We start from the raw sequence: 121,896 nt of genomic DNA, 5'->3' as shown, positions 1-121,896 counted from the left end.
AAGAAGGGAAGTCATTGATATCTTAAGGATGTAAAAATGAGTACAGTGGTACCTCGGGTTAAGTACTTAATTCGTTCCGGAGGTCTGTACTTAACCTGAAACTCTTCTTAACCTGAAGCACCACTTTAGCTAATGGGGCCTCCCGCTACTGCTGTGCCGCCGGAGCACGATTTCTGTTCTCAACCTGAAGCAAAGTTCTTAACCTGAAGCACTATTTCTGGGTTAGCGGAGTCTGTAACCTGAAGCGTATGTAACCTGAAGCATATGTAACCTGAGGTACCACTGTACTGTAAATTGTAAAACAGAAAATTAATAAAAATTATATATATAAATAGAGGATCTGACAAATTTAAAGGGGATAAGGCTATCAATAGCTACAAACCCTGATGGCTATGTACTTCCTCTAAGATCAGTTGCAGCATGCCTTGGAATACCGTTTGCTGAAGACCAACAGCAAGAGAGGTCTATTGCCATCCTATTCTGCTTATGGAGTTTCCAGACAGTATCTGGTTGGCCACTGTGGTAAACAGGAGCTGAACTAAATAGATCTTTGTCCTGAGCTAGCAAGTCTCTTCATATATTCCCATGTTTATAAAAAATATTAAAGGGGCTGCAGGAAGTTAAACAGAATTGATACAGTATGTTAAACAAATAATGCAGCCCCTTCCTAATCTCAGCACAGTACATTAAAGATTATGTTAGGTATAATTACTCCCGCTAACAAGAGCCAAATAGCTAGGAAAGATGAACTAAAAGGCAGGGTCTGGATACAGAGCCAAAAAGTACTGTACGTTGGCTGAAAGTAAATTGTAAGAGACAATAAAGTTCATTGTGAAAATGCTGACACCAAAATCCTGTGAGCTGCCAGCGATTTTCTTTTCTGTGCAGACAAGCACCTGACAGTAAATGAATGCATTTATAATGCAATTATAAATTGCATGGGAAAAGAAGCTCCCATTTGCTCTAGTTGGAGCTTCCCCATCTTTTGTGCAAATGGCAAGTGTGTGTTGGGGCAGGGGGATACTGATCTGGAACAGGACTGCAATACGGGGCAAATGAATAAAGACCCCCTCATGCCCCTTCCACACACCACACCAAGGTCCTAATCCAGATTGGTCTTCTCACACTGGCTATTTGTCCAAGAAAAATCACACACTCGAGGGCAGACCACACAATTAATGCTGTGGCCCTAAGAGCAGTTGATTTAAGGAAGTTTGTGAAAAGAAAGCTGTATGCCCCCACCCCTCTAATAGGCCCTCCACCCCATTCCATGTTTCACAGAAGGACCACCACCAACCCTTCTGGGCAGGCTTTGGGTAAGTATAGGTGGCCGCAAGGAATATGTGAGACAGAAAACTTTCATTTTCTGAACTTTCTTACGTTAGCTTATCTTTGAAACCAAGACATAATACTCAACATTTTGTGTTAATTACATGTTGTGATTCTGGTTCTTGCTTTAACAATGATCTTGGCAGTGGCCATTGACCTATGTGCCTTCGGTTGGTTTTTGCAAGCCGCTTTTTGTAGCGTTCCTGCTCATGTGAACTCCACCTGTGCATGTGTTTGTGCTCACAGTCTATTCAGGTGACCAGCTCCAAATGTCAACACAGGTAAGTGGCCTTGTGCTAAAGTCAGACCATTGCTCCATCTAGACAAGTATTATATCTGCCAACAGGAATCTTTCCCAGTCCTCCCTGGAGATGCCAGGGATTTAACCTGGGACATCCTGCATGCAAAGCATGTCCTCTACCATTGAGCTATGACCCTTTCACCAAGGTCTGTGGATATCCATTGCCTTTGGTTATCTTGTCCAAACAGGGGTGTAAGTGTTCTGTTTTCCAACAGCAAGGCTGCATACCGTAATTTTTGTTGCGATCAACAGTTTCTTAATCAGTTTCATCCATTATATCCTTCAAAGATCCTAACAGTCACAAAAGTCCTTACCCAGCTGGTGTAACCTGAGAATAATATGTTGTGAACAGGGTAATCAATATCTCACAAGCTTGGTGCTGTAACCACTGTACTACACTCTCTACCAGCCAGCTATTTGTGAAGTTTTACGCTTGACCCCCTCCCCTTCACCACACTTGTAAAGAGTAAGCTACATTGGCCGTTTTCTTCTTTTCTACGTGGAAAAAAATACATGTCCTCACTAGGCTTTGTCCTGATTTTTTCCTGACAGATTTGGTCTGCTTTGCACAAGGGTTTATATATAGAAGGCTCTCACACTATGAACAACAAAATTAGGGCACTGTCATTTATGACATCAGGAAATTAATATGCCAAGGGGGGAAATGATAGTATAAAAGGGATACTTTAGCCAGTACAAAAACCATTCAATCCTGCCAGCAGTGGTTCCTCTTTTTATATTTGCATATTTGCCCTGAGGGCTAATAAATATATGCAAGCTATTTTGTTATGATGGCTCTTTATTTGGACTGTTGGAAACATGACAAAATTTATAATGATCAAATTTCTGAGGAGTGGAAAGGGGGCTGTTGTTTTTTGGGCAGCCACAGCGAGACTGCATATATATAGGAAGAGTGTGTGCGTGTGTGTATAGAGAGAGATTGAGAGAGATCAGATAAAGTGGTTTCTAAGCACTGTCACAAGCTCTGTGAAGGTGAAGGCAGCTGCATTAAAATTGTCACCAGGTAGAAAAGTCAGCAATATGGTATGGCGTAACATCCATAACTGGATTCAGCTAGAAAGTTTGTAGTGGATAGGGTCAATGGAAGGGCAGCTGCTGACATCACATCATGGTCTAGAGGTTCTGACCCTCAATCATAAGCTTTGTAGAATGCAATTCAGCATAACGTTATTGAATTCACCTTTAGATTAAGAAGGGCCTCATTGACATATAATGTTTCACGTGCAAGGTATTAGCTGGGCATCTGCTTAATTTTGCACACTTTGCAGCTAGACCAGACTGTATGTTTGCAATTCAGAGACATTTTTAAGGCCCTTGACAGTTTGAATTTTTCATGAAGTAACATCAAGTGACATTCTCCGTGCAGCTAATTCTTATTCAGATAGTGTTCTGTTCACATGTATGCCTGCTGGCTCAAGACTCAAGGGTATGAGTTTAAACTGTCCTTTTATCATCTATCACAGTGGTGGCTATCCTTTAGCCCTCTAGAAGTTGCTAGACTACAACTCCTTCTATCTATTCAATAGCGGGGAGTGCCAAGTACTGCCTGGGAATTTTTAGAAACCAAAAATATATTGTGATTTATTTATTATTAGATGGATAGTGTGATTTGTGAATTCAGTCACATCACACCAAAAATTGGGTCAAGTCATGCCAAAGTCATGTTTTGACCGACCACCTTGATTCAAAATGGCACCTGGTGTTCAAACATCCATGAAGACTGCCTATCCCATCTTGGGAACCCTCTTGCCAAGTTTGGTGACAATATCTCAAGAGGCAGTCAAACCCATGCAACAATCCTGTGAATTAGGTAGGACTAAGAGACAGTGATGGGCCCAAGATATGGAGAGCACAAGGTTGTCAAAGGCTGCCTTGCCGCAACTTGGCATGAAGGAAGGATCATATTCCTAAGAGAAAGCCTTGTTTATTTTAAAATGCATATGCCAATTTTCTAAATGTGTTGCCTACAGAGATACAATATAATAACAAGTTAAATAAGTAGATAAATAACAATGCAAAACTCACATACAGCTAGGAGCCATAAAACTCTGTAGCTGTAAGATCTGGCTGTTGACATTTGATTTTATTAAGTCAAATCAGTTCCTTAGGAGATACTTTAAAAAGTGATTGACCCAATTAAACATGTTCTAGTTAAGGAACAAATAGGGTGATGATATTTTAAATGCACTGTCGTGGGGCTGGCTTGTCATGTGAAACTTTTCCACAGGAATTGTGTCTCTGACTTGCTTCTGGCTACTAAAGAAGCCAGACATCAGACTCCATTCCCCTTGTGTCTCTTCTTTTTAGCATGCATTAGTAATCACAGTGATTTACAACCCAGGTTCAATCCAACAGTTAATTTAATTCTACTTTTCACCCAACTCTGAATTTGCTTAAGAATTAGGGCAGAATCGCCTGTTACTTAAAGTGCCAATGTCCATAGATTGTGTTTGTGTTGTGCTCCCAAATGCATATACAAGTAAATATACAAATTCACTTATTGAAGATATTTGGGGCAACATGCCTTTGGATGTTATACCAACAAAAGAGGAATCCATGGGGCTGCTTTTCAGCGATATAGTATGTATAGAAGAAATAAGTGAAATAACAATCTGAGATCAATCATGATAAAATTGTAAATAATTTTTAATATAATAAAACTGCAGTTAACTCCATTACACTAAGTCAGGCATAGGCAAACTTGGCCCTCCAGATGTTTTGGGACTACAACTTCCATCATCCCTAACCACTGGTCCTGTTACAGATAGGTAGCCATGTTGGTCTGCCATAGTCAAAACAAAAAAAATTCCTTCCAGTAGCACCTTAAAGACCAACTAAGTCAGTTCTTGGTATGAGCTTTCGTGTGCATGCACACTGGTCCTGTTAACTAGGGATGATGGGAGTTGTAGTTCCAAAACATCTGGAGGGCCGAGTTTGCCTATGCCTGCACTAGGTGGTGAGCGTACCATGCATATTTGCTGTGCACGAATATGCAGTGCATAAGTCGAACTTTCTTTAGTGAATCTTTCCTTAGTGGAGTTAGTTCGGCAGTCCTTAATGGGAAACCCATTGGCTTATCCTGTGTGAATATCCCTGACCTTTCATGTTACGGAGAGACCACTGCAGTGAACATAAACATGGGACAAGCCCAATGAAGGACACTGCCAGCTGCTGCTTTCTAATTCCAGTGTACTAACATGTCTGGTTAGGGTAGACATCTTTAGGAACATAGGAAGCTGCCTTAAACTAAGTCAGACTACAGTATATGTCCATCTACCTTAGTATTATCTGTTCTAAGTGGCAGAAGCACTCCAAGGTGTCAGATAGAGGTCTTTTACATAATTTGCCACCTGATCCTTGAGATGCTATGTATAGGTACAAAAGAGCCATGCAGAATCAGACTAAAACCCTATATAGTCCAGCATTCTGTTCTCAAAGTGGCCTATCAGAAGTCTCTGGGAATCTCATACACTGAGAGTTTAGCACATTGGTGCTACTCAACCAACCAACCAACCAACCAGTGTCATCTTTACTAGTAATCTAGAATTATGTGCTAAAGAGCCCACAGTATGCAACCAGAAAGGATAAAGGATTTGCTGATAGGGCACTCTGAACTCCAAACCAATGTATTGTAGGATTTCACAGCGCTTCAAACATTCCTCAGAGCCTGGAACAGAGTTTGTGTCACTAATTGCATTTTTGAGAATTTCATTACTTGACTTGTATATTGACATACAGCTGATGCACCTGCAGTGGTGCAGTTAGTTAATCTTAGGCTCTGGACTTCATGGTCTTAGGGATATGGGAGGGAAGGAATCCCCTGTTTTTAAGTGTTACTTTGTTAATTTAAGAAAGTTGAAAATCAGACCTGCTGCATTTTGGCCCCTCCCTTGTTCTGCCAAATGGGGCCTGGACTTTGGCCCTGAAAGTCCTGCGGGTGAGCCATGGCCTGTGGCTGATAGTATGGCTCAGTTGCTCATTGGTGCACTGCCAATGTGAAACTACCAGTAATTGCAAAAAAAGCACCAGTGCAGTAACTGACTCCTTATCGTACCCTTGATGAAATACACTTTATTCTGGATAAAGGGCATGTCTAGCAAAGGGATCGGTTCTGGTGTTTGCATGATTAGTTGGGGTTTTTCCTTCCTCTGACAGGATACCATTTTCAGGGACTGTGGGGGGGGGGGGAGCATAGGCAAAGTTTATGCCCATGCTGCCCAGGGTGGGTGTGCTCCTGAGGGGGGTGGGGTGCGGAGGGTGCCACCCCAAGTGTGGAATAGCTGCTTGGGTGCATGGAGCGGCGCATGCGCCCTGCAACTGGGGGCAGAGCGAGCCACCCACGGGGGCAGGGCGAGCTGCCAATGGCGGACATTCAGTATGCTGCCTGTCCGCGACTCCCTAGCTGTCAAAACGAAGGCCGCCAGCAAGGCAGCACAGTTCTCCCCCTTCCCCCGATGGCTCGGGGTAGGCTTGGGAGTCGCAGGCGGGCAGCACACCAAATTGAGGGGTGGGGGGTAAGATGCGCCGATTAGCCTTGTCGCATAAAACAAGGCCATAGGTTTTTTTGCATTTAAGAAGCTGTTCTTGACTGTTTTGCTGTACTAGGAGTGTGTCAATGTGATATTTGCTGAGAGGGTGGGGGAACTGTCCTCTTCTGCCCTACTTTCATTGTTTGTCATGCTCAAGGCTCTGGAGACTCTGCCTGGAGACTAGGTTTCATACCCCTTGCCTTCTGCTATGCTACTGTGGTAGAGAAACAAACTTGAGCATGAACAAGTGGTGATTTTTTGTACGACGATGACCAAATGGGATTTATCTGTACCAGGCAGAGGGCAGTGCTATGCCTGCAAATAGACAACATCAGAAATCTTGTCTTCTGTGTCTGTAGCCATTGACTTATTACAGGGATGAGGAACCTGGGGTCCTTCACATGCTGTTAGACTCCCATCAGCTCCAACCAGCATGGCCAATGGCCAGAGAAAATGAGAGCTGTGATCCAACAATGTCTTGAGGGCCACAGGTTACTGAACCCTGACGTACAAGATCTGATCTCCATCCTGCATCTCAGTATCATCCACCATGGTGCGATAAAATGGAAGTAGAAAGCTCACTGTTGTTTGAAAAGGGAATTCTGGGATCCCAAGCTATTCATTTCTAAAAATTTTGTGTGTGTAATATATTACAAAACTATATAAATACAGAAATTGAAAATGAAAAATTTAACACCCTCCCCCGAAAACTGAAGTCTGCTACTAAATCTGAAGCCCATTCAAGTCCCTATCATATATCCAGATTCCAGAGGTCGTAGCCTGGTCCTACAGCAGTATTCATATTTTGGCTACCATTTTAAAGGTTTATCTTTATGGTTAAAGGTAAAGGTAAAGGTACCCCTGCCCATACGGGCCAGTTGTGTCCGACTCTAGGGTTGCGTGCTCATCTCGCTCTAGAGGCCGTGAGCCGGCGCCGTCCGAAGACACTTCCGGGTCACGTGGCCATCATGACGAAGCTGCAGCTGGTGAGCCAACACCAGTGCAGCACACAGAAACGCCGTTTACCTTCCCGCTATAAAGTGGTCCCTATTTATCTACTTGCACTTAAGAGTGCTTTCGAACTGCTAGGTGGGCAGGAGCTGGGACCGAACGACGGGAGCTCACCCCACCGTGGGGATTCGAACCACCGACCATACGATCGGAAGTCCTAGGCGCTGAGGTTTTACCCACAGTGCCACCCGCGTCCCTTATCTTTATGGTTACGCCATTTTATATAAAGTGATTAGATTCTTTTTTATCAAGTGGTTTAGAAATCTTGTAAATAAATCTTGTAAAATAAATAAAAACGGGTTTATGGTTTAAAACCAGTATCTTGAAATGGGCCTGGAAACATACACAGTTGTACCTTGGAAGTTGAATGGAATCCGTTCCAGAAGTCCATTCAACTTCCAAAACATTCAAAAACCAAAGCGCGGCTTCTGATTGGCTGCAGGAGCTTCAGCAGGAGCTGATTGATTGCAGCAGCCAATCGGAAGCTGCGGAAGCCCCATCGGATGTTTGGCTTCCAAAAATAGTTCGAAAACCAGAACAGTCACTTCCGGGTTTGCCACGTTCCGGAGCCAAAACATTTGGGAACTAAGCTGTTTGACTCCCAAGGTACAACTGTAGGTCGCTAGTGTAGCTGTGTTAATAAATAATAAAATGAATATAAGAATAAAATGAATATAAGAATAAGCCACATATTCTTACTAAATGATCCTTATTTAACTGTATCTTTTTGCTTCCAGCTGTGACTCCTTGAACAATCCTAAAGAGTTCTCTCCTTCTACTCCCTTTCTTCAAGCCATCAGATTAGTACAACATGCCTGGTGTATAAAAACATATCTCCCCAGCATGATGCAGCCCTTGGGCCATACCTCCTCTGGTGCTTTCATTTCCATCTATTTCTGGACACTACTATATTTTTATTAGGAAAACACCAGGCATGTCTGCTCACTTGTCGTTGCTCAAGAATTCCTGGTGAACAGTCAGTGTTTACAGTCCCAAATTAATGCTGCTCAATACATTGGACAGATGATTCTGTATTGCACGTGGCTGGGCATTGTGACTACAAAGGCTATTGCCTGTATCAGCAAGACTAATATATGAGGAAGCGTTTATTTTTCATGAAGTGGCTATGCGAGGAGGCGATAAAGATAATTGCCACAGGACTTCAGGGGCTATCAGCTTGGTTGTTATCCAACAATAATTTGTAGTGTGCAGTTGAAATAACAGTACATCAATGGGAAATCTGGGTTTCTCAATTGATGCTTTTGAATTATGGTGCTGGAGGAGACTCTTGAGAGTCCCATGGACTGCAAGAAGATCAGACCTCTCCATTCTGAAGGAAATCAGCCCTGAGTGCTCACTGGAAGGACAGATCGTGAAGCTGAGGCTCCAGTACTTTGGCCACCTCATGAGAAGAGAAGACTCCCTGGAAAAGACCCTGATGTTGGGAAAGATGGAGGGCACAAGGAGAAGGGGATGACAGAGGACGAGATGGTTGGGCAGTGTTCTCGAAGCTACCAGCATGAGTTTGACAAAACTGCGGGAGGCAGTGGAAGACAGGAGTGCCTGGCGTGCTCTCGTCCATTGGATCACGAAGAGTTGGACACGACTAAACAACAACAACAACAACAATGCTACTATTGTTAAATGGTTTTATATATATATAATTGACTGATGTCCAGAAAAAAGTCAATGTGTCTCATATTTTTCAGACACATTGAGATATGTTTTGTGGATATGCATGCTCTGATTCTGCACTAAAGCATTATATTAAGTGCACCATGATCACAAATGTTTATTCAAACTGGATAGTGCCTGGATAGTGCCTGGCTTGCTCTGGTCCATGGGGTTACAAAGAGTCGGGTACGACTAAACAACAACAACAACAACAACTAATCTTGGGCTTGGATGTGTCATTCATTCTGCTTCTGCAATCCACATTCACAGATACTAAATTCAGTGAATACATTTTGAATTTTGAGAGTAATGTGGGTGCCAGTTTTGTTTGGGCTGCCATGAGACTATGGCATAATACAAAATGGCTGTCATAGGGGCATGACAGGACTGCCATTTATGCTTGTCTCTCCCCCCCCCCATTACTTCATGCTTACCGTGGGAAGTCAGCTATGTCCTGCTGGGCCTGATTGTGAAAACACAGCTGTTAAAAACACACACACACCCTGTTTTCTCCAATGCCAAACCTAAACCAAAGCCTAGGCTGCCAACTTGCATGGGTGAAAGCCCCATTAAACACAAATAGAGTTACTTCTAAGTAGACATATATATTGTCATACCGTAAGTTAACTATACAGTGAATTCTTAGTGATTGACTTGCATTAGGTGCTGTAGAGTAGGAGATATGCTTAAGCCTCTTTGCAAAGTTTTCACATTTTGCATTTGCCCTTTGGAGAGGTGATTGTTTAACATCTGCCTGCACTTACAGAGTAGTTGCAGTTGCAGTTGCAGAAATTAATTCTTGATCTCAGATAAACTCACCACAGGGAAAAAATGTATTCTTGTTGCTAGCACAAAAGAAAGAATGCTAAGGACTACTGGAAAACAGCAGTCTTTTGGGACCCGCAGGGTGTCCTGGTGTCCAGACTTATCAGTCACAGCTTTGACATTACTCATTGGCTAATAACACTTACAGACAGGAGCAGCTAGGCTGACTCGTTTCATAGAAATCACTTAGAAGGGTACTTGCACATTATGCCCCATCTCTTTCTTTCTAGAAGGGCTAAAGACTTAAAAGTTAGCTCAGAGTCTGAAGCAGGGGCAGTAATGAAGGTGGACTCAATGTGTCTTACCCCCAAAAGTAAGGGAGTTTCAAAGCTCTTTCTGTGCCAGGAAAACCCTGAGCAAAAAGTGCTTTTAAGCTCTGTGCCATGCATTTAATTTCTGTGTTTACAACAGGCTGGCCTTGCAAAGTTGAAACTGCACGTTGTGAGTTACCTGTACGTATCTCTTTGGACAAAATGCATTTAAGAAATATGACTGGCCTACAGATGGCAGCATTGAGCAATGTATTTTCCTTTATTGGATTGTTGCACAGCAGTGCTTCTTCTTAAATACTGCAACTGAAATAAAAATTAAAAATTAAAAAATTGTCCAGTAGCACCTTAGAGACCAACTAAGTAGAAATAAAAGTTTGCATTCTTCAAAATGCTAATCATGTTGCACGTTTAATTTAATTTAGTATACTATATAAAGACATACAGGCGACATACAGGTGACATACATTAGGAAAATAATTAGGCTAAAGGGAGGGGGAGTTTCACAAAAAAATTAAAGGTATAAAAAAAGCCTTCCCATTCAGCGTTTTTCTCCCCACTGCAAGAGACAGTAAAGATTTGCAGCAGCATCCCTTCTCTTCTCAAGTCAGTTTGCAAGTACGTTGTCAGTTTTTAGAGGAAGCAACGGATCTGCAGTATTCTCTTTCCCTCCAGATATTTAGCAAACTCATTGCCAAATGTGGAGGAGGCTTTGTGCTATGGATTGCTTCCTTTAAACTAGCAAAAGGGGTGATTTACAGCATGAACTTTCCTTTCTTGGCAAATTGACAAAGATAAGAGAGGGTCGCTCATAAAGTACATTGCCACCACAGATCATTTCTTTTAAACTGTCCATTTGGAAGTACCTAATCTATCTAGTCTACTTTCTCTTCCCATATACAGTGGACGCTCGGGTTGCAAACGTGATCCATGCGGGATGCACGTTCGCAACCAGTAGCGTTCGCAACCCACGTCTGCGCATGCACGGGCTGTGATTTGGCGCTTCTGCGCAAAGCACGATTTAGTGCTTCTGCGCATGCATGACTGCCAAAACCTGGAAGTAACCTGTTCCGGTACTTCTGGGTTTCAGTGGTCCGCAACCCAAAAAAACGTAACCTGAAGTGTCTGTAACCCGAGGTATGACTGTACCAACTTAGTACAGATACCTATGAAGACTTTGTGGCTTTTAACAAGCCAGCTTTCCCCTCCTACTTTGCTTTACATATTTTGTGACACTACTGTAATTGGTTGGCCTAATTAAGGTACCATCCTACTATGGGTTTTTATTTCTTTTATTCTTTTGTGCCGAAATGATTATGCTTTTCTGATTTGATAGGATCACCCATGTGACCATCCAAAGAAGCACTGCCCTCAATTAGCTACATTTGATATAAGAAGTGTTGTCGCATTCATGACAAAATCCCTGATTGGCTGGGATCACTCCAGGAAGGAGGTATGGAGGCAGTGGGGATGGGAGACAATGGATGTGAACAGTGCTGGAAAATATAAAAGCAAGAGTTCTGAAGGGAACAGTTAACCCTCTCAAAAGCAAAATGCTCATTCTGAAAATGTTCATGGGCAACAATTTAGCAAATCCTTGAAATTAACAAAGAGAAACCCAGCAACTGCAGAAATGACATGTCTCCAACTCTCCAGTCATCAATAAAACTCCAAACTCAAGCATTATCATGATGAATAGAGAGGAGATAGATAATTCCTGTATCTAGTTCTATGAAACAAAGGCTATAAATTCAGAACTGAATAAGCAATACAGATTTGCATATTGCAGAAGTATTCAAAGGACAATTCTCAAATGACTTGTACTAGTAAGCTAAGAAGCAGGATATGGGGCTGGGATGTCATCCATACAGAATTCAAGAGCTCTGGTCTAGCAAATGTTAGTTAAAAGTGATTGAAAGCGGTATAAGAAATTACTTGTGGTACCTTGAGTTCCACTGCTTCCAACAGGTTGTACAGGCAAGTCCTGTGCACAGTTAGTTCCATTAAGATAAATGTGCATAGGTTTGTAATACGTTGTGGTTAGGAAAGCAATCCCAAGCATGCTTATCAGTAAATTAGTCCCATTGAAATTACTACATAAGAACGTAGGAAACTGCCTTATACAGAGTCAGACCATTGGTCTATTTAGCTCAGTACTGTCTATACTGGCTAGCAATGGCTCTCCAGTATGACCCCCAGTCAGACTGAGGTTTCTTCCAGCCCAACCTCAAGATACCAAGGATTGAACGTGAGCCTTCTGCATGCAAAGCAGTTGCTCTGCTGCTGAGCTATAACCATTTCTCAATTCACTTTCATGTAAATATGCTTAAGATCAGACTACAAGTAAACCAGTTTAACACCATGATGTGCTTAGGATCAGGAAGTTAACCTTCAAGCCGCAATGCTAAGCAGTGGGCAACCTGAATGTAATGCATAATTAAGATCACACAGGTTCCAGATTTTGACTTTCCTTGTCTGAAAGATGGTTTGCCTATTATTTAGTACTGCTTAAAATTCAATGCATTTTCTAACTTTCAGAATCAAAGATCCCTCAATAATGACCAACAAAATCATATAAATGCAGATATATAAGAATCAGGGCTTGTTTTTAAGCCGAAACTTGACGGAACTCAGTTTTGGCACCTCTCAGGTGGGCACCATTGCCATTCTAAGAGAAGCGTTCATGGTGCTTTCCTGCACCATTTTTCCCTAGAAAAATAGCACTGATAAGAATTAAATCCAAATCTGTGTGTATTTCATAAAAGACAACTCCAGTTATATTTACTTTACAGTATTTGTATATTACTTTTCAACCATGGTTCTCAAAGTCGTTTGCAATAATAAAATTAGATTTGTAGGCATATGACCTTTCCCTCTTTTAAGCTATTCAGCTTTAAAAGACCACTTGTTGTTGATGGTTCAAAATGAACCCATGATGATGAGATCATCGCAACTCCACTGAATAGCTGAAGGTGGCATGCATGGTTCCCCCCCCCCCCACTTCATTCTCACAACCCTGAGAGACAGTGACTGGCCCAAGGCCACATAATGCACTTTATGGCTATGTGGGGATTTGAATCCTAGTCTCCAAAGTCATAGGCCAACACTAACCACTGCATCACAGCATTGTTCCTTCTCTTCTTGGGAATATTTTTCTCTGTGAGTATTCTTTCTGTTTGCCTGCCTTTACCTGGGAGAAGCCCAAATATTCATAAAGTGAACTTAAATGACAACATTAATGTATGGGAAAGCTGCATAGATGATATACAAATATAGAGTTAGTAGAATAACCACAATGTCTGTTAGATTCTATGGTTTAATTGAGGTTGTAGTTGAAGGTTTAAAAAAGTATACATATTTGACTAGAATATGGCAGTGTTAATCCACTCCTAAAACTCATTTCTTGGAAACAAGTCCTATTCATTTTTTAAAAAATATTTTTAAACAAGAATGCTGAGGATGATAACCTTAGAATGGGTACTTTTTCTAATTTTCTTCATAATGTAATTTGGGGCTTAGTATTAAATGGCATCAACATCATATTCTTTATTCAGTAGAGCAGCTGTAGTTTAAACAAATGTACAGGTGTATCCATTGTCCATGATTGTTAAAGCAATTTTTCTAAACAATTATCTATGACAGCAAGTTTAATTTGCAGTTTACTTGAAACTGGCAATAAAATGCTGTGCTCAGACTACCTCATTCATCCAGGTGACACAGTGGTAATGATACCAGTGTCATCACCAAACCAATGCTTTAATTGTAGGCTGAGTTCATGTTACTCAGTATAGGAACATTAAAACTTTGTAATAGAAAAGGTGTTATTGGTTTCATGTTCATTGTTTAATACTCAGAAGGCTTCATAAAACTTTAAACAATGATAATAGCAAGAACAAAGAGTGGGCATCCTAACAGCCTGCACATTCATATTCCTGCTGAGTTGTTTCAATGATTACCAGATTAAGTAAATTTAGAGATAAAATTGGATGTCTGCACCACACATTCATTACCATTGTGTAGCCTCATTATTGCCTGGAAGAATACATATGATCAGCACTTTTTAGTTTTGATCAACTAATTCTAAGTATCAGCTGCTAGCCCTTAGGAATATAAGGTGAGTCCTACTGGATCAGATCGAAGGCCAATATCTACTCCCCTATCCTGTTCCCCACCGTATTCAATCAAATGCTTATGGAAAACCTACAAACAGGAAAGGAACATCATTGCACTCTTCTGCTTTTGCTCTGCTGGAGGTATTTACAATGACTAATAGTCATTTATAGCCTTATCCTCCACAAACTTCCCTAACCCCCCTTTAAAGGTAAAGGGACCCCTGACCATTAGGTCCAGCCGTGACCAATTCTGGGGTTGCGGCGCTCATCTCGCTTTATTGGCCAAGGGAGCGGGTGTACAGCTTCCGGGTCATGTGGCCAGCATGACTAAGCCGCTTCTGGTGAACCAGAGCAGCGCATGGAAACGCCGTTTACCTTCCCGCCTGAGCAGTACCTATTTATCTACTTGCACTTTGACATGCTTTCGAACTGCTAGGTTGGCAGGAGCAGGGACCGAGCAACTGGAGCTCACCCTCTGATCACCTTTTGATCGGCAAGTTCTAGGCTCTGTGGTTTAACCTACAGTGCCACCTGCGTCCCACAGCGCCACCCGCGTCCCCTTTTAAAGATGTCTAAGTTAGAAGCCACACGACACTGTTTTGTAAATGAATTCCAAACTTTTACTATCTAATGTGTGGAGAAGTACTTTGGTTTGTTACAAATCTTACACTATTGAGCTTCACTGGATGACCCTGGTATTATGAACAGTAGAGAAAGAAAGAAATCACCCTGTTCAGAATATGTATGATTTCATGTCCCCACTTATTCAACGCCCCCTCCCCAAAAGCCCCAAACACTGAGAGCTTTCATGTTAGAGAATTTTTTTAATCACCTGAGCATGTTGATTGCCCTTTTCTACATCTCCTTTCCAGCACTACAACACCCATTTTGAGGTGTGGTGACCAGATGCCTGTTACAGAATGCATCTTTCTTCTTTGGCGATCTTGTAGCCCAGTAAGATTGTCTTCCATAAACATGGTCTTAACCATGAGTCCGTAAGTGACTGTGGAGGCCAATTCTGGATCCACACTTCCTTCCACAGTGGGGACATTGGTTTCTGGACGGGAGTTGATCACAGAATGCATATTGTATGAGTGTTTCAGCGTAGCAAACATTGCACACTGTCTCTGAACATACTTCTGGATCCTGTCCACAGGGTTGTCTAACCCCCTTTTAGCCATGTAAACAAAGGGGCATCGCCACATCTTGTGGAAAGGGAGGAGAGGGGAACATAGAAAAGAAAAAGTAATCAATTTCTGTGTTATTTGTTGGGCTATTCAGATTTCAGTATGTGTGACCCCCAAAGTGGGAGCACGACTTCTTCTTGCCCTCTGGTTGATATGTTGCCCACCCCTCTTCTTATAGTCATGTTTTCTGGTCACCTTCCCCTCAGGAGTAATTGCTGGAAAACGGATCCTGAACCTAATATGGGGCACCTGTGGCCCATCAGACATTTTTGTTGCACTACAGCTCCCATCAGCAGAGCCAATTGCCAGGGATGATGGGAGTCGCAGTACAAGGACCTGGCAGGCCACAAGTGCCCCTATCCCCGACCTTTTCTTGGGGGGGGGGGAATTAAAGATCCATGACATTCAATGGATGTCGTTTCCATGTAAACGTTTAAGGATTGGGGGACCTGAATGCTAGGCGGAAACGAGAAGGGAGGGAAAACAGGAGCAATTCGTGGCTACTGGGGGAAATATTAATTATTCTGCAAAGCGCTACAAATCGTGACTTTTATTTTTTATTATTCCCTACAAATCATTTTGTTTTAAATATAATGGGGGGATATGGGATGGAAAAACCCGGCACGGCGCCCGCCTTTGCTTCAATCACGGCGACGGCGGCAAGGCAAAGCGAGACCCGCAACCCCCTCGTTTTATAAATATCACGCCAGTGAATGGCGTCTACTCTTTCTCTCCCTCATATATATATGTGTGTGTGTATGTGTGAGGGAGGGAGGGGGGAGAAGGCGCGAGCTCGCTCCCGCGCGCGCACACACACACATATTATACATAACAAACTACTACGCCGCGCTTTTCAACCAAGCCTGGGTTTGCCTCCCCGTCTGGCTCTCTCCACACAACCCTTAGGAGGCCCAAAGAAGGACAGGCAGGTGCTCCAATAGGAAAGCGACCCCCCGCCGAGGCTCCGGACGCGATCAGCGCCTAAAGGTAAGCGCTCTGGCTGCGGTGCTGAATGAAAAAGCCGCCGCCGCCGCGGCAGGCATGGGAGCGGGAAGGCGGGCTTGGAATGCCGCGCTAACTAAGCTAGGCTGCGCGTGGGCGCTTATTTCCACCCCGCTCCCTCCCACCTCGCCCTGCTCTCCCGCGCTCTTGCTGCTGCGGCTGGGGCTGGAGATGGGGATGGTCCACGCACTGGCGCCATCACGTGTTTTTCTCCTAGGAGTGAGACGGAGTGTCGGCGGCGGCTGGAGGGGGCTGGACTCATAATAAACACAGACGGCAGCCGCTTGTTTTGGTTCGCGGGGGCTCTTCGGGAAAGTCTGCGGAGCTGCAGCTACTGCAGGCGCCGCCGCAAGCAGCAGCAGCCCGAGGAGAGACAGCCAGCGAGCAAAGCAAGCAAGTCCGGCGGCTGCTGTTTTCCCCCCCTCGCTCGCCTCCTTCATCCTGGGGCGCACGAGGAGGAAGAGGACGTAGCGGTGGTGCAGGAGGGAGACGGATTCTGCCGCCGCTGCTGCGAGTGCCCTCCGAGACTTTCCCGACTGGAATGAAGAAGAGGCGGAGGAGGTGGAAGCAAGAGCCGCCGCCGCCGCCGCGAGGATGTTCCTCCTCCTTCTCCTCAGCTCGGGCAGCTTCCCCTCCTCGCCTTCTCCTTCCCGGCTCTCGCCCCTGCAGCCGCATGCCCGCGTTTTGTGTCGAAATGGCACTTTCTCGCCCTAACCAGACGGGACTGAATGGGGTCGCCAGTCTTCTCCTGTACAAGCTGAAGAAGCTGCAGTCTCAGCGGCGCTGATCCCCCCCCCCGGATATTTTGTTTGTTTGGGTTCTTTTCGACGCGCCCCCCCCCGCCCAATCTCTCTCTCTCCCGCGAAGGATATTTTGACTGACATTTTTTTGGCGGGGAAGAAAAACAAGGTGGTTGGCGTGGTGTTTTGACTGACTGTTGTTGTTTCTTTGCTTTCGGAAAGAAGGGTTGCCTGCGTTTACGACGAAGACTTTCCTTCCTTCTCCTCTCTTATTATTATTTTTTTTTTTGCAAAAGCAAATCTTCCCTTCCCAACGCGAGAGGATATTTAATCGGCATCTGAAATTCGCTCCTTGCTGAGGGGTAACTTGAGAAGGGGAGGGGGCTGTTTGTTTGGGAGGGAAGCGACGGGGGAACCCCATCCTGCTCCCGTCGCTGGAGGAATTTCCACCCCTCACGGATGAAATTATGCACTTCTCCCCTTTCCCGGCGGCTGCTCGGACGAGACTTTCCTGGACTGGACTTTTGAAAGCCACGTTTCTCCTGCGAAGGGTGATTTGGAAATAAAAACAGCAACCCAAACTCTGCTCCTGGAGCTGGAAGGACGCTGAACAGCTGCTCTCTTGCCTGCTACTCTCTTCCTATCCCCTTTTGGAAGGGGGGGGGGTTGCAGTGCTATTTTGCTGGGGTTTTGTTTTGTTTTGTTTGGTTGCTGCTACTGCAAGAATTGGATTTTGGGCTGCTCCGTTAGTTCTCTTTTGTTGTTGTTGTTGCTTTGTTTCCTCCTCTGCTGTTTCGGAAGCTGCCCCTTTGCAGTAGGAGAGCTGCTCTGCCACCTCTCTCCCCTTCCAGCATGGCGAGCCCCACGGATAATAACGAGGGCTTCTTCTCAGATGTCAGGAAGGTGGGTTACTTGCGCAAACCCAAGAGCATGCACAAGCGCTTCTTCGTGCTGAGGGCAGCCAGCGAGTCCGGACCCGCCCGGCTGGAGTACTATGAAAATGAAAAGAAGTGGAGGCACAAGTCGGGGGGCCCCAAGCGCTCTATCCCGCTGGAGAGCTGCTTCAACATCAACAAGAGGGCAGACTCCAAAAATAAGTACCTTGTGGCGCTCTACACTAAGGACGAACACTTTGCCATTGCTGCTGACAGCGAGCCTGAGCAGGAGAGTTGGTACCAGGCTCTGCTACAACTGCACAACCGGGCCAAGAGCCATCAGCACCACCACCACCACCATCATCACCACCACCACCACCACCATGGGGATGTCACCATGGGTGGTGGAAGCATTGGGATGGGAGAGGCAGGGGAGGACACCTACGGTGATATGGCTCCTGGCCCAGCATTCAAGGAAGTTTGGCAGGTGATCTTGAAACCCAAGGGCCTGGGCCAGACTAAGAATCTGATCGGCATCTACCGCCTGTGCCTAACCAACAAGACCATCAGCTTCGTCAAGCTGAACTCTGACGCGGCAGCCGTGGTGCTGCAGCTGCTCAACATCCGGCGGTGTGGCCACTCAGAGAACTTCTTTTTCATTGAGGTGGGGCGTTCTGCGGTCACCGGACCAGGTGAGTTCTGGATGCAAGTAGATGACTCGGTAGTAGCCCAGAACATGCATGAGACCATCTTGGAGGCTATGCGGGCCATGAGCGAGGAGTTCCGCCCCCGTAGCAAAAGCCAGTCCTCCTCCAACTGCTCCAACCCTATATCGGTGCCTCTCCGCAGTAGGCACCATGTCAACAACCCCCCGCCCAGCCAGGTGGGGCTCAGCCGTAGGTCCAGGACTGAGAGCGTGACAGCTACCTCTCCTGCTGGCAGCGGTGTGGGAGGAGGGACAGGGGGCAAGCCCAACTCTTTCCGTGTCAGAGCCTCCAGTGATGGAGAAGGTACCATGTCCAGACCAGCTTCGGTGGACGGGAGCCCAGTTAGCCCAAGCGCCAACCGGACCCACTCACACAGGCACCGCGGCAGCTCTAGGCTCCACCCCCCTCTCAACCACAGCCGCTCCATCCCAATGCCTTCCTCGCGCTGCTCCCCTTCTGCTACGAGCCCAGTCAGCCTGTCGTCCAGCAGCACAAGCGGCCACGGCTCCACCTCAGACTGCCTCTTCCCACGTCGCTCCAGCGCTTCGGTCTCTGGCTCCCCCAGCGATGGGGGCTTCATCTCGTCCGACGAGTATGGATCCAGTCCCTGTGACTTCCGCAGCTCCTTCCGCAGCGTGACCCCTGATTCTCTAGGACACACCCCACCTGCCCGGGGAGATGAGGAGCTCAGCAACTACATATGTATGGGAGGGAAGGCTGCTTCGTCCTGCTGCAGCATCACAGCTCCTAATGGTCATTTCACCCCCCGCACTTGCCACCTTCAACAGCAGCAGACCCGCTGCCCTGCTGCCCCCTGCTGCCCCCGGCTTGGCAGTGAGGATGTGGGTGATCCGGAGAAAGGCTTCAGGAAAAGGACTCATTCAGCTGGTACCTCCCCTACCATCTCCCACCAGAAGACTCCCTCGCAGTCTTCAGTGGCCTCCATTGAGGAATATACTGAGATGCTCCCCTCTTATTCCTGTGGCGGCAGCAGGCTCTCCTCCTATAGACATTCTGCCTTTGTACCAACCCATTCTTACCCTGAGGAATGTCTAGAGATGCATCAGGTGGAGGGCAACCACCACCGGACCAACTCTACCCCACACACTGATGATGGCTACATGCCCATGTTGCCAGGAGTGGCCCCAGTCCCCAATGGTGGTAGTACTCCCAAAGGTGGTGATTATATGCCCATGAGCCCTAAGAGTGTGTCTGCCCCACAGCAGATTATCAACCCTGGGAGAGGAGGCCGTCATGTACAGGCCACGGTGGACTCCAATGGCTACATGATGATGTCTCCCAGCGGCAGCTGCTCTCCAGACAGTGGTTCTGCTGCCTACAGCAAATTATGGATGAATGGGACTAGCCACCACCCCAAGCTCTCTGTGGAGAGCAACGAGGGGAAGCTGCTGAGTGGTGGGAGTGATTATATCAACATGTCTCCAGCCAGTGGATCTGCTACCAGCACCCCTCCAGATTGCTACTTCGCCAGCTCAGGACCTCCAGGCCCAGAAGAGCCATCTGTGCAAGGACCCACCCGGTCCCACCACAAGCCCATCTACTCCTACTTCTCTCTGCCACGTTCCTTCAAGCACATGCAACGCAGGACAGGCGAAGAGGGAAATGCCCAGATGCGGATGTCCTTTAGCTCCGGCCGCTTGCTCTACGCTGCTGCTGAGGACTCCTCCTCCTCCACTAGTAGCGACAGCCTTGGTGGCCCTGGGGGACAGGAGGGTGTGGGGTATGCCCTTCCTGCGCAGACACAGCCATTGCAGCCTGCTCCTTCTTGTACTGCGGATGCGGCTGTGCGGACCAAGAGCCGCTTGGCCAGGCCTACCCGGCTGTCCTTGGATGGCCCAAAGGCCAGCACTCTGCCTCGGGCTCGGGAACAGCTCCCAGAGCCCAAAAGCCCTGGTGAGTACGTGAACATTGAGTTCAAGCAACCAGCCTTCCCGTCGCCTTTGCCCCACGGAGACGCTGGCTCCAGCTCAGAGGAGTATATGAATATGGATTGGGGGGCAGGTTGCCCAGCTACCTTGGCATCCATGCAGCCAAGCCGGGCCGGGGCAGCTCCCTCCGGTGGCCGAGACTATATGAGCATGCAACTGGGGAACGGGGGGCAGTATGTAGTGTGTGCCCACACCCCCTCGCCTCCCCCTCCAGCCCTCCTACTCAGCTATGCTGACATGAGGATGGGTCGCGGCAGGCAGGAGAAAAGCCCCCCGCCTGTGGGGCTGCCTTCTCAACACCCCCAGGCGCAGCCGGGGGAGCTGCCAGCTGTCTTGCCCCACTCCTGCTCCTCGTCGATGATGGGGCCTCTGGGGATGAGCAGCGCCTTCACGCACGTCAGCCTGAGCCCCAGCCGCAGCAGCCAGAGTGCCAAAGTGATCCGCGCTGACCCTCAGGGAGGCCGGCGCCGCCACAGCTCCGAGACGTTTGCTTCCTCAACCACGCCTGGTGGTGGCCTTGGGGCCTCAGCCCTGCCCCACGGACCAGGAGGAGGCTCTGAAGACGCCAAGCGCCACAGCTCAGCCTCCTTCGAAAACGTCTGGCTCAAGCCTGCATCTGGGGAGGCAGGGGCCTTCTCCGGCCTTGGCACAGCGGCGTTTAGGAGGGAGCAGGCAGCTGGCGGGGCTGGGGGTGGCGTGGGGAATGGGCTCAATTACATCGACCTGGACTTAGTGAAGGATTTTAATCACCGCCAGCATCATCACCATCACCACCCCCACCCTCAAGAGAGCGCTTCTCTGCTAGGGGTCAAGCAGCCGACACAGCAGCATCAGCCACCTAAATCTCCTAATCAGCCTTGTGGGAGTAGCCACTTGGGTGATGAATTAAGTGCATATGCCAGCATCAGCTTCCACAAGCGGGAGGACATCCAGTAGCTGGGCAAGAGCCAGAGACAAGGTGAGCATGCTGTGAGCTAATGGTTGGTTCATAGGGGTGGGGTGGGGATACTGCTTTGGACTATTGCAGAAAAGATGACTTGAATTGGTACCCCCAGTAAGCCCTTAAATGAACAATCTCTCAGCTAGGCATCATGGGTTAGGTCACATTTTGTTAGTTGGTTTAAATTATGTAATCGTTAATAGATCTGACCGTTCTGCCATCTACTTGTGCACTGCATCTAGTCCCCTATTTTGCCCCTGGTCACCCCTACATACAGTGTGTGTGTGTGTGTGTGTGTGTAGAGCTCCTCAGTTTACTGGTGAGTTAGAACTGGAACAAGTCTGTTTTAAAGGACGGGTGGTCAGGGCATACAAATCCCATTAATTCTGGTTAAGGAGGGTTAGGTCTGTTATATTGCTCTGTTTATGGTCATAATATAAACATTTGTCAAGGAAACAAAGTCCTATGAAAGGATTGTTAATAGGGAAAGGAGGAAGTCACTGCTACTAGATAGCAAACATGAGATGAAATCTCAGGCTATGCTTGGTTTTGAAGCCTGGTTAATACTGGTTAATATATCTCAATCAAACAAAATCTGTCTTGCTTTGTGTTTTGCTATGTAATATCCCTTTCTAATATCCTTTCTAATGGCATTTGATCTGAAAATTGGGGCAGTTGCACAAAGGGGGGGGGGGAATCATTGCAAAAATGTTGCAGCTGTTTAAAACCCTGATAGTGGGATATTAAATGGGTTTCTTTGTTTCTCATTTGCTTTTGTACCTTTAGAAACAATATATCGTATAATACAGCACTCCCAAAGCATAATCTTTTACGTGTAGACACCATTGTTATTATTATTATTATTGTTGCTACTACATTATACTTTTCTCTATGAAATCCCCTAATCCACTTTTGGCTGAGGCTCTGAGAAGTGTCTTTGTGAATATTCTGCTGTCCTACTTGTTTAACCTTCAGAAAACTGCCTTCTAAAAGAAAGGAATCCTGTGTTTGCGTGTGCCTGAGCAAGTGTGCATGCTGCATATGAGAAAGAGGTGTGGTCTTTAACTTAGGGCATGAGAGCTGGAATTGGAAACCTCTGCAGTCTAATCCTGAATGAGCCAGTGACAAGTTTTGTGGCTCCGGGCAAGTTTTCCTATGCGTACTACGTGTAGTAATACTTACCTCAATGGGTTGCTATGGGGATTAATTACCAGTAGATGATGTTTGCAAAGCACAGTGTATATGAAACAAAAGGAACACTAACTTAGAATATGCTTGACGTTGTTGAGAAAGCTTTCCTGCTGCTGTGTTGCGTTGAGCAAAAGTAGATGAATGAGCAGTTCTTAAATAGTAAATTAAGCAGAATTTCCATAAACTTTCTGCATTTAAATTATGGTGATGAGTGAAGTAGCAAAGATAATGTTTTAGGTTCGTTTATGGTCCCATGAGTCTGCACAAGGAAGCATGATAAAATAATGAGATGCTTTATCACCGCTGTAGGTTTTCCAGGGTGTGTGTACTGCTGATACGAATATGGCTGCCACTCTTACAGTGTTTCTTCCACTCATTATGCTTGTCAAAATCTTGATGTTCTGCAGTTATGATTCTGCCCTGAGCTTTGTATTATCACACTCCTCCTGATCTGACCTCTTCCTACTACCCCCGTTATCTTTGATCCATGGCAATTACTGGTGAGACGTAGGAAATGTTTGTACTGGCACAGATGGAGGCAAATTCAGCAGTGTGCTTTTTGATCTTAGAATGTCATAACAAACACTTCTTCTGTTCTGTGACGTGTTTTAATTACGTGTTTGCTGGGTATAAGTACTAACAGTGTTGAGAGATGGGAGTGGTAAATGCCCTTAGAAAACACAGAGGTGGTTTTCCTGTAGTTGAATACGTGAGGATTGAAAATGAAAACTGTGAATACCCAGAATAAACATTTTGCACCATCAAAAAATAAAGTAAGCACCTTTATTACTGCTTTTTACCACATAGCAAATCACAAATGACCGTGTAGGTCCTGTTGCTTCTCTTATGTGCACCAGGTAAATTTTTAAATAGCTATATTTAATACATTCATATCCCACCTTTCCTAGAAAAAGCTTGAGGTGCTGTATGTACATGGTTCTGCACCTCCTTGTTTTATCTACACAACAATCCTTTGTAGTAGTTTATACCGACAGTGACTGGCCCAAGATCGCCTAGTGAGCTTCATCACTTTGGGTATTTGAACCCGGGTCTCCCAAGTCCTGTTCCAACACTCTAACCCTTACTGCCTTTAAATTTCAGTGTGAGGGCCATCTGTAATGGGTGCTTTAGTTGAGATTCCTACATTGCAGGGGGTTAGATTAAATGGCCCTCAGGGTCCCTTCCAACGCTACAATTCTATGATTCTATAAATGCAGATAGTAAAGATTTGTAGGCCGCCTTGCAAGTGCTTCTTATAATGAAAACAATGTTTTTCATGGATGTGCTCTTGACAGTCACATTATTTGCAGTCACAATATCCCTGGCACAACTATGAATTGTTATGGGGAGCCTCATTCTTTTGCTGCCTATTCAAAATGTAGTCTAAATAATCTTCATGACACCATTCTCTAGATTTCACTTTGTTTCTGCTCTAACTGACTTTCCCCAGATGCTTCAGTTCTAAGAGTTTATAGCTTTGTTGCTGCATAATATATATAAGCAGTTAATTACTTTGTTTTATGGTCCTCGATTTCCTCGGTTGTTCCTTTGTCATGTTATCAGCTGATTCTGAGAACAGTTACAGGGTAACACAACTTCTCATGGAACACTGGTGACTATGAAAGTGGGCTGCTTGGCTAATGTTTTATTCCTTGATGGTTTGTCTAATGGAAACCATTGCTGTGCTAGACTTCTGTTGTTTGGTTGTTTTAGTAAATCAGTTGTGGTTTTCAAGGGTGCTGTCCAGTGAACTATGCAGAGCTCAAGTAACATACTAGCACAACCATATTTTGAAATGTAGACAGACTCTTGCCCCTGAGCACTATATGTGTTGCTTTCTAATATTCAGCTAACTGAGCTATTGTGGGGGTTTTATGGGCTGATGGGTGTGATGCAGTCTTTTTTACATTCTTCAGAGAAGGGTAGTGGGGAAATTAAATGTTGTAGAGAGTTCAATTCCTCCTCACATGGGATCACAGTTCTCCCTTGCCTTCTTGGCTGAACATATGCAATTCCTAAGACATCTTAAAGTCGAGAGTATTTACATTTCCTGATCCTCTTACGTTGCTCTTTTGATGCTTTATGAGAGGGGCTATTTTGCTGCCATTTTGTTTTTGTGCATGTTAAGGCAGTGAATATTTTGCATGTCCTGTTTGAAGCAAAAACCCATGACAAGTCTGCTGCAACCTGTAGAGTTTGGCTCTTCCTGCGCATTTTTAATAACTGGTGCAGTTTTCTTTTAGTTTGATTCATAGCTGAAGACATTCTGTTCACTTCTCATTCAGACATAGGCAAGAACAGCGTTTTAGACTGACAGAACTGCTTTGGCTGGGAGTGGAATTCTGTTAGCAATATAGTTTCACTGAGCCAAGCAATAAAGTCTGTTATTGGCCTGTTTTTGGATTGTTGACTGTGGAGATGTCTTGGCCTCCGTTGCATCTTTATTCAGGTGGAACGGGGAATATGTCTACGCTTAAGACTGTGCACAAAGATATACAAGCAGCATTAAGTACTTCTGTGGAGGTTATTTGGGCAGTCGTGCTTTATTTGTTCATTGTTCACACATGTTTTAACTACAGGAATACATACCGCTGTTCTCTCCCTGGAAAATATTGGATCAGTGAAGCTGTATGTAGACATCACAGGTTTCTTGGTTATGCTATCAGTAATGTATTCTCTGTAGTTGACAGTGTTGCCCAGGGAAGGGAAAGAATGAAGCCAATGTTCTGTAATGTTCACATGAGCCATTTTTCTTTTGAGGGCCACATTACTTTAATACGAAATCTATTGCAGCCACACACACCAGTAGTGCCATGTATACAGGCATTAGTCTCTGTGAATAAATGAGGCTAAGGAAGACAAGAAATAACCGAGAGAAGGAATTATTTGTAAGGCACCCAGCAATACCTGCTAAAGGTGAAAAGATAAAACATAACTCCTGTTTCCTTATTCGTGTTTTTTAAGAGAGATTTGAAAGCCTACGGTATTTAAGATACTGGAAAGACTGACCTGTAAATTTAAATCATAGCTGCTGGAACCTTAGGGTGGGGTTCAGTGTTTGAAACTCCCATTGTTCTAGGCACATTTTGCAACAGGGAATTTCATTGGAGTGAGCAATTTCTGAGCTCTGGTTGCAGTACTGCGCCTAAGATTTCAGATTAAAACTGCAGAGTGGAAAGAAAGGAGGACCTTTTTGTGCCTTCCCACTTCTGGCTACTCTCTGAAGACTGGAGAAGAGATCCTCTTAAGAATATTAGGGGGTGGAGTGGGCAGGGGAAGGACTAGACCGTGTGAAAAATGACATAATGTTTTAGCAACAGTTCCTTCATTTTCAGCTTTGTATTCTTGTTATTAAAAAAAGTGCACCTAGATATTGCATCGTTGTGCCCATAACCTAGGTTTAAGGTGCCATTTAGCTCCTAGCTTTTATATCTCAGTTTCTAACGCTGGTGGGGAGAAGGAAAAGAGTTCTCTCTTCGGTGTATTCTTGCTCACCCTATGTAACTATGCCCCCCATTCACGAACAAAATGGAGGAAAGTGGGCAAAAGTGGGGAGTGTTAACATCTGTGACCCACTCTAGGAGTGGGGTGCTTCTGTGGCATGAACCCGCAATCTCCTCTTCCTTGTCTCACAGCTTGGTCTAAGGAAGGGTTTCCCAAACTTGGGTCTCCAGCTGTTTTTGAACTACAATTCCCATCATTTTAACTAGCAGGAAGGTATTGTAGTCCACAATACGTAGCAGGGTAGGTATTGTAGTCCAGAAACAGCTGGAGACCCATGTTTGGGAAGCCCTGGTCTTAAGGCCTGGTTTTAAACCAAGCTTTGCTCAGGGCAGACCTGTTGAAATTACAGTAATGGCCTTAAATTTGCCATGTTCATTCACTTCAGTGGGTCAGGTCTGAGCAAAACTTAGCCGAATGCCACCCTCGGTCTTGCTGGATATGCTCTGTATCCCATTCCTCCACTACAAGTTCAGCAAACTCTTCAAGGCAGAGGAACTTTAAATAACAGAAGGTCATGGAAAGCCCATGTGTGTGGAGGGGGAGAAATGTTGGGGGGCAGGGAGAGAGAAAAGAAGGGGGGGAGATGGTCTTGTACATTCCTCCTTCGCCCGTCTCCTGTTACTGGAGGGTTTGTATTAAACTTCTTGATAGGTGCCTGGTGTTGCGTGTGCATCTTGGTTGGCGGGGTGTGGTGGGGAATACACTTCTTAAAAACCACCTCCTTCCCCCAGCTCCCAGACCAGACCATAGGCAGGAAGCCATAGCTGCTATGCAAGATCCACAATGACAACGTGAAAGCCCCTTTCCTGCTCTGTGTGAGGGAGGAACCCAAGATGAGGGCGAATTAAAGGGACAGTGACCTTCCTTCAGGTTTTGCATGGTTTGGCTTGTTCTTGAAAGGAGGAACTTTACCCGCTATCCACAGAGAGGTCCAGGGAACCCCAGTGAGGCAAGGGGGATGCAGGGCTGAGTATCAAACAGCCACATGATGCACAACTGGCAAAAGAGGAGACCAAAACCCTGGAAGTGGAGGTGTGAGGCAGAGGAGGAGAGGCTATGAGCTGGATCAAAAGGCTCTGCAGGCTAGGACCAGCCTGGAGCTGGTGGTTCCTCATTAAAGTTAAGTTATGCCTGTTCATTCCTCACTTTAACTCAGCATAATCAGTGCAGAGTTCATAGAATCAAAGCTGGAAGGAACTCCAAGCGCCATCTTGTCCAACCCCCTGCAATGCAGGAATCTCAACACAAGGTCCCCCATCCAGTTTGACCCTGCTTAGCTTTGCACATGTGCTAGCAGTTTTATAGCTGTGCCACTAGGAGGGTCATAGTTGAAGGGTATTAAGGATTTAAAGTGTATGTTTTTATGAACATAGAATAATTGAGGTTTTCAAATACTGCTGCAGATAGACCAGGGAGGAGCAGAGTAGCTCCTCTCCTAGAGCCCAGATGTTTGTACTAAGCCATGGTACCAAGCAGATATCTGATGTGCTGAATGTCTTGTGCTTCTGCTACATGGGGAAGTTTTTTGGATGTAAAATCAAGTTCTACTATCAAGACAAGACAGTAATAACCTAATTGTAGGTTTTATGATAATCAGTCTCCAGTGAAAATGTTTTATGACATCAGAAAAGCAAATCAAATAAAACCCTGGTCAAACTTTTGATTACTCTGCTGGTAAAATGTTGCCTTTATTTAAGGTTTGCCTGCTGATACAAATACTGAACTAGAAATAACAGTGCCAACAACAGCTCCTGGGAGCCATGTGATTCATGACTTTCTCTGGTGAGAGTCCAGCTCCCCATGTGAAAATTACTGCAGTAACTTGGCTGTTACATTTGCTTAGTGACCATTAATTTATTTCTTGTAGTATTTGTGAGACGCATTTGCTTTCTTTGTTTAGACACCCAAAATGATTTAGCACATTAAAGTTATAAAGAGCAAATGCTTTCTTTTATGCCTCTTATTCAGTTTCCCCTCTTTATTTGTACAAGGAGGGACACTTATTAGGGGAGGGCACACACTGAAGAATTCACATTTAATTCCAACCCATATCCCTGCTTGCACTATCCCGTGACATCATTTCATCTGCGTAGGCTGGGTTTGCTGGTAGGTATGACTTTTTGGCATGGGAACATGGGGCAGAACGGGCAAAACTTGCTTCCAAAACTGGTCATAGTTATTTCTGGGTTTTATGTAACTCTGCATGCTTCCAGCACATAGTTCTGCTCACATTGCATGACATAGTTATTGTTAGGGTGGGTGCACATAGGAGTTGCTATGCTACGATACTATAATTTTTGTCATTGTCCCATACAGAACAACGAAATTGAAAAATCTACATAAGACATTCAAAAACCAACAAGCCTGCTATCCCAGCTATCCTAGCCTGGTTAGCCCTCTAAAAACTCTGATACCCCATTTTAAATTACAATATACTCCCATAGAGACTCCTTATACTGTGTTTAAAACCAAAATTGCATTTGGGTAGAAACTGTTTCTCAGGCAGCTATTCCTAGTCTTTATAACCCTGGACCTTCTTCCAGAAGGCAGAAGATACAGATTACTGGGGAGCTCCTTAGCTTTTCTGCTTTAGACTGCCGTAATAACCTCACTCACCTGGTTGCAAGCTCCTACTTGAATTCAGTGGAATTTACTTCTGAGTAGATGTGGTTATGCTTGCAGCCAAGGTAGGTAGGTATGTGAAGATGAGGACATAAGCTTTCTATATATGTCAGCATGCAAATTTAGGGAACTTCCTGGCAGAGGTTTCAAGTTTCCTGCTTGCTATGACTTCAGACATTCTGTCGAAATGCAGGTCAGCTTGACTCCCAATTAAAATATTGTGTACAGTTAAGGCGGAGTAACTTTTAAATTAATACTCTTATCTGTAGACCATTAAAAGAAAAGAAAAAAAACTTGACGTATTGCCAAAGACAAAATCTGCAGAAGTTTTTGTGGCTCTGGGGCAGTAAGTTGAAAATCTGTAAGGTATGCAAGTCAAAGCAGTATGCTTCCTCCTTATAGACATTTGATTTCCTTGTCCCCTTAGTAATTGTTTGCTAACCTTAGCCTATGTGTCTTATTCTGTTTTTAAGTATTTGAACTTTTCTCATTAACTTATCTAAGCATCGTGCTTTCATACTGTTTAAAATTACACTCAGTTGCCATCAAAGATTTCTTCCATCACTTGCAACTTAGCCTAGCTAAAGGAATCATTGCACATATCCATGTTGTGTGTGTCACTGTGCTGTGCACTGGAATGTGCATACACATGTGGTTGAATGAGGTGGAAGGTGGTATAATACATAATCACACTTCAGGCTGCTGACAGGGGATAACATTTTATGAACATTCTCCTTTTTTAAAAAATAGAAAGCTGCACTAGAACTTTTTTCTATGCCTTTATAGATTTTTAAAAGGTAAAGGACCCCTGACGGTTAAGTCCAGTCGCAGATGACACTGCGGTTGCGGCGCTCATCTCGCTTTACAGGCCGAGGGACCCTGTATTTGTCCGCAGACAGTTTTTTCCTCGTCATGTGGCCAGCATGACTAAGCTGCTTCTGGCGCAACGGAACACCGAAACCAGTACCTATTTATCTACTTGCACTTTTGGGTGTGCTTTCGAACTGCTAGGTTGACAGGAGCTGGGACTGAGCAACGGGAGCTCACCCCATCGAGGGGATTCTAACCGCCGACATTCTGATCAGCCAGCCCAAGAAGCTCAGTGGTTTAGACCACAGCGCCAGCCTCGTCCCTTCTTACAGATTTTTACTTACAGAGGGTGATTTTTTTTTACTTTTGAAAAAAACACCTTCAAGGAGTATTCAAAGATGGCATCCTTCCCATTTTGAAGTGATGCTGTCTACAGTACCAGATAGTGCTGTGTGATTCTTACCTCCCTGTGCTGCATCACTTCTGATACTTTTCCTCCTAATCTGGCTAATTTAGGGGTAGGCAAATTTTTTGTAGCTTGGGCCGGTTCACGGTCCCGTAGACCCTGCAGTGGGCTGGAGTGTGTGTGCGCATGCGCCTGCATTCACAAATGCTATTTCCTGCCCTCCTTCCAGCACGGAGGAGGCATACGCAGCTTCCCATTGGCTGCAGGAGTTTCCTGAGCCAATAGGAAGCTGGCCAGCGTTGCGGAAGGTGGTTCCCGCTCTGCTCCGTGCCAGTTTAGCATGGCGCACGGGAGCCTACTGAGCAGGCAGGGATCCATGGGCTGGTTAAACGACCCCCATGGGCCGCAGGTTGCTGACCCCTGGGCTAACTTCTGGTATTAGAGCTAGGCCTGGAGAAAAGTACCTGGGGCAATGGGGCAGAAAGGGGTAAGGTGAGAAGAGAGGAAAGCTCAGCTTCTCTCACCTGTGTGTCCTTTTTCAGATGAAAATAGACATTGTATTTTTTTAAAAAATGTGGTAGCCTATAAGTTACTGGACTTCCTTGCACAGTATATTGTAAAGTGGGGAAGTACCGGTAAATTTTAAAATAGTTTTTAAAAGAGAGAGAAACAGCTCCCTACAGTGTAAGCCAAAGAATTAAAGAGTGCAGAATAATTAGCTTAAATTTAGAGTGCTGATAAAGGACATCTTATGCAATAATTGCCAGTTTCAATAATCTTTTACTGCTTTTTATGAAACACATTGAAATAGGGTAGGTAGTTCGCAAATCCAGCTCTGTTCCCAATTCTCCAGAATGCTGAAATGGCAATCGTGGTCTCTTGACTATACGCAATGTTATATGCACACCTTTGCTTAGCTCAGTCTGGTTTCAGTCATGCCAAAATAAAATATGAATTACAAGCCCTTTCATGAAATTCCGCAGGGGCAAGGAGGACAATATGCAAGTTCTGTTGGGGATGCTTGAGTAAACATCATATATTATGCATGTATCAATGTGACAAATTTTAACCAACACAGAGTGTAAATAGTTAAAGGGGATGTAAATAAGTCTGGCACTTTTAAAAACCAACCAAAAGATGGCTTGAAGTATGTCTCTCTGATCATCTTTGACATATCTAGGTCACATTTAACCTTCTATAATTGAAAGGTTTGCTGATTTCTTTGCAAAACTTTACAGTGCAATTGGAAGCTAGTGAAAAATGTGTGATTTTTTTGGGGGGGGTGTCCTGTGGCAAGTGTCTTAATTATAGATCAGATTCTACTTAAAACTCCTCTCATATAGAAAGTTTAATTTTAAAACGTCTTCACTGACGGATTGTAAGGCTTTCGTGTCCCCCCCCCCTTCATTCAGACTTTACAAACAGAAACTATCTGCCAAGTGCTGTCAGGCTGCTTGGACCTTAGCTGCAGATATTCTGCCTTATTTCAAGTTGAGCTGCGTAGTTCAGCTATGCATTAAAAAATGAAAAGACTGTCAAAAATTAGCTGCCGCTTACCTAAGAGCTGGCAGTAGAGCCTAAGAGTCCTAATCCTAGGTTGGTGGGTCAAGCCTCACATTGAGAAAAAAAGGTTCCTGCGTTGAAAGGGGTCGGATTAGATGACCCTCATGGTCCCTTCCAACTATACAGTTCTATGATTCTATATTTAGCCATTCTATGGAAATTATCAATGCATTTGGACATCACCATGAAGATTTTTTTAAAAAGAAGGTTGCTCTTCTTTTCATTCCTCATTCCAGGTTGGAATCTCTCTTTGGACCAAACTACACACGATGAAGGCAGCAACATGTGTTTGTTAATGCATTTGTCCCATTCACCTGTAAAGCAGGGTGAGTGGTCTTGTTTTAACAGGCATGTGGATGAGCAGAGAGGACCACATCTTCCCACCTTAACTTTCTCATGCTCTGTCACTGCTGACTCTTTCCCCTCCATCTGGTCTAACCTACTTCCTGAAATATCACCCTGTGGTTCTTGGTGGAAGTGCTAGATGCAATGTATATTCTATAGAATAAGTAATAGGAAGTAGGACATACGACTTTTCAAGAACTTCAGAACAGACCAGTTTAGAATAATATGCTTAATAATTGTGTGTATTTTTTTTTAAAAAAAACCAACTTGGATTCCCTGTGTAGGTTTCTAGATCTGTGCATCAAGTGCAATTAAATTGCTCCTGGAATTTATAGGAGAAATCATTTCAAAAAGAGTAATGTAAATAGGATAATTATCAGCTGGGGTTGTTTTGTTCAATAGCAGAAAACTCAGCAATCTTTTTCTTTTCTTTTCTTTTTGGTGTGGGAGGGTTCAAGCAAAGACTAAAGATGTTTAGTTTAGCCAAGGCTGCAATAGCAGACAACTAATAATAATAATAATGATAATAAACAAATATCTGACTTTTAGAAGACATCTGAAGGCAGCCCTGTTTAGGGAAGCTTTTAATATTTGATGAATTATTTTATTTTAATATTTTGTTGGAAGCCGCCTAGAGTGGCTGGGGAAACCCAGCCAGATGGGCAGGGTATAAATGATGATGATGCTAATTTATTATTAATGTTAAGATCATCACATCCATCTCAACTGCAAACAAAGTTGTGTGCAATCTGCAGTTATTTGTTGTATTTTGTTTTTATTTAGAGGATTGTTTATTGTAAACACAAATGAAATAAATGCACTTGTTTTGCTTTATCCTTAAAGATATACAGTGAGGGGGGAAAGTGTTTGATCCCCTGCAAAATTTGCCCGTTTGCCCTCTGACGAAGAAATGACCAGTCCATAACTTTAATGGTAGGTTTATTGTAGCTGTGAGAGACAGAATAACAACAGGAAAACCCCTTAGGATACAGGTTTCAGCAGAAAATGTTAAAGCCTGTTATTGTAGGATGCTGGCAGAGACCATCTGAGATGGAACTAGCCCTTGCATGGTTGTTGTCGTCATCCCCCCCAAATAGTGACAGATCTACATTTTACATTACAACACCCTCCATTTTTGTAAACAAATGAAAATGCAAGGAGGTTCTTAGTTAGAATAGCTGGTGTAGCTACTTCTGTATGGAATGGGTGAGAAGTCACTCAGCAAATCAGAAATGGGTGGGAGGGGAGAGACGACATTAAAATACGGTATCGTATTTTAAAAATTCAGGCACCTGTTTTTACCAAGCAGAACTTATAAACGTATGTTCATCTTGTGAATATATCAAAGCCTCATTAGCCTCATCCAGGGCTTCAATGGGCAGGCACATAAGCACTTCCTTGTTCACTTTGCTTTTTGAAAGAGCTCTCCACATACGTTTTAAGTGTAGTAAACAGGAAAGGCTGAGCTCCCCAGGAGCTCCATGTTTAAACTGGAGCACCTGCGCAGCTTTGGACTGCAATCACTCCATGCTGTAATATGTTGTGGTTTTATAAATGCATGAAAGATTGAAATGTTGCACTCCTGTGAATTGAATTAGCATAGTTTATCTAAGTCAAAAGTTCTGATAATAGTGTCACCTAATTAACAGTCTTTAAACACTCGTAATAAATACTTTCTTCCACCAACTTTTTTGCATCTTGCAAGTTTCTGCAAGGGGAAAGGTGTGCAGGCTTGTAGCTGGGGTATGTGGTTTCTCAGGCCTTTGAACTTGGTAAGGAATGTTCTCAAGATGGAAGAATGAATGGTTGGATAGTGCTTTTTGCCTCGGGGCATGAAACTCACCAGAGGAATGTTACCATGTATTCAAAAGCCTGTTTCACACACCTCTTTGTTGAACAAGATCTTGGATAGAGTCTTTGTTATTATCAAGCACTCTGCAGCAGCAGCAACAACAAAAAGAGCTCCCCAAAGTGGCTTCCTTGAATAGAGATGTAGAAAAGAATCTGAAGGATGTGCAAATTATGATATGACATTGTAAACCAACTTCAGTCCGTCTTTTTTATTTAGGGAAGGGGGGATATTTAGAGCTAAGGTGCATAACCAGGATCACACAAATCAGTGTCCTGCTAACATTTTTTATTGATGGCTGCCAGTGGTGGTGTGCAATTATCACCCCTACGCTACTTTTCTAACGTTGGCAACTGTCCTGTTGAGTTATCCCATCTTTTATTATCCTTTGCCAAGCCAGCTCCGGGGTTTTAACATCCTGGTTAACATTTAACAGAGGCAGGCAGTAGCAATGGTATTTAGTGTTATGCTGGAACAGAGATACTGCAGTACCAAACTCTAAAATATTTGACCTTCTACCAGAACATGGCTTGAACTGAGGTGGGTCGCAACTGTAGCACTGTTGGCATGAAAATATATAGAGTAAAAAAAGAAGAGGAAATGGGTCCCCCAGATGCATGTTTGACATCTGAGTTTGAAAAGGTTGAAGATTGCTGCTCTGTAGCATGAAAAGACTGAGCAATGCATGGGTAACTAATGGAATGTTTCAAGCCTATAGGAACATGCATGTTATAAAAGAAGTTGAGACCTGTGATTGTTTGTTTAAAAATGGCCACTTTCCCCCCTCCCAGTGACTTTATATCCTTGTTTTACTTAAGTCTCTGCCATTGTTTTAAAGTCTTTCCTACCTTCTTGCAGCACTCAAACTTCTCCCTCTTTCACCCTGCAGTTGCTACATGTGAGCGAGATAAAGGATGTGGAGCCCTCAAAAATTCCATAGTACTGTACTCAAGCCTTCCGTTGTTTAAAACCATCATTTTCCTCTCAAGTTTCCTCCATCGCTGCTTTACTCAAACTACTGCGGTTGTTTTAAACCACCACTTTCCCCTTCTCAGTGTTTCTTCCTTCTTGCTACCACGCTGTGACTGCTACTGGTGGTCTTCACTTCCTCCTGACTTCATGCAAATCTAGGATTGCATTGCTGCGATTACATTATTATTCAATAGAGAGAAATAGTATTCTGTGACTAATTATACTAATTATAATTATACTAATACTCTTAGATGTTCAAAAAATCATGCTCTTAAAGATTGACAGGACCTTGGCTTTGTTTTGATGCAGTTGTTTACTGTTTTGGGTTTTTTTGTTTGTTTTTGTTTTTTTGCTAAAGTAGCTCATCAAGTTTTATTCTGTTTTTGTAGAGCTCTCATGACATTAATTACCTCTTACTGATTCAGGTCACGGCAACTGCATTTAGATTTGAGGACAGAAGTATGAATGTGGTGGGGGTGTACATTTCATAAAGCGTGGATCAGATGCTAATTAGTTGGTTTCCTGTTGTAGAATTTGCAATTCCCCCTGTTATTAGACTTGCTTATGTACCTCCTAAGGTGGTGCTTTAGATGGCTTCTTATATTTGAATCAGATGACAGGGTTTTAGATAGCTTTTACAAGGCCACAATCTGTACACCTTCAGCTGCAATGAAATCCCTGTGGTTTTATCATTTTACCTAATGGTGTGCGATTGAAAGCACATTAATGGTCATTGATTCTGCTGGATTGGCACAAGTCACACTCTTCAAAGTACATTTTGGGACATTACGTGGGTTATGTTTACACGATCAAGAGCCTGTGAAGTAACAGCTCCTTTTTTTTTTTTTGACTGAGGAAATTCCATGGCTCTTCAGCCATTCCCACTACCCCCTTGTTGACTGTCTTTTGGTTATTCCCAGGCCACTGTAGGAATACAAGCTCTCCTGACTACAGGTTAGCAACAATCAATATCCTGCTGCTGTTTGCATGCCTGCTTATCCTAGGGTGGAAGAGAACTTAAGGCCATAAACAGAGCCCTGCTGGATCAGGCCAGAGACCCATCTAGTCCAGCATCCTGTTCTCACAGTTGCCAAGCAAATGCTTATGCTAAGCCTGCAAGTGGGACCTGACTGTAACAGCCCTCTTCCAGCCTGTGATTCCCAGCAACTTGTATTCTAAGACATAGTGCCTCTGGCATGGGAGATAGAACATAGCCACGAAAGGTGCAAGAGTTCCTGTTTGGCATTGCTGACTCACATTTCATGTAAGAATGTTTGACCATTATGTTTAATAATCTGGGCTTCTCAGCTTTGAACGGAATTATAATTGTGCTTCCGTTTCTTAAATTGATTTGTTAAGGTTTTTTATTACAGTGATACCTCGGGTTAAGAACTTAATTTGTTCCGGAGGTCCGTTCTTAACCTGAAACTGTTCTTAACCTGAAGCACCACTTTAGCTAATGGGGCCTCCTGCTGTCGCCGCGCCACCACCATGCGATTTCTGTTCTCATCCTGAAGCAGAGTTCTTAACTGAGGTACTATTTCTGGGTTAGCGGAGTCTGTAACCTGAAGCGTATGTAACCCGAGGTACCACTGTATTTTAAAGCATGTGAATTTTTTTTTGTTTGCTTTGTGAGTTGCCCAGAGTACCCTTCCTATGGCGTAGCTGCACAAATGCAGTAAATACATCAATTCACCTTGGGCAACTGATAGTGCAAATGCAACTTGCCTAAAAGCATAAATTGGAATACAAACGCCTGCAAGTCTTTTCTTTATGGCAGCTTGGCAAACAATTATTTGAGTCTCCCGAGTCTCTTTTGCTCCTTCTTTGGGTAAGGTAGTGAGAGGCACCTGCTGTAGCCCTGCAGTAGGAGCAGAATGGCAGTGGATAGGCAGTGGTGTGTAATTTGTCACTTCAAGAAGATTGGCACTTCCTGAGAATCTGATTGTAGTCATCAAATTACTTGTAAGCTTCAAATTACTTTATGCCATTCCTTAAATATTACTACAGCAGAGTAAGTGGTTAGAGAATTGCAACAGCTATATAGAGGTTGCCATTGGAATCATCTGGCAGAGTGCACTGCCGTTCATTTTAAGGGCATCCAAGTAGATCTCCAATTGCTGCAGAAAACCTATTGGAAATGGGCCCTGCTAAGAGGACTGAAATAAAGATTAGAAATGGCAGGTAGTGTTGGAACCTTTTGTTTTGGTTGTGAGCATGCAGAACAGATTCTGTTAATATTTTTATACCCTTTGAGGCATATGTTCTTTTCTTGGCGGGACAAATGCAATTCGACAGAGCAAGATCGAAGCAGTAGTTTTCTTCCCCACCTTATGTGACTCTGGCAGTGTCAAATATTTTGGCACCTTCTAATCTCTCTGTGTCACTCTATGACAGGATTCCCTTAAGTTCATTCTGCCTTAGCAAGTGAAGGTCACATAGCACACTCTTCCTTTCAGTCGCCATCTGGCCGTTTATTATTAGCAGTACTGTGGAAAACAGAAATTAGAAACACAAGACCAAAACAGTCTTTGCAAGTTCAGCCATTTTGCCTCCATCAAACGGAGCCATTTCTCCTCAGTTGGCACTCTCACTAAGAAAAGGAAGGCGCAGAATCTGCGCTTCAGTAGGTGCAACAGGTTGTATTAGATATACCTCTATAACAAACAAGAGTACCAGTATATATGCTAAGCTGATCTGGAAATACTGAATGACTCCTGTATTAATAGAACCAATGGGAAACTACTTTTCTTAAGCTTCTACAAATGTTTGGTATTTCCCCATCAAGAATAGATAGGGCTCAGCCCTTATCAGTTTTTTTAACCTTCATTTCCTTCATTCTTATGGGAACTTAGGCATACAGAATTAATGATTTGAAAGGCTGAGAGTGCAATCCTAGAGATGTCTATCTGGGAGCAAGTTCCATGTCAATAGGATTGCAGTCTTAAGTTCCAATGTGCAACAAACGCATTGGGGAGTGTTAGCTGCATTTTTGTCAATTCTTCAACAAAAATGTGTGCTGTGGTTATAGAATATGCATGGCCAGAACAGTGAGAATCATAGACATTTGCCAGGGAAAACCTAACAAACGTCACATTGAGGAAACAAGAGTTGCATTTAAAGCAGAAGCAGTTTTATGGTATATTAGCGAGATTTCCGCTAAATGCAAGTGAGTGTATATTAAGACAGGGACACAAAGATAGGCAGCAAAACGGCACAGAAGGAGAATGTGGACTTGCAGAAAGAGACAAATACATGTTTGGGGGAATCAGGACATGCAGGCTCTGCCCAGACTCTCAGTTCTTGTATTGAATTCATTTTGTTTACTGAATGTTGGTCTTTCTAACATCACACAGCATTTTGTTTTAACAGCAAATCTGACTTGTCTGGAAAGGAAACTGTTGAAGGATTAATGTTCTTCTGCCCCACATGGTTCCTATTAAAGCAAGACTGGCATATATAGATGCATGTGTTTGTTAAGTATGATTTGTAACAAATGAAGAGTTGGTCCTAAACAAAACATTTCTATCGAAATAACCCACATACATATATCCTCTACCCCAGCACCTCTTGCCCTTTTCATTGCAGGTGTGTGTGGATAAGTGATGTCTCTATAGGAGAGGCTTTTGCTGAGCTACAGAGAGAAACGTGCATAGCTTAGCTTTTGGAGAAAGGTATATATATGGAGCAGCTATTTCACATTAAAAATACAGCATTTTGAATTCATTTCTGTTATGTCTGCAATGAAGTGTAAATAAAGAAACCACTTGTTTTGCAAAAGATTATTGCCTAAGAAACTCAAGGAATTGCATATTTAGAAGTGAGGGAGGGTTTGGAGTCAGGGAAAGAAATACAGTGGTACCTCGGGTTACATACGCTTCAGGTTATAGATGCTTCAGGTTACAGACTCAGCTAACCCAGAAATAGTACCTCGGGTTAAGAACTTTGCTTCAGGATGAGAACAGAAATCGTGCTCTAGTAGCGCAGCAGCAGCAGGAGGCCCCATTAGCTAAAGTGGTGCTTCAGGTTAAGAACAGTTTCAGGTTAAGAACGGACCTCCGGAACGAATTAAGTACTTAAGCCAAGGTACCACTGTATTGGTTATTGTCACAAAAGTTCTCTCCTTCAGTCCTCACCCCCCTCTTACTTTTTAGAAAGTGGGCATGTTAGAGGGACTGCTACCTAAGTAAGAAACCAATATGTGGATGTGTTCTTCCATTGTGGGTCTGCTTACATACCATAACCACAACTGCAGTTGTTGTTTTGGTATGTTTGCAGGAGCGGGTGATTTTCCAAGAGACCGGAGTCTTCTTTAAAGGTAGTTAGCTGTCAAAGTGAAGAATTCACAGCTTATGCTCTCCTACGCATTTTTGCTCTTTCCCGATTTGTTCAAATTCACCACAAGAAGTAGGAGTCAACTGGAAAAGTGTTGTAACAATTTCCCGAATGTGCACTGCTGAGACTTAAATCATTTCAGCCGCACTGTAAAATACTAACAGCAGGCCTAGGTGGACCTGGTCTGGGGTGGAAAATGTACTCTGCATATGCTCAGAGACAATCCTCTTTCATCGTTTTTGGCTCTAGCAATGAAAAAAAAAAGTCAAGTTTTATCTTTGGAACACACCATTATAAACTTGGGTTTACCCACAGAAGTGAAAATATTGCCAAGTGATGAAGTATGGCTGCTTTAACCATGCAGTCCATGAACAGAGTCCACACTCTGCAATTGAATCATCCCAGTTCCTGTCTGAGCTGATTGATCCTGACTGTGAGAGGCATAAACCTATAGTTAATGGTTGTTGCTTGGCGGCAGAGCACATGGTTTGCATGTAGAAGTACCCAGTTTCCATTCCTGGCATCTCCTGGTAGGGCTGAGAGAAACCCCTTCCAAAATCGTGGAGAGCCACTTCCAATCTGTATAGAAAATACTGAGCTAGGTGGAGCAATGTCCTGACTCTGTATAAGGCTAAGTGGGATAGTTCAGTTGGAGCATGAGGCTCTTAATTTCATGGCTGTTGGTTTGAGCCCCACACAGAGAAAAAGATTCCTGCATTGTAGGGGGATTGGACTAGATGCTTCTTGCAATGGATCCAAACTACAAGAAAGAAGATTCCACCTAAACATTAGGAAGAACTTCCTGACAGTAAGAGCTGTTCGACAGTGGAATTTGCTGCCAAGGAGTGTGGTAGAGTCTCCTTCTTTGGAGGTCTTTAAGCAGAGGCTTGACAACCATATGTCAGGAGTGCTCTGATGGTGTTTCCTGCTTGGCAGGGGGTTGGACTCGATGGCCCTTGTGGTCTCTTCCAACTCTATGATTCTATGATTCTGTGGTCACTTCTAACTCCATAATTCTAAGGCAGCTTCTTATGTTTCCTAGACGGTAAAAGATAATATTCAGAACTTCGTGATAATTCCAGTCTGTCCGCACCCAAATATTTAACTTTGGCTCATAACTTATTTGTTTCTTTCCTTAAGCTGAAATTGGTCCTGTTGGAGGTCGTGGATGTCAACTGGAACTCAAGAGCGCTAGGAAACAATCAAGGCCGAATGCAATTTTTTCACTAAGTTTTTCTCAATGTAGACTTGTTGAAATGAATGGACGTACTTGAGTTATTTTATTTTATTTTTTAATTTTAGTGGGTCTGCTCTGATTAAAAGTTAGTTGAAAGCATTCTGTGCCTTTCCCGCCTCAAAAAAAAAAAGGTTTTTGTTTTTTTGTTTTTGTTTTTTAAATAAGTAAACCTGGGAAAACTACCTGGTATCAAACTATTTAGAAGGTTTCTGCTTGTTTATTATTACATACCCTTTGGGGGTTTTTTGTGTCTGCATGTGGAATTTCCCTCTTTGGTGAAAACAGTTGAGGCCTTATTACATCTTTCCCTTAGGAAACTCTAGATGAGCCATCCTACAACTTCAAAGTCCCAAGGAATTCCAGATCCTCTATAGGCCTTATAGTGAATGATTTGCCACTTAACAGTGCAATGAATCACAAATTTGTTTTCTATGTGTGTCACATCAATTTAAAAAAGAGAGAGAGGTGTGGGGATGGGCAGGCTCTGATGTGAGGTTTATGAACGGAACAGGCAAGATGCACACAAGGCAAGGAGGAGTAGAAGAAAATGGGAAAGGAAAGAGATCAGTTATTCAAGACCTGAATGAAGGTCTATAAGCAGAAGGTCTATAAGCAGAATGCTATAAGCAGACATTTGTACCCAGATCAGGCTGATATTCCCTTGGTGGTTTTCATGCCTCTGTTGCTCGTTTTGGCAAATGCATAGGGCCAGGGTGTCCTTTCCCCTTGCTTCTGCTGTCCCAGGGCAACTGCCAATTAGAGCTTGAGTGTTCATTTAGCCAAGGGAAGGGAAGCTCCCTGCAGCCCTTTCCTTCTTTGGCTGAACCAAAGAAAAATGGGCCAGAGAGCACTTTTCCTTCCAGCTGAGCCCTTTGTGGGTGGATGCTTGAGTAGCAGAATGCCCCCATTATCACCCTTGTCTCCAAGGACTCTTGGCATGCTCAGAGAACTTGGGGAGGAGGTGGTTAGTGGTACAGTGGTACCTCGTGTTAAGAACTTAATTTGCTCTGGAGGTCCGTTCTTAACCTGAAACTGTTCTTAATCTGAAGCACCACTTTAGCTAATGGGGCCTCCTGCTGCTGCTGGCACACGATTTCTGTTCTCATACTGAAGCAAAGTTCTTAACATGAGGTATTATTTCTGGGTTAGCGGAGTCTGTAACCTGAAGCATCTGTAACGTGAGGTATCACTGTAATTACAAATTATGTCAAGACTGGGCAGAAGAAACATAAGGCGGAAAGTATTTATATAGCACAAAAGGGACAAATGTCATATTCTGCCTTCCTACCTGTGCCCTATTTCTTAGCAACGAATAAAAATCAACAGGAGCATAGCTTTGGGTAATGTTTGTGTATTCAGGAATACACTACCCAAAGTTATTAGTTATTATCTGTGCCTTTTTGTTTTTTAATCAAGATATGCTGGTGTTCTTATTACAAATGTTGTGGCCGCTAGTGCAAAATGATTGCAAAGGGTAGCAAAAAAATATGAAGTGCTAGTGCTCTGTACCGGTGAATACCATCACAAAATGATGTTAGCAATGTAGAACTGCATTTAATATTGCAGCTCTTTATGCATGGCTATTTGTGGACTAATAACCGAAATCTGCTAGCTGTCCTCTTCCTAGGCTAGGCTGCAATCAGAAGTGAGTGCTCATCGAAGCAACTGGGCAACAACTCCCCTGCAACCGTGCAGGTTCACATTTCCGAAATCAGATACACTCATGATGCCAGAGGCTGTTTGAAATTGCCCTGGGAATCCCAAAGAAGATGACTTTAGGCACAGAGAGGCCACACGCAAAAGGACCACATTCCAATTTGAGGCAACTCATTAATGCCACCCCTGAAGGAACATTCTTTGCTTACGCTTCCTCCCCCCTCTTCCTACCAGCTCTTTTTTGTTGTTTTATTTTTGTTCAGAGTTAATCATCTTATTATATGTACCGCTGCAAATTCATATCTACAGAAGATGTTATCTGTCGTTTTGAATTGGATTCTAGCTTCGGGGGGGGGGGGAAGGGTAAAACTGCAGAGGTTTATTCACTTGATTCTGCTGGTGGCCCTGGCTCTTCAATTAGAATGGTTGGGTGTAATCCAGCGAATGTTAGTCATGCCTAAATCCAATTAAAATCCTTGGAATTTACTGCACATAACTATGGGATGTGCCTACCTTTCTCTGGAGTGTAACTGTAAAGCTCAACTATGTGGATAATGATAATGTGAAAACTGCAGGCATAATTTCATTAGCACATCATCCAAAGCTGCTAACTATTAATTCTGTTACTGCCACTGGTGGTCATATGGCTACATTGTATGGTCAGAATTGTAGATTAACTAGCAGGTAGTATCACAGGGGTCCCTTAAACAAGTAGCAGGGGCGAAATGAGCAGATTACTAGTTACACTGCTCAATTCCCACAAAATATAATTAATTTTGTACACAGATCTTTTGATCTGATCTTGATGATCCATTGGATGTTATATCCCTAGATATCCCTTTAATATAAGAGCGTGGCATTTGGCAGTTTCGCAAATTTGTATTGTCATAGCAAACTCTCTACTTCTAGAAAAGGTTTGTGTGCAAATATGGAAAGCCGCTAAACCCTTGGGGTTAGTTGTTGGATTTTGGTTTCTCTAAAAAATTTAGACATGATGGCTTCCTAATAATGTTTAAGGACTGCTTCTGTGTTTGCAAAGCTTTCACTGCATAGATACATTTCTTTGACATGAAAAATCTGATTGTATGAACCATTTTTTGCTAGTAGTGAGCAGTAATGGATATTGACTTTTTGAGCCCTGAGGAGACTTTCTGCAATGTGAGTCATGTATCCCTTGATTTGAGATGAAGTATTTATTGCAAATGTATGGGATATATAAGGAGGAATACATATATCCAGTTTATTTATTTAGTTGATATATTTATCACTTTTCATGCACACCTCACCAAACAGTTTATATAAAAACATTAAAATAAGCATCAGTTAAAATGATATAAAACAGCATTATAAAAATGAGCAAAACACAAGCTGGAAGGATTTTTTTTTAAAGTAGATCTCCTTTCCTCAGGGGAAAATGATTCTTGAGTTGCCCTGTGGTGATGGTTGGGGGAAGGAAAAGCAGCTTTGGATTGGAATACTAGGAGCTAGATGTGGGTAGCTCACCAAATTGTCATTTCTAATCTCTGTCTCCTCCTCAGGGCAAGCTGTGTCCTTAGCCCTGTGCTGGCATTTGCAGGGAGGGAGGCTGCTCTGCTTTCTGAATTTCTGAAGTTTTACCTCCAGCTACACTGAAAGTTGGTTATGCTGCCGCCAAGCTGGAACCAAATGGAATATTCCTGTCCTTGTCTCTAGACATGCTGTGGTACACAAAGGAGAAATGTCTGTTACTTTGCATATTGAATTCATGGGTAATGTCAAACTCGCTATAACGAGAGTCCTAATAGGTGAAGAGACACCTCTTTACCCTGGCGTTGGACTTCCAATATATCTGTTTTAGGACCAGCCTTGTTATTTTGACTGCGATTTGTTTTAACGGTTTTTGATAGCGCACTTTTAAATGGTTGGGACCTGCCCTGAGACCATATGGTGAAGTGGGGGTAAGAAATCTAATAAATCAGTAAAATTGGAGGTGGAATCACCATGCTCAAGTGAATGTATCCAGCCGCATCAACAGCTACTCCTTTTGTACTTTCATACTTGTACTCGTTTGCCTTTTTACCCTTCTTGATGATGATACTCAGTTTGTTTTCTAAGTTTAGGTTCACATAAACAGTCAGCAGTGAAACTTAGCAGTATCGGCTTTCCTGCAGCTAGCGAGGGAGACTTCAGCAACCCTTGCTGGTTGCCTGAAATGGGCACATATAACTATACAGAGGAGTCTTCTATTGCGGTGTTACATTGCACTGTTTCTTTCCAAAGGTTTCCCCCTTTTATGCACATTAATTTCTTGTGCATTTTTAATATCTGTGTATTCTAACCATACTGATTATGCCACTGTCAGTTTTTCAAGGAGTGGCACTTTGCTTCTTAAGATAGGAAAAGTTCAAAGAGTTCAGAAGAGTTACAGAAGAGTTCAAAATTGAAAAAGGAACACGACAAGGCTGCCCGATTTCCCCTTTGTTATTTATTTCGGTTCTGGAGGTGCTCTTGAATATGATCAGAGGGGACCGGTTGGTGGAAGGGATTCAGGTCGGAGCGAAACAATATAAACTTAAAGCTTTTGCAGATGACCTAGTTTTGACCCTGCAGGAGCCAGAATCTAGTACAAAAAGAGTATTACAATTGATCCAAGATTTTGGTCGGGTGGCGGGATTTAAATAAAACAAACAGAAAACCAAGGTGTTGGGAAAAAATTTGACAGATACAGAGTCAGAACGGTTTCAGAGAGAGACAGAACTAACTGTGGTTAAAAAAGTAAAGTACCTAGGGGTAAACATAACAGCAAAAAATCTGAGTCTATTTAAGGATAACTATGAAAAATGTTGGTCTGAAATTAAAAGAGACTTGGACAGTTGGACAAAATTAAAACTTTCTTTGTTAGGCCGAATTGCTGCTATTAAGATGAATGTATTGCCAAAAATGTTGTTTTTGTTTCAAACATTGCAGATTGTGGACAAGACGGAGTGCTTCCGGAAGTGGCAGAGAGATATCTCTAAATTTGTCTGGCAGGGCAAAAAGCCCAGAATCAAGTTTAAGATATTAACTGATGCGAAAGAAAGAGGGGGCTTTGCCCTGCCAGACCTAAAGTTGTACTATGAAGCCGCAGCTTTCTGCTGGCTAAAAGACTGGCTACTTCTCGAAGACACTGACGTACTGGACCTGGAAGGTTTTAACAATGCTTTTGGTTGGCATGCATACTTATGGTATGACAAGGTTAAGATCAATAAGGCCTTTAAGAACCATATTGTCAGGAAAGCAGTGTTTAATGTCTGGACAAAATACAAAGACTTATTGGAAAACAAAACTCCAAGGTGGCTTTCACCTCTGGAAGCTAAGGCCCGAAAAAGACCCAATATGGAGGCCAAATGGCCAAAATATTGGGAAATATTAGAAAAAGATGGAAACAATTGGAAATTGCAGAGTTTGGAGAAAATGAAGGATAAAGTGTGAGACTGGTTACACTACGCTCAGATTAAAGAAGTCTTTAAAAATGATAAAAAGTTAGGGTTCCAGGTGGAGAAATCGAAGTTGGAAACAGAACTGTTAGAACCTAAAACCAAGGTACTTTCAAGAATGTATAACTTGCTGTTAAAATGGAACACACAAGATGAAATGGTTAAATCGGCTATGATAAAGTGGGCACAGGATATTGGGCACAACATTATGTTTGAGGACTGGGAAAGGTTGTGGACCACTGGGCTGAACTTCACTGCATGCAATGCTTTGAAGGAAAATGTTATGAAAATGATATATAGATGGTACATGACCCCAGTTAAACTTGCCAAGATATACCATTTGTCTGAAAATAAATGTTGGAAATGTAAAGAAAACGAAGGAACATTCTTTCACCTCTGGTGGACTTGCCCTAGGGTGAAGGCCTTCTGGGAAATGATATATAATGAGCTGAAAAAGGTATTTAAGTATACCTTTACCAAGAAACCAGAGGCCTTCCTTCTGGGTATTGTCGGCCAGAAGGTGTTAAAGAAGGACAGAACATTTTTTATGTATGCAACAACGGCAGCAAGGATACTCATCGCCAAGATTTGGAAAACTCAAGATCTACCCACCCTGGAAGAGTGGCAGATGCAACTGATGGACTTTATGGAACTGGCCGAGATGACTGGCAGAATCCGAGACCTGGGAGAGGAGAGGGTTGAAGAAGACTGGAAGAAATTTAAGAGTTATTTAAAAAAACATTGCAATTATTTGAGTGTTAAGAAAGGATGCTAGATCATAAATAATTGTGCACCACTAAATTAGATGAAATTATGATGATAAGTAAATTGAGGTTAAACTATAAACCTATTGGAGAATTAATAGACTATAGTTAAATGAATGTGACACAAGATTGTAAACAAGATGATAAATTGCGGGCAAGAATTGACAACGATGTAAATGGGAGCGGGAGATGTGAGGGAGTCCTAAGTAGTTAAGAAAATATGTTATGATATATGTTACATTGTTCTTTATCTTTGCATTTATGTTCAAAAACCTTAATAAAAAATATATTAAAAAAAAAGAAAAGGCCTTAAAGCCAAGGACTTTTATCCCAAAAAACAAAATACAGTAATGGCAATTCTACTTGGATCCGGGGGGCACACTTTTCATTCCGTACTTAAGTTCAGATCAACACTATGTTTCTAGGCTAATACCTAAGCTGCAGACATTCTAGGAGTACGGGTGATATTGTGTACAGTGGTACCTCAGGTTAAGAACTTAATTTGTTCTGGAGGTCTGTTCTTAACCTGAAACTGTTATTAACCTGAAGCACCACTTTAGCTAATGGGGCCTCCCGCTGCTGCTGCGCCACCGGAGCATGATTTCTGTTCTCATCCTGAAGCAAAGTTCTTAACCCGAGGTACTATTTCTGGGTTAGCGGAGTCTGCAACCTCAAGTGTATGTACCCTGAAGCATATGTAACCCGAGGTACCACTGTATTTCAGATTGTATATGTGAAGCTTAAGTAAAAAAAAGCACACACCTTCCTGAATTTAAGCAAGGTGTTGCAATGCTTAGTTGTTTTCTTTTATATAGAGAAGCCACTTTTGCATATGTGTACTTTTTGCAGAATGTCGAACAAGAGAGCCACAATCAGTAATTGATCTACTGCCTGCTTTTCATGGTCTCATGCTTTGTCCTGTGGCCTACAGAAGGAGGTTTTTAGCCTATCTGAAATGTTATGGGATGCAAGTATCAAATTTTCATCAGGCTTGAGTAGTGTTAATTTGATGTATTACTACCCAGTCACATACAATCATTTGGTTTATTCTTTGCATGACGGTTAAATCTCCAATACTAATTGATGCAGATGGTATCATATTTTTACAGCAGTTGAAAGAAGGGTGACATATTGTGCCATATTTTAGTGACTCTTGCTGCCCTTGCTCTCCCCCCCCGATAAATGGTTTGTTTTTACCAGGACCGCTTCTTGCAGTATGTTCGCAGCATGGAAAATGCTGCAAACGTGGCTCCTTTCTTTGCCAGACAGGTAATGTGAGCAGCCCTTGGCCCACATGGGAAGACCCTGCACTTTCCAGTATTGCTGGTGAGAATCCTTCCACATGGCTTCCCATGTCTCTAGAGTAGTGCGGGAAGGAACCACCTTGTAGCTGCATGCGCTCTACAAATTTCACGTGAGAGGAAAGAAAATGCAGAAACTGATGCTGAGGGGAAAGAGTTTTCTGATTGGATGCGTGTAGTCTTACTGGAAAGCAAAATAGTAGTTTCCCCACCTACCCATTTTTATCTGTCCATTAAACTTTCATTGGAATACGCAACTGGCTTGATATCTCTGTTCAGTGGAGAGTACATACCAAAATACATTGTAATATAGCAAGTACAGCAAAGTTTCCGAACTTGATTTACCACAGCTGCTCTTCTGTGGTTAATGTTACAAGACATTTACCAGCTGCCCCATGGTCTAGGTTCTCAAAAATAGCCAATTGGTATCATTTAGGTTGGCAAATTCTCTTCATTCTTTCTGTGAACAGCACCATGTTTGCAGATGCTAAAACTAGTGTGCAAAAACAATTTTATTCAGTGTTGGTAGGTGTACGTTCCAGTTGTGTGTGGTTTTTAAGATGCCTTGCATTTTGGGGAGGGGGCGAGAGACTTTGATTAGTCCTGGTAACAAACCCTATATTAAGCATAAAGGAGCTTAAGTTGTCCTATTAAGGACCTGGAGTGAAGAAGTGCCTAAGTGAGCCCTGTGGGAAGGAGGTTTGATTTGATTGTGGGAATTTTGTATTTTTCTCCTCCCTGGGGGCAAGGGGGATTAGCTGAATAGAAGTATGCATTTATGCAGCAACAGTGTTGATGCCTGTAAAATCGTGGCACATTCTTTCAAAATTTCAGAGGACAGCCACTCTCATTGTTGGGAAGCATAGTGCTGTTTAATATTGGTATGCAGCTTGTTTGGCATGCTACATTAAACCATAGATTAAATTAAACTATGGTTTAACATGAATGAGCAGCATTCTGGTGCATGCTTCTCACGACGGTCCAATTTGCTCCTACCTTTGCCACATTGGGAAGAAGCAAGCTCTCGTGGGTTGTTTCCGCCAAACAAACCATGAGCGATAAGAACAAACCTTGACTTCTGATCGTGGTTTGAAAACAAACAAACAAACTGTGAGCACTGGCTGACATAGAATGCTAATCCAACTTCCTGGTTTTTGCCTCCCAGTGTGGCAAAGCCAGGAATGGCAAAAGAGCCAAGCGGGTGAAATTGAGCATTGTGGAGCAGCATAGTTTATTTTAAAATACGGTGTAGCATTGTGTCTGCAGCAGATTTTCCCTGAGGCTCTCTGCGCTGATGTTGACTGTCAATATGGATGTACCTTCCTCCAGTAATGACAGACGGTGGAGTTTTCTAAGTAACACCCCCCTTGATTACTACACCCTGACTTGCACATTCAGGCTGCAGTCCAAGACCACCTTATGCCAGGCTGTGGGGGGTTTGAATCTCTCTGTCCACTTCTGCTTGCTAAACTGACACCCCACTGCCAACAAAATGACACTTGCATCATTCTGCAAGTGCTGACCTCCGCCTTCCAAATGGGTGGGCAGAAGGCCTGCCGGTGGTATTTCTGTCAAAAGAGCCCAACAGAGGGCCCCCAAAGCAGTGTTCCAAAGGTTGGGCAGAGCCAGTCTGGGATCTGCTGGATTCCAAGCTGATCTCACAGCCAGCCAAAGGCACCATCTTCCGAAGAACATTGAGGAGCCCCAGCATGATGTCCTGACATCGTTCTGCACCCAACTCCACTTTTGGCTTTAACAATGGGAGGATGGCCCTCTCCAAGTAATACTGATGGGACTCAAAGAGTCTCGACCCCTTGGAGCCGGCACCTATATAGCCAGCGATGGCCTAAAGCTGACGCAGGAATCAGACCCAATCTACCTGCTGCCCATTTTCTGAAGTGTCTGGACTGGTGATGCAGCAGCAGCTCTGGGCAAAGTCAGCAAGCAGTTTGGATTGCTGGTGGAAGCACGGAGGAATAGTGCAAGTCTGTCCCTTCTTCAACCCTCACTGCTTACAAGGCGTTCTCCATGAGGACCCACCGTTGAGAGGCTTTCTTTGAGTCATCTTCCCCTGGTGGTTCTGCCTTACAGGGCACTTAAGGGAGTGGTGGGTGGTGAGGTCTGCAGCTAGGGTAGTGGCCTTGCATTGCTCTTCTACCATAAAATTGCAGTTTCACCCCAGAGTTTATTCATGAACTGGGGTTATATCTCTGAAACCAGCCTCTTACATAATATTTTCTTATTATTTAATGTTCTAGTGTAAAAAGGTAAAGGTAAAGGTACCCCTGCCCATACGGGCCAGTCGTGTCCGACTCTAGGATTGTGCACCCATCTCACTTAAGAGGCCGGGGGCCAGCGCTGTCGGGAGACACTTCCGGGTCACGTGGCCAGCGTGACGAAGCTGCTCTGGCAAGCCAGCACCAGCGCAGCACATGGAAACGCCATTTACCTTCCCGCTATAAAGCGGTACCTATTTATCTACTTGCACTTAAGGGTGCTTTCAAATTGCTAGGTGGGCAGGAGCTGGGACCGAAAGACGGGAGCTCACCCCGCCGCGGGGATTCGAACCGCTGACCATGCGATCGGCAAGCCCTAGGCACTGAGGTTTTACCCACAGCGCCACCCGCGTCCCTAATGTTCTAGTATACCCAGTGCAAAAATCTGCTGCGTTCATAAAAGCTTTCAGTTCACTCTTCCATTTCCTGCTTTAAGAATTCTATCACATGGGGTGCTAAGAAGCTGTTCAGAAAGTCAGCTTATCTGTTTCAAATTAGGATCTTCATAGGATTTGTCTCTGGCCTAGGATCTCGTTGAACAATGCTATCTCCACTGCTGGTGTACTCTTAGCTGGCAATTACTCAAAATTGTCCTGAGTTACACTGACCTTGTTGCAAGCCTGGCGATTGAATACTTTCCAGGAGTCAACTGATTATTTAGGTCATTTTGCTTGACCAGGTAACACTCTGAATTCTTAACAGTACTAGCTCCATTGGTTGTGCATAGCTGGCTTAATTTGAATGAGACAGGAAGGAATTGGGGAAAGCTTATGTTTAGTTTTTGGTCAGTCATATTACTCACATAGGCCTTAATGGTATATGTACTCCTTTTGTGGAAGAAGACTAACTGAATTCTTAAGCTGTCATTGAGAAAGACCCAGCACATATTTTCCAGTGTCTGTGTAGGGAACTTGGTCTAGCCCAGACATGGCCAAACTTGGCCCTCCAGCTGTTTAGGGACTACAACTCCCATCATCCCTAGTTAACAGGACCAGTGGTTAGTGATAATGGGAATTGTAGTCCCAAAACAGCTGGAGGGCCCAGTTTGGCCATGCCTGGTAGCCACAACATGCTTAGTCATTCCCTGGCTCCTGACTTTTCCTGACCTAACTCTTCACCACCTCCATTTTGGTATTAACTCCATTTTGGTATAAAATCCTCCAGGCAGAAAATGTGTCTGCATGGCATTCCTGTATGGCACCTAGAACACACACAATGCCCCACAACTGAAAACAGGTCATATAACAATGCAAAATGCATACCTAAGGCAGAGAGACCTTTTCATCCATTTGCAAAAACTTGTTGAAACAAAAATGTCCTCAATTGTTTCTGTAATGTTCAGATAGTGGGTGTCTGTTGTATCTCAACAGGAATGCTATTCCACAGAATGGGGCAGCCATGCTGAAAGCCATGCTCCACCACTATATCTGATATTTTTGGCATTGTTATGGTTTTATTTTATTTTTCTTTGGCTAGCTTCTATGAATACTTTCATAGGCATAGTTGCTCCATCCTATGGGATATACGGTGGTACCTCTGGTTGCGAACGGGATCCGTTCCAGAGGCCTGTTCGCAACATGAAACGCCTGCGACCTGAAGCGCCGTATCTGCGCAGGTGCGCGGTGCAATTTGGTGCTTATGCGCAAAGCGCTTGTGCGCATGCGCAAGCGGCAGAACCCGGAAGTAACCCTTTCCGGTGCTTCCAGGTTGCTGCGGGACGCAACCTGAAAAAAAAAAAACATGAAGCAGACGTAACATGAGGTATGACTGTAATAGATGAGGTGTTGCAATGCTACAGTACTGTTGCCTTGTAATCACCTTTTATTTACAAATAAGTTATTAATTTGCATTATATAATCATGCATTTCATGGCACGAGTGACACTGTGTGGGTTTGCAGCACACTATGCGTCATTTTAATTATTCCAAAACATTTACAGAAGAGTTTCTATTTTCCCAAATGAAATGCTGTTTACAGCGCTTATTATTTATTTTAAATGAAACAGGAACCCACATACGGTGGTAGATGTTCATATGATCATTGGGAAAAATGAAGCAGATGCCTTGTGGCTTTATTTCCTAAAACTAAATAAAACCCAGGCATTCAGAGTGCAGCACGCATTGTGGTATTTAGTACTATCAAAAATGTACTGAATGCTCCAATTTTGTGTTGTTTGACCTGAAAGGTTGGAACAATAAAATCTGTTAACTTTATTTACATATGTGCTGCATTTAACACTAGCAGTTCAAAAATAAAATTGCTATCACACATAGGACTAAGTGAGTCACTTTCTGAAGTTGGCCTGGGGCCAGGCAATGGAGAACTTGATGTGGAACAGGCTGGGGCCCCTTCAGTGTAACTTAATCCAAAGAGCAGATAAATTCTTTTCAAAGTCAAAGCCAGTAACAAGTTATTCCCCATTATACAAATGTTACACCACATTATAAATGGTGGATTGATTTAAGTCCATTCATACTGCTGGGTTCTAAGTCGTGACTCAGTCTAAGTCAGAAGTTTAAGCTGGAAACATGAAAACTCAATACTCTGGTAGTACCTTCACTTATTTAAATTAAATTATTTATTGGTTGATTAGTTTGCCTACTTTGTATTTATATATGAGTTCTTAACCCCCCTTCACCATAAAGGACAAAATATACAATCATAAAAACAGATAAAACGATTTCAATCACAGGGCAAATAAAACTAGGATGAGTCTACTTCTGCATACCATTCATTACTGTATTTTCCCATCTATAAGACGCCCCCATGTTTAAGACGCCCCCTAAGAAAATGGGGGGGGGGGTGTATCCATCTATAAGATGCCCCCTAATTTTTGACATTATTTTTAAGGGAAAAAACCCTAGTCTTATACACAGAAAAATACGGTAGTTAACTCTTCCTGCTCGATCCTTGCTACTGCTTTATTCAAGTGGTAAGTGACTCCTGAGTGAGGGGAACAGAGGCAGCTGTGTTTGGAGGTAGCAAACTGCCTAGGGAGGTGTGTTGTCTTCCACCAATGCAAAGATTCACAATTTGGCAGAGAAGTTATCAAGTCTTATAAAAACCCACTCAGCACCATGCTTTCCTTCTGACTCATGACCTGGAACATGTAAGGCAGAGGGAGAGCATATGAGTAAAAATTACAGGAGATGGAAACAGTTGTGACTCTATTGTGGGTGTCTGCTTTAGACCTCCAAGCCGGACTGGAGACTGGGAGGACTCTTTCAGATGCCATGGGAGGTAGCAATGCAGGGAGCAGCAGAGGCAAGGGTGAACTACTGAAAATCTCCTTCCATGCCTTCCCACTTATGAGAGCCTCCACTGAATCCAGGAGCCTTTTTTTCAGTAGAGACACACAATTGGATGCAACTCTGAGACAATATTAGTTACTAAATACGGATGCCGTTGATTTCTGCACACAAATTTGGACGATATGGTAAATGCATTTTCTATCAATTTGAAAACAAGTTATTTCCAAGTGTGTAGTTTAGGAAGCATTGTTGATGTTTTGCATCTATTTTGGTGTGCTGAGTTTTCCAGTGGAAGAATGATTGGTTGAGTAGCAGAAGCATGCCTTTGCATGGTGCAATGAACATTCACCTGGGCAGCTATGAAGTCTTGTTCTGGTGCAACATTGATGAAATAAAAGCATACCCACTAAGCAGAGTGTATTTTTTATTGCTCAGACCACCAAAATAGCAAAAAATGTGAGCTGTAGGTTCTGGTTTGTGTATGCTTTCAGAGTTTTCTGCAAGCGATCATAATTTATTTATCACTAAATTGCATTAATGTCAATTGAGGTCATACTCATAAATATGGCTTCAGTTGTATTGCTAAACTGGCAGTGTTTTAAAAGCAGCGTCATTGTTTAGCAGTTATCCAGGCACAGCATGTTTTGATCTGTATAGGGAATATTTTACAAAGTGGAGGCCTCAGAAGAAACATAAACAATAGGGAAAGGAAAGGGCAGCTGTTTTCTATTAGTTTTTAATCTTGAGCACTTCAATGTCTTCTAATGTTATGGGACGTTTTGGCTGCATATGAGAGACCGTGGTTTGTAATATTAAATGTCCTGGTTACAATGTATCGTTTTAAAAGGAATGGAAGAAAAATACGAACAGTAAAATGTACAAATCCTCAGACGTTAGGACTGAAGCTGTGAGGCTAGTTGAGATGGAAAGGGTTTGCAATTTCCAAGGTACTGTGTTTAGAGACATTTGTGCTCAGACAATAGCTTTTCAACACCTTGCCTCTGCATTAGTCGTAGTGACTTGGGAGCAGTTGCAGTGCTACTCAGCCAGCCTATAAGTGGAGCTGGTATGGGAACTTTCTGAGTTTCTTATCTTATCCTGGCGGTGTGGGACAGAGCCACTCTGAAGTAGCTCCCATGTTAGTGGTATATTGGAGAGGGCTCTCAATGGAGAGAGGACATTAGAAGCTCCAGTGTTGCAGCTTTCAGCTGATTATCTCTGGCATCTGTTGTATAGTGTTCATGGTTGGTTAGCACCACACACCAAACTTAGCCAGACCACACAAATGTCTAGGCTCCCAGACAACGGCAGGAGCTCACAGCTTCTTTGCTGCTCCCCAGTCTGTTGTACTTTCACACCGTGCTGAGCTAAGTCAAGGTTTTGTTTAGTATGTTGTCTGAATTGGGAGTTGTTAATAACCCTCTTCTCGCTAACTGAGCTGTAGCCAACTGCTAGCATGTGCTGCTAGTTCTATCCTACCTGGGCTGGCAGGCCTGGAGGCCAAGTGAAGAGATCTGAAGGGATAGTCAACATGGTATCCTCCAGATGTTTTGGACTACAACTCCCATCAGCCTTAGCTCTATCATGGCCAGTGGTCAGAGGTGATGAGAGTTGTGGTCCAGAACATCTGGAAGCTACCACGTTGGCTACCCTGATTTAGAGTAGCAATATCAGGTCAGCAGTGTGACTGGGGAGAACACGAAACTAAGGTAAGTGGGTAAGGTAGGTCTAGGCCTAGGCTTACTATTGCCTTGAACTGGCCAACTCTTTTCTCTTTGCTGTTGCCTGAATAATGACTCTGGTTTTGAGTTTTGATTTGGAGTGCCAATAACAGTAATGGCCTTTTTCAGTGGTCTTGGAAGTAGAGCAAATATGGTGATGGTGATTATGATTGCTACAGTGTATTACCCACCCTTTACCCTAAGATCCCACGGCTGGTTACAGCAATTAAAACACAACATTAACATTAAAACACAATGTTAATAGCTGTTTAATACAAATTTTAGAAAGAACATAGGCAACTTGTGTCAGAAACCTACCTATAGTTCGTGGTAATGCACCAGGAATGTGCTGGAAAAGAATAAGCTGTTTACAGTGATTGAAAGGTGAAAGTTGTGTACAAATATTGTATTACAGCTCCATTGTGAAATCGCTTCTCATTGACCATGTCTTTGGTGGCGATGATACAGCAGGTGTAGGAGTTTCTTTTTCCACTTGGATGACACAAGTAGTGAATGACATCATTTATATCAAGTATCATTATAATATGATCTTCAAAACAGGACACTTGATCTTGCCCAGAGCTTGTGATGAATTCATTTACAATATCTGTTAAAAGTCCCATGTAAATGACCAAATAACACCATGTCCCTTCGTCATGTATACATCCTGATCATATATTATCAATAATAACTAGACTAATCAAGAGTGGTATACCATCATTGTGAATAACACATATTTATTCAGGGATATAAGTTTGTGCTAGCAACAGTTAAGAATATAAGGTATCATTTGCTGAAGAAACAGAATCTGTGCCTTGTAACCAGTCTTGTACATGTATGCCATGTACACGTGTGTGTGCGTGCGCGTGCGCGCACGTACTGAAAGCAATAGCCCTAAAGGGATATTAGCAACCTGAGCAGTAGAGTCTGCTGTTGATAGATTTTGATAGTTCCCTTTTCTAGTGGGCTTGGCTAAAGAAAGCTTTTGGAGATAGCAGTAATGGACATGTCCACATTATGTCATACCCTTCGTCTGCAGATCTCAAACTGGTACAGGCCTAAGGAGTATTTTCAGATGTCAGCAGTGTGCTTTGTTCTGGGTATAAATGAAGATACTGTGTCAACACTAAGGACTTTTTATAATTTAAATAGGCAGAAGCACAAATATAAAAAAGCAGAAGTCCAGAGAATTGTGCCAGTATAAGCATGTGTCCAAATGAGCAGATAAAGGAGTTGTTGTGAACATGGGTTACCATAGTATTTGTGTGATTTGAAGGAGTAAAAAAGTGTGTCTACAAGCATTTTGAACATGGTTTTTCGAAATAAGGTTGACAGGATTTCTAGGTTAGGATTTTAGCTCTACCTAGCCATGTTTGGTGGCATCTAATGGGCTTATAGATGGTCCTCAAGCAATAGCAGACTGGGATTACAGATGCTGGACAAGGTCTAGATATGGATATGGTAGTCAAATAATTCAGATGGATTCAGTTGCATAAGACAAGTGTAGCATTGTAGTTGGAGTATTAGACTAGGATCGGAACATTCTCATTGTAAATATCCACTCAGCCAGATACTTATGGGGTGACTTTGGGCCAGGCACTCTCTCAGCCTACCTACCTTAGAGCAGGCATAGGCAAACTCGGCCCTCCAGATGTTTTGGGAATACAACTCCCATCATCCCTAGCTAACAGGACCAGTGGCCAGGGATGGTGGGAATTGTAGTCTCAAAACATCTGGAGGGCCGGGTTTGCCTATGCCTGCCTAAGAGAGTTGTTGTGAGTATAACGGGAGCACAGAAATTCATGTATGTAGCTTGTGCACCTTGGAGGAATAAGTAAGATGGAGTTCAACAAACAAACAAGAGCTAAGTACTGTAGCATCAGTGTACATGAATCAATTGGAACTGCTAATAAGGAAGCAGGGTGTCTCATTGCTAACGTGGTTGGACAAGTTGCAGATTCTGCACTAATAACTCATACTCTGAAACTAGAACACCAACATTTTATGATTTGAAAGAAGTGCTGAAGGGTTCAAGTGGGGAAAGCAATGATCTAGGATTGGTTTGGGGACCCATTTAGCTTTGTGATCAACTTTTATAAAGTCTGCTGAGAAGCTGCTGGTTAGAAAATGTATTTAGGATGAACAAACTTGTAGACTGGAGTAATCGAAATGGGATGACATTTACTAGTACAAAGTGTAATGGCCTGCCCTTGGGGAATAATAATGAACACTCTCTAGCCTAGAATTCATCAACTGGAAACACCAGAGGAAAATGCGAGAAACTGGAAATCTTGGTTAGTCTCAAAATTATAACAGGCTGCTGTTGTGATACAGCTATCCCTCACACCAGTGGTTTAGATGCATAAGCAATGTTGTGTTTGAGCCAGAAGCAAGAGCTCTCGTGGCCTTTATGTGGGAAGTGCCAAAATATGCACCCTCAGTCATGGGAGTTGCAGCAGTACTGTGTGAATTTCTTGCTTATGCAATGTGCTGATCAGACCTATGCTGAGGGGCAGGGATGAGGAAGGAGGAGTTTATGGCTACTGGTTAAACCTTTCCATTAGGCTTAAGAAAATATTCACGTCATTGGATAAAGTATTGGTGAGGTTTCCTGTAAAAGCTTTGTGTCGATGACTGGACTCCATCTCTCTTAGTTTAAATTGCTTAATGAAAGACAAATGCAAAGGTATCTTGACAACATGCCACACTTATGGGATGCAGCTGGGAGCAAAATGGAATTTGATCGTCCCATAGAAGGAAGGAAAGAAGGAAGGAAAGAAGGAAGGAAGGACGGACTGATTTCTCTTCCTCTTACGGGATGATCAGAAGATCTTTTTGTGAAGATGTGTTAAAGGTGCAGATGGATACTTTATACATATGATGGGATGGGCATTGATCATAGGTAGAACCTAAGGGCAACCAGCTCAAAACTATAGCTTTCCAGGGGAAAATTATTACTAATTCTGCTGTTCCGGGACAGGGAGACTCTGGCTATTTAGATGTTGTTGGACTCCCATCCATACCAGCCAGCCCCAGCCAGCAAGGCAATGGTCAGGGATGAAGAGAGTTGTAGTCTTACCATTTCTAGAGAGAGGCAGGGCCCTCATCCCTGTCTTAGGAAATGCTGGGCATCTCCCATGTAGCTGCTTCCTACACTATTGGCATGGAAAGTGTGTGACTCAGGAATGTGTGACTCAGACCAGAACAAAACTGTGATAATTACAATGGGGTTAGGGCATTGCTTGTTCTCTGAAAGTCAGATACCACAGCGCTGACACTGGAATAAATAACCGGATAGAAGGTCAGAGCTCTTTGCATAAAAGCACAAACTGCCTTTTAACAACAGGTGGAGGCATACTTATCAGTAGATCATTATGAAGGTTATCTTTTTATACAGCGGCCTTTATCAATGCTGACTTTACGGTGTGGGTCCTGTGCTGGCTTCCAAAAAAAGGCTAGTGCTCATTTTGGCGCAGACAGAAGCTGACCTCTATATTGGGTGCAATCCAAGATAATGCATTCAACTTGTAGACTTGATACTTCTTTAAAAAAATAAGAGTTTGCAATTGTTTATACAACCTCGTTTCACTATTTTGCAGTGACCTCTATCCTAAGATGTTTTCCTCAGTACAAACTGCGCATGCTACTACTATAAATCAATTACTTTATTTAACACTTCAGTGGAGGAGAAGGTGATAAGCGCTCCCCACATAAGCTGCGCATGAGTAGATTGGACTAGTTCGCGTACAAGGCCCTGCTCCAACTCTATGAGTCTTTGACATTTTGTGTTTGTTTTTACACCTAAGAATCCTCTTTTCTAGATCTTTATATACTGTATTGGCCTGAATATAAGCCGCACCCGCAAATAAGCCACACCTTTACAATTGATGGGGGGGGGGGAAATAGCCGGGCTGCTTCCTTTGGGGGGGGGGGGGAGAGCCACGCTGCTTTGCCAGTGGCCTTCCCCCTTCTTTCCAGCAGCTCAGGGGAGGCTTGGTAGCGGTGGGCGGGCTAGCGCCATTGCCCAGTGCTCCTGGGCTGCTTCGGGGGGGTGGGGGGGAACCGCGCCACTTTGCTGGCGGTGTAAGGTCGTGAATATAAGCCACACTTTAACTTTTCACTGTCAGAATTTTGGGGAAAAGTTAGGCTTATATTCAGGACAGTAGACACCTGCTTTTGAACACATGGTTATTTATAGCAAGGTTTCACCACCTTCTGTGCTATCATGCAGAATATGGTGTTTCCTGTCATGCATTGTGGCATCATGATGATGTTACAGGAGGACACATGGGCACCTGGTGCAGTTTTATGGGCAGGCAGAGGGCAAATGTAACTGGGGCAACTTGGATGCTGCAACAAATAGCAGATGTCAGAATTCTATATCAACATCAAAGTGGACCTGAAAATGCAGTCGGGCAGGAGAGATGGAGACTTGCTACAGTCCCGAGAAATGATGGAAATAAAGCAATAATGGGATATATTTGAGGTTACACTCATACCACGTGGTTATTTGTGTGATGAGTCTTTGTTTTGTGTGATCAGTGAAGTGACTGATATGAACACCGGATAGCATCAGTCATCCTAAACGGATGATGAAAATAAAGGGGAAATCAGTTTCAAGGATGTTGAGGAGTAATGCTGTTATTAATGCCCAATGTGTTTGGCCCATAAATGCCTTCCTCTGTGATGTTTCTACAAAAAGATAGGACAACAGTTAATCATGCTTCAAAACAAACCACCCACCACTTTTGAAACACAATATCAAAATCACATATTTGTAAGGCCCTCATTGTCATAATTCCCCTTATTATTGACACTAAAAAATATTTCCTATTCCATATATAAACATAAGAACTTAATGCTTCATTGTAAACAGCTCAAAACCATCAGAACTAAAGAAACCAGAGAAAAATATGGTGGTGGGGAGAGACTTTTTTGTGGCAAAACACATTGGGTATTAATAATAATATAAAATAACTCCTCCAGCATCTATGGGACGGATTCTCCTTTATTGCAACTTCCATTGTATGTTTTCAGTTTTTCTGTGTGTGAGAGAGAGATTTTGGTTTTGAAACACCCTAAGCTAGCATATCAACTTGTTGGTGATCCTTGCATTTCTAGAGGAGGATTTGTGCCAGGGATTATGGCAGCCCAACATTTTGATATAAACATTGATGGGAGACTTGCCAGCTCAAGGTGTCTTGGCAAGTTGGGTGCTTTTTTTCTTTACTGTAAGGCTGAAAAGCATCTGCTTTGTACTGGAGTTCAAAGCATAGGTGGGAGGCAGGGCAACACTGCATATTTTTAATTGATAAGTAGTCTGCACCAGGTGGGTTGTCTGACGGCTGGTTTTAATAAGTTGTTTCATTTACAAGTTAATACTGTAAACATATGATATGACTTGTATGTGCTCTGGCAAGAATAGGTTTTAGTTACAATTAAGGAAATGCCATTGTGAGTCTCCAGATGTTGTTGAACTCCAGCTCGCCTTAGCCCCAACCAGCATGTTCAGCAGTCAGGAATGGTGGGAGTTTTCCAACAACATCTGGAGGGCCACTGGTTGCCCACCCCTTCTTTAAATCACATGCCTTTTAGACTCTGAATTGTACGAAAGCATAATAATTTTTCTTTTTTAGGGGGGCAACTGCCAATTTAATTAAATCATCCACCAGATGTGGAAGTTGAGCCTCAAAGCCCATTTGGGTAGCCAAGCAACATTTTGGAGCAGTGGTTGTGGAGGTATTTGAATTTTAGAAGACACATGAAGGCAGTTCTTTTCACAGAAGTTTTAAAGGGTTGGTGTTTTAATGTGTTTTTAATATTTTTTTTGAGAGCCACTCAGAGTGGCTGGGGCAACCCAGTCAGATGGTTGGTATATAAGAAAGAGAGAGAGAGAGAGAGAGAGAGAGAGAGAGAGAGAGAGAGAGAGAAAGAAAGAAAGAAAGAAAGAAAGAAAGAAAGAGTAAGTAAGTGTATGGGAAGGTCTTAAGCAGGTTGAACAGAGAAGTCTGAAGGGAGCTTTTAACCACATTTTTGATTGCTCAGAGTTCAGCTGTCTATAGTTAGAAGCCTCTTTGAGGCTGTTTCTGGGGTGTGCGTTTTGAGAGCAGGACTTATGTGCATGACCTCTCTGCCTGTAGAGGACTTCTGTATTTGGATGATTAGTTTCCAGCGGCAAAAGCAAGGCAAACAGAAATGATGTATTTGGTGTGTGTGTGTGTGTGTGTGTGTGTGTTTAGCTTCCAATCTTGCACCTCACCAGTTTTCCACCCAACTCTTCCCACCTAATTTCCACCACCAAAAGTGAGAGATTCCGTTAATATCATTTTGTTAACGTTGCTAACGCCACTAAATGATTTAGCAGGCAGATAGCTTTAGCATACCTCTATTCAGTCATATTTGGTATGAGGAGCCAAAATCAAATGGGTTTTAATTTTATCCATGGCTGTATCCAAAACATTACCTGGGGCTCTGCAATATGTTTGTTGTTTTATCCCATCTGATTCAGACTCCGTTAGCTTTGTCCTCATGGTTTAATGTTTCCATCAAAATTGGACTTGTGTCTGCTTGACCTTCATTAATTAAAGTGCTCCTTTAACTTTATATTTACTTCAAAATGTAAAATGTATTTATTTGTTAAATTTGTTCACGTCATCTCTTGAAATGGAGGTCGCTAGTGCTTTTGAGAAAGTAGTGCAGAAACAGATACTGAAGTATACAATAACTGTAGGGAAAACGTGCACCAGCAAGTTCAACTCTTGCTGCGTGAGCTGATTAAGTAATTCCATGCTGCTTTCAAGGTTAATCCCACTGAAGTCCAAAATACCTTGATAGCTAAATCGAGAGGCCTGTATACTTCCACATAAGAGCGTCTTGCTTGAGCAAGAAAGGAACAGCTCATCCTGTTTCTGTGTAGGTCTTTGTATGATTTTTGAAGTTCCTTACAGTGAATTATTTAAAAGCATCTTAAATGATGACTCCTTTCCATCCCAATAGCAGATTAATTTCAGGATTCCAGGGGGTTGGACTAGATGACCCTTGGCATCCTTTCCAACTCTACATTTTTTTAGTTTTCTCCCTGGTTTGTACCCTGACTTCTGTGTTCAGCAACTTCCACCAATCTCTTAACACTTGAGCGTACTTGCATACCACCTTCCTTTCTCCGCATAGTCTCACTCAGTAAACTCTTAAGGGCTTTAGTTTGTTCTTTTTACCTTTATACAAGGCCAGATTTAGAAAGAAATAGGCCACTTCTCAACTGAGAAAGTTTACTAAATTAAGACATAATTGGGCATATCTCCCATCATCATGTGGGACGCAGGTGGCGCTGTGGGTTAAAGCCTCAGCGCCTAGGACTTGCCGATCGAAAGGTCGGCGGTTCGAATCCCCGCAGCGGGGTGCGCTCCCGCTGCTCGGTCCCAGCGCCTGCCAACCTAGCAGTTCGAAAGCACCTCCGGGTGCAAGTAGATAAATAGGGACCGCTTACCAGCGGGAAGGTAAACGGCGTTTCCGTGTGCGGCTCTGGCTCGCCAGAGCAGCGATGTCACGCTGGCCACGTGACCCGGAAGTGTCTCCGGACAGCGCTGGCCCCTGGCCTCTTGAGTGAGATGGGCGCACAACCCCAGAGTCTGTCAAGACTGGCCCGTACGGGCAGGGGTACCTTTACCTTTACCCATCATCATATCTTATCCTATCCTTAACTTGGTGAGTCCGAGGAAAAGCTTCAGGGTTGCAAGATATTTACGCTTTACTACAGAAGGACAAATATACAGATGGCGTTTACAAGTCTACTCAGATGTAAGTCCCATGCACCTCAATTATCATTTCTCCCAGGTAATTGCATAGGATTGCAACCTGAATTGCTTTATAAGGGTGAGGGAATAGCAGACAACTAGTGACCATTGCACTTGGGAAGGGAAGAGAAGAGGATGTCATGACCCATGTAACCAGCAGAGCCAGAGGCTGCAGGTATACCAGAGGGAGAACCAGGTCTGGGCCAGAGCTCAGAGCTGTGGGAAATAGGGAGGCCATTGTGCCTGAGCAGGTTGGACATTAACTCCCAGAGGAACCTCCCAGACCCCCAAGGCCTATAGGGACAGAGTCTGGACACCTCATTGACTTCTTCTCTGGAGCCTGAAGAACCGGATATCTCCCATCACACATCACCAGGCCAGCAGTGCTGGGAGTGCACCAGGAAGGAGGCTATGGAATGAAAGAGGTGCCTGTCTTCAGGCCAGAGGGTTGGAGCCTGGATAAGATAGTCTGGAAACAGGGGCATAAAAGGCCTCAGTCTACTCTCAAACTTTGTCAGAGGAAGTTGATCCATCAGAGCTGTCCAGCAACCTTGCTGGCTAGAACATAACAGTCGAGGATCATGAATGGGTTTAATTAATTTTTTAGGCTGCCAGATACAAGCGAATTCTGGGTACAAGGTTATTACTATGGTTTATTTATACATTTTTATTTAATCTCTGCTCCAAGGAACTTGTGGTGGCCATGGGAGGTCCTCTTTGCTTCCTAGCCACTTAGGAGGCAAGTTACTCCTCAGGAGAGCCATGGTGAGGGTCTGTGCTGAAAGAGGAATCCCATGGTAGGCCTATGCTTAGGCGAGTGCTTGTATGCTTTCCCAGACCAGGCTGCTTCCCAGAGGCTTAGAGGAAATTGAGACCTACTTCAGAATAAATGGCAGCGCACGAGTTTCCTGGGTCTAGAAGTTATGCCCTGATTGCTGAGCTTGGGAATCAGCCTGAGTAGGCAAGGAAGGAAAACAAAGTTGCTGCTGCTTATCTCTTGATTTGTAAGTGTGTTTTCATCGTTTTGAAAAGACACCTAGGAAGCATGTTCTTAGTTGGGCAAGAAGTAACGGGTGAATAAAACGTCAACACATTTCCAGTCTTTGGAAAAAGAAGATTCCACTTGATTTCGCCGCAATTCTTGTTACAATGCCTATGTGAAAGTTGTACCCTAGAATAGAATCGTAGAATTGGGAGTGTTGGAAGGGATGTTGAGGGCCATCTCACCCAAGCTGCTGCAATGCAGGCATCTCAACTAAAGCATACACCAAACCTCTGCTTAAAAACCTCCAAGGGAGGAGAGTCCACCACTTTCCAAGCAAGTCCATTCCACTGTCGAACAGCTCTTACTGTCAGAAAGTTCATCCTGGTGTTTAGTCGGAATACCCATCAGGAGCTTGAATAGCTTGAGGAGATTTTTAAAGAAAAGGGCTTAGATCTTTGTAGCTTTACAGATGAATGTGAATAAGCTTCTTCGGTAAACATTGTGAATATTTGTAATATTAAAGTGTACTTCAATCGCACTATGCACATGACGTAAATGCCTTATATCCCTCTTGTTGAACAGCCTTGAAAAAGGGAAATGGTTTGCCAGCTGGATCATGCATTAGTGTTATCTTCATGTATTTTGCAGCAGATGTTGAGCAGAGACCACTTGTCAAAGGTAGCTTGTAGTATAAGATGCAAGTTAGCCCCCCCCCCTTCAAGTACATTTTTCTTGCATTACCAATGTCTTCCATAAAGTCAGCCACAAAGCCATATTATTGGGGAATCCAGCTTGAAGCCTGTGGTGAGTAGGAAATGGATTAAACACAGGTTTTCCCTATTTTCAAGCTGCCAACAATGATGTCATTAATGTTAACGACCCTTACCACAACACACTGAAGTCAGAGAACCCTCTCTTAAAACTCCTGTCCTCTGCACAGTTTTACTCGTTGTTAAGGAAACACTGATCTTTGTTGATAAGAAACAATAGGGGTATCCAAACACTAACTTTTGCTGGGAAAGATGCTCTGCTCCAAACTTACTCAACATCTTATACAATTCATTTACTATCAATGAGGAGAGAATTCTGATTTTTAAAAGATGGGAGTACTTCTAATCGTCTCAGAAGTTTTCTATTAGTTTCTTAGGCAGCATCCACTACATATTAATAACATATCAAATGTCCACAAGGCAACACTATTTTATATTGTATGTGTGAATCAGATCAGCTTAAATCATAGGGTGTTGCTGTACTGCAGTTTTGAAAAGCCCACATTAAAATCTTACCAAAAGAAGATTTCCCCACATTTAGCATTCAGAAAGCAACACTATTTGGTGTTAAATGATAAACCTGTATGTGGGGTAGGCTCTCAAGAAAGAAGCGAACAATCTTATGCGTCAAGTTGCTAAAAAAAACCCAACATTATATTCATCTATTATATGTCACAATATATAATAATATGGATTTATATACCACCCTAAAGCTATACCTGAGAATTACATGATTGCACATGCTAAATTCCTTTTTCAATGTTTTGTTATTTTTCTGTAAAAGTTGTGCTGTGCAGTGGGAGATGTGCAAGAAGCATGCCAAGCTTGCATCTCATGCTGCTTCTCAGTTGCTTCATTTTCAGAAGTTGTTCTGTGTGTCTAGGCTTTAAACATCATATTAATTGCCCAAGGATATTACTCTAGACCAGGGGGTCAGCAAACCTTTTCAGCAGGGGGCCAGTCCCCTGTCCCTCAGATGTTGTGGGGGGCTGGACTATATTTTTTTTGCGGGGGGTGGGGTGGGGAGAACAAATTCCTATGCCCACAAATAACCCAGAGATGCATTTTATATAAAAGGACACATTCTACTCATGTAAAAACACGCTGATTCCAATTTAGAAGGCGATGGGGCCTGATCTGGCCCCCAGGCCTTAGTTTGCCTACCCATGCAAATACCCTTAAGCAACTAGTGTGCTCTTTCTTCCATATTGGGTTCTGCAAAAGTACACAAACTGTTAACAATGGTGATTTGTCCATGATAAATTCTGATTTCCCATGCAGAAATCTTGTGTTTATATATCACCAGTAGGCAATACCTTGCTATTCGAGCATGGGATACGTGAGCAGAACATATCGTCTTGAGCCAGCTGTAAAATATTTTGGTAAATGTAGCAACACTAAACTCCTGCTCACAATGAGGCATGTTGCACACTCATTGCAAAAAGCAGGTATTATATATAGACAGATAGAAGGCGTTGCAGAAGCGGAAAGGGTTGCCAATATTGTCATGTACATTGCAAATTTTAATTACAGATGAGACAAACCCACGGTTTCCTGTCCTGACCATGGGATCATCGAGAGATCGTGTGTGTGTGTGTGTGTGTGTGTGTGTGTGTGTGTTTGGAGTCCTGTGTGTTTGCTTGGTGTTTTCTAAGTACTGTATTTACTTAGAAATAAAACCAAGCCAGTTACTGTTCTCAAGAATATTCAGAACCCTGGACTTGCACAGAAATGATATATGCATACTTTATGCAGGACTAAAACCAGCACCAGTTTCCTGGGGAATTTCAGGACAGTTTAAATACTCATAGTGACCAATGATATGCAGAGTACACAACTGACTGTTATTTTTATGATGATAAACCTCAGATATCACACATTTTTCTTGTTCTGCTTGTCCCCTCTCCACACACATTTTACATAGAAAACAGCTTTTAACTCAGACAAAATATAGGGCCATGGATTAGTTTTAAGTGATGGCTAGTATAGACTTGAATATTTGTTTCGTATTATGTACTGATATATTTTTAAAGCAGGTTATTCTTAAAGGACACTTACATTAAGAATCTAAATTTAAAAAATATTGATTTTTATCCCCCCTGGAGGGACGTTGCTCTTCTTTTCCAAGTACCTTCAGTCATGTTTGGAGAAAGTAAGTAGATGAGAGCAACATAAGCTGAAGTGTGGTGCTATATAAAACATCTCAGAGCAACAAGCTTTGTCCTGCGTGGCAGAGCTATACGTTTCACTCTCTGTTTCTGTGATTGTATAGCCATTGCAGGTTAGAGCATGTGACCATTCTGTTGGGTACAGTTTGTTCCTGCACTAAGCTTGTTCATTCAGCCATACTGGAAGGGAGCCAGATATGAAACGAAAAGCAAACCATGTACACCTAGCTCCTTCTCAGTTTAAATGAGGCAATTTTTTTCTTTGTTAACAAGCCTTTTAAATAAAATATGGCAATACTACCTTAATTTTAGGCCCAACACAGTTTAAAGCTGTGAAGCTATGTTAAATTTCCTATAGATATTCCAGTTGAGATTTTTCTGTAGATTGGCAACAGGAGTTCAGAAGAAAGCTTGAAAGTATGTAAAAAGATCTGTGAGAGAATTCTCCGGGGTGTTATTCACAACATACCACACATTTGCAAGGAGAGGCTTCCTGTTCACGTGAAGGGCCATACAAAATAAATTTGTTTTCTTGAGCAATTAGCGCATAAAGCACAGGCAATCTTTTCAGTCTTTCCATGTCTCTGTGGAAAGTCTCAACATTTTATTAAAGCGGAATAATGCTCTATTTCTATTTCTAGGAACAAACAGTCTTTAAAATACATACAGGTACTCTTACACATCTAAGACTTGACGTAAGCAATTTGGTTTGTTTAGTTGAGAATTGCAAAACGTTTAAAGGCAAATCATTCACTGCAGTCGACTCAAAACAAATTCAGCAGTTGTAGGAATTTTGATTCACATTTTTGCCAGTCACGTTTTGGGAAAGTCCTTCTAGCTCTGTGAAGGTTTGTAGGCATCAAAAAGCTAAGCTAACATAAGGAAGAATAATAACCAGGTACAGTACCAGAAAACACCTTTCTGTCAGTGATTTTTTTTGCCCTCTGGTTTAGATGCAATGATCCATATTTGCATTTGTTATCCTTGGGTTCCTTGACTTACACCACTCATCACCTCTAATGTGCACAAAAACTACAATTATCTTTGGTGCTTAGCTTTGAATTCTACAAAGCAAAATACCCCCCCCCCCATTCCCAGCCCTACTTTGCTTCAACTTACAAACTATGCACTGGACCTGGAGTGCTCCTTCTGCATGCTGAAATACTCATTCTTTTGGCAGAATGGACTGAGATCCAGGGGGAACTCCTGCTGGAGGGAGGAAAGGCAATTTTCGCAGCCTCCTTTGCCTTCATTCCAGAAGGTTCTCCAGCCCTCCAGAAAAGTTTTACAAGGGGCTGCAGGGGGGATGAGAAACTAGTGAAAATCATCTCTTTTCCTTTACTGTAGCAGGAGCGTCCTTTGAGTGAAGTTGTGTTCATGGAAATTCTGGCTCCAACCCTATGTAATAACATAACATGAGAGCTGATGGATGTCTGACCAATTGTAGTGTGTACTTGTAACAGAAGAGTCAACTACCTGTTATGTATAGTTCCATTATTATTGCACTCTGAAAATGTGTTGTTGTTTTTAATGGATAAAGGCATCTGCAAGTGATGTTAGCTTGGGTGGAGATTGGATGAGGTGGGTTGAGAAGACAAAGAGGGTATTTCACACTTGGATTTCCCAGTCCTTGCTCTTCCCTTAAGACATTTTCTCTTTGTCCGTCCCTGACCAAGATCTCCTTTACCTGTTCAAACAGCCCTCCAAGAAAGAATCATGGAATGACATGCATGTAATATGTAGACCTTTATTCAGAATGGTCATTTTTGCAGATGTCCTAATAGCTGCAAAAGATGTATGAGCATTGCATCAGCTTTTATTGTTAACCTTTGCTTATGGCGCTAGGTGTTTTAAAATCTTGCTTATATGAACTTTCTTTCTTTTATTCTCAGATCGATGACCTATACAACCTCAGAAAATCCTTCTTGGAACTCATGAGTATCCAGACTCTGTTTTGTGTATCACAACTAGGACCTCACATCTTCTTCCCCAGTAGATGGGTACGATGCATCCAGTTCAATTTGTTTACTTTACACAAACCTCAGGAGTTAGTTGACTGAACTGCACATTCTTCTTATTCTTTTTTTTTTTGTGCCAAGCAAAAGCACTGTGACACCTGGACAATGAGTCTATGATTACTTACTCCTCTACCATAAAGACTTAGCTGGCTACAGTGAACTCATGTGCCCACTATAAAATGGTGAGAATGGGCATGCTACTAGCTCATTTACATAAGACATGACATTTTAATTTGCTGCTGAAAAACCTGTACGACAAATCATCAGTGTAAATTATTACATACAAACTGTTAATGTTGGTTGAAGAGTATTAAATATTTAACATAGGTTTTTGATTTATACATGTACTTTTTTAATTAAAAATGTAACTTTTCCTACAGCACATCTTTTTTTGATGTGGAACTGAGGTATACTATATTCTGTTGTAAACAGAGTGGGGTTCGGGTGGGGGAAACTGTTAAAAAACAAGGCGATTTAAGAATAGAGTAGGGTACTATTCTTTTTAAGATTGTAATTCAGAATATAATATAATATGGATCAATGGGCCCGTGGATCTGGATTGTACAGTCATATTTACCAATCTAATGATTTGTAAGATAACCCTGTGACTGAGCTGAATTCTTTCAAAAATAAAATAATATTTTGTATTGTTCCTGTAAAACATTAGGCTGTATTAATGAAAAGGCAAATGAACTGTGCATGGTATTTACAAGTGTGGGTTTTAAAATTGTTGGTTGCACAGGAACTTTGAAAACATCAGAAAAACAAATCTAAGTCTTCCATTGTATATATATATAGAAGAAGAAGAAGAAGAAATGAAACTTGGGCGAACTCTTTAAATCAAAATATCCCTGGAATGAAATACGTGGGTGTTTGTAAATTCTGGAAATCTCTTTCTATACATAATAAACTAGATACCGTTTTATCTTTATTTCTCTTACTTACTTTGTTTGTCCCCCCCCCCCAAAAAAAACGTATCCCTGTACTTAATGCATATATTAAGGTATCTTCACATTCTCTGTGGTGGGGTTAGAATCGATATTTTGAATGTACTTGTGTAATGAGATCTCTCAATAGAAAAACCACTTCTCTATAGATTTTCACTCATACTTTGCAATTTATGTTTACTCACTGCCTGATAGATTTAGGTCCTTTTCTATTCCATTAAGTGAGAATTTTGAAATGTCTTCAATGTTAGGAAGACCTTCCCATAACTTTAAAAAGCAAGAATTGCTCCAACATATTCATTTTCCTTTTTGTACTCTTGAGAGTCAGAGATAATTCTTCTGCTGTCTATTGCACTGTCTTGTATATCCACTTTGTTTCACTGTTTTGTATATCAGTCTGCAATCCTGTGGCTATCTACATCGAGCTAAGTCCTATGAGTTTAGTGGGACATGCTCTTATGTAACAGTGTTTAGGACAGCAGCGTTAATTTCCCTTTTATTATTGAAGCAGAAAACTATTGTGCTGATTATTTTATTTACACAGTGAACTACCCTCAGGTCTCATAGGTCATTATACCACAAGAATAGGAGCAACAAGCGAATTGGATGTGAATTGAATCCAGTTTGAAATCTAAGATAGATGAACCTTAATAGAGATACTGTAAAAACAGCATTTACGGAGCATATTGATTGAGATTCACTTTCTGCTGATGTAGCACCCAGGAAACAAGTTGGAACATTTTTTGATCCTTAGACTTTGGACATAACCCAGTCTTTGCAAACTATACCTGCTCATTATTTGAATAGGGCATGCACAGGAAACCTTTATGGTAGATTGATTCCCTTCTTTAACCTGATATCCTCTCCCCCCGCACCCCTAGCCATAATTTGGGCCTCAGATGTTTTCAGCAGTGTTCACTGGTAATTTCTGAAGTGCAATTATACTGAATTTCAGCAGTAAGAATACACATACTACATAGAGCAATGGGTTTATTTATTTTGCCATGACTCTTCAGATGGCAACATTCTGATTCATCAGGGTATGCCCTCATTTTTTGTTCATTTTTGAAAAATATTTACACAACTATATGCATTTCTGGAGGCCTCACCTATTAGCACTGTGCAACACGTCATCAGAATCTGTGGGGTGGAAAAGTTCCAACAGAAATCTGGAATACCAGACATTGCACATTCTGTAACCTCGGAGTTCTCAACTTTTTTGGGAAGCTGTAATGAGCACCAAGAGATGCCCATTCCACAGACGGAAAACTGATGTTCAGAACACCCCCCACAAAACGTACCCACTCCAAAACTAAAAGGGAGACAGCCAAAAAGCAGGTAACACCCCCAAAACTTGCATAACACTCCCAAGCAAAACTAGGCAATGCATCCACAAACTAAAGAAGAACCAAACAAAACATAAGTAGACACCGCAACCAAACAACCTCTACCAAAAGCAGTTATAAAACACCAGTCAGAGGCATTCCGGGGAAAGCGAAGTAAGGTGTTGTGTCTGGATGCTTTCATTTGGCTTTTGAGCCAGCCCCCCCACCACCCATGTTTTAAACAAAGTTTTCTAACCCCCCCATTCTTAAAAAACCTGGGAGGGGCATGACACCTTGATGGGTGCTAAGAGGGATATCTGAGGACACTGCTGTCTATGGACATCATACCAGGGACCCAAGATACAGTGGTACCTTGGGTTACAGACACTTCAGGTTACAGACTCCACCAACCCAGAAATAGTACCTCATGTTAAGAAGTTTGCTTCAGGATGAGAACAGAAATTGTGCGCCAGCAGTGTGAGGCCCCATTAGCTAAAGTGGTACCTCAGGTTAAGAACAGTTTCAGGTTAAGAACAGACCTCTGGAACGAATTAAGTTCTTAACCCGAGGTACCACTGTACTGCATGTAGCTATGGTTTCTCCCTAAAATGTGGCCTGGTGTTCTCCAGAACAACTCCCATCCTTCAAGTAGCTCTATTAGCCTCCAAGCCTATCACTTGATACACATACAGGATGAGCTTTCAACAGTCAAGCCCTATAATACAACATTCTTCCAGTTGGAAGGAATGTAACCACAATAACTTCCAGGAGAGCAGTGTATCTCTGGTGTGTATCTCATTGAACGCCACTTGTTGGATGGAGACTGCCATTAAACCACCTTATTGATTGCTTCAAAAATGAAAGTGGGGATACATCAGCCACAATGCTGCCAACATAGAATGACAAAAGCCTGGCATTTCTATCATTCACAATTTTGCTTTTAACCACAGCAACTTTGATCCCAAAAGCTATAGGAATAAACACAAACATTTGCCATATGCCAGCCTTATGAAGAAGACTACCATTTGGTGGGTACCTTTTAAAAAACCCCACAATTGCATCTCAGTGTCAATAGGCCACCAGTCTTTTCATCATTTAAGAACCTCTTTTTTTAAAGTGTAGCTATCATTTGAAGCTTGTGGAAGTGTCTCTGGGGTATTTCCAGAAAACCACTACCAACCATGGTCTTCTGTAAACTGTTTTACTCTTAGAACATCAGCCTATCTACACAATCCAGGAACCGCAAGACACATTCCAAAATCCAGCAGGCATGTACAGAGGTAAAACAGAAGCTGCTCTGAGAAAAATATCTGCAACTCACATCTTGGCACATTTAACAAGAGGCTTTGCCATGGAACACTATCACTGTCCCAGAGTTAGAAACTATAGTAAAACTGCAGCTGGTGACCATGGGATCTGGCTTGCTTTTCTTTTTGCTTATGTTTGATTACCAGAACCATATCTTGAATACCATATCTACAGAAATCTTTACCAATAATAAATTAAGGATCATGGGTTTACTCCTCTAATAAGTGTACTGATATGCTAAGAATCTGAACATAAGATTTGGTGTTGTAGAAGAATGTTTGATTATGAGAAGTATCTTTTCCCCATTAAGTGGATTTCATTTTTACAAAATATTAGTTTAGGCTTATATTTGGCAACAACCCACTTGCAGCATGTGCTGTAGTAGCAATGAATGCCGTTGATACATTTGTTAACAGATCTAGCACCAAGCTCTAATGTCCAAAGTGCAGAAGGATGCTCCAAACTTTAGTTAGACGAGTTCTAGAGCAACATTGCATTTTCACAATCTCCTTGTGCTTATTAGAGAAGAAGAAGGTTCTCCCCCCCTCCCCTTTGCAGCTATGGTAAGACTGCAGTTATTTACTTGAGGGTAATTCCCCTTGAGAAGACAGGAGTGCCTGGCATGCTCTGGTCCATGGGATCATGAAGAGTCGGACACGATTAAATGACTAAACAACAATAATTCTCCTTGAACACAATGGGATTTGGACCAAATGCATCTGAATAAGGTAATGCAATGCAGAGAAGATGAAATGCACAGTGCTGCTAGAGCTGACAACTAGAGAACATTTCATCTGAATAATAATAATAATAACAATAATTTTATTATTTATACCCCGCCCATCTGGCTGGGTTTCCCCAGCCACTCTCCCCGGCTGCTACCAACAGAACACTAAAAACAGAATAAAACTTCAAACATTAAAAACTTCCCTAAACAGGGCTGCCTTCAGATGTCTTCTAAAAGTCAGATAGTTGTTTATTTCCTTGACATCTGGGGGGAGGGCATTCCACAGGGCAGGTGCTACTACCAAGAAGGCCCTCTGTCTGGTTCCCTGTAACTTCACTTCTTGCAGTGAGGGAACCACCAGAAGGCCCTTGGCACTGGACCTCAGTGTCCAGGCTGAATGATGGGGATGGAGACACTCCTTCGCGTATACTGGGCTGAGGCCGTTTAGTAGGTCAGCACCAACACTTTGAATAGTGCTCAGAAACGTACTGGGAACCAATGTAGGTCTTTCAGGACTGGTGTCATATGATCTCGGCAGCCACTCCCATTCACCAGTCTCGCTGCCGCATTCTGGATTAGTTGTAGTTTCCAGGTCACCTTCAAAGGTAGCCCCACGTAGAGCACATTGCAATAATCTAAGTGGGAGATAACCAGAGCATGCACTACTCTGGCGAGACAGTCTGCGGGCAGGTAGGGTTTCAGCCTGCGTACCAGATGGAGCTGGTAGACAGCTGCCCTGGATGCAGAATTGACCTGTGCCTCCATGGACAGCTGGGAGTCCAAAATGACTCCCTGGCTGCACACCTGGTCCTTCAGGGGCACAGTTGCCCCATTCGGGACCAGGGAGCCCCCCCACCTGCTCTCCCCCTGTCCCCCCAAAACAGTACTTCTGTCTTGTCAGGGTTCAACCTCAATCTGTTAGCCTGCAAAACACCCTGGGAACAGAAGACTAGGCCATCAAGGAAAGAGGCACTAGTCTAGCTCATTTATTTGCCTGCTGTACTGTTTTATATTGCTGCTTTTAATTTGTAGGGAGCTTTTAACATACAGGAATGTTTTAAAATGTGATTGCCTGCCTGCAGTCTGAATAGGTGCTGTTCCGCTGCATGTGTTGACTAGGCCTTGTTCCAAGTAAACTTGCAGGGTCAGGCTGTACAGATGTTGGTTAATGATTATGTCTTCACAACTGTTGGGTTGCTGTTGTTTTTTGTAAGATTCTTTGAACTATGTTCATTCAGATGGTGAGGAGAGCAGTTCTAGTCAACCTTCAAAATTTACCTCTGGAAAAATTCTCAAGAATTATCTTGCTTCCATTGCTTGTGTGGAAAGCTATAGCTACGTATGGAAAATGATAATTTAAAGTACTAAAATGTTCCAAGGCAAATTCTTCCACTCTTTCATATGCTGCTTCTTTTATAAATAGTTCTTAAATTGTGTTATTTAAATAACTAATTTTGATAAATGTTCTCAATTAAACACTACAGAATCTGACAGCCATACATAGAGTGATATCCTATGTATCATATCAGCCTGGGCATAGACAAGGGGGGTGCGGACAGAGGGGCAGCTGCCCCCTCTAAATCAAGTAAATAAATAAAAATACTTAACTGACCAATCACATCTCAGATAGCTCTGTTCTCTCCCCCCCCCAACATTGATCCTGCCCCCTCTAATATAAATCCTGGCTACACCTATGCATATCAGTGAGATCCGAGTAGTCAGGATAGATTCACTGTAATCAATGGATTTAAAGAATGTGGCTCTGCTCTGGGTATGATTTGGTTAGATATCATCCATTGTTTCCATTATTGTGTTGCTTGGTGGAGCAGTATTAAGCTATTGTTTCAGCCAGTACAGTGGTACCTTGGGTTACATACACTTCAGGTTACATACGCTTCAGGTTACAGACTCCACTAACCCAGAAATAGTACCTCGGGTTAAGAACTTTGCTTCAGGATGAGAACAGAAATCGTGCTCTGGCGGCGCGGCGGCAGCAGCAGGAGGCCCCATTAGCTAAAGTGGTGCTTCAAGTTAAGAACAGTTTCAGGTTAAGAACGGACCTCCGGAACGAATTAAGTACTTAGGTACCACTGTATTAGAATATGGTCCATCAAGGAGATGCAGGATGGTCCTTGGTTTTGTTTGTCTTTTGCTGTTCTCCTTTCTTAAATGTTTGTTACATATGCATTGAAAACATTTGTATCCCTCCGTTAACTCAAAGATATCAGAGCGGGGATGTTATAATGTTGTATTGTGGGCATATACAGGCACGCCTCGTTTTATTGCACTTTGCAGATATTGCTCCTTACGAGTAGACAGTAGCAACTGCCGGCTGCTTCCAGGGAAGGGAAACCCCCTCCCCCCTCCTGGCTACAGGAGTGAAGCTGGCTAGGGCTGGAGCCAGGTTATTACCCTTCTGCCCCTGCAGCCATGCAGGGCCTGGCTTAATAGTTTACAATACAGTATAAATACAGTGGTACCTCGGGTTACAGACGCTTCAGATTACAGACTCTACTAACCCAGAAATAGTACCTTGGGTTAAGAACTTTGCTTCAGGATGAGAACAGAAATCGCATGGCAGCAGCGGAAGGCCCCATTAGCTAAAGTGGTGCTTCAGGTTAAGAACAGTTTCAGGTTAAGAACTGAGCTCCAGAACGAATTAAGTTCTTAACCCGAGGTACCACTGTATATGTTTCATATGCACTGGGAAACAAAAAATAGTAATTGTGTGATTTGTTTCATTTTGATATTTGCTTTATTGCAGTGGTCTGGAACCAAACCCACAATATCTCCGAGGTATGCCTGTGCTGAACCACACCTGTTTATTGGAAACCAAGTGAACATGGGTTACTAGAATTCTATATCAGGCAACCGTTACTTTGGATTCCCAGAATGCATGAAGCACTTTGCAGAAAATGTAAATGCTTCCAGCTTATAAGTTCTTTCTCTCCTCCTCCTCCTCCTCCTTCTTTGTTGTTGTTGTTTAGTCATTTAGTTGTGTCCGACTCTTCATGACCGCATGGACCAGAGCATGCCAGGCAATCCTTTCTTCCACTGCCTCCAGCAGTTTGGTCAAACTCATGCTGGTAGCTTCGAGAACACTGTCCAACCATCTCATCCTCTGTCGTCCTCTTCTCCTTGTGCCCTCCATCTTTCCCAACATCAGAATCTTTTCCAGGGAGTCTTCTCTTCTCATGAGGTGATCAAAGTACTGGAGCCTCAGCTTCAGGATCTGTCCTTCCAGTGAGCACTCAGGGCTGATTTCCTTCAGAATGGAGTGGTTTGATCTTCTTGCAGTCCATGGGACTCTCAAGAGTCTCCTCCAGCACCATAATACAAAAGCATCAATTCTTTGGCTATCAGCCTTCTTTACGGTCCAGCTCTCTTCTTTAATTTCTCTTCTTTAATTTCAGCCAAAGCTAATATGTTTGATGAGATGATCAGAAGTTAACATAAGTGTTTTTCCAAGTCATTTCCCCTCGTTAATTCACCCCAAAATGTGCTTAGGATTGTGTATCAGTGATTTAAGTGGCTGCACAATTCATCATCCCGGTGTGATCTCATTCGTTTGCCATCCAAACAACTCCCAGATGTACATTTAGAGGGATATGGTCACATCCACAATATATCAAAAGTAATGCAAAGCAAAAGTGGCTGATTACCTCAGTGAATGTACAATGAAAACAGGACAAAATGAATTTACTATTGGTATTCTCTATTGACTAGAATAAAGTCAGTCACATAAATGCCTTTATTTGCCATGTAGTTGGACCCAGTTGAAGCCCATCATTTGGCTTGATATTTAGAAATGTCATCAAAACACATGCCACATTCCCATGGCCTATGGGACACAGCAGCTGGGGGAAATTCCTCAAATACTGAACAATGTTAAAAGTTGACAGGAATGTAGGCTGCCAGTTGTACACCATACCTGTTTCAGCAAAAGTCATGCTTAATGTTAAATTAAAAACGCTGAAGACAAGGAAGACATTTTGCCTTCTGAGCATAGCCTTTTATCAAATCTGTTTGGCAGAAATTCAAAACAAAGTGCATCATGCTGGAGTTATGTGATGAATCCTTTGATAATCATGTTCTGCTTCTGACTAGGATCATGAATTAGGTACAGCTATTCCTTGGGATACTGCTTTTATCCCTACTTGCATCTGATGAAATGTACTCTAGTCCATGAAAACTTGGCATTTCATTTGTCATTCAGATATCATTTAACTTTGGTTTCCGAAAGCTCTAGAAAACAAGAAAGGGGCAAGGATGTTATGCACACATGAACTCCAACTTTTTGGTTGGAACCTGCTTTGCTTAACTAGTGGTAGGTTTGCTACTAAGTACAGTGGTACCTCGGGTTAAGTACTTAATTCGTTCTGGAGGTCCGTACTTAACCTGAAACTGTTCTTAACCTGAAGCACCACTTTAGCTAATGGGGCCTCCCACTGCTGCTGCGCCGCTGGAGCACGATTTCTGTTCTCATCCTGAAGCAAAGTTCTTAACCCAAGGTACTATTTCTGGGTTAGCGGAGTCTGTAACCTGAAGCGTATGTAACCTGAAGCATATGTAACCCGAGGTACCACTGTAGTGGGGCTGGTCCAGATGCTAAAATGATACATTTGTTAAAAGACTTTGAAGTATTACTAATGTCCATTCCTGCGGGTGGTGTTTGCTGGTGAATATTTTTATATGAAGTCATCTGCACAAGGGAAGCATCATGTAGGAAAGGAAAATGATTTATTGTAAACATATGACAGCCCAGTATCTGCTGCAGTCACTTTCAAATAACTTTTTGGGGCTCTGCAGTTTTACTGCAATAATCTGTCTAGTAATAAACCATGAATGGTCAGTGTCCACGACTGAACTTTGGACACTGGTTTATTACTAGGCAGATTATAGCAGTAATGAAAATTGAGATGTCATTTGCCTTTGATCAGTTTCCCATTACTAAAGTTTTGGAGAAAACACCGAGAAGGGAAGCTACACTGTACTTTCAAAATCTATCCGATAGGAGAGCCAGTGTGGTGTAGTGGTTAAGAGCGGTAGTCTCGTAATCTGGAGAACCAGGTTCGAGTCTCCGTTCCTCCACATGCAGCTGCTGGGTGACCTTGGGCCAGTCACACTTCTGTGAAGTCTCTCAGCCCCACTCACCTCACAGAGTGCTTGTTGTGGGGGAGGAAGGGAAAGGAGATTGTTAGCCGCTTTGAGACTCCTTAAAGGGAGTGAAAGGCGGGATATCAAATCCAAACTCTTCTTCTTCTTCTATCCACATCATCTAGCCAGACAACATCTTTTTAGAAGAATGGGTTTATTTAAGGAAAATTTGTAAAAACACAAGTTCTCTGAAAGAGTGGAGCTGGTTTTAGTGGTACTCTTGTTAGTTGCAGCTTTTAGTATGTGGTATTTATGATCTAGGATATAGGAAAAACATCTTTGTTGCATGCACAAGGTCCCAGATTCAATCTCTTAGAGACACCTATCTGAAATCCTGGAGAGCTTTGGCCAATCTGTGTAGACAACTCTAAACTCTAAATTAGGTGGACCAGTGGCCTGATTTGGAATAAAGCTGCTTCTTAGATTCCTATGTCCCCCAAATTTGGCAACCATTCTTTTTTCAAAAGTCAGCAGTTCCATTAAGTATATCATGGGAGTATCTACACTGCAGATGTAAAATTCACATCACTGTAGTAGCTTTCCCAAAATGTCTTGGGATTTATAGTTTGATCAGTTGGTGTTAGCAATTATTATGGTCATTCACAGAACGACACTCTCTAGGGTTTTCCTGGGCATGACTATGACATCTACCCTTCATACCTTACAAATGCAAGCCCTACAGGTTTTAAAATCAAACAAACAACCTTCAAAACAGTTTACAAAAGGACAAAGCAAGAAAATCAAGAAAAATGTACAGCAATAGTTTGAAACATACAAAAAGTTAGAATACTAAAACGGGTTAAAATTCACATCAACTTTCTAAATACAGTTACAAATCTGGAAATTGAAGGAAGAAATATTCAGAACCCCGCGGAGATTAGAAAATGTTTTCAGAAATATTTCAAGAAATTATACACTCAAGGGCCGCAGGATGAGGTTGAGATTAAACAATTTCTGGAAAAAAATGGACTAAAAAAACTGTCACAAGAAAATAGATCACTCCTGAATAGCAAAATAACACGACAAGAGATTGAACAAGCCATTCAGAACATGCAACTGGGCAAATCTCCAGGGCCAGATGGGCTGACCTCCAAGTATTATAAGACATTAAAAGACTACTTGATACAACCACTGATGGAGGTCAGCAATGAAATTATAGAGGGGAAGAGGGCGCCGGAATCGTGGAAGGAAGCTTTCATCACATTGATACCCAAATCGGAGTCTGAAAAGACACAACTTAAGAACTATCGTCCCATCTCCCTTTTAAATGTGGATTACAAAATATTTGCAGATGTTTTGGCAAGTAGATTTTAAAAAGTTCTAAATGAAGTAATTCATAAAGACCAGGCAGGCTTTCTCCCAGGTAGACACATGTTTGCTAATACAAGGAACATTATTGACATTTTGGAACTCTTGCAAACAGACATAAACACAAAAGCAGTGCTAATCTTCATAGACGCGGAGAAGGCCTTTGATAATATCTCTTGGAAATTTATGAAGGGAAATTTAAAAGAAATGGGAGTGGGACGGGGTTTTGAAAATGGGATTGAGGCAATATATTCAGAACAAAAGGCCAAATTGATAGTTAACAATGTGGTTACAGAAGAGTTCAAAATTGAAAAAGGAACACGACAAGGCTGCCCGATTTCCCCTTTGTTATTTATCTCGGTTCTGGAAGTGCTCTTAAATATGATTAGAGGGGACCGGTTGGTGGAAGGGCTTCAGGTCGGAGCGAAACAATACAAACTTAAAGCCTTTGCAGATGACCTAGTTCTGACCCTGCAGGAGCCAGAATCTAGTACAAAAAGAGTATTACAATTGATTCAAGACTTTGGTCGGGTGGCGGGATTTAAACTAAATAAACAGAAAACTAAGGTGTTGGGAAAAAAATTGACAGATACAGAGTCAGAACGGTTTCAGAGAGAAACAGAACTAACTGTGGTTAAAAAAGTAAAGTACCTAGGGGTAAACATAACAGCAAAAAATCTGAGTCTATTTAAGGATAACTATGAAAAATGTTGGTCTGAAATTAAGAGAGACTTGGACAGTTGGACAAAATTGAAGCTTTCTTTGTTAGGCCGAATTGCTGCTATTAAGATGAATGTATTGCCAAAAATGTTGTTTTTGTTTCAAACATTGCAGATTGTGGACAAGACGGAGTGCTTCCGGAAGTGGCAGAGAGATATCTCTAAATTTGTCTGGCAGGGCAAAAAGCCCAGAATTAAGTTTAAGATATTAACTGATGCGAAAGAAAGAGGGGGCTTTGCCCTGCCAGACCTAAAGCTGTACTATGAAGCCGCAGCTTTCTGCTGGCTAAAAGACTGGCTACTTCTCGAAGACACTGATGTACTGGACCTGGAAGGCTTTAACAATGCTTTTGGTTGGCATGCATACTTATGGTATGACAAGGTTAAGATCAATAAGGCCTTTAAGAACCATATTGTCAGGAAAGCAGTATTTAATGTCTGGACAAAATACAAAGACTTATTGGAAAACAAAACTCCAAGGTGGCTTTCACCTCTGGAAGCTAAGGCCCGAAAAAGACCCAATATGGAGGCCAAATGGCCAAAATATTGGGAAATATTAGAAAAAGATGGAGACAATTGGAAATTGCAGAGTTTGGAGAAAATGAAGGATAAAGTGCGAGACTGGTTACACTATGCTCAGATTAAAGAAGTCTTTAAAAACGACAAAAAGTTAGGGTTTCAGGTGGAGAAATCGAAGTTGGAAACAGAACTGTTAGAACCAAAGACTAAGGTACTATCAAGAATGTATAACTTGCTGTTAAAATGGAATACACAAGACGAAATGGTTAAATCGGCTATGATAAAGTGGGCACAGGACATTGGGCATAACATTATGTTTGAGGATTGGGAAAGGTTGTGGACCACTGGGCTGAACTTCACTGCATGTAATGCTCTGAAGGAAAATGTAATGAAAATGATATATAGATGGTACATGACCCCAGTTAAACTTGCCAAAATATACCATTTGTCTGAAAATAAATGTTGGAAATGTAAAGAAAGTGAAGGAACATTCTTTCACCTCTGGTGGACTTGCCCTAAAGTGAAGGCCTTCTGGGAAATGATATATAATGAGTTGAAAAAGGTATTTAAGTATACCTTCACTAAGAAACCAGAGGCCTTCCTTCTGGGTATTGTCGGTCAGAAGGTGCTAAAGAAGGACCGAACATTTTTTATGTATGCAACAACGGCAGCAAGGATACTCATTGCTAAGAACTGGAAAACTCAAGATCTACCCACACTGGAAGAATGGCAGATGCAGCTGATGGACTATGTGCAACTGGCCGAGATGACTGACAGAATCCGAGACCTGGGAGAAGAGAGGGTTGAAGAAGACTGGAAGAAATTTAAGATTTATCTACAAAAATATTGTAATTTGGTTGAATGTTAAGAAGGATGCTAGATCAAAATAACTGTCCACCACTAAATTAGATTTGAATTCGATGATAAGTGAGATTAAGGAAAATATAAACCTTTTGGAGAACTGCTAGATTGTACTTAAATGAGCGGATATAAGATCGTAAACAAGATGATAATTTGCTTGGAAAAATTTTTTTTAACGATGTAAGTGGGAGCGGGAGACGTGAGGGAGTCCAAAGAAGTGATGAAATTATGTTATGATATAAGTAATGTTGTTTATTATTTATGCATTTGTATTCAAAAATTTTAATAAATATTTATATATATATAAAAAAAATCACATCAACTTTCTAAGGTCTGAGTGGGCTAGTGATAACCCCCCTGAGGTCTTAGAGAAGAAATAACACCCAGTATCACTCTGTAGAATCACCCGTGCTGTGATTAGCTATACCTGAATTAAGAAATCCTATGCTAAATGTTAACAAGGATACAAGTTCTGCTGTAAAAATAGGCAGTAGTCAAAGACTATAGGAGATGTTGATAAGCAACGTTGCCAGAGGATGTGATGGTTTATATCCCAATAATGGAAAGGCAAACTGCAACAATATGCTTATAGATGAAGGTTCTGGAGAAACATCACCATGCTTTTTACCCAACAATACTGTGAGGCTCAGTCACCCTTGGCCAAATATGTGGAAATTATTTGACCCCAAAGGCAACAAGAATATGTGAAATTATTTGGTTTTAACAGCAAACAAACATACAAACAAACAAACAAACAAACAAACAAACACAAGCAATCTTTCCCAGCTGTTCAGTAGAACAGAAGAGCTATTCATTTAAGCAAACAGAAGTCCTGGATGATGTTTCTGCTGGTACAATTAGGCTATATGAATGATCTTCAAGCTTCATCCAAAGTCCTTGGTTTACAATAAAGTACATACAGTACAATGCTCATGGAAGCAAAACCAAACACCCAATTATTTACCTTAGGATTCTTCATCCCAGGCCATTGTTAAAGTGGCATTAAAGTGGCATTATAACAACAATGTGGGGCACAGGTGGCGCTGTAGTCTAAACCGCTGAGCCTCTTGGGCTGTGTGATGGGGTGAGCTCCTGTCGCTTTGTCACAGCTCCTGCCAACCTAGCAGTTCGAAAACATACCAGCGTGTGTAGATAAATAAATAGGTACCATTGTGGTGGGAAGGTAAACAGTGTTTCCACAGTGTTCTGTGCACCACAAGTGGTTTAGTCATGCTGGCCACATGACCCGGAAAGCTGTCTGTGGACAAACACTGGCTCCCTCTGCTTGAAAGAGGAGATGAGCGCCACACCCTATAGTTGAATTTGACTGGACCTGACCATCCAGGGGTCCTTTACCTTTACCAGAACAACAATGCCACACTCCTGATATTTTCCCTTAACAAGAAACAACAATACCCTGATACCTTTGGAAGGTTTGAGGCAAAATTCGACTCAGTTTGCTGCATTGATCATTGTTCCTGCCTGTGACATGTCAGATGGGTTGACATAGTTGTGGTGAGGTTGAGGGCGTGTGAATATACTTAGGTAGGTGTCTGAATCCAGCTGAGATTAGCAGGATCGTTTCAACCTTCTATGGAGAAACTATTGTCCCACTCTAATAAAGTAATAGATGTTTCAGAAGTGCTTTGAAGTCCTTCCAGCTTCTTCACAGCACTGTGAAATCTGATACTTTCGGCTTTTAAGCAGTCTGTGAAAGTACAAAACTGTAGTACATGTGGAATTCATTCACTGACTTCCAAGCTGAAGGAGGGGTGGAGGGAGGCAATGGTGTTAGAAAATGTCTAAGAAAGGGGAGAGGGAGAGGAGAAGTCTTCAGTAAAATGTGGCATCTAATTGTCAACTTTGGCACGCTCTCAAATGTGCAGCTTCCTGCACTTTTGAGGTAATGTGCGACTTTCCCCATGTAGCTTTCCTTTGAAATCTTCAAACTCTTTTGAAAGTTAAATGAAAGTAGACGAGAAACTGCAAAATGACGTGCTTTTATGAGGCATTCCATGGTTATAGCTTCTGCTGGATTGTAAGTTGCGTTTTTCCCCCTCCTTGTGATTCTGTCTTCACTTAGGCCTCTGTGTTAATGGCTTGTTACACAAGTGCTTCTTTTTGCCAGAAACGTAACAAAATCCCTTAAGTTATTCATGCCAGTGGGTAGGCTGGCAGGCACTGTTTGCCTAAAGCCTCAGCCCTGTAATCAAGGGTTTGCTTTTGGAAGGAAAGACTAGAGGATAATGAGATGTTTTCTTCTCCCTGAGATAGCAGAGTTTCTATCACCAGTATAGCCGAGGTGAAATCTAGCCAGAATAAAAGGACCTGGGCTTGGAGTGGCCTGCTTCTAGACGTTGCATCTAGCAATATGAAATATGTGCTGTGTTGGATAGGCAACATGTGGAAAACCCACAGCTTGTTGGACACACATATGAGTATCGTGTGCAGCCCCCAGTGTCCCAACTATTGCCATGTTTTCATTCACTGCTGTTTTTACTGCTTTTTGGGGGGCCTGCCACTGCAGGGTTTCCTTCTTTGCCTCCCCTCACTGCCCCCTGGCATGTATTCCCTCAACTGTCCACCAACTGTTGCTTGTGGCCTTTGAGGCCCAAAAGGTTGCCCACACCCCTAGGATACAGTATTGGGCTAGATGTTCAAGCTAGATTTTCAAGCTAGATGTTCAGAACAAACCCATGTCCAGGAGCCCATGTCCAGTGAAGGGAGCAGACTTTTGAGAGGCAAAGTGGTCTGTGGAATCCTTCCCTTACCCACTACTTGCTCCCAGATATGTGCTTGCTGTGACTGGGGGGAAGTGGCTAGAACCAGCCTAGTCCAGGAGGGAGTGGGGGAGTTCACATTCCAGCTCCTTTTCCCTTTGAAGCTTCGCTCTATCACAAAATTGAAACGATCCAACTGCAAAGTGGTCATGATTAGGAGAGCATTCCGATGCCCAGCCTTTCCAAAGTTACTTTAAAATTGCTCGGCAGGCAGGGAGGAAACAGAAACCATCCATTCTTGGTTTAGATCTATCTGTACTTTTAACCCAAGAAATTTCGGATCTGAAAATGGAATTGTAACTTGTTGAGTTGCCGGGTCAGTTAAATCAGCTGCTTTACCTTTCTCTGCACGAACCCCTTGACTTTTACCCTTTTAAAAAGCTTTGTGTGGAAGGCTTGTAAGTTTCAGGTGCTCAGCAAAATGGCAGAGCCACATCCTCAGATTTCAGTGCCAATCACAGATGGGATGGTAGAGATGAGGCTTCAGTTATCTGGTAATTAGGGACTAAACCCCCCCAAAAAACATAACATAAATAAATGGGAGTTTAGGATTCCCCCGGACTCCACCAGCCATGAAGCAACTTCAGCTACTGATATATTTTCACCCCCAGTTCATCTTCCTTCAGTGTCCTAGGCTGTCTTTGCTCATTGGCATGATGGGAAACAGAAGCGAGATTGGAGAAAAACATGATTCCCTCATTATTTCCCTCATGACCTTCTAATACCCCTTCTTCTCCAACAACTTTGTAGCTCAAATTGCTTCATATACCCTAAAGTCTTTGGTGAGAACCTGAATGTGGAAGGTGTTTTAGCTATGCCCAGGCATTTTGCTGTACATGTAAAATGTAAAGATGGGGACAGGGCAAGGGTGCACAACTTTACCCAACTACTGTTTGATTAAATGTACTTAGGCTCTGATCATGGCAAGAGCTTCTAAGTGATTTCAATGAATGAATAGAGTTAAAAACTCCTCAGACCTTTGCACTAAGTCTCTAACTGTCTGAAGAGCAGCCCACACACCCAGGGATGAGTGGAGGTGGTATGTGAGTCCTTGTTCTCATTTGTATACATGGGATGTTCAGGCTTATGTCTAGATAGAGCTTTTAACATTCCTTGATGGGACACTTCTAGTGGACTGGAAAACTTATTTTGGTGCGTTGCTTTCACTTCTACTCTAAGAAATAAAAAGTTGACTTGGTAGACTATTTCCTTTCCCCTCTCCCTCCAAAAATGAAGACTTTGTTTATATTTTAATTGATGGGTATAGGTAAGAGCTGAAAGAGAATCTTACAGTAAGCTCTGCCAGAGGATCCCTCCAATGTTAATGAGCAGACAAATTCATCTCGGGGAAACAATTTGCTGCTAAAAATAGATGCCAGCCTAACTGTAACTAAAATAATTGCAGACGTGGAGCTAGCCAGGCTTTTGATTTCTAAGGCTCAAGGAGATGAACCTGTTACAAATGGGTTTAAAACATACATATTTAAATGTGCCAACTGAGTCTGACTTGAAATTAATCCACTTTCAAGCTTCCATCAAATAGGGCTACACAATTTCCTGGATAATGTTCTTCATGTTTTCCAAAGCCAACCAGCAGTCAGTTTATAGTTATGAGGCTGAAGGGAAAAAACACCAAACATACCCTATTTATAGGACACTTAAGCCAAACAGTGAGGAGACCAAATGTAAGATTTCTGACAGAGGCAATTAATAAATGCTATGCTCCAACCTATTCCAGTTGGAAAGGTATAGATGGTTTTTTATTGCAGACACCAGGGAGAGGTACCTTTTCAGTATCCTGTAAACTCTGCTGACGTATTGCACATGTGTAGGGCCAGCCTTAGCATAAATAGCCTTGGGTAAGGAAAACCTTCATCACACACCCACAGTCACCCAGAAGGTTTACAGGGCCTAGTAACCTAGGTGTGATCTTTTTGGAGGGTTGGCGCTACAACTGAGAAGGCCTGTTTCTGTGACGTTTCTAGCAGGTATGTCCAACAGGGTCTCCCCTGCTGAATGCAAAGATTGATGTGGCCTACAGTAGGGGAGGTGGTCTGCTAGTCTCAAGCTGTTTAGGGCTTTATATATATATATGGCAGTAATAAGACCCCGAACCTAGCTCAATAGAAATAGACAGCCAGATCCCTAAGCACAACTGTAATACATTTACCTGCCCAGATGTGCCACTCAGTACCCTGACTGCAGCATTCTGCACAAATTTGTACTATCAGTGCACTTAAAAATAATTAGCTTAATGAGTCTAGCAGCACTCTACACAGTTTCAAGTATCCCTCTTGTTTTTCTCCAAATACTTTGAGGTACCTCCTTCCACAAGGTACCTCCTTGATATCTTTGAGGTACCTCCTTGATATCTTCCTCTGTTTGACCTTTCAGAAGCATCACTTTCTTTTATCCAGGAAATAAAACTTCATTTCCCCTCATTCTGTTCATGGATGACACATTTCCCTCCAGTTTTTGACCTGCTCCAGAAGGACCACAAATTCGAAATTAAATGCAAAAAGTCCTGAAGGTCGTCATGTGAGGGGAGAACAGCTGAATGGGGTTTATGGGACAAACAGGCTTTAAACACGGGAATTCTCTACAGGTAACCACAATGGATTTCTTACTGTACATACCTGCAGCTATTCCATTTCTTCAGAAAAAAGGAGGTAAACTTTTTCTAGTCTCCGCTTTCTCTTCTGTTTGCTTGCCCCAGTTATCAGCCTCACACAGTGTATATATATTTGTATTCCCATATGTTGGCCTCACAGGCAATTTCACAGATTTACTAATGGAGGCAAGTTTTTCCTCAATACACTTTCTTGGGAACTCTTGCTGAGAGATGTGAAAGCACTCCAGAAACTTGGTGAAAGACAAGAGGCAGAATTTTTGTGGCTCTTACCCAAACACACCTCAAAGTGCGTTTCAGACATCAAGAGTCACTCTTAGTTTACGGAAATTAGCTGATTTCACTTAGGTCAGGAACTATTTCGGAACTCTAGGCTGTTCCTTGAGGTTATGTATTTGTTTTCTAGCAATGCAATAGATGCACATGTTAGGAAAAGCCATAGGGAAGTACAGTGGTGCCCCGCAAGACGAATGCCTCGCAAGACGAAAAACTTGCTAGACGAAAGAGTTTTCCGTTTTTGAGGTGCTTCGCAAGACGAATTTTCCTATGGGCTTGCTTCGCAAGACAAAAACGTCTTGTGAGTTCTTGCGAGTTTTTCCCCTCCCCCCCCTTTTCCTAAGCCGCTAAGCCGCTAATGGCCGTACTTCGCAAGACGAAAAAACCGCTAGATGAAGAGACTCGCGGAACGAATTATTTTCGTCTTGCGAGGCACCACTGTACCTTCTTTTATGTTGTTTGTGACAATCCCTAGTGTTTTTAGAAAATGAATTTTTTTAAAAAATGTATTTATTAATTAAATGTATATGCTGCCCTTCATCCCAAAGGAGTCAAAGGCAGCAACACATCAGTATTACAACGATACCATTAAACTAAAGATCACTGCACCTTGTTCTAGTACAATCAAGAAATAGAGTCTGTGTCATATATCTGGGCAATGGAGGGTTGGCTTTGTTCAAGAAAGGTGAAGGTGGGATATAAAGGCATTTTTTTTGCCTTATTGCACTGTTGCCAGCGGCGTAGCGTGGGTTATCAGCACCCGGGGCAAGGCAAGTAATTTGCGCCCCCTAACCCGGGGCAAGGCAAGTACAGTAATTTACTCTCCCAAGCAGCAGCAGCGAGGCTTCTCTTTCCCCCGCGCTCTCCCGGAGCTGCCTCTTTTCTTTCCTTTTTTCCCTTTCTCCAAGGCTTTTCGCTTTCTCTCCTTAATTGATTCCCCCTCCACACCGCGGCGTTTCCTGGCTGCTTCCCCCCCCCTCTCTCTCCTCCTCGCTCTGCTTGCCTTGCCCTGCCCTGCCTGAGGGCGCCCTGAGGAGACTCCGCTCTCCTTTCTGACCAGGCGAGGTAGAAAAAAGGGGGGAAAGTCTCTTCCCGCCCCCTCGCCAGACTCCCTGCTCGGTGCGGCCAGTGGAGAGAGAGCCGCAATTACCATACAGCTCCTCTCCCTCCACTTCGCCAAGCTGTCAAAGCCTGGCAGCAGCGGCAACGGCAGCAGCAGGCGCAGCCAGACCCCCACTAGCCAGCCAGCCCGCCCGCCCGCCCGGCTTCCTCTCCTTTTTTTGCCCGCGGCAGAAGGCTTTGCTCTCCCCCTTCTGCGACCTCCTCGCCAAGCCGAGCGAGCGCGGGCTCCCTAACCCGTGGATTTTAGTAGGGGCAGAGAGCTGCTAGTGCGAGTGCGCCCCCCGCCCAAGTTGTGCCCGGTGCGGCCGGCACCCCTGGCACCCCCCACGCTACGCCACTGACTGTTGCCATATAAAAGTACACATAGTACATGGAAGCACTTCTAAAGACTGGCACCAGTTGTAATTTCTCCCTCAAAGAGAAGATACTTAGAGTATGGCAGGGCCAAAGTATACGTTACTATAAATACTGTTTGTTTGTTTTTGAAAAAATGTGTGCTAAAAATGGTCACTTATTTTAAGGTTAGCAGAGTTACAACTAGATGTGAGCAAAGTGGCTCTTATAGACATATGTGCTGGGACTGCCCAAGGATAGCAACCTATTGGTATACGATTTTAGGGGCGTGAGAATAATTACATATAGGATGTGATGCTTTCTCCAATGCTGGTGCTCCTGAATGGGCAATGAAAATGTGCTATACAAGCCTTGGATACCATCTGTGCTAGCAGTGGCTCAGATAGATGTTGCAAGGATGTGGAAAACAGCTGAGTTGACATTTGATGCCTGGCTACAGAGTCTGTGGCACATAGCCATGGCAGAGAAAGGGATTTTTGATATGCAATTGGCAAAGGGCAAAGCAAAGGCAATGGGCTACTCTGCAGCTTTGAATCTATTTGTGAGATGCATAAGGGAGGTCTGATCAATGATGTGCATTTCTTAAACTCTGGGGACAGGGATAAGAACTGGCCTAGAAGAAAAAAGGATGCATGGTATTAAGATGCAATAACATTCCTTCGGACTACAGCAGCGGATCAAGGCCTTGCACCAGTTTCCCACCAAGAACTGACACACACACCCGGGGTTGCTATTTGCCCATTTTCTACTTGTAAATAGAAATAATGAAGGAAGGATTTGGGAGCACTGAACCTTCATCTGTACTGGGAACAAATTCTGGACCCCATAGCTGCTTTTTCTTCAGTGGCCAGTTTAAGCATGTGTGTGTTTGTTTTTAAAGGCTGTTTAATCATAACACGCAGTTTATAGTCATGATGAGTTGTTGGCAGGAGAGGAAGATCATTTCCTTTATTCTTTGCCAGTCAGTTTCTCATTCTGTTTCTCAACTGGAATATGGGTCAAATTTGTGCTCTCACATCACCTTTATTGTTTGTTCTGTTGTGTATTTAACTTCCCTTCAGCAACTTCACCTAGCCACCAGGTGTAGGGTAGGGTGAGTGTGGCTTGGCTTGGCTGAAATGGCCTTGTGAGCCAAATTGAGAGGCCTGATGGACTTAATTAGGACTTCAGACTGAAGGTTCCCCTCTGCTATTGTAGTATTGCAATATTGCAGACCTGCGAGCTCCCAACTTCTAGTCCTTCTCTCTGCTTTTGCTTATATCCAGTTTTGTAAGACCATATTGGCCATTTTTTCATGTCAAAGCATCAACCTACATTGCCTTCAACATTGTTACTTGCTGACCCTCTGAGTGTCCCAATTTTTAAGGGACAGTCCCAGATTTATAGGTTTGATCCCGGAATGTTCTTCTCATGTGATTGCGTAAACATTTTGTAGAATCTTCCTGTGCCCTTGTAAAGCTTTCAACACTGGGTTGCTTAAGATTGTGTTCAGAGGTACAGAATCATTCCCATGGCGGCAGCGGCAGGGGTGCTCCTTTGTTAAAAAGTGAGACAAGAGTGTTAGTGAGAATCAGACCATGGCATTGTATGTGGAGACCAAGACTTCTTTATCCTTAGGGATGCACATGATAACACACATTGGAAAGACCTCTTTCTGAGAGATTTACTTTTCTTCCCAATTTTGAAACTAGGAAAATGGTTCTCATTTCCACACTGACAAAACCCAGATCTGTTTCATTGCACTGTTAAAAATCATGTGGTAGGAATTTGAAAAGAGTTTTGCGAGGTGCTCAAAAGTTGAGGGCACCCATCCATTTTCTGAATAACAATCAAACAGAGGAGCATCAAAGGTGTGGGGAATGGCATAGGGTGGGGTTTTGTTTGTTTGTTTGTTTTTGTTATCCCTAGCTCATAGACATTTTCCCCAGGGTTGTGAAGAGCAGTTTTGGAAACACAGTTATGTGGTACATGACTAAACCAAACGATCAGAAACCAGAAGGACAAAGAGAACAGCTTGCTTTATAAAACTCATAATTTTAAGGCAATATCATTTCACATGTACATGAGGTAATATGTGAGGGTGGCAGATTCAAAAAAAGCAGATCTAGTTGTGAGGACAGGATATAAACATCCATCGGCCAATTTTTTTATCAAATAAAATACCACTTCTTCCAATTTACAGGATTGGAATGGAACCCTGATGTGATGGAGGTATGGGGAACTTCAGGAGGCATGGGAGGGCCACATGCCTCGCCTGTGATATAAGGAGTAAGGAAACAGTTGGGCTCTGTGCTGCCTCTGGCTTGGGCTCCATGTTGTTCTTCAGATCTTTGGGCCTCAGAAACCCTAGTTTTCAGAGGAACATCTGAGGTATATTCCACTGGGTTAGGGGTCAGGTGTTAGGTGGGGAGTTGACAGAATAACAGCTGGGTGTATATGTGAAAGCATGAGTTTAGTGATGGGATTAGCATAGTGCCCAGCAACAGAAACCTTATGCAAGTGTCTGGAAAGAGAGAAGCAACTGACTCCAGTCCATAGAGATTATAAAAGAGCTATGGAGGGCCTATTTTTCAACTAGGAGGATTAGCAAGGATAATATGAGCATTGCTCTGTGTTCTGAATAAGAGAGGGGCTGCTCTCTTCACCTTTTCCTCTTGATGACATTGGTTGATTAAAATTTTGCTTTATCTGGGCATACAGAGTACCCAGATCTATATTTAGATTGCCTCAGTATGAATGTTTGAGTGCACCACATGGCTTCAGCACATGTGCTTTGGACTCTTGTGGCAGTGGTGAACTCCAGCCAGTTCATTAGAGATGGGTGCATGAGACATCATGTTCCATGCAAGCATAGTTAGCCAAGTGGAATATCATACCAGAACACAAATGGAGTCAGTACGTTCTTTACCAATATGTGCCCTTTGTCCCATGGGAATTGTACTGTAGGCAGTTCCCTGGATGGCAGCCTTCCTGAAATGAAAACCCATTGAAACAAGAGACTTCATCCCTGTAGCCTCCCCAAGCTTCTAATATTTTTAATCCAGTGTCTGGGATCTGCTAGTGCAACAACTTGTTTCTGGGTTCTTGTAGTCCCACATATGCACTTGTCTATATAGAAATGGTTGGTATACCGTGGCTCCTTTCCTTTACATCGAAAAGCACATGGCTATGTATTCCGGCATGGCAGAAGCACTTTGCATCATAGCTGGTGAATGTCGAAGACCTGGGGATTATTTATTTTCTTTACAAATCCAACAGTGAGCCTCTCTGGGAGGACCCTGGCCTTTGGCAGTTCGGATTTAATGAATGGCAGCTGCTTGGGAGCATTTGTGGGCTGCTGGAATGTTAGAATATGGCCAACAGAAATGGAAGCAGACTTGTTAATGTATATGCACCGGAGACATGCTGTTTACTACTGCTGCTACTTCAATTTAACTTCATGTGCTAGTGGCTTTATAAAATGACACAGGGAGCTAGCTAACTGTTTAGGAGTATGTCTGCATATCACTTCTTTGAAAGATCACTATCATGTAGTATGTGGATCATGCCTTCAGAGCTCAGTTAGCCTCTGCCCAGAGCTGGTCTGGTATCTGCAGCTTATGGGAATGTCTCTGGGGCAGTGCAGGGTATGCACATATTCTTGTACTACTAGTTTTCTGCATCAATTTTGGTGCACAAACAGGCTTCCCCCCCTGATCCAGATGGAATGGGTCATAGCTCCCCAAGCTCTAATCATAGCCCCTATTTCTCTAAGTTATGTATGGCAAAACACTAGCTTCCTTCCCATCAATTTTGCGTTTATGACCAATGAAGAAGGCCTATCTTCTTAATTTGGCTTCTAGGAATTTGTATAAGGTTTTTAAATGCTCTCCCCAGGGAGACCTGGCACCTTTGTTACATATCTTTAGGCACCAGGCAAAAGCATTCATCTTCTCCCAGGCCTTGGGCTAATTGAACAATCTATGGCTTTTTAAACTGTGTCTGTGTTATTGTTTTCGTTTGTATGTATTTTTGTGTTTTTATGTTGTAAACTGGCCTGTGATCCTCAAATGAAGGGTAGTATAGAAATTTTAATAGTACTAGTAGTAAATAGTAGTAGTAAGTAATAGAAGTAGTAGTAGTAGTAAATACTATACGGAGTGCTGATAAAGTCAGCATCATTCTCCATGGCCTTAAATATGTTTGCAAGTATACCTAGTTGAAGGTTTCGTTTCCTTACAAGTAGCAACGAATAAACAGTCAACAGTCTCTAGCACATTGTGTGTACATGCACATATACACACCAGGCACACACATATTGAGGATATACTATAGAGAGCTTCTTAACATGTCATTTGTAGTGAGCATAAACCTTAGCAGTGGAGCTACGGCAAAGGGAGTAAGCACTGCTGTTTGCAATATATATTTTGGGACGTGTAAATATAACTAATCCCATCTATGTTATCTTAATATGAATCTCTTGATGAGTTCAAGGTCAGAAATCCCCAGGAACTGAGTAGGCAAATGAACAGGTGCTTTGCTAAAGAACTGCAAATTATATTACAATTGGTTTCTTCCTTCCCTTTGGGCTTAATGCTAATGCCGCTTTATTATAGTCATTGTGACATTCATAAAAACTGCTAATAAAGCAAAAAATATAGTTTCCTGCCCAGCCTCTTTATATAAAGAATGGCCTACATGGTTTAACCAAACTTTCTGGCTAGACAGCTGCTGTTTTCTATGGAAGCAATATTACTACTGTTTCTTAAAAGGAACAAATAAACACTTGGTTCTTTTGGAATCTCTCCAGTATATAATATAGGGGTTGTGTTAGTTTGTGAGAAAGAGAAAGAGAGACCAAATATATATATATATAAACAGCATTATAAAGTTGAGTTCTGGAAATACTTTTCTTTAAAGTGTGGCATATATGCTTCCTCCCCCCCAAAAAGTAATCATGGAAAAGAGGATAAAGGCTTAGCTGTTTATTTTAGAATGTATATACCACATTAAAATATCTGATTAAGTTTATTTGAAATATTTCTACGGTGGACTTGTGGATCAAATAAAATGAAAGGTCCTATGAAACAGAATGAAAGGTTCCCCTCCTGCTACAACCCCCAGACTGGGTAGACCTGCCATGCAAGGTACTGTCAGGTAGAATGCTAGCACACTTCTCTTCTTCTTCTCAAGGCAAATAGTTGGGAGGCAGAGGGAATATTCAGCTTACTCAACTCTCGCTGGAGCCCAAAGTAGCTTGCTTTTCTCTGTCAAATGCAATCCCACTGATATGTGCAGGTAGTGTAAGCCAAGGCATGTGAGGAGAAAGTATCCCTTTGAGTCTGGCAGAAATGCATGCACGAGCCCAACAGTCAATTTTAAGAAGTTTATTAATGGTGAAAGGCAAGAGGACAAAGGGAAGACGTAGAATGGGGCTTTAAGAAAGCAAAGCATTCTAGTTCAACTCTTAGCTATCCTATCGCAGCTACTTACAAACACACTTCTGACTTTCTCATGTGTAATGTAGCAGCACTGATGGTCAGATGGGAGCTGAGGGGAAAGGGACGTTGGCAACAGTCCATCTTTTAAGGACTCTTGAGCTCTGGCTGACAGGTGGTTCTTAAGTAGCCACTGGCAAGATGGCCAGATCTGTCAGGGAGGAGCCTGGAACCTTTGGGAAGATGCTTTTTTGGGGGAGGGGGTAAACCTCTTTTTTCTCTAATTATGCAATATATAAATTTTATGAAATAAATAAATTTGCCTGGGAATATTTTCCCCTTCCCTGCTAGACAGAACCCATTCTACGCTTCACAGAGGACCAGAGTACTGAGTTATCTTGAAGTGACAGCCTGATTTAGCAAGCTGTACATGAGTGTTTCCAGCAGCTTGTACACAGAAGTGATGTGGGTGGCGCTGTGGTCTAAACCACTGAGCCTCTTGGGCTTGCTGATCAGAAGGTTGGCGGTTTGAATCCCCGCAATGGAGTGAGTGTGAGTAGATAAATAGGTACCGCTGTGGTGAGAAGGTAAACAACATTTCCATGCGCTCTGGCTTCCATCACGTTGTTCTGTTGCGCCAGAAGCGGTTTAGTCCTGATGGCCACATGACCCGGAAAGCTTTCTGTGGACAAATGCCAGCTCCCTCGGCCTGAAAGGAAGATGAGTGCCTCACTCCATAGTTGCCTTTGACTGGACTTAACCGTCCAGGGGTCCTTTATCTTACCTTTTTACCCAGAAGTATCATCAGAAGAAGTAGAACATAGGGATCAGTGTTAATAGCCCTTGAAAGCATCCAAGGAAATGTCTCTCTGAGACATTGCATGAAATTTTACATGGTAGGCAGCTTCTCAGACACGTCTGCTGTCACGTGGTGATCCTAGCACAAAATCAAGTGTGAAAGGATAAGAGTGGTCAAAGTGGCTCTTTGTGAGATAGGTTATCTAGCCTGTTACTATTAGCCTACTGGTTCCCTCTCTACTAGGGATGGAGAAGAAGAAGAAGAAGAAGAAGAAGAAGAAGAAGAAGAAGAAGAAGAAGAAGAAGAAGAAGAAGAAGAGGCGGCGGCGAGTTTGGACTTGATATCCCGCTTTATCACTACCCTAAGGAGTCTCAAAGTGGCTAACAATCTCCTTTCCCTTCCTCCCCCACAACAAACACTCTGTGAGGTGAGTGGGGCTGAGAGACTTCAAAGAAGTGTAACTAGCCCAAGGTCACCCAGCAGCTGCATGTGGAGGAGCGGAGACTCGAACCCGGTTCACCAGATTACGAGACTACCACTCTTAACTACTACACCACACTGGCTCTCCAGATGTTCAACTACAGCAATGCTGGCTGGAGTGGATGGGAGTCCACCAACATCTGGAGGGTCACAGGTTCTCCATCCGTGCTCAATATCTTGCTAATAAATTTGGAGACACTGGACCGGGAGCTATTTTAAGGCCCTTGGCATTATTCATATTTTTTCTCATGGCAGATTCCCGTGACAGCTTTTCGGGGTCAAGGAAAGAAATGCACCTGTACTGGGAAGTGCATTAAGGTCCAAACAAAATGTGGCATTAAATGCAACATTGCATTTAACATGTACACTGGGAAAAAATCAAGTAGCAGCCGCTGGGGTATGTGCACTGTTGACTGGGTTTGCAGCAGCTGATTTTCTTTAGGACTGCAGCAGGGGAGGAAAGGGTTAAGTGGTCCCACCACGTCATCACAGTCCTTATATTTATCAGCCTCCCATCCCTGCAGCTGCTATTTGCATTTGTAAGAACAGGCATGATAAAGACACATTTAATATCACATTTAGCTCGGTGCTTACAGGATTGCATTGGTATCAGTTTAATATTCTACATCTCCATGCGTTTGTCTAGACTTCTTGGAATGCTCAAATATTAGCACATTGTTTTAGGAAACAGTGCTTTTGAATATTTTATCATTTCATAGCCACTAAAGGCAGAGAGAGACCATTAAGATGAGCTAATCCAAAAACTTGTTAAATATTTAGTAGCTATTTTTATGCAGTTCCTCTTTTATTCTTTCTAGCTCTAAATAAAGGCAATGTTTTCAAGAAGACCATTGACCTGTTATGTTCTTTCTTTCCATTTTTAATTTGACATGTGTATGAACACGCAAGGAGAGCCTATGCTGGAAAAGAACATCTGTTGACGGAGGTGATTGATGGACTTAAGTGATGGAAAACAAAATATATAATAAACACAATCTTGGTGAGCTGAAGGGAGTCGCTGGTTGAGATTTTGAACAGACTCTGTAAAGAATTTTAAAAAGCCCTTTTAAGGTAGAGAGGGTAAGCAAATACAATTATATCCAGATAATATCTTTTCATATGAGTTTAATATATAAACTTTGGCATAGGAGAAGATTCAAATGGCCCATCTTCATAGGCTCAGCTAGACCTCAGAATGCTACCAAAGCAGTCGAAATAGTTCAGCCACTGCATGAATTGATGCAAGCTCTTGTGTGGTCTGACGGGTTGCTGGGGGGGGGGGGAATGTTATGTGAAATAACATGAATCTTCTCATTCTGCTTTTGTTTTGTTTCATTTAGCTGTTCCCAGCTCTATAATTGTTCTTTCAACGTGTAAATATTATGGCCAATCCCCAGCAAAGTTTAGATGAGGCCTGTGAAATGTAAACCCACATGTCTGAGCCAACGAGTATGGGTGACCATCTCTATGTCTTGTGAGAGTACCAGCCCACCTTCCATCCTTTCAAAAGTCTGTTGTGGTTTGTACAAATCTAGTCCCAGGAACTCAAACTGAGTTTAATTCCAAATCAGTTGTAGGCAAAAATATGAAGCATAGTCACTTGGCAGGAAGTTCAGCTGTCATCTGACAGCAGCCGTTATATCAGGCTGTGGCGGAGGAGAGAGTAGTAGTAGTAGTAGTAGTAGTAGTAATAATAATAATAATAATAATAATAATAATAATAATAATAGTCCCCACCCATCTGGCCGGGCCTCCCTAGCTACTCTGAGTGGCTCCTAGCAGAATATTATTAATAATAAAGCAATAAAATATCAAACATTAAAAACTTCCCTAAACAGGGCTGCCTTCAGATGTCTTCTAAAAGTCAGATACAGCGGTACCTCAGGTTACATCCACTTCAGGTTACATCCGCTTCAGGTTACAGACTCTGCTAACCCAGAAATATTACCTCGGGTTAAGAACTTTGCTTCAAGATGAGAACAGAAATTGTGCGGCGGTGGTGCAGCGGCAGCAGGAGGCCCCATTAACTAAAGTGCTGCTTCAGGTTAAGAACAGTTTCAGGTTAAAAACAGACCTCCAGAACAAATTAAGTTCTTAACCCAAGGTACCACTGTAGTTGTTTATTTCCTTGACATCTGATGGGAGGGCGTTCCATAGGGCGGCACCACTACCAAGAAGGCCCTCTGCCTGGTTCTCTGTAGCTTCACTTCTTGCAGTGAGGGAACCACCAGAAGGCCCTTGGAGTTGGACCTCAGTGTCCAGGCTGAATGATGGGGGTGGAGATGCTCATTCTCTTCACACTGGGCTGTGGCGGAGGAATGAAGGGGTGAGCTCCACCCCTTCTCTTGATAGGGACATGCAACTGGTCTAGGCTTAGCTCAGCACACAGCAGCCAATAATAAGATGCAGACTGAGGCCTCAATGGTGCAGGTGGAATCAGCACAGAAAAGTTGGAAATGGCAGCAGCCAGAGGCTCTGACACATTTGTGAATAAACTTGACTGGTTAATTCTGCAGGCTGCACGTGCAAACACAAACAAACACACAAAAATGTAAAAAGAAAGCACTAGAATGATTTGCAACTGCAGACACCAGTTTACTTATGAGCCCAAGTTAACGCTGCCTATTTACTAGGTCCTGTTGTCTGGGGAGAGAGAAAGATTAATACTCTGTTCTTGCTCAGTTTCTTTCTCCATCTTCATATTGATCAGGGGTAGCTGTGCTCATAAAGGTGACTGGGCAAGGATCACAAGGAACTGTGCGCAGTAGCATGTGATTTATTTTATATTTCATCTGCACCAAGCCAAAAAAATAAACCAGGCTTTCTTCACTTCTGTTTATGGTTCTTTTAAATTTAATTTAATTAATAAAACATTCACTTTGGAACACAGTGTCTAATTTTGTTTAATCTATTTTTCTGGCAATTTACCTTATTTTTCAGTTGAGAACACTTTCTAATTAACTGTCTTCCTCTTTGCGGAGAGAGAGAGAGAAAAAATCCAATCAAAATCAAGCCAAGCAGTAGTTGGAGAATATTTACTATGACAGACTGTTTTCAATCCATATTGTTATCTTTGGTTTCATGTGAGACTGTGCACGTACACACACAGAGAGACACACTATCTTTCTCTTTCACTTCAGGGAGCTTCTCAGTTGAGTTTATCCATAAAGTCTATTAAAATACAGCATGTGTGAGACGTGGTGGAACATCCAGAGCAGATGGAAGAGATTAAGGACACTGCAGCTGGGAAAGCCTCACTCTCAAGCAATTGCTAGTGATGGCTGTTTCTGCATGCTGGAGCAATGTTGGGAGTTCACCCCACCAGACGCAGAAGTTGTCGGCAAAGGTGATATGCAATCCTATCCAGACATCGTACCTTGGGATCATGCAGATGGAGTAGCTTTGTTGGGCTGCATCTGTTTCCTCAGTCCAAAGAAGCATTTGGTATCTTAGAAGAGTTTGGATTTGATATCCCGCTTTATCACTACCCGAAGGAGTCTCAAAGCGCCTAACATTCTCCTTTCCCTTCCTCCCCCACAACAAACACTCTGTGAGGTGAGTGGGGCTGAGAGACTTCAGAGAGAAGTTTGACTAGCTCAAGGTCATGTGGTGGAGCGGAGACGCAAACCCGGTTCCCCAGATTACAAGACTACCGCTCTTAACCACTACACCACACTGGCTCCCTTAGCGTTCTTTCAGACAACAGAAGACCTCTGATGAAATTCTGGACTGTGGTGAGAAAAGGAAGCAAGTTGCGAGATGGAATGGGATTCATCCAAAGAATTCAGAATAGATGCCTTGTTTGTTAGGGGAGTGACTGATGTGGTTAGGCATATGCCATCTGACTGAGTGGACAACTACAAAGACAGGTTGGCTGAAGAGGAGAGTACATCTGATGATATGCCAGCTGCCTAACGTCCACCACAGAACAACCACAGCTAGTGCCCACTTATTGCTTAGAGGGAGTAGGTGCCAGGCAGCTTTGATCTTTGGCACATCTAATTTTACTTGTCCCTTAAAATATATTGGCTGGAGACAAAATGGTCACATAAGGACTCAGAGCCGTTGTACATCAGGGATAATGCTAGATGCTATATTTGACCTTTATGAACGAAAACCAGGCTTGTGAGCAACGTTTCATCTGTGAGATAGGTGTGATTATGAATGTGGGGGGCTAGGTTTTTACTGGGTTGTGCTGGCACCTGTTTTGCTCTCACCTTTTCACCTTTGCTCTTGTGCTTCCAGTTCTGTTCATCTTGGAACACTGGAATACATGAAGCTGCCTCACGCCAAGTTACCCAACTAGTCCACCTAACTCAATATTATCTGCATCGACTGATAGCAACTCTCCAGGGTTTCAGGCGGGACACAGCCAGACCTAGCTGGAGATGCTGAGGATTGAACCTGGGACCTTCTGCATATAAAGCGGATGCTCTGCCACTGGGCTACAGCCCTTCCCTGGGACGCAGTTGGCGCTGTGGTGTAAACCTCAGAGCCTCGTGGGCTTGCTGATTGAATGGTCGGCAGTTCAAATCCCTGCGATGGGGTGAGCTCTAGCCATTGCTCTGTCCCAGCTCCTGCCAACCTAGCAGTTCAAAAGCACGCCAGTGCAAGTAGATAAATAGGTACCACTCTGGCGGGAAGGTAAACGGCATTTCCATGTGCCCTGGTTTCCGTCATGGTGTTCTGTTGTGCCAGATGTGGTTTAGTCATGCTGTTCACATGACCCAAAAAGCTGTCTGTGGACAAACACTGGCTCCCTCAGCCTCAAAGCGAGATGAGCGCTGCAACCCTGTACTTAACCATCCAGGGGTCCTTTACCTTTACAGCCCTTCCCTGTTGATCAGTAAACACCATGAAAGGCAGGGCTTTGAATTTTTGTTCTAGAACAAGAGAAAATGGTTCCGTAGGTCAATATTTCATTTACCTTTTTCCCCATTTCTGTGATCTCTTATTTCCTTTGTATATTAAAAAGTGTCCCTACCTCCTTGCTATCTAACAAACAAACGTCGCCCTTGAGTCATTTCCTTTTCGGCAGTTTGCCAGGAACAGCAAGCCAAGCCCCAGCAATCAGTGTAAGAAGTTTCACTTTACTGAGCAGAGTTCAAGTGTACTCCATTACCCTAAACTAAGTGATAAAAAAACCTTTGATGATAGCTTTGTGAGCGACATATATAGGCCAGGGCTTCCTGTAGGGTGTGTGAGAGAGACTCATTAAAGGAAATACCTGGTTTGTCAAGTTGCTTTCTCTCTCCCCCCACCCCCAGTTCAAAGTTAGATTGTGAAGTTTTGATGACCAAGTGACAGAATTACACAAACAAAGCAAATAACAGGCTTGATCTAAATTCCAGCAGAATCAATGGGGGGTTGGTGCATTTTACAAGTACAATCTGCCCCAGTGTCAACACAGGACTTGGCTATCTCCTAAAAGTCACCCTGATTCTAGATAGAGGCATTTCTTCTTCGAACATAATATGATAATATTACCTTTCTCTGTTTAAATTGTTACACAATAAACATTTTTATTAATCATGTGTGATAATTGCCTGTTTTTTTTACTTGCATCTAAAAAAATATAAAACTGCTGTTTTGAAGAGCCCTTAATACAGTTGTTGTTGTTTTTAAATTGTGCTTGTTCGCTCCGTTATTGATCTGCACCTAAACATTGACAAGGACTATTTATAGCCTATTGATCCGATTATATAACTCCTGGGCTTTTGATACCATTCCGTGTTAATGATGTGACTTTAGGGTCAGGCAGGTGTTCAGAAGTTTGTGGCTGGTTAGAAAGAAGATTCCAAAGGCTAGAAATATTATTCAGCTCAGACAATCACAGACTCATGGATAAGGGAAACAGTTTCCCATACATACGTCTTGGCATTTCCTCACAATTGGAGGGATAAGTTTCTGTGGGATAACCAACCTCATATAACCAACATACTTAAGTCTGATTAATGCACAAAGAGGTTAAGACCACAGACAAGGTTATCAAGCTACCAGAGAAGATCAAAATGTAAGGAGATCTAACCTGGTCCCTGCAGTTCAGATGGCATGGCTTTTACAAGCCGCTCTTGAGTTCCCATACCAATAATTTAGGAACTTTCACTAAGCCAGGTCAAGGATTTAACATTTGTATTTCGTTTACACCCCCAAAATGTTAAAAGTCACTTTAGATGGCCTTTAAAAAAAAAAAAAAAATGAAAGGCTGAAAGCTACATTTTAATTTTGCTTGTACGTTGTGCTCCGTATGCCAGTACTAATTTTAATTTGACTTTCAGCTAGCCTATACCAAAGTTTATCATGACTCAAATAGTCTGAGCTCCTCTGCAAGTTAAATAGATGGCATGTCTGTGTTACGGAGTTAAACTGCTTTTAACAGCCATTCCACTTTCCCAGCAAACCCAGGGAAGTCCTGTAAGGGTATTCTATGTCTTAGAATAAGAATTCTCACAATCACATCAAATTATAGTTCCCAGGAGTCTGAAGGAAGCCGTGACCGTTTAACTGATTCAGCACCAATATATATTTGTAGCAGATTAGAGCCACAGAGCTTGAGAAAAGGTGACTGATTCATATCTGCTATTTCATGTCTGCATTTCCTCCTGTAGCTGGAGTATAAGACCATCCACAGCCCCCATTTCAAGTCCCATAGCAATTACCAGAAGGAAAACACATCTGAATAGTGAAAGAGTGGTCCCAAATAGGGGGATGGCATCACTGGAATATCACAGGGTAATTTACCACCACTGTGCTATAAGGTCAATATGATGTCTGAAGACTGTCGTCATGACTCAGAAAGGATTCCCTGTAAGGGTATACAATAGCAGCCCAAGTGCAGCACATGACTCAGTGTTTGAAATGTTTCCATAGCTGCTCTGACCCCTTGTTTGATCTTAAGCAAAATGTTTCTGTTCAAGCAAGTTCAAAATGCAAAGTTATTTGGGAGAGTTACACTGCGTTTTATTGGCATATAGAAGGAAGAAAGGGGGCAGGCTGGACTTTTTAATAGTTGTAAATGTTTCCCATATATATATATATATATATATATATATCCACATGAAAGGCTGTTGATGAAAATAACTGTATTTCACAGAAGAGACATTTCAACAGTATAAACACTGTTAGCTGATAACTGTCAAGTTCCTCGTGCAGTTTGTAAAAGGGCTCAAATCCAGTGTTTGCAAGAAGGGTTTTAAAGGCCATATACAAAGTCCAGTGCAGGAACCCACCTACAGGTTAAAAAATATAATATATTCCTTTTGTATGTGTGCAAGACCATATAAGGACAGAGTAGGCCGCTGAACAGAGTTCTGCAATAACCAGTTAGGTAAAAATCTCAGACTCTGCATGGGCATTGCAGTGGCCAGGAATTCAAAGAGATAGGGGTTGAAACCTTCCATTGAGCAGATACTCCACTTAGAAACCCTTAGCTAAAATTGTGTATGTGGTGCTGTGTATACTTTTACCTACAAACAGATTGCATTCTGTGCAGGAAATATGTAACATGAAAAATCACCTGGGTTCAAACAGGTAAAGCAGGGTATGCATTTCAAAAAACAAAACAAACTCCTGAAATTTTCATTTGATTTTTTTTAACCCCAAAGATAAATCAGGTGGCTAGCCTGCATAACCTGTGTGTAGCTGGATATTGCCTTTCCCCTACAATAAATTTAACATTCACATATTTCAAAGTTCGCTTAGCAAGAATGGAATCCTTTGCCTCACCTTCGTCTGTGTTTCTTTTTTTGTTTGAAGAATGCATTTGGTACTTATCAGAATTTTAAGTCAGAATACAGGGAAAGCCTTCCATAAATTATTTGGCTACAAATGCTACTGATGTCCAGACAGGAAAAGGCTGATAACAGCTGTTCTTCCATTCACCCCGATATTTCTACCTCAGCAGACGTACAGGCAAAACACCCCCTTTTTTGTTTTTCTATGAAGTGTTTTGTATACTGATGCTGTGTAACAGAGAGGGCTAACCAGCCCAGTAGCCAGTTTTCCTTGTTAAGTGAGGCAGCCACATTTCTAGGTGGGGCATATATGGGGAAGCACATAGCACCAACCCATTCTGCCCCCTCCCCTTCACTGCAGGAGAGGATGTGAGGATGAGGCCTGGGGAAGGGGAAGCCAGTGCCCTTTCCACTCCCTCCTCCTTGTAGAGAGTGTGTTAACTTACATGATGGGCAAGGCTAAGGTCAAGTTAACAGAAAATTTAATATGAACACCTGAAATTAAATTACTAGAGTCAAGCTTTGTTTTCTCAAAAATTCAGTTTTATACTTGCATCATGACAACACCAATGCACCACCACCAAGTCCTCATTTGCTAATTGTAGGGTCTGCAGAATGGTTTATATTGCAAAAGGGGCTCTTTTAGGAGGCTTGGGTATTTGGATTCCAAACCATTTAGGGTTTAATATGAGGGATGTGATATGTAAGTAGCAGTCAAGTGAAACACTCATTGTTTTCCTAGAGTGGACATGCGGGGGAATGTTTGGTCCAGCCAGTCAAAAACTTCCTGTTTCCTCCTGGCTGGGACATACTTCCTTTGCATGTGACTAGAGGTGGGTGTGACCTTACCTGTCCAGGTAACAAAAGGGACAAGGCACGTAGCGCTCTCTCTCTCTCTCTCTCTCTCTCTCTCTCTCTCTCTTTTTGACTCCCTCCGTCGTTGGAGCAGCTTTTAGCTAGAGATTCTCTGTTGGCTTCCAGCTAACAGAGGACACTGGGATTATCCCCATATGGAATAGCTTCACATATATATACTTTGTAACTAAGTCTGCCTTCAGGGATCCATCTGTGAACTGAATGTGAGTAAACTACTTTTGTATACTTTACACAAGATTGTGGTGTGTTTATTCTTTTAACAGGGATATAAGGGAACTTACCGTACCAGGAACCTGATAGTGAGCGGCTTACACAAGCCTGCAACCAGCTAGGCGCTGTGCGTTTAAAAGGGGAATGTGAAACTCTGCTAAGAAAAGGAACTTGCTAGCGCAAGTTAGGAAGGATATTAATAAACAATATATCCTCTCCTGCCTGCCTAAACATTCCCACATAATATGCTAGCACTGAGACTTTAGGCCCAGTAGGTCAATGGCAACCAGCGCAACACTTTTAGGATTGGTGATATATGTCCCACTTACCAAACTATCACCCATATTGTGCACTAGCTACAGCCTCCCGAATTTCTTCAAGAGCAGTCCAACATATAGTGCATTGCCATAGTCCAGGTCACCAGAGGAATTGTACAGGCTATCTCAGTCTAGGAATACAGCCATACCTTGGTTCTCGAATGCCTTGGTACTTGGACATTTTAGCTCCCAAACGCCGCAAACCCGGAAGTAAGTGTTCTGGTTTGCGAACATTTTTGGCAGCTGAATGTCTGATGCTGCTTCCACTTAAATGCAGGAAGCTCCTGCAGCCAATCGGAAGCCGAGTCTTGGTTTTCAAACACTTTCAGGAGGCGAACGGACTCCCAGAATGGATTAAGTTCGAGAACCTAGGTACCACTGTAACTGCAACAGGCAAATCAGTGTTTCTTGGACTTCTGGTGTTCCAAATTGAGGAAATACCATATTTCCCCATATCAGCCTATTTGGACTTTGGCAATGGAGGTTCCCTTCATATACCCACCTCCAAGGTGGAGTCAATGTTGGTGGGCATGAGGGAGATAGCTTTCTCTGTAGCAGCCCCTCATCTCTGGAATGCATTAGCAGCTGTGATCTGACAAGCCCCACCGTTTCCAGAATTTAGTTCTGCAAACCCTCTTATTTGAGTTGCTTTTGCTCTCCTGTTGGTGCTTTTGCTGATTTGTATGTTTTGATTTTCAGTATTCTGGGGTAGGATTTTATTGTGTGTTTCTCTCCCCCCCCCCCCGGCTGGTTTCTATGAACAGATTTATGGAACATATTTGAATCTTATTAAATCTTAATTGTAAGCTGCCTTGAGTGGGTTCTACCCTTAAAGATGGCCAAGAAATATTTCAAATAAATAAATAAATTAGTAAATCAGAGAGGCCCAAGTATTATATGGATTATAATGGATTTGGGGCACATAGCTATTTGATGGAATCTATTTGCATCTTGTAATAACATAACATGGCATAATTGTACTCAAGCACTTCTGCAGGTCCTTATTATATGGGAAGAAGTGTGGCATCTTCAATATACACAGAGTTGGACGTGATGAGTCAAAATGCTGGCAGTAGGCTGGACAGCGTAATACAATGTTATCTTTAACTGCAGTGCCAGTGGCCAAGTTTAATTTAGGCCAGCTGTTGTCCTTTATAACATTATCTTCTATCTTTCAGAACTATATTATTTGATTAATTGCTGTATTGTTGTGGCTGCCAATAAGTGCGCCAGGAGCTGAAATGGTTACTGGAAGGAGGTGATATGAAAGATTATACCTCAGACTCGTATGGACAGGCCAAATGAACAGTATTCTCTAAAGATCACCTTACTCCTGTTTGATGAGTGTTCTTTTTCTCTCTCTAGAAAGTTCTTTAAAACAAAACAAAGCTCACACCTCTGAATCATTTGCTAAATCTTAATTACAGAGGGGGTGACCCAATCAAGATTCAAATAATTATGTATTATATATTAAGGTGACATGGTGTTTTAGAATATAAAACAGATGGAGAACCTCAGGCTTGGGGGCCAAATATGACTCTCCAAGTCCCCATGGGACTATCACCAGCCATGTCTCTCTCCTTAGGCCACAGCTTTCACTTGCCCTCCCTTAGTATTCTTGCCCCACTGGAAAGTGTTGTTGAACTTTGATAATGTCTATTGCTTGCCTGCGGGGGGGGGGGGGGCATGCTAGAGAGAGGTGTGAGAGTAAGTTGAAAGTAGCCTACTGTACAAATGTAAAACTTGCATTTATTCCTTCACTTGCTTTCATCTCAGGTCCTGCTGACCAATGGCATAGAAACTTAGGAGCATAGGAAACCGCCTTGTGCTGAGTTGGACCATTGTTCCATCTAGCCTTAGTACTGTCTACACTGACTGGCAGCAGAAGGGAATGTGGATTGGAGAGGGTTCCGTAGACTTGACATAAAGGAACATTTGAAAAGGGAATTGTGCTTTAATAGGTCTGCCCCAGCCCTTACCTTAGTTTATGTCATGAACTGGCAGAACAATGGGGAGGAGGAAGAGGATCCTGGTGAGGGGTGTAGCTGGGACTGGGACACACTGGGGCAAGCTGGGGATCGGCAAGGAGAGGTTGGTGTAGGAAGTTATCAAGGGGTGACAGAAGATGACGAGGGGGTGGAGGCCAGGGCACAGGACCCATCACCAGAGCCAGAGGGGCCCCTGCCTCTATGAACACAGAGGGCTCTGAGGCATGGGGAGTGATGTGTGGGTGTAAAATTTTGATGATGTTCAATGTCCAGACTCTTTATATTCAAAAGAGTTTTACTTTCATAAACTGAGAAGAACATATCTACAATCTCATGCTGATTCATTTTGTACTGGAGAGCACAGGTTTCTCCATTTTAACATTTAGGGATCATCCTCTAACTGTTTCACTTCAGACAAATCACACTGAAACACACTGTCCACAGCAAAAGTGTCCTGAGAAGCATCTTCCAGCAGCCATTCTTCCTTACACACAGAGAGAGAAGAACAGAAAACAGTTAAAAATGACATTTACTTGAATAACAGTCACAACGGAACAGAATGCCTCCCTCATATGTCTCAAAGTCAGCCAATCACATGAGAGAGCTACTGCCAAAAGGAAACCCCCATTTCAGAAAATTAAAACATTAACTGGGAGCAGTGGGAGGGGCGCTCCAGGAGGCTGAGGCAGGCAAGGGTCCACAGCCTAGCTCACTAGCTGGCCAGGTGGAGCTCTCTAGCCCTGGGAGGATGTGTGTGATTTCTCAGCTGGAGTAGGCTTGGAACAGGTGAGGGTCACATGCCTTGCCAAGCTGAGATCAGCATGCAAAGTACAAGAGGGAAGCAGAGGTGAGGTGCTGTGACTGCTGTCATGTGTGTGTGCAGGAGCCAGGCCCTGTGACCAAGAGGACTTTGCAGGACTGCGGCCTTCCTAAGTTTGTTCTTAAGAGGCAAGGTGCGGCTGCACAGGTGAGGCTGATTGGTAACTCAAAGCACCGGGTGGCAAGAGCCGAGAAGGGATATAAGGTCAGCATTTCCCTTCATCTTTTTGCCACAGCAATACGTTCTCTGCTCTGCTGCGTTTGGCTCCTTGACTCCTTGATCCTCGGACCCCTGACTTTGCGCCTCCTTGCTTCTTGATCCTCGGACCCTTGACTTCTTGACTCTTGGCTTCTGGATCCCCGTTCCTGCTCCCACCCCCCCATCTTGCCCCCGGTCCTGATGTCCCCAGCCAGGACTTCGATCGCCTGTGAACCGGACCGTGACAACTGCTCAACTGCCCACGTTAATGGACCTTGACTTGGATGTTCCTGGACCTCGGCAGGTCTGTGCTTCTGGTTTGACTCTGGACTGTATCCTGACTGTGGCTACTTGGATTGACCCTGAACCTCGTTTATTGACCTTTGGGCTTTGCTTATTTAGATCGACCATTGAACTGTGGACTTGGCATACTGACTTGCTGTCAGGTAGGCTAGGGGTTCAGGACAGTTTATCTCACATCCCAGCTTTTGTTTTATCTTTTATCTCTTTCTTCTTTCTCTATAAAAGTGCCAAATTAGGCCAGTAGTTTGTTCCTACAAAGTTTTTTGGTTCCACAGATTCTCCAGTCCATTAAGTTCCCACAGATGCTAGAATGCAACCAAGTTTGTGGCCTAATCATTTCTGTTATTTTAATTTCCATTTGGACCTTTGCAGGATGTCACATCTATAATCCCTATTAAAACTTGACCTGAATCTTGCATAGGCAAATTTTATTTCCATGTTGACCTCAGAAGTTTATTTAATTGGCTTTATATAGTTAACAGAAATGAAGACTAACACATAGGCACAGTAAATCGGCACTAGCCAGCCCCTCTGCATATTTGAAAAAAAACAATTCACTCATTGAAAGTAAACTGTCTTTTAACCATCCCACTTTATAGATAACAAGGCACTAAAAACGAGATTGACATGTTTAAGTAGCTCCTTAAAATAAAAGCTCAGCTTAGTTCCACTCAGTTAATATCTCCTAACGTTCACCTATCAGTAGACATCTATTTTTGTGAAGTCTGAGTCACCGTAAGAGAGTTTAATTGAGGGTGCAATAGGAACAGCAGTTGGATTTTCCCAGTGGAACCATTCTGAAATTCTTGTAAAAGCTGATGATAATCTCCTAATGGGCACTCAGACAGGAAAGCAAAGAACTTGCACCACTGTGGAGCTGTTTACTCCGCCCGCCCCTGGCCCCAATTTCTTTTCGGCCTGCTATCAGTTGATGTAGAATTCACAAGCATTCCAAGTATGCTAAAGAAGTTCAGGGAAGCCCAATTTACAAGCACGTTCTTGTAAATACCTTTGGATCTCAGTGAGCAGAGAGAAGGAAATGATAACTATTCCGTACGACTAGAACTAAAAATGATGGTTTTGATTATGGCTACATTCCTGCAACTTCTCTTCTCTTCTAAAATTACAATCCCTTTGTAGGTGGGGATTTTGATGCTAATCTTCAGTGGCATCTTGTTAAATGACTTTGGGAAGTCTTGCTGTAAAGTCTAAGGTAGAGCCCTGTCAACCTCTTCAGTCTGCAGAAGCCAAAGACCCACTCAACGTAATGCAAATATCGCCACTCATAAGTGACTGCTGAGAACTCTGAGTTTTTGTTACCTTCAGTCCAGCAGAAAAACATACCCCTCCACTGTCTAGTACTCTGCTCCAAAAAGTGCAGGCAAGCCAATCACCCTTTTTGTTCTGGAAAAATATTTCAGATGCCACCTTGATTATCATTTTCTAAAGTGTCTGGACTTTAATCAAGGAGGCCTAGTTTCAAGTTCCTACTCAGCCAATGGGGGAACTTGGCCAGTCAGTTTTGCTCAGTCCAATCTATCTCTCAGGTGATAAAATTGGATGGTGGAGAGAAGGCATCACATCTTGTATGTATGGCTCCCTGAGATCCTCATAGCAATGGAGGGATATAAACAAAATTACAATGCTAATGCATTACCAATTGTAATGAATCTTGATTATAGATCAAAATAACTGTCCAATTAGTTCCATGTGCCTTGGCTCTGCTATTCCAAATCAAAAAGCCAACTTCACACTGGGTATGCTTCTAGCTGTAGGTTATGTGGTCTAAAGTAACTCTTTGGATCCCAGTCTATGTAGGCTTCAGCAGTTTTTCTGCAAACTCCTCAGTGTAAAAGTTCTCATTCTTGCAAAACACAAACACACATCGGGAGCGGTGGGGCGGCAGAAAAACGGTTTGGCTTTTGCATGTCAAAACTGCATGTGATTGGGTGCAAAAATATGGTAGTTTGCTTGAACATGTGGTTTATTTATTGGGAGTTTTTCCAGAATATTGCAGCTTTCAATTTTTATTAGTTGCCCCATAATTTTTCAGCCCTTCATGTGTATGTAGTAGTTGCTGAAGAGAACCGTTTTAGGCTTGATGCTGTGAAAATATTGCTACATTTTCACATTGGCACACTTGTCTACAAAACAAAACTGACTAATGTGGCAATACAGTAAGAATTTAGGATCATCAGCCATCCTTCTGAACGTCTGGGGGATGTCAGCTGAGGTCAGGAGTCATCTGGGAAAATTAGATAGATGGCAAATGTATTGTCACTCCTCATTCCAGTCCAAGAAATATCTCTGACAGTCAGATCTCCTCTTCCTGTAACGACAGAAGTGAAACAACTGTTTAACAAACCTGCCACATCCTCATTCCCTGTATCCAATTCCCCACTGCCATTTTTAGCAAACCATATTTATGACCTGTGTGCACTTGCAAATATCTTCATAATTAAGAGAAGTAACTGAAGCTTAATTTTTGTGTTTATCAGCTGGTACAGGTAACTAGAGGAGGATCTTTTAAATGGTATTTCAGTGTGACATACCTGCAGCCGCTTCCCACTTAAGGAGTGACTGAGTTGGACCTCTGCTTCCATCTTCAGTAATGTAGTTTGGAAATATAGTTGCCTCTCATTGTTCCCTGGTAAAAGCCTTGTGAACTCTGAATACCAAGTTATCCAGTGCCGGATTTATTGGGGATGGGGGAAAGCTAATCATACTGCTATGGCACAGGACCTCAAGGACTGCCTCTCCCCAGTCTGAGGAGAAACAGTCCAGACCCTGCAGTCTTCATCAGAGGCCCTTCTCCATGTATCTCATCTGAGGGAGGTGCAGAGGGTGGCCAAACAAGAATGGGACTTTTCGGTGAAGGCTCCATTTGCGGAATGCTCTCCTCAGAGAGATGTACCTGGCTCCTTCATTGTCAGTCATTGAGGTGCTCGGTTAAGACCTTTTTGTTTACTCAGACCTTGGTAATTAAGTAGCCTTTTGTAGCAGTGCTCATCATTTACTGGGATGGGTAGGACATGTCATTGTTAATATATTATGAGACAAGCATTTCATTTATTTTGTGTTGTCCATTGTTTTAATTTTTTATGGTTTTCAGTTGCTTTTAAATTGCTAAGTCGCTTTGAGACTTTTTCTTTTGTATAAAGCAACTGGAAAATGCAGTTAATAATAATAGTGGCAATAACAACACTTAACATCGGTATGGTGCTTTCGTGTACTTTCATGCTCATTCCACAGACTTAAGACACAAGGGCTGCATTCTGTTCTGGGCAAGCTTTTGGGGCTGACATGTGAGTGGTGGGTGGAGCCAGAGGCAAAAGTGGGTGGGGCAAGGAAAACAATTTTTTTCCTTTCTGCAATAAGCAGGTCTCTACACACATGCACACCCCTCTCCCTTTCTTATGTCCAGACAAGCAAAATTAGCCAGAATTCAAGTACATACTCCAGAGAGAGGAAAACACTGAAAGAGGGTGAAGCTGGGGAGTCGGCGTGGCCTGGGGACAATCCCAGGGGGCCGACAAAGTGCCACGGTTGGCCCCCAAGCCTGAAGTCTCCACTCTGGTTTGCATGTCAAAAACACAAGGAGACAGCTTAATTTTCGTTATTTTTAGCGTTTATCTTTCATTTAATCTCACCTTTCCTACAAGGAGCTCTTAAAAAACAGGGAGCAATCTTGAGGTACACAGAATGCTCCTTGGCTGAGTAGGGCTTCAAATCTGACTTTCCACATTCCTGGTACTACACTCTCGCCACTAAACCATTTAGCTCCCCCCCCCGCCCCCCGTAAATGTAAATGGCTTGCTGTGAACATCTCTTCCCTGTGTCCTGCATCTGTGTCACTGACTGTGCCAGATAATCTCCCGTGGGTCTGTTAAAGGCAGGTGGTTGTTTTAAAATAAAATGAAATAGGACTAAAGAACCCCCACCACCCCTCTGCAAAGTCACAGTTTCCTTAAATCACTTGCCGAACGATTTGGTTTTCTGTGAAAGGCAGCAGTTAATTTGAAATGCAGACAAAAATAACTGGAGCACTAAGGATATGTTTGCCTTGGCTGCCTTCTGCCTCTGCATGCTTAGCGCCACGGTACCAAACAGGCCGGTGGCCTCCTGCCAAACTGTAATATTTCCTTTTGCTGTTGTTCATAAAGGCATTCAGGAAAACAGTTGAGCACAATAAGGGCCTTCCTGTTCCGGCAGGCGTGTGAACCACCCAGTAAACTTGGAATGAGTCATCTGAATGAACTGTGAATTCCCTTTCATTTGCAAATATGCCCTCTCAGCAGCAGCAGCTGTGGTCCTTTTGACAAACACTGGATACCAGATAGTTGAGCTCAGGATGGGCTCCACGGACAAGCCTTTCCAAAAACTCCTTCCCTCACCTACCAGAGCCCAAGCAAATCCCCTCTCCCAATTTTGTGGAAGTAAATGTGTGTCCAACCAAGTGGTGCGATAAGCATATTTGGGAGCAAACCCTTCCTGGATTTTAAGGCTTCCCATGACTAGCCTTCTGCAAAGACACTGCACTCAGTGTAGAGGCTCTTGTTTAGCCCTGTTGTAATAATCCCAGTGCCCGGGTCTCTGTGTGCTCTTTGGGGACATGCTCCATTTCACTCCTGCATTGTGGTACAATCAACTGTCCCTATGACTCTGATTTCCTATGGTGTCCAGTATGAAATAAAATTGGGATTAAGGCATTTTCTCAGGACGGTGGAGGGCATTCATGCTGTGTGTCCCGTTGGCGCAGTCCTGGTGGTACTCGCCTTTCTTATAGGAAATGCTGTGCGGGGGGCGGGGGATGGCGGCAAAAATGGGGGGGGGCAGCGAGGGTCATTGGGGAGGGGGGAGTGAGATATGACTCTCTTTTTTCATCCGAGGAATGTTTGAGGATATGGTACAGGTGCAAATGCAGAAATGATTGCAGCAATGAAAACAAACTCATAAACAATAAAACGAGATTGGTTTTAAAAGAGATCTCATGGGCACAGAGCAATACTTTTGAATTGGCTTCCATACAACTACAGAATAGGAATGTGGTGTCTCTCTCTGTGTGTTTTAATGAGTTTATTTGAGAATAATGTTTAGTGTTTTTGCATCCTAAATGCTCCAAAGTGCTTGGCATATATTCTACCAAAAGCAACCCGGTAAGATAGGCCAGTATCTTTATGTCCCTGACTTGAGAAGAGATAAAAGACTTTCCTAAATCCTCTTCCTCCATCAGCACCTGGTGAGTTCAGGCTGGGTTGAGGTTTGAACCAAGGGTTTCCATCCTAGTTCGTGCTCTTAAATCACTGTGCTATGTACTCTCACCTTGAATTCTGCTGATCTGCTAGGTGATGTGCATATGTTAAGACTGTGTCCAGTGGGAGCTGTGACAGATCACAGAAAATGCCTCAAAAGTAATCAAGTTTACTCCCCAGCTGAAACCCACCACATAGATATGCAGCCCTGTCTAGCAACTATTACTGAAGTTCCTCGAATGCTGCAACAGAATTTAAACTACTATATTTATTTTTCAGATATTCTTTGAAAACCTCCCATTTAGAAACAAATTCCTGTTTTGATTTATTCTTTATTTTTTCTGATAAACCATCTATTTCAGCATATTCTGTCAGCTTTTGGACCAATCTTGTATAGAAGGGATTTTATTTCATTGCTAGGTAGATAGAAGAAATTAGATTTATTGAGAATAAGTTGAATTATGAAAAAAAGTTTATTGGCAATAAGTAATATGAATTTGAAATATGGAATAGACGGAAAGTTGGGTCTTTAGTGTTAACACCAATAGATGTTTTATTGTTTGCCAAGAAAATTATGTGTCTATGGTTATTTTTGTAATTTGTGTGTAATTTGGTATTTGTGTTTTTTGTGGTTTTTCCCCTTGTATAAATAAATATTAAAAATAAATAAATAAATAAATAAATAAATAAATAAAAATAAATAGATATGCAGCCCTGTCCCCCTACAGCTGGATTTTGCACACTCAGGCCAATTTACAAGCAGAAACCCATTTCAGCATGCTTTTTGTGAGTCCATGCAACTTTAAACATTTCCCTCATACCCTAGACCCTGCCTCCTCCCAGCTGCTGATAGTATCTCTTCTGTATGAAAAAATGTCCTTGAAGGGAAACAGTGAATTACACTGAGGAAAGATGCACAGAATTGGACTGCATTGCTGCAACCCTGTGACTGCTTATTTGTGAATAAACTCTATGAACTTCATGGGATTTAGTTCCATAATCTTGAAGATCTAATTAGTTTCTCTCAGGGTTTGGAAAGTTTGTTTTAAACGAGGGACTAGTTCTAGGTCCAGTTCAACATGCCTCCGAAGGAATTGATTTCAGTTCACATTTGTCTTTACAAAATAAATCAGTTCAGTTCATAGTTCAGGTTCATCCAAATTATTGTCAACCAATATGTTTCAGAATTCAGGATGTTATGAGCTGCTATGCTACGTATAAAATATACCTAAGACCAAGGAAACATCAAAACAATGTGAATTGCACCCCCTGCCCCAATAATTATGATCTTTAAGATAAAGGTCTAAAAAAAAGTAAAAAACATATGTAAGAGAATGAAATAATAACATAAGGATAATCTTCCACCTGAAGGTGAACTAGAAATCATTCAAAACTTTATCCCAAAACAAACTTAATTCACACCCAGTACCCCTGGAAATTATGAAAACTAATTCAGAGATTTTTGAATTAATTCAGTGGAATTAGTTAAATCAAACTAGTACATTCCAAGCACTGGTTTCTCCTATAGGGATGCTTTATTCTGCTCTGCCGTGAGCCTTAAAGATTCTACAGAAATATTAGGCATGATTGTTCCAAAACTAAGCACTTTTAAGCCTACCGTAATTGCCTTCAGTGGGACAATGAAACATGTATTTGACCATGCAACCTTAGACATGTCTACTTAGAGTAATTCCCATGGACTTCAATGGGACTTTCTCCCAGGTAAGTGGAGGGTAGAGTAGGACTACAGCTTCAGTCTCCCCCATTTATATAAATGGAACTTAGAAGTGCTTGGTGTTTGATGTATGACACCCGCTATTATTCTTTTTGGTTAAGAATGTTGTTGTTTTTAGTTGCAAAATCACAGGTTCAGAAATTGCTACTCTTTAGGATCAATGGGTAGTATTCAACTACGGTACCTTATCCCATCAGCGCAAGGATTTCCACTTGTGCAATGGGACGTCCCGCATGTGTACTCTGAGCCTCTCAAAATCTGCTCCAGGGGTCTGGGTAAATCACTAGAACAGATTTAGGGGGCCTCCAGCAGAACTTTTTGTTGCACAAGCAGAAATCTTTCCACTGCCAGAATGTTCACTTAGTGCTGTGTTGGATTCCATCCTAGGCATCTAGGTTTTTTCTTGAGATTTGATGGCTTGCTCTTCACAGTTTTAAACATGCTCTTTTCAGCCATAAAGCCCCATTCACAGTTACAACGCCCCTATCCTCAGCTAATTAAACATTTTGGTTGAGCAAGGCACATAATTACAAAATACATATCTAAACAGTTTGTTTGATTCAGATTTTTAGACAAATGTGTGGTTCTTACAAAAATAACTATTTAGGATTTAGGCTACTCACTTGGAAATAAGCTCCATTGAGCTACATGGACTTATTTCCTAGTAGAGATGTCCATTGATGTTAAATTCTCTGCTTTCACATGAAAGCCACAGGATTTCAGCCAAATTCACGAGGCAAGAGAAAATTATTTCCATATCCTCGTATGTAATCAAAAGTGGAAAATAATATAATCCTCCATTAAGGATATAAAAAAAATTAATTCTTTTATCCTAAGTTCAGTTTACATTTTACACGCAAGTGGATTTTATAATGAATAGAGTAACATAAGAAATTAAGAAGAGCCGACTGGATCAGGCCAATAGCCTATCTAGTCTAGCATCCTGTTCTCACAGTGGCCAACATGATGCCTGTGGGAAGCAAGGAAGCAGGACATAAGCTCAACAGTACTGTATCCTCCTGAGGTTTTCAGCTACTTGTATTCAGAAGCAGAAAGTCTCCAGCAGCAGACTAGTAGCCATGGATAACATTATCTTCCACAAACTTGTCTAATCCTCTTTGAAATCCATACAAGGTAGTGGCCACCCCACAGTCCTGTGGGACTGAGTTGCTGAGTTTAACTTAAACATTGCATGGAGTTTTAACTGTTTTTAGAATGTTTTCTTTTAAAAAAAATAAATAAATCAGTTTTTATTGGTTTCCATACATATATCATACATTATTCAACTTAATCAAACAATAGTTTTATAAATTCCCCTCTCCCCCTTGGCTTCTCTCCATTTCCGTTTCTGGTTTGTTAAACCACTTGTTGCATTCTGCTGCTTATATATAGTAGTATATTATCACATTGTTATTTTTCTTGTTCTCTCTAATTACATTATATATGTTTATTTTAAACCCTGCCAAAGAGTCCATACTTTTACATTGTATCTGCAAACATGTTACGAAAGGTTCCCATTCTTTTTCAAAGTCACTATTATCTTTTTCACGCAGTTTATCTGTCAATTTTGCTAATTCAGCATATTCCATCAACTTTTCATGCCATTGTTCTTTGAATGGTATTTCTCCTGTCTTCCAGTTTTGTGCTATTAAAATGCTTGCTGCTGTTGTCGCATACATAAATATTGTCCTCAATTATATCTTCACATCTTGTCCTAAAATACCCGACAGAAAAGCTTCTGGTTTCTTTACAAATGTTATTTTAAACATTTTTTTCAATTTGTTATAAATCATTTCCCAATAATTTTTTACAATCTTGCATTCCCACCACATATGGTAAAACATCCTTTCCTTTTCTTTACATCTCCAGCAAATCTTTTGTTCTGTTTTGTACATCTTTGCTAATTTAACTGGTGTGATATACCACCTATACATCATTTTCATGTAATTCTTTTATTAAGGTACAATCTGTAAACTTAAGATTTATCTTCTAGAGCCTTGTCCAATCCTCAAACATTATGTTATGCCCTAAATCTTGCGCCCATTTGATCATTGCTGACTTGACTTCTTCATCTTTAGTTTCCCATCTTTTTAAAGAATGTTTTCAATGACTGATATGTTTCCTGCCCTGGGCTCCTTTGGGAGGAAGAGTTGGATACACATTGAATAATAAATACCATGAATTTTCCTCATTCCACCCCCTTTAAAACTGTTTCGATACTGTGGCTGTAGAAGCATGGCAGCGCTTAGTCTACCACGGTGAAGCAGCAGCCCCCCACCTCCTCCCAGTGCCGTTAAGAGTATCCATGCTGCTGTACTCACTGCTAGGTTGTACGCATGCAGAGGTGTGCTTTCCCACATGTGCTTATTCATTTAATTGATTTTTATGCTGCCCCGTGCTCTCGATATTCTTAGCCCCCCCAAAAAAAACATTCAAATATAACTACAGTATATGATAGCAAAAATAAAAAAGTGTAAAAAAAGCAGATTAAAACTGGCAAAGTATAAAAACCCCACCCTTGGTTTAAGCCTGGATAAATGATAAAAGGGGTCTTTGCTGACACCAAAGAGTGTTCTCCTTCATAGAGAGCATGTGTTGCGGTGGTGTCTCACAGGCCACCCCTCTGTTGCTGGGTGGGTTAGTATGGATGACCATCCACAGTGATTGGGCGGTTGAGTTACTGGGCAAATTTTGGTGTTGCCATTTAGGGGGACGGACCAAAGGTTATAAAATCAAGTCACGCAGCACTGACTGGGCTCTTTTGCTGCATGCATCGGATCACCCGCCCACCCTCCCTAATCTAGGGCTATTGCGTTGACCTTGCTATGCCTGTCATGGGGTTGTCTGCTTTTGGGGCAGGGGCCTGGTAGGAATTTTGTCCATTTGGCTGATTGGCTGGTGCCATTTGCTTTTTTGCCTACTGCGTAGCAAATCGTTACAACTTGTAAGGTTGCGGTTAGGCATTGGTTAAAAAAATTGGATGGTGGAGGGGTAAGGATTGGCAGTGCCTGCCCCTCCAATGCTGCTGCGGAAAGGGAATTCCGTTAAAGGAATCCAGGGGTTTGCCATTCTTTCGTCCGTACCCCTGAATGGGGCTTAGGGCCGCGCAAGCTCCCAGGAACATGGGGGGGGGGGATGAGGGTCTGGTGCCAGGCTCCATGCTCTCTCCAATATTGTTTTCCCTTACTGGCTTTCGCTGGAATCCGGAAGTCAGTTCTGTCCCCAGGCGTAACCAATGCCTAAGCAACCACTCACATTTATGTATTTTAATAAAGTTGTGGCCAAAATTATGCCAACAACCTTAAACAAAAATTATGTGTGAATTGTGAATTATTTAGGGGTGGCTTGGGGGACCTCAACATGCAAAAAGAAAGCAAATTAGGCCAAAGCTTAATACAGTCGTACCTTGGAAGCCAAACAGAATCTGTTCTGGAAGTCCGTTCGACTTCCAAAGCGTTTGGAAACCAAAGCACGGCTTCTGATTGGCTGCAGGAGCTTCCTGCATGCAATTGGAAGCTGCGGAAGCCACATCGGATGCTCAGCTTCCAAAGAACGTTTGCAAACTCATTTCCGGCTTTGTGCCGTTCAGAAGCCAAAGCGTTCGACTCGCAAGGCTTCCAAGGTATGGGTGTAAATGGGGTTCTCCATCTGAGAAGACCCTCTCTCCCATCCCTACCTGCCTAACTCTTGACAGCAGGAACATCATTGGAGAGCCGCTGGTTGCAATCTTGGCACAGAAGCAGAAACACGGTTGGTGGTGACCAGGGACAGAACTTTACAGCGGCTTCTCCTATATTGTAGAATTCCCTCCCGAGAGAAGCTAGACTGGCTCCCTCTTTGTTATCCTTCCGCGGGAAGGTTAAGAGCTTCTTATTCAGGCAGGCCTTTGAAAACTAAAGTGCAGACAATGCCGATCACGGGGTTGTTATCAGGACCAATTATATTTTAATTGCTGGTTTTTTAAAAAAATATGTTGTGGTGTTTTCTGAAAAAAAATATTTTTAACTAGCTCGTTTTTATTATTCTGTACTTTATAATTGATGTTTTCAAATGTTGTAAGCTGCCTTGAATCCCAACTTGGGAGAAAGGTGGGGTAGAAATGTATTAAATAAATAAGTTAGGCATATTTTCAGGCTATCTGGGTCCCATGCAGGGCCTTTGAGGTAAGGACCAGCTATTTGAATTGTGTTCAAAAACAGACCAGTAATGAGTAAAGGTGTTTGAGGGCTGGCCCTACCATTAGGCAGAGGGAAGTGGCCATCTCAGGCAACAGATGGTGAGGAGGGACCATGAGGTGTTTGAGGACAGAGCTGTTTATATCATGCCACCTGCTCTGCGCCCACAAAGCTAGCCTGTTAGCCCTCAGGTGCAGTGGAAGGTCTTGTCCCCTTCACCAGTGTTGAAGTCACATTCAATTGCAGACAGAGCAGCTTCTGTACATGAAATGGAGGGAGGTGCTGTCTTGTATTTTCCTCCAGGAAGCAAATTGTCTTGAACAGGCCCTGTTTCTGCTGATTGGTTCCAATCAGAAGTCTTGTAACTTGTTAGCCTCCTGAGACCTGCCTGTTGCCCCTTCTCCATTCATGGAGTTATGGGAGGGGTTGTTAAGTTGGGATGAGGCACAAAACCATTTTGGATTTTTTATGGTGAATTTTCTGAATGTTTCATAGGAACACTTGAAAAACCCAAGTAGTTTATAATAATAATAATAAATTTATTTATATCCCACTCTCCCCAGCCGAAGCCGGGCTCAGAGTGGCTAACAATAATAAAAATAACAGTTTACATAAAATCACAATTAATTAATTGAAACACAGCTGTTTTCAGTTTCTTTTAAGATTCCTCCTTATGTTATCTGATGTCTTTATCCTACCTACAGTAAATCCCTTCTCTCACATGAAGAAAACATTTCACTGTTTAAATGCATGCATATTGACAACAGATTTGAGCCCAGCCATGTCAGGTTTTTTCAATCAAGACTAGGAGTGAGCTAGGTTGGTTTCAGATTACGCACACACATAAACACACACACATTCCTAGAAGGATCCATTTGCTTTCCCCTTGGAACATACCTGATTGGAAGTCAGAAAAGATTCCAGATCACTTATCAACTGAATGCTCATACATTTTGTGCATCTCACAGTAGCTGTGACAAAAATGAGTAAGTTTATGCTGAGTTTATTGCTGCACTAACTGGTGCAGACTTGAGGGCTATCTTCCACTTCCTAAATAATTGTTTTCATCTCTTCCAATCCCCTTCCCATTTTGATGAAATCACTGCTGTTGCTTTTCAAGCCGTATGATATCTTAGTTTTTTTTCTACCCTGCCTTCTGAATATCACTTATAGTAGGGAATGCATAACATTTCTTTGTGATAGGGAGCGTAAATCATTTTGACTTGCCCCTCAAGGGTGCTGGGTTCCCTCTGGGAGCCATATTATCCCCCTCCACTGGGCAATCTGTCTGTCACCAGCTTCCTTGGCTACCAGGGCTGTTCCAAAACAATTTTGGGATGGCTGTTATTTATATTTGTGCTATAAAAATGCTTGCAACTGTTCGGAATACTCTGTTAGTTGCCTGCAAGGGGCTAGGCAGTCACTGAATATAATGATAATATAGCATGATAGAACGATGAAAATGAAATCTCATGCAAACAGAAAATACCCTTAATGAATGCTGCAGCGGTGAGAATGGTGAGTTATTTTGTTTGTGGATTCCACCCTCCCCCCACATTTTGAGTTCCTTTTGCAGTCTTCAGCTGCATAGAGAGGCACATCCCTTTCCCTCAGAAAGAAGCATGTGCAAAAACTAATTAATTTAATTATATGCTAATTTTAAATTACCTATTGGTCAGCAACCCTTAAGTTGAAGGATGTGCATATGTTTGCATGGAGTGGTGGGGTGGGGAGGAATAAAAAAGTAGATGACAGCAAGATAAAAAACAACAACAACCAGGCTGGCTGACTTTAAAAGCACCCTAAATGGTAATGGCTGAATTTCTACTTTTATTCAGGTTCTCTCCTAAGCGCTGACACAGGTTTCACAATGAGGCTCTAAAGTGGGGATGTGTGAGCTACGGAGATCCCATAATGAGCAAGCATATTTAAAGAGTCATCTATGTGCTCATTTCTACATTTTTATATTCTGTGTATATATGCAATTAGTTTAAGGCAATATGTATTTTATTTCTGCACCTGCAGTAAAGCAAGCTATGCAATGTACAATTAGCTTCATTTTACTACCAAAAAGATAAAGGAAACACACAGGTGGATTATTTTGGTTATAGAATAACCCTAAGGGTGATGTCCAATATTAGCCATACTTAGAACAGACCCACTGCAATCAATGGACCTAAGTACAGTACATTAATTTCAATGGGTTTACTCTGATTATGGCTAACATTGAAGATCATCCTAAGTAAAGGAATGAATTATATGCAACCTCCTATATTACAATGTGCTGTAACATAGTCAACATTTTTTTTTAGCATACATTAATGAATTCTAATCAATAGATTAGCATTTCCTGAAATATTTGATCAGGTTTGAATGTTTGCAATTTACCAAGTGTGAATAGGTGTAGCCATCAAATCAAGAGTCTGCTTCAGTTGCACAAGGTAGTATTGGTGACTTGCAGTCATTGGTTTCTGATCTGTACTCATCTTTGCCAAGTGCATTTTTACTCTTCCATTTCTACTGCTGTTTGACTAGTCTGGAGGCAAGAGACTACTAAAGTGAAAGGCTACTTTGAAACTCTACTGCTGCTGCTGATTTGTATTACAAGTTACACTTGCAGATCCTAGGATGGAGAAATTCCCCTACTTCCCTAAGGCCTAAGCAATGGAGTTCAGAATGCAGGAAAGGGAGTGTTATAATAGGAAATATATGAATGGTGCTTACATTTTTACTTGGCAGAAGTCTGTGGGATTTTAAAAGCGCTGACACTTAACATTCTCCCACTTGTTTCTCACTTCTTCTTCTTCTATGGTAGGCTTCCTCAAACTCGGCCCTCCAGATGTTTTTGGCCTACAACTCCCATGCTCCCTAGCTAGCAGGACCAGTGGTTATGGATGATGGGAATTGTAGTCATACCACTGTATATATCTGTCTTAAAAAGGTAAAGGTAAAGGACCCCTGACAGTTAAGTCCAGTCACGAATGACTCTAGGGTTTGTCCGCAGACAGTTTTTCTGGGTCATGTGGCCAGCATGACTAAACCGCTTCTGGCTCAATGGAACACCAAAACCAGAGCAGCGCACGGAAACGCTGTTTACC

The 121,896-nt window shown here is 42.6% G+C and overlaps 1 protein-coding gene and 1 long non-coding RNA gene across 2 annotated transcripts; both read left to right on the top strand.

The window, feature by feature from the left end:
• Positions 1–1,594: 1,594 nt before the first annotated feature.
• On the top strand, positions 1,595–13,776 carry LOC310846125. The gene is made up of 3 exons (XR_014565150.1): positions 1,595–1,610; positions 7,929–8,750; positions 9,012–13,776. It is a non-coding gene; the product is annotated as an uncharacterized lncRNA (long non-coding RNA).
• Positions 13,777–16,303: 2,527 nt separating this feature from the next.
• IRS1 (insulin receptor substrate 1) lies at positions 16,304–69,394 on the top strand. The gene is given in 4 exon segments (XM_083742058.1): positions 16,304–18,192; positions 18,195–18,276; positions 18,278–21,489; positions 68,338–69,394. Coding segments are annotated over 3 exon segments (3,612 nt in total). The 5' UTR covers positions 16,304–17,852; the 3' UTR covers positions 21,468–21,489; positions 68,338–69,394.
• Positions 69,395–121,896: the final 52,502 nt, after the last annotated feature.

This window comes from Podarcis gaigeae (assembly GCF_964106915.1).
Source record: "Podarcis gaigeae genome assembly, chromosome: 5".
In the NCBI taxonomy this organism is placed as follows: domain Eukaryota; kingdom Metazoa; phylum Chordata; class Lepidosauria; order Squamata; family Lacertidae; genus Podarcis; species Podarcis gaigeae.
The sequence above is the reverse complement of the archived record's forward strand: the minus strand, read 5'-3'. Positions and strand labels throughout refer to the sequence as shown.